The sequence below is a fragment of the Hyperoodon ampullatus genome (assembly GCF_949752795.1).
Source record: "Hyperoodon ampullatus genome assembly, chromosome: 7".
Lineage (NCBI taxonomy): Eukaryota > Metazoa > Chordata > Mammalia > Artiodactyla > Ziphiidae > Hyperoodon > Hyperoodon ampullatus.
In genome coordinates this window covers 57,871,529-57,997,251 of record NC_136920.1, presented here as the reverse complement: position 1 = coordinate 57,997,251, position 125,723 = coordinate 57,871,529, and the positions used below count along the sequence as shown (strand labels likewise).

At 42.4% G+C, this 125,723-nt stretch overlaps 2 protein-coding genes across 2 annotated transcripts; one reads left to right on the top strand and one right to left on the bottom strand.

The window, feature by feature from the left end:
* Positions 1-6,575: 6,575 nt before the first annotated feature.
* On the bottom strand, positions 6,576-93,836 carry XRRA1 (X-ray radiation resistance associated 1). The gene is made up of 19 exons (XM_079707544.1): positions 93,722-93,836; positions 91,127-91,182; positions 88,396-88,514; positions 83,256-83,437; positions 79,697-79,768; positions 78,435-78,507; positions 75,215-75,312; positions 69,854-69,987; positions 55,128-55,256; positions 54,161-54,378; positions 37,627-37,667; positions 34,198-34,323; positions 15,403-15,496; positions 14,517-14,632; positions 11,374-11,718; positions 8,636-8,834; positions 7,752-7,867; positions 7,435-7,540; positions 6,576-7,039 (listed from the first exon to the last, which is right to left on the bottom strand). Exons 3-19 carry the CDS (start codon positions 88,508-88,510, stop codon positions 6,765-6,767), a joined length of 2,439 nt encoding a protein of 812 aa, XP_079563670.1. The 5' UTR covers positions 88,511-88,514; positions 91,127-91,182; positions 93,722-93,836; the 3' UTR covers positions 6,576-6,764.
* Positions 93,837-94,064: 228 nt separating this feature from the next.
* SPCS2 (signal peptidase complex subunit 2) lies at positions 94,065-118,150 on the top strand (the record flags this gene model as incomplete). The annotated part of the gene is made up of 5 exons (XM_079709225.1): positions 94,065-94,178; positions 105,822-105,905; positions 106,506-106,666; positions 111,193-111,327; positions 117,378-118,150. The coding sequence occupies 5 exons, from the start codon at positions 94,065-94,067 to the stop codon at positions 117,562-117,564; spliced, it is 681 nt and encodes a 226-aa protein (XP_079565351.1). The 3' UTR covers positions 117,565-118,150.
* Between the last annotated feature and the right edge of the window lie 7,573 nt (positions 118,151-125,723).

Sequence of the window (125,723 nt, the reverse complement as noted above, 5' to 3'; positions counted from 1 at the left end):
ACGATTTTAGGGAATCTCAGGTGGCCTGGCATTCCCTGTGCATGTATGAGCTGTTACTATAAAGTCATGTGACTGGCATTTTAACAAACCTTTCAGATCTTATTTATCCCAATGTATGTTGTTCCCCTCAGGTGGCCTCAGCAGGATGCTGCATAGTTTTTCCAATGATGTTGCCATTGGTGAAAACATCTCTGGAACTGTCCTCAAAGTCTAGAGACATCTAGACATCTAATGTTCGAACTGCAGAGGACGTTAATGGTCATCTATTCCAACTTCCTCCTCTTACTAAGGCAGAAGCTAAGATCCAGAACGACTCACTTATCAAGATCACAAAGGATTTACTATATCACCTACTTTTGCTTCTTCTCAGGAGATTTGCCTCCCTTCTTGGCAAATCTTTAATCTTTGGGGTTATAGGAAAGAGAATTTTAGTTTGAAACTAGTCAGAAGCTATTTGAAGCTTCTGGAAGAGAAGGTAGGTTACCTAGAGGGTTTGGAGTCAGAAATGAGGTGCATCTGTAAAGCAGTCAGAGCCGTTTTCTTGGGCAGCTCATAAACAGTTCCCAAAGAGGAGTTCCAGAGATGTCTTAAGTATTTTGGTAATCACTGAGATATGTGGAACCTCCTCAGTGACTACTTTGGTGGGGAGTGTCACTTTCCTGAATGTATGTATTCTGTGTTCTGTGTGTTTGTGCGTGCACCCGTGCAGATGTTTGTTTAGAAAATATACATCAGTACTTTATATTCATACCACTTGAGTTTTAGGTCCTACCAGCAACATACGCCCTCCAAATGCCCAAGATAGAAGAGCTGGCACTGGTTTGTGGAGACAGGGAGGGTGACTTACTAAATGCCCTCAGAGAAGACAGCAGTTACTGCCATTTCATGGAGTTCCTTTTCGATCTTAGTAAATGTTATTGGAAGGCTAATCTCATTGGTAGTAGCAAAGACACTTATTTTTCCACTTGTCACCTTTTTCTATACCTTCAATCATTTGAAAAACACTTCAGTTGGAACTGATTTTTGTTTTTGGAAAAAAGATAAATATTTTTAATAGAAAATATATATATTTTAAGTATTTCCCCAAAATAATACTTTCATTTTAAGAAATTGCTTAGCAGTAGCAACAAGTTTTAGCATCAGGTGCAGAGTGAAAATTTCTTGTTAGGCAAATATTCCAAAAGCTGGATCCAGCTTACCGACCACCTACTGTGGAACCTCGAATGGTATTGACAGTTGTTTCCAAACTTCCAGCTGAGCAGCAGTCCTTCGAATATAGACAAAGCAGTTTAGGTTAAGGAGGGAGGAGGCTTAATCTTTAATCTGCTTGGCTTTGGAGAAGGGTAAAACCACTAAGGTATTATCTGTATTTTAAGATGCTTCCCATACTTAACAACTAAAACCTGAACACTTCTTTCTGGAAAATTTCCCTCTCCTGTTGCTTGATTGTGAAGTTGGTCACAAATGGAGTTGCTGACGTGAATTCTTTGGAGAAAAAGACGAAGGAAAACAATGATGGGGAGGGTTTGTGAGCTAGAATGAAAGATACACTATCTCAGAAAACAAACATTTCTCACAAATCACTGGAATCTGATTCACCATAGAAATTTCCCATGTTCTTCTAACTCTGTTCCTTGTGTATATGCTTTGTTTTTTCTTATTAAAGGGGAAGTTATGAGAGGTTGGAGAGTAGAGGTCATTCTGATGGGAAATCCAAGAAATGTAATGCCCTAAGAAGGGGGCTCTCAGCCCTTTTTTTTAATCAAGTGGGAAAGATACTTTGGGAACATGTTCATGATCCGTTGATTGTATCTGCTGAAAGAAGTCATCTGGGCCTGTTGGGTTAATGTCAAATCTGGGGATTATGTATCTAGCCCCTGGCCCCTTTCATGTAATTGCCTCTTTTTAGAAGGCTTCTTCTTGGCTGAAGCTTCCCAGGAAAACCTTTTTTAAGTGGCTTCATTTATTTTTTTAAATTTAATCTTTAAATTTTTGCCTGGAGGAAGCACTGGTGATGAATGCTTTCTGTGTTTTTTTGTTCATTTTCTCTTAAAGAAAAATGCCCTTAAGAGATTAAAGCTGCTTAATTAATTGCTATGTTATTACAAACAGACAAACTAAGATAGAAAGCTGCCATTGTGCTTGACTGGTGAAGCTGATGACCGAAGGCTGTGCCATTTGTCCTTTTTATTCCATTTGACAGATATTTCCTGAGCTTCGAACTTGTGCCAACCCTGTGCAAAGTCATGGATATAAAGATGGAAAGGACAGTCCTGCTCTTGATGAGCTCAGTGTCTACTGGAATGTGTTTGAATGCATGTGTGGCTGGAGAGCTCGTTAATGGTTTCATGAAAGACCATAGTGATAATCTTGGATGGCCCATTCAAGGTACTGTCCAGCACCCTTGAACATTTTACATACCCCCATCAGTATTTGTGAATTTGATTGCAATACTGCTCTCCATTTCTTAAGTAAGTTTACCAGTGGAGAATGATTTTTCTCCTCCGGTGATTATAGGACAATAGCATCTCTTTAGGAGCTGCTTTTAGCATAAAGCCCCAAGAAATGAGGAAGGTTGTGGATCACTGACATGGTCAGAGGAGGCTCACTCTCAACTTAGTAACCTACTAACCTCTTCCCCAACCAGACCTCTCACCAGAGCTGGCAGCAACTTGGGATTCCTTTCCTTTTTCCTGCGTGGCTTTCCATTGAGATGGAAGGCGAGCAGGTGAGGAAGGGAAGAAAAATGAAGGCTGGATCATAATCATAAAATGTTATGTAGCTGGAATGGGCATGGAAATTATCCAAGTCAAACTATACCCCCTGATGCCCTTCTTTTTTTTAAGAAATGAGGAACTTGAGGTTCAGTGCCCTGTGTGTCATGTTTGTACTGTAGTTGTCTAGGGTCTGAATGAATAGTCCTCTAAGTTACACACACACAATCTCCTAATGAGGGGGACACCCGAATGATTGTTTTGTTTTTTCTTCCTGCTTTTTTCAGTTAGAATTAAAATGTACCCATATCCCCTTAATACACACCCAGGCAGGGAAAAAACCCCCATAGTGAGAGTAACGTGAATGTGAAATCTTGGGAAGTGATATATTTTGATTGGAATAGCCGTCATTTTAACTACCAAGGATTAGAACCCAACCAACCCTTTACTTTTCTTTGAAAATCAAGAACTCCTTAGGGACTTAATTTTTCTCAGCCAGCCTTTTCCTTATCAATTTGAAATTTCCTTATCAATTTTCCTTATCAGATTGGTCTTTTGACTTGGCTTTTAGAAGTGAGTATAGCTGTTTATAAATTCTTGTGACTCAATGAGAAAGCAGGTCTGCTTTCTTTTGTTTTTGAGGGGTGGGGGTGGGATTCTAGGAAGAGGATGCTGAATAGACTTTCCTCTAAAGATGATCCAGAAATGCATCTTTACACGTTATCCACAGTGAATATATACAGAAGTCACCAGTTTAGAAATTGGTTAAATTGGATGAAGGAAAAGTGCCAAGACTGAATGTGCACATTGTTCTATGTATTATATTTTTTTTCCTAAGAAAAATATTTACACATTTTGCTTTGTGAGAAAATGCTTCCTTAATGCCTTGTCTCAGTAATTGTGGGAGGCAATCTCAAACTGGGGGCAGGCTCCCTTTCTACCTTTTCTGGTGTCTTAAGTCAAGAACTAGTTGGACAGGGCTTCCCTGGTGGCGCAGTGGTTGAGAGTCCGTCTGTTGATGCAGGGGACGCGGGTTCGTGCCCCGGTCCGGGAAGATCCCACGTGCCACGGAGCGACTGGGCCCGTGAGCCATGGCCGCTGAGCCTGCGCGTCCGGAGCCTGTGCTCCGCAGCGGGAGAGGCCACAACAGTGAGAGGCCCGCGTACAGCAAAAAAAAAAAAAAAAGAACTAGTTGGACAAAGCCAGGGTAAGGCCAGGCTTGTTGTTCTTCCTTTCCTCTCATTTAATAAGGGGTAGAAACAGGGAATGTACTCCTCAAAGATCAAACCCTGAGAGCTCAGGAGCAGCTTTGGGGCCCGGCTCCAGACGGCGGCAGCAGATTCTCCCTTGTTGGCCCTGCCCCCTCTCCGAGCTGTGCCAACAGTAGGAGCAGGGCTTTCCCTCAGTGGGTTCAACCCTTAACCTCCAGCAGAACCTTCAAGTCCTAATGAGAATGGGTAACTATGTAAAAGAAAATGATTATCTTAAATGCCAACTAATGGATTTTTTTGTCTGTGACTGATGTACTATTTACTCTTAGTTCTTCGTATAAACAGCTGTCCTTAGGGCCTTATCCCCTCCAACCTAGAAATAGAAAATGGTTTGGATTTTGGTTTCATTCAACCTGCTGTCTGCATTAGATTGCAGAAGGGGCCCAGACCCTTGGCACTGCCATTGCTGGCTGCCTCCTCTCCAGCTCATCACAAGGAGCTTTTTGACAAAGACAGAGGACTCAGAACAGGCGTGCCCTGTCAGGGATGCTTCTGCTAAGGGATCAAATGGGATGATGTGTTGTTTAAACAATACCAAAGTGCATTCTTCAGTGCAGGCTTGCCAGGTTGAGGAGAGGCCCAAGTTGAGAAAACAGTAAAGCAAACTCATGAATGTTCTGTTTCTAGTCAGTCTTCTCTCTGGAGAGCAATCTCAGGCAAATCTGAGCTGAGCTTAGACTATGTGTGTTTGAGTTTTGGTGCGATCTTTGCTCTGGGAGATGCCCTGTGTTGGAATGTCTTGCTTTGGTGTTCAGAATGATAGGAGAACCAATTTATTCCGATGGTATCCCATGTGGAATAACTGAGAAAGTTAGGAGCGTCTGGCCTAGATAGGTATAGCCTCTTCAGGATAGTCTCATATTGGTAAAGGGCCAGCCTGGCTGGGCAGAGAGAGCAGATATACTCTGGGCCCAAAAGCAGAGTTAGGACTACTGAGGGACTTAGGCAGATGCTTAGTCCAATGGCTAGAGCCATCCAATAGTTTTCCCAACAAAGGAAGGGACAGCCTTTGTAGGGAATGAGCGCCCTGTCACTATATGTGCAAGCAGGAGGTGAATGATCTGCTGGGGAGATTGCAAGAGGCTTCCTGCCTTGAGGCTGGGATAGGATGTTCCCAGGAGCCTTTCAGGCCTGAGAGCTTATTGTTTGATAGTGTTTCTGGCTGAAGGGAGCATTCCAAATCTCTCGAACTTGAACCTAGTGAGGTTTACATTGTGAATGTTGGGGTGGATTCTCCTTCCTAACATTAGCAGAAGGATGATCTTGGGCCTAGGAGACCCAACGTGGTAAGACAGCAACATGCCCCAGCACATGAGTGCTGCTGAGGGTAGCACTGTGTTTATTACCTGAATCTGTCCAGGTGCCTGTGTGAATGAGTGAGATGTAACTGACTTTGTAACTTGATATGTGTATGGGACTGTATGTGATCATGTATGTGACTGTCTGAACTTGAATATGTGTGTCTGGTATGACCACAGCTTGGTGTAAATATGTAACTGGCCATATGTATGTGGCTGTGGTTGGTTGAGTGTGATAATATGCGAACACTTGTGTCCTAATAGTCTCGCACTTGAAATACACCAGATACTGCACCACAGACCTGTGGCTACAAGACTGTATTTCTATAATCGCCTTAATTGCACCTTAGGTTGTGGGAGTTTGTGCCTTGCTGTGGGTCCTTAATCCTTATGCCACTGCTTCCTGGACCCTGGGAACTGCAGGCCTGCTCCCCAAGTCTGAATTGTAGGCACCTCCAGGAAAGCAGTCTTAGGAGAAATCATTGCCCAGGTGACTAGGTCACACCCAGCACCCTGGCAGAACTCATCCAAATGCACATCTCTGGAATTCAGCCCCAGTGGCCTTCTCCTGATCCTCCTCTATAGTAGGTGCTGACTACTATGCATTCATAAGAATGGGGCAACCCCATAGGCTGCTTTGGCTAGAACTAGCTTACTTAACCTGAGTCCAGGTTGACCTTGCACAGTCCCAGGGTCTGTTTTAGAGCCACATCCCACTGTATTTGCATATGTCCTGGATTAGAAAACCTTGGGAAACTCCATGTAAGCCCTCCCCTCAACTTGTCCCAATTTTGTGGTCATGGCCATCTAATAAGGAAATTCCCAATCCTCTCTCTCTTCCCTCTCCCCACATTTGCCCTCAAGGTGGAAAAAGCTGCCCAACAGAGAAAGCCTAGATGCTTTTGGGGGCCTTGAGGCCCGAGTTTTGTACCCGCCCTGCTCCCAACGCGCACACGTGTGCGCGCACGCGCGCGCGCGCACACACGCACACACACACACACACACACACACACACACACACACTAACTGGTGGCTGTGGGCACGTTAGTTAACTTCTCTGAGCTTTAGATTCTGTGCTGTTTGTGTCATCGACCTGTTTTCTGTCCTAGTGCTTATCCCAGCTCTGTGGGATAACACAGTGTTATCACTCTGTGTGACTCAGGCAGTTTTCCCACAGGACTCTAGGGATGCACATCAGCTGGGGTTTCTTTCCCCAGTGCGACAACCTGGCCTAGGCTCCAAAAAGGCATGAGGCCTACCTTGCTCTATGCACCCACTTTATTGCTGTCGGGCCAGGTGCCGGTTCCTGCCTGACCCAGGGCGGGGAGGTCCTGACGAGCTCCCCACTCACAGCGGCCGGCGAGTGAAGCTGAGCAGAGCTCGGAGGCCCACACCCATCCCAAGGAGCGGTCAAGGGCACGGAGCCCTTGTGGAGGGTGTGGGGTGCAGGATGGGTGGGGCACATGGCCCCGCGCGCAGCCCTAGCCTTTCGAGTCACTGGCCGTGGGCTCCTGGCAGAACTCATCCATGAACTCGAGGAAGCGGCCTAACTCGAGGAAGCGGCCGAACTTCTTAGGCTGGCCCTTGCTCAATGCCGGTGGGACGTGGGGTGGTGCCGTGGCCCCGAACACCGACCGCAGTGAGCAGCGCACCAGCAGCCGGTACTGTGCATGAAACTCCTTCAGCAGCCTTTTGGCCTCCAGGTACTGCTTCTGGTTCACCAGCCGCTGCTCTGTCCGCTGGCACAGGACAGCTCCTGCAGGGAGAAAAGCCGGGAGGGGCACCAAGGTCACCCTGGGTCCCACCTAGCCTAAAGCAGCGGGGACTGGGTCCAGAGCCCCCCAGAAAGTGGGAGGGGGTGGGAAGAGGATGTTAAGGGCCTGAAAATGGTCTCTCCAGTTTGGGCACTAGAAAGCCAGAGGCATCCCCTTCTGATTCTGTCTCAAGCTGTTGGTGACATGCTGTGTGACTTTAGGCAATTCTCTGCCTCACTCAGGCCTCAGTTTCTCCATCTGCACACAGGAAGGTCTGGGGCAGATGCTCTCTAAGGGCCCTTCCTGCTCCAACACAAGCCCTTTGCCTATACCAGCAGGTGAGTAAACTTCTAGATCTTGGATCCTGGCAGCTGAGGACTGGGGGTCAGAGCTGTACCTAGTGGTGCCTCAGTAATGTTCCGGGGGTCCCGCATGCAAATGAGGATGTCATCCAGCAGCTGGGCTCGAGTCTTCCGGGGGGGTGGAATAGGGATCCTCTGGGTCTGATGGGAGGTAAGAGAGCACAGTGTTATCCCAGTCTTCTACTCAGACTTTCATGGCCTCACCTCCTCATACAGTCACAATGACAGGCAGGGGAGAACTTGGGGGCACTAGGGAAAAGCATGGCTCTTTGAAGGTCCCAAGGTGACAGCCACCTCTGTACTTGTGGGGTCCTGAGGGGCAGTTCACATACACAGTGTGGTGGAAGTTTACCCGTTTCTCCTTGGGAACATAGTGTTTCTGAAGAGTGTCCAGCCTGGGCTTGCAGGAGCAGTACACGAGCGGATGTTTCAACATGTGCTGCAAGGCCTGTGTATTCTTCTGGATTCCTAGGGCAAAAAGACAAGGTCAAGGTCCATCCCCCTCCTCCTGGATGCCTCCCCCAATTTCTTCATTCCCCATGTCATAGCAGCCCTGGGTAAAAAGATGAGGGGCTCCAAGAAGAAAACACTGTTCCCATATCCTGCCCTGATCTGTTGTGGTGCCAGAAGTTCCATCATTTGTTCAGTGAATACTTGTTTCCTATGTGCACAGATCCTGATGGAAAAATAGCATAGGAGTGGTGAAAGGGAGTGACGCCAAGTAACCCATTAGCCTCAGGGGGTTACACTGCAGAGAATGACACCCAACAGAGTACAGCTGAGCACCACTGCAGATACTGTTAATACGGCAGAGTCTGAAATAAGGGGCCGGAGAAGGCACTGCCTCCCTTCCCTTGTCTCAAACCACACAGGGAAGATTTTGGATGTTTGCTTTGGAGATTAACTGGGCTGGGGAGGACCTTGGGAATCTGACCAGTCTGGGTGTTTGTTCGTCACACCCTTCCTGGAAAGACTTTGCCAACCAAAGCAGTTGGGTCCAGACTGGCTGGAATCTCTGAACAGCTGTGGTTCCCCTAAAGCCAATGACGGTCCAGGCCAGGGGTCCTGACAAGTAGGGCTCCAAACCAGAACACCCTCAGGGGCCCTTTGACAGACATTCAGACAGAAGATGACAACCTGGCCCGGAAAAGAGGCTTGGCACCCACCTTGGCTTTGCCCTGACTTGCTCTGGGCCATGGAGAGAGCCCCTTGCCCAGAGCCATTCTCCTCACGTACCTTTCGGCTCATTGAAGGCTGGATCAGGCTTGGCTGTGAGCAGCTCCTCAGAGCCATGGTACTTCCTGGAGAAGGAGGCAGATGGGAGCTTCTTCTGAGTCCTCTTCACCTCTCTGGGTGCTGTGGGTGGTCGTCTTTGGTCTTTCTCCTTTATCTCTGTATCATCCCTCTGGAAGGTGGAGGAAGATAGCCCACTGACCTGTGCCCCAGAAGAAAAAGAAAATGCATTCCCTTAACACTTCTGAGCTCTGTGTGGGTCCCCATGCTGGGTCCTGTTATGGGCAAGAACCCAGACTGGGGTGAGAGGAAGCAGACATGAAAATAGAAATTACCATACATTGTGATAAATGCTGTCACAGGAGAGCACAGGGTTCAGGGTGAGCCCACAGGAAGCCCTAACCAGCCTGGGGGGCCAGGAAGCTCACTGGAGGGTTGTTGCCTTAGCCTGAGCGAAGTCTGGAAGAACCAGAGAGCCATCCCCGGGTAGGCGGCAAGCGATGAGAAAGGAGGACTGTGGCAGGCAGGGAAGAGCATGGGCAAAGATGCAAAGTTAAGACACAGCAAAGTGCATTTGCGGGGAGTAAAATATTGGTGTGGTTGGAGGGTACCGTAAAGAGATAGATAGGCAGCTGGAGCAACAAGCAGGGCCCAGCTCAGTAAGGACCTTTAAATGCCAAGCTGAGGGTGTTTGTTTTGTTTTTGTTTGTATTTTCTTTATCCTCACTGTAATGGCAAGCCATGGAAGAGTTTGAAAAGGGGTGAGTGAACATTGTCTGAATTCACTTTTTTAGCCTTACTGTGATGGTGTTATAAGAAGCATCTTTATGAAACCAGTAGGAATGTAATTATACCCTTAGTTAAAACTTATGGCTGACTAAAGAAGAAATAGAAAATCTGGGTAGACCTATATAACAAGTAAAGAGATCGAATTAGTAATTTAAAAACTTCCCACAAAGAAAAGCCAAGGATCAGATGTCTTCAGTAGTGAATTCCACCAAACATTTAAAGAATTAACACCAACCCTTCATAAACTCTTCCAAAAAAAAAAAAAATAGAGAAAGAGGGAACACTCATTCTCTGAAGTCAGTATTACCCTGAAACCCAAACTAGGGAAAAGACATCACAAGAAAGGAAAACTACAGACCAATATCCCTATGAATATAAACACAGAAATACCCACCAAATACTAGCAAACTGAACCGGCAACATATAAAAAGGATTATATGCCATGTCAAAGTGGGATTTATCCCAGGTATGCAGGGTTGATTTAACATCTGGAAATCAATTAATGTAATATACCATATCAATAGGTAAAGGACAAAAACCACATGATCGCAACAGACACAGAAAAAGCACTTGGCAAAATCTAACACCCCTTCATGACAGAAAATACTCAACTAGGAATAGAAAGAAATTTCCTTGACCTGATAAAGGGCATTTATGAAAAACCCACAGTTAATCATAATTAATGATGAAAGACTGAACGTTTGCCTGCTAAGATCAGGAGGAAAAAGACAACATTGTATTGGAGGTTATAGCCTGGGCAATTGGGGGATTGTTTTTTCCAACCATGGTGACTCATAATTGACTGTACTGCTTAGGCCACTAGGAAGCTCGAACTGCATTTGGGCAATAGACCTCTATTATGAGAGTGGCAGTGCACGATGTGCACATCTGAGTGACAGAATTGGCCTTGCACTTATTATTTCCTTTCCTGTGCATATCTTCCTTTTATCCAACTATCTCAATTATTTTTTAATACTTGTTTGTTTATACTCTGTTTTGTTCCAAGAAGGTTCTGATTTAGTTCATAAAGATACTTTTATATTGTACGAGTTTGTATGTCACTCTAAGTCATGTGTGGAACAAGTAAGAGATGAATGGATAGAGAGTTAGATAATTTATGGGTGGATGCACATCTTGGAAAGATCTGGCAGATTGGAGGGGCAAGACTGGAGGCAGGAAGATCAGGGAGGATAATAATGTTACAATAATAAAGTTCAAGAGGGCCCTACCAACTCCTCCAGCCTAAACTTCCCTTTTCCTACATGTCACCTCTCTACTGTATTTACACTGAATCATTCATCGTTCTGTACGTACCATTTTAATTTCCTTCCTCTGTACCCTGCTTCACGCTGTTCACTCTGCCCAGAATGTCCCTGCTGCCCAGCTCTTTACCTTGTTAACTCCTGCTCAGCCTGCAAAGCTCAGCTCATTTGAACTGCTTCTAGGAAGCCCTCCTGGTCTAGGACAAAGGCATCCCTCCTTCCTCTAGGCTCCCAGCCCCTGAGTTTTCCTCAGTCTCAGCACTGACTGCATGCATGGTTCCTGTCCATCTCCCTTATTAGACTGAGGACATCTTGAGGGCAGGACGCATGTCTCATCCATCTGTGCTCCCAGGATTCAGATGCAGCATCAGAAGTGAGGTGACCTTATGCAGAGAGGCAGAGGCAGCAGCAAACCCTTCCAAGAAACTGGTCTGACCAACGCCCCAGCCAAATCCCAGATGTTGTCTGTGCCACAGGACCACGACTTGTCCCCATGGGTGTCCCTACCAGTAGCCTTGGATCAGTGGAACTCCCAGAAGGGGCTTGCAGGCTCTGCCAAGGGTGCTTTCTGGTTTCCAGAACTGCCTTGTGCTTAGTTCCAGCTGCCTACAGCAGTCCAGCCGTCTAAGGGTTGGACAGGAACATGTGGGAGCTGGGAACAAGTGGGCAGGGGCAGGTGGGTCCAGGCACCTGGGTCAGGAAGATGGACTCTGTGCTCTGGGTGTCCTCATCTGACGGGTGGCCTGGGCTGAGGTGGCCAGCAGTGTCGCTTCGGCGGGGTGTGTCCTCACTATGCACAGTGGAGTCAGAGCAGATGGGAGGCAGTGGCACGAAGGCCTGCTGGGAGAGGGGAAGGCCCTCCGGGCCCTCGATGGGCATCTCTCGCTCCACAGCAATGGTCTTGGTGGTGGGCAGCTCTTTTGTCAACTCTGCCTCTGTTTCCAGCATCTCCTTTGAGGAAGACTTGATTGTGGTCATGGGTGGGTGATGGAGAATCAGAGGCTGCTTTGGCACCTTTGGGACTTGGGTTTTCACCTGTCATGGAAGAAGGGCTGAATTGGTTTGCTTCCTAATCAGAATCTCTCCTCCTGGATATCACCAGCCTAAGGCTAACTGGTATAGTGGTCAGAAGCACTGGGTGAGGTCTCACAGGGGGAGGGAGGGGGCAAAATCACACTTACTGGGCATCTACGATGTACCCCATACATGACATGTAGTTTTATTTACACCTCAAATTACCCAGTGAATAAGTGTCCTCATTTTATAAATAAGGAAACTGGGGCTCAGAGAGGTAAAATGACTTGTCTAAGGTCACAGAGTTGTTCAGTGGCAGAGGCTCCAGGCCTCATTCTAGATGCCTGACCATATCACTCTGGCCTGCAGCAGCCTCATTCCTCTGATCAAGGTGTCCCACAGTGCTCTTGACTCCCCTCGGGGACTCCTAGGAGGGCCTGGGGGAGGTGGTCCCACGTTCTCTGGAAGGCAGCAGCACCAGGCCCCTTTCAGGGTGCTAGTCCCTGCACCTTTATAATAAAGACCCCTATAGAAGGCAAATCTCAGGGTTTAGACCCAAGGCAATAACTTCTTTCCCACTGAACTGCTCATCTTCCTTAGTTAGCAAAAGCCTGTCATTCTACCCGCCTCCTCCTCTGCCTCATCTGCCAGGAGAGAGCCATGGGCCCAGTTTCCCTCATCTGGGCTTAGTTCTGCTTCCCCTCCCTAGTTATACAGTGAATTGTTTTTATTCTTTGTCAAAGGTATTTGGTCCACTTATATCTGTACTTTGACAGGCCATGCAGTGCAGTGGAAAGATCTCAAGCACAGTCTATCATTTGAGCTTACAAAATGGGAGAATAGTCCCTGCCTGCCTATCTTGCAGAGTTCTCCCAAATGAGATGGCGTGCACAAATGTACCTAACAAACTAGGGAGTGTGACAGATGACTTTTATATAATAGGATTTACAAAATAGGATTTTATAAAATAGGATTCTTTTTAAGAAAATATTTCCTTTTTGGAATATGTAAAATCTCAGTGTTTAGACTTGAAGCCTGAGGGACCCAGAGTCTTTTTTCAGAACTCATGCCTCAGTGTCCAAAACACCAAGTGCCGTCATTTGCCGGCTGGTGGAGAAGGGGCCACATTTATTCCTCCCTCTCACAGGTCTGCGCTGGAGGAGTGCTGGGGATGCTCTTTCTCTATCCCACCACCACTTTCCTGAGGGAAGACTGGATAATCTGATTGGTCAGAGGTTGAGAGCCACTGGACCCTGTGTCCCAGATGGGCTGGACTGCTGAGCATCAAGGGCAGGCCGTTTTATCTTCCATTTGTGTTCTCACACATAGAGGCCTCATACAGTTTTTTGGTTACACATTGGGTGGGTCCAGGCCTGTTCTGGCAGGTTCTCCATTTTCCTCCCGTCTTGTCCATGCCTAGTATGAGGGAGGGCCAGCAACCTTGGTCTATGTAACTGAGTGAGTAAAAGGCTGTACATCCAGCCCATCTCTGGGAGCACACAGGGAACACGTAGGCATCTCCAACCTGCCTGCAGGCCACACAACACTCTCCAGTCTAGCCTGCATTGGAGGTTAGATGGTGTTTGCCTAGATTCACAAAGCATTGATGTGCTTCTCATTTGGCCACTGATACTTGGTGTTTATCCGCTACTAGTTGGAACTGTAGCGGTGCCCCTGGGCCCCAACACTACCTTTTAACAAATCAGTTATTTCACCTCTCTGAGCCTGTTTCCTTGTCCGTGGTGAGGGTTACAGGGTAGCATGTGTGCAAGTTCTCAGTATGGGTGTTCTGTACGTGGGAGAGAGGATTACGTACTTAGCATCCGGCTCACTGATTGTGCCCTTCCCCAGCTGGCTGATGGGAAGGGAAGTAGCAGGATCCTTAGAGGAGGCAACAGACAAGGGGAAAGATGATGGAAACCCTCTGAATTTCTATTTCTGGTTTTACATGCTGCTCTGGTCCTCTGAGGGCTCAAGACAAGAGCTTGGCTGTACAGAAACAGACTGGGTTGGGCAGGTTGGGCAGGGAATAACTGTAATTAACTTTCGGGATCAGCAATGCCCAGTCCAGCTTTTGCCTATAGGAAGACTATAAAGTTCAGGAGGGAGCAGCATTTCACAGAAATTTCTGAAATCCTTAGGATGAAAGAGGGATTTGACTTACTTTACGGCATCCCACAAGGCAAATCTAAGACCACTAGCTGGGGGAGGTACTGAGGGAGCACACTGCTCTCAACGGTAGAAACGCTTCCTAAGATTCAGGCAGGAGATATGTATTCTAGGCCTGGTGCAGCCATTCACGATTACTACAGGTGACTATGACCTGCATTCGTAGGGGTTTGGGGAGTTTATAAAGTGTTTTTATATCTGTTGCTTCATCCAGTCCTCTCAGCAGCTCTGAGAGGTTTTAGAGTTGAGAAGCTGAAGCTCAGAGAGTGGAAATCTTGCCCAAGTTCAGGCAGCTAGAAAAATGGTGGAGCCAGACTCACACCTGGGTCTTCTGACTGATTTCTCTCCACTTTTCCACAGCGTCTCCTCTGGACCTCAGTTTCTCTGTAAAATTAGGGGGTCAGACTCAATGCCCTCCCAGGCTCCTCCCTACTCTGACTTTTGGGTCTCTGACTGGCTGGCTTGTCTCTTCTGGGTGTATCTGTATGTAAGAGAGCGAGGGAAGGAGAAGACAAAACTGTGGATACAAACCTAACGGAGGGATCCCAGGTATTGTGGGAGGGAGCAGCTCTGCTGCCAGGTTGGTCTGCAGGCACTGAAATAGGCTCCACTCCCCCTGGGCTTGGGGGGTCCTGCCTTTGAAGCCTTACCTTCCGAGAGTCCTTCCGAGGCATCAAAATGTGATGCTTAGCCTTTACCATCTTCCTTCGAATTAAGTGGATTCCCAGCCGCTCCTGGAGGAAGCTTTTTAGCAGTGGAGGGACCCCTGGAGCCATGGTGGGAAAATAAGATTACCATTAGCTAACATTTACTGGGGGCTTCTGTGTGCCAGGCACTGTTCATGTACATGTATAAACTTACTTAATTCTCACACCAGCTCTAGGAGGTAGGTACCTATATTATGCCCACTTGACAGGTGAGGAAACTGAGGCACAGAGAGGTTAAGGAATTTGCCCAAGGCAATGAAGACAGTGTAGAGTAGAGATAGAATACCCTGTTGTCACTCCAGGGCCCAGGATTCTAAAATGCCTCCAGCTGCTGCATCTTGCACAGTGGATTCCAGTACTGACAGAGCATCTACTGCATTCAGTGTGCCCTGGGTGGGGAGGGCTCAGCAGTTCGCCCTCCCACTCCTCCCCAACTGGGAAGTGGGGAGTGAGGTCACAACAGACCTGTTCCACAAAGCAAAGTGTCGTTATAGAGCCCATGCAGGATCTAGATAATTCTGTACTCCATTCCCAGCACTGCCTCTCTGTTGCTGTGTGACCTTGGGTAGATTGTGACCCTCTCTGATCCTCAGTTTCATCTACTGTGCACAGAGACAAAAATGCCCGCTTCACAGGTTTGCTGTCAGGATGAGTTAGTGCAGAGCATGTGCTCAGAGGTCTCTCTTGTTTTCTACAGCCCCCAATGCACTATGAACCTTGTCCACCCACGACGCAGAGCAGAGCAGGGCTCGGCACTGAGGTAGGGATGAGGATGCCCACATTGCTTCTTGGAGACTGGGTTCAGGGGGCAGGTTTGTGGGTACCGTACCTCGTGTATGGGCCACTAGAGGGTTGTTATGAAAGATGAGCTCGCAGAGAGATGGGAAGAGAGCTACCGGCAGAATGGCATCTTCCTTTGCAATCTGTAAGGAATGCGGGAGAGCATCAGATCGACACCGCCCTCACCTCTGCCCAAGTGCTTCAAGGCCCCACAATGCAGGGCTGCATGCTTGCTAGGTCTGGGGCGAGGGTGGGGCTGGAGGAGTGAGGCTGCTAGGGACAGGACTTACTGCTGGGCAGTACTGCTGGGCAGTGTCTTATCCTGCAGCTTCACCTGTTCACACTCAGAATACCTCTGCCCCTCCTGTTCAAAATTCCACCATCACTGTTTCACATTTGAAAGGTAAGAATTTTTTTCCCTTCTCCACACTGAATAGGTAGCTTATACCAAATATTAAGGATGCTGGTGACAAAATAATAAGAACAAATACATTTAGCACTTGTCTCCCAAGGAGGCTGGAAATTTGGCAAGGCGTGGACTTTGACTTCAGGATACGTTTTGTCTGACACCTCAGTGCAACCTCTGCACACCCGGTCAGTCTGTCAACAGCACTGATAGTCTCTTTCACTAAAGCCTGTTCTGGGGAGGGATAGGGGACAGGAGGTCAGGGGGACACGCACATCTAAGGGATAAGCAAAGCCAGTGGGGTAAGGGAGACCTCGTGGCTGTCTGGGGCCCCGACGCCACACTACCCCTATGAGGCCAGCCTCTGAAGGGCAAAAAAAAAATACACAATCCTTGTTGAGAAGAGTGGCTGGAACATCTGGGGACAACCTTGGGCAGGGTGTCTATTAGCAATGAAAATAGTATCAGAGGGGCCAGGAGCTGGGCAGTGGCCTTTCGGATGCTTAGACACACTGAAAGGTGTTGAGTCAGATTTGGGACCCACAGATAGCACTAAGGGCTGGGAGTGGGATGGTATTTCAATCTGACTTCCTCTGGAGCCACACTGGGTAGCAGTGGGTGCCCACGGGGCAATTATCTATTCATTTTCTTTCATTTTGGTTCCTTCAGTCAAATATTTACTGAATGACTACATGTACCAAGCACTGGGTTGGGACTGAGCAAAAGAGATACAATTCCTATCCCCGAGGAACAGTACCTAGTGGGAAACAAGCACAGAAGAAACAGTAGTAACACAAAGGAGCATGAATTTACAGCAGTGGTTACTGCCACAAAAGACAGGCGCATGAAGGACTAGGGCGATTTGACCTATAGTCACAGGTAAGAGAAGGCGTCCCTGAGATCTGAAGGACGGGCAGGAGGTAATCAGTGAATGCAGCGGGGGATGTAGTATGTGTCAAAGAAATCTCTGGATTAACCGAAGCCATTCCCTCTACTTTCTGGGCACACAGCTAGACTGTTTCTTCCTGCCTCCTAGGGAGCTAGATGTGGGCATATGACTCAGTTCTAGCCAATGCACCTGGGTGGAAGTGATTAATGCCGTTTCCAGGTACAGCCCATTCAAAACCTCCTGTAGGATCCTCTGTCTCTCACCACCCTCCCCTCCCTCAACCGTCTATCCACCAGTTGCATAGGATCCAATAAAGTACTCTTAAGGTCCCATGGGATGACAGAACCATAGCCAGAAGGGACCTGGTTCTCTGAAGGATCATGTGGAAGGCCACCTACCAACCAGGAATATCCACAATAGATTTTGTAAAAGCAAGAAATAAACTTTTGTGTTCAGTCACTGACATTTTTAAGTTTGTCACAGCAGCTAGTATTAAACTTACTCTAATGCAGAGAGGAAATGTTCCGTACAAAGGGAAGAATGTGTGAAATGTCTCACAGCAAAGAGGAGGAATGCCTGTTGGAAGGATTTAAAGAAGGCTAGTGTGACTAAAAGCAGAGGGAAAGGGTGGCTGGTGCAGAATGAGGCTGGGGATGCAAGTATGGGCCAGGCCAAAGATAGAACCCATGAGATGAAGTTTTAGAAATATGAGGACCTAGGCTAGTGCTTCAGGAGGGGGATCCACATGGTAGAGTAGGAGGATGTGGAGCTCAGCTGACCCCACAAACACATCAAAACCACATCTACATGCAGAACAGTTCTCATGGAAAACTAACTGGAAACTGGCAGAACTCCTAAACCACCAAGGCTGCAAGAAAGATTCCCACGTAATCAGGACAGAAGGAAAGCACTTGGTCAGGACCTGTGCCCCGGGGAGGGGACTAAGAGGAAAAGGGAGATCGCATGGGTGGGGAGTGAGCGGGTCGAGCCACAGACAGGGCGTCCCCGGAGGGGACAAGGGGTCCTGCAGGGAGGAGACAAGCCCCTTTGCTGTCTGGAGAAGTGCTGGGACAGACAGAAAGGCTGAAGAAGCCTAGACTCCACTTGGGAGGAGCGCACGGGTGCAGGCTCACCCCCAGACAGGGTGGACAGAGGTCTGCCTAGCAGCTGCTGCCGCACCACACCCCCCAGTGTGAGCCGAGAGAACCCCCCAGTGCCGCTCTTCCATGCCACAGCCTGGCACGGGATCTAGGGCAGTCAGGTCTTGGGAAAAGACTGCATCTAGGGATGCAGAGGTGGCTCGGGGGCCTGGGGTGTGGTCTAGGTGGGCGGTGGCAGCCACTGTCGCACTTACTCAAATAGCACTACAGAAGCAGCCCAACTTCCCACAGCTGCGCAGAACTTCAATTCCTGAACCAAAACACCGTGATCCCCAGTCCCAGCCTAGGGAAGGCTCCAGCCCTGCCCACTCTATGCCACAACCTTGCACTGGATCTGGGCCAACCATAACGGGGAAAAGATGTGACCTTGGGCTGCAGCTGAGTAGAGCTGCAGACGCCTACACAGGAGAAGCACCGGACCTCTATAAGGGCACAAGCCCCGCTTACTTCAGCACTCCCCTCCTTCAGGGCAAGGCCCCAGTGTGGGGAGAAGGGAAACACACACACTTGAAGGGAACGGAGCTCAAGCTGGACCCTCAGGGCTTCTGCTCCAGCAACTAGGCAGCAGGCCCCACCCCCGACAGAGTGACGGTGGCCACTGAGCAGAGAGGAAGCCCTGCCTCACACTGCTGGAGGCTCTAGCTAATCCAACACCAGCCACACCCTCATTTTAGTGGCCAGCACACCCTGAGGAAAGACGTGGCTGCCATCCACATCAGATCCAGCCGTCACCCCAAAGATACTGGGTACACCCAGTCTACATATGGATGCTCCCACATAAAAACATCCATTCAAGACCGGGGATTGGCCAAGATGGTAGAGTAGAAAGACCCTAAGCTCACCCCCTCTCACAGGCACACCAAAATCACAACTATTTATGGAACAACCATTGATGAGAAGGACCAGAAGCTAACAGAAAAGGTCTTCTATGCCTAAGGATATAAAGAAGGAACCACAATGAGATGGGTAGGAGGGGTGGAGTTGCAATATAGTCAAGTCCCATACCCTTGGGTGGGCAACCCACGAACAGGAGAAAAATGACAATCGCAGAGGTTCTTCCAAAGAAGTGAGAGGTCCAAGCCCTACACTGAGCTCCCCAGACCAGGGGGTTCTGCACTGGGAAGATTAGCCTCCAGAGCATCTGGCTTTGAGGGCCAGCAGGGCTTACTTTAGAGAGTCCCAGAGGGTGGGGGGAGATAGAGACTCCAGTCATAAAACACACGAATATCTCACACTCCGGGACCCAGGGCAGAAGCAGTAATTTGGTGCGAGCCTGGATTAGACCCATCTGCTGATCTTGGAGTCTCCTGGAGAAGCAGGATGCAACTGGAGCTCACCCTGGGGACATACACAGTGGTGGCAGCCATCTGGGGAGCTCATTCTGCCACATGGACACTGGTGCTGGCAAGCACCATTTTAGAATCCTCCCTCTAGCTTATTAGTCCCAGGATGCCGTGATGCCCTGGTTCAACAGTCTGTAGACATCAGTACTGGGAGACCTCAGGCCAGGCAACTAACTGGGAAAGGACACAGCCCTACCCACAAGCAGACAGGCTGCCTTAAGAACCCCTGAGCCCACAGCCACACCTGGACATGGCCCTGCCCACCAGAGGGCCCAGGACCTGGCCCCATACACCAGGGTGCAGGCACTAGACCTGAGGCCCTGGGAACCAGCTCCATCCACCAGTGGACAGGCCCCAGCCCCATAATCCCTTGGACCCAGCCCCACCCTCCAAGGATCCTGCTCTAGCCTCGGCCCATTTTTACCCACCAGTGGGCAGAGAGCAGCCATAAGAAAACCGCAGCCCCCCAGTCTGCAGACATGGCCTGCCCAATAGCAAGTCAGGCCCTGCCCTGGGACCTGCTGGACCGTGGCCCTGCCCACCAGAGAACCTGGTCTAGCGTCAGACCCAGCTTCGCCCACCAGCAGACAGACACCAGCCACAAGAAAACCACAGCCTTGTAGCCTGTGGAACCAGCACACCCACTAGTAGGCCATATCCTGCCCTGGGAATGGCTGGGCCCTAGCCCGCCCACTAGCAGGCCGACATGCACTTCAGGATACCCCAGACCCCACAGCCAACTGTGTTAGGAATCGGCCCACCCACCAGCAATCTGACACCACCTCTAGGACCTCTGCGCCCTGCAACCAGACCCCAGGAAACATCTCTGCCCACCGGTAGTCCAGCACTAGCCTCAGAACCTTCCTTCACCCACCAGTGGACACACAATAGACTGAGGTCTCTTGGATCCTGATTCTGCCCACCAGTAAGCTGGACCCAGGGTGCCCCAGGGTTCCGCAGTCAGCCACCTCATGACTGGGTCCTACGAACCAGCGACAGGTAGCCTCCACACAAGGCAGGGTCTGGCAACCAACAGGACCAGGGGCCAATCAAGTCTAGCAGACCACCCACATGCTCAGACTGTGCACACAGTCAGCCTGTCACAAAAGATCCACACAGCATACACAGCTCTGGTGATGAGAGGGTAGTGTACTGCTGGGACACACAGGACATCTCCTACAAAAAGACACTTCTCCAAAGTCGGGAAACAGAACCAACCTGCCAAATCCATAAAAATAAAAACAGCAACTTAGGCAAAATGAGGTGAAATAGGAACATGTTCCAGATGAAGGAACAAGCTAAAACCTCAGAAGAAAAACTAAGTGGAGATAGGCAATCTACCTGAGAAAGACTTCAGGGTAATGATCATAAGGATGATCAAAGAACTTGGACAAAGAATGGATGCACAGAGAGAGAAGTTAGAAGTTTTTAAACAAAGAATTAGAAAATATGAAGAATAAACAAAGATGAAGAATGCAATAACTGAAATGAAAAGACTATGAGGAATCAATAGTAGACTGTATAACACAGAGGAAGAGATCAGTGAGCTGGAAGACAGAGTAGTGGAAATCACTGCCACTGAACAGAAAAAAAGACAAAGAAATGAAATGAGGACAGTTAGAGACCTCTGGGACCACATCAAGTGCACAAATATTTGCACTATAGGGGTCTCAGAAAGAGAAGAGAGAAAGGGGCTGAGAACATAACTGAAGACATAATAGCTGAAAACTTGCCTCACTGGGAAAGGAAACAGACATCCAAGTGCAGGAAGCACAGAGAGTCCCATACAGGATTAACTCAAAAGAGGAATACATCAAGACACATTGTAACTAAAATGACAACAATTAAAGATAAAGAGAGAATACAAGAAGCAGCAAGGAAACTCCCATAAAGCTATCAGCTGATTTTTCATCAGAAACTCTGCAGGCCAGAGTTCAGAGTAAAGACTGTAAACATGATCAAAGAACTTGGGAGGACAGTGGATGCACAGAGGGAGAAGTTAGAATTTTTTTAAAAAGAGAGAAAATATAAAGAACAATCAAACAGAGGTGAAGAATACAATAACTGAAATGAAAAATACACTAGAAGGAATCAATAGGGTACAGAAGAACAGATGACTAAAATTTGAAGTTGAGATCAGCAACTTAATACAATCACACACACATACATACATATACATACATCTACATATATAGAGAGAGAGGGAGAGAGACTGCTATACAAAAATTTCATGGTAACCACAAACCAAAACCTATAATAGATATACACACAAAAAAGAAAAAGGAGGGCTTCCCTGGTGGCGCAGTGGTTGAGAGTCCGCCTGCTGATGCAGGGGACGCGGGTTCGTGCCCCGGCCCAGGAGGATCCCACATGCCGCGGAGTGGCTGGGCCCATGAGCCATGGCCGCTGAGCCTGCGCATCCGGAGCCTGTGCTCCGCAACGGGAGAGACCACAACAGTGAGAGGCCCGCATATCGCAAAAAAAAAAAAAAAAAAAAGAAAAAGGAATTCAAACATAAAACTAAAGATGGTCATCAAATCACAGGAGAGCAAAAGAAGAAAGGGAAAAAAAGACCTATGAAAACAAAAACAAAACAATTAACAGAATGGCAGTAAGAACATACATATCGATAATTACCTTAAATGTAAATGGGCTAAATGCTCCAACCAAAAGACAACGAGTGGCTAAATGGTTAAAAAAACAAGACCTGTATATATGCTGCCTATAAGAGACTTATATTAGATCTAGAGACACATGCAAACTGAAAGTGAGGGGATGGAAAAAGGTATTCCATGCACATGGAAATCGAAAGCTGGAGTAGCAATACTCATATAGACAAAATAGACTTTAAAATAAAGACTGTTACAAGAGACAAAGAAGGACACTACATAATGATCAAGGGATCAATCCAAGAATATATAACAATTGTAAATATATATGCATGCAACATAGGAGCACACCAATGTATAAGGTAAATGCTAATAGCCATAAAAGGAGAAATCAATAGTAACACAATAATAGTGGGGGACTTTTAACACCCCACTTACATCAATGGACAGATCATCCAGATAGAAAATCAATAAGGAAACACAAGCCTTAAATAACACATTAGATCACATTGACTTAATTGATATTTATGGAACATTCCATCTGAAAGCAGCAGAATACACATCCTTCTCAAGTGCACATGGAACATTCTCCAAGACAGATCACATGCTGGGCCACAAAGCAAGCCATGGTAAATTTAAGAAAACTGAAATCTTATCAAGCATCTTTTCTGACCACAACGCTGAGATTAGAAATCAACTACAAGAAAAAAAAACTGTAAAGAACACAAACACTTGGAGGATAAATAGTATGCTACTGAACAACCAATGGATCACTGAAGAAATCAAAGATGAAATTTAAAAAATACCTAGAGACAAATGAAAATGAAAACACGACAATCCAAAACCTATGGGACTCAGCAAAAGAAGTTATAAAAGGAAAGTTTATGGCAGTACAATGTTACCTCAGGAAATAAGAAAAAATCTCAAACAACCCAAACTTACACCTAAAGCAACTAGAGAAAGAAGAACAAACAAAACCCAAAGTTAGTAGAAGGAAAGAAATCATAAAGATCAGAGCAGAAATAAATGAAATAGAAATGAAGAAAACAATAGAAAAGATCAATGAAACTAAAAGTTGGTTCTTTGAAAAGAAAAACAAAATTAATAAACCTGTAGCCAGACTCATCAAGGAAAGAAGGGAGAGGGCTCAGATTAATAAAATCAGAAATGAAAAAGAAGTTACAACTGACTCCACAGAAATACAAAGGATCATAAGAGACTACTACAGTCAACTACATGACAATAAAATGGACAACCTAGAAGAAATGGACAAATTCCTAGAAAGGTACAATCTTCCAAGAGTGAACCAGTAAGAAATAGAAAATATGAACAGACCAATTACCAGTACTGAAATTAAAATTGTGATTTTTAAAAGTCCAACAAACAAAAGTCCAGGACCAGATCGCTTCACAGGCAAATTCTATCAAACATTTAGAGAAGAGTTAACACCAATCCTTATAAAACTATTCCAAAAAATTGCAGAGGAAGAAACACTCCCAAACTCATTCTATGAGTCCATCATCACCCTGATACCAAAACCACACAAAGATATGACAAAAAAAGAAAATTACAGGCCAATATCACTGATGAACAGAGATGCAAAAATCCTCAACAAAATACTAGCAATCCAAATCCAACAATACATTAAAAGGGTCATACACCATGATCAAGTGGGATTTATCCCAGGGATGCAAGGATTCTTCAATATACGCAAATCAATCAGTGTGATACACCACATCAACAGATTGAAGAATAAAAACCATATGACCATCTCAATAGATGCAGAAAAAGCTTTTGACAAAGTTCAACACCCATTTATGATAAAAACTCTCCAGAAAGTGGGCATAGTGGGAATGTACCTCAACATAATAAAGGTCATATATGACAAACCCACAGCTAACATCATACTTGAAGGTGAAAAGCTGAAAGCATTTCTTCTAAGATCAGGAACAAGACAAGGATGTCCACTCTAGCCACTTTTATTCAACATACTTTTGGAAGTCCTAGCTATGACAGAGATGAAAAAGAAATAAAGGGAATCCAAATTGGTAAGGAAGAAGTAAAACTGTCACCATTTGCAGTTGATGCAATAGTACATATAGAAAATCCTAAAGACACCACCAGAAAACTACTAGCGCCCATCACTGAATTCAGTAAAGTTGCAGGACATAAAATCAATATACAGAAATCTGTTCCATTCCGACACATTAACAATGAACTATCATAAAGAGAAATTAAGGAAACAATCCCGTTTACCATCACATCAAAAAGAATAAAATATCTAGGAATAAACCTACCTAAGGAGGCAAAAGAACTGTATTCAGAAAAGTATAAGACACTGATGAAAGAAAAAGAAGATGACAAACAGATGGAAAGATATACCGTGTTCCTGGATTGGAAGAATCAATATTGTTAAAATGACCATACTACCAAAGGCAATCTACAGATTCAATGCAATCCCTATCAAGATATCAATGGACACAGGGGGAAGGGGAAGCTGGGATGAAGTGAGGGAGTAGCATTGACATATATACACTACCAAATGTAAAATGGATGGCTAGTGGGAAGCTGGCACAGGGAGATCAGCTTGATGCTTTCTGATGACCTAGAGGGGTGGGATAGGGAGGGTGGGAGGGAGACTCAAGAGGGAGGGGATATGGGGATATATGTATACATATAGCTGATTCACTGTGTTGTACAGCAGAAACTAACACAACATTGTAAAGCAATTAAACTCCAATAAGGATATTAAAATTCAAAAAAATATATGAATGGCATTTTTCAAAGAACCAGAACAAACTATATTAAAATTTGTATTGGAACACAAAAGAACCCAAATAGCCAAAACAATCTTGATAAAGAATAACAGATCTGGAGGAATCATGCTCCCTGACTTCAGACTATATTACAAAGCTACAGTAATCAAAACATTATGGTACTGGCATAAAAAGAGACATCAATGCAACAGTAGAGAGAGCCCAGAAAAAAACCATGCACTTATGATCAATTAATCTATGACAAAGGAGGCAAGAATATACAATGGAGAAATGATAATCTCTTCAAATAAGTGGTACTGGGAAAACTGGACAGCTAAATGTAAAAGAATGAAGTTAAAACATTCTCGAACACCATATACAAAAATAAAGTCAAAATGGATTAAAGACCTAAATGTAAGACCGGATACTATAATACTTTCAGAGGAAAACAAAGGCAGAACAGTCTTTGACATAAATCATAGCAATATTTTTTTGGATCTGTTTCCTAAACCAAAGGAAATAAATGCAAAAATAAACAAATGGAACCTAATTAAACCTAAAAGTTTTTGCACAGCAATAGAAGCTACTGAAAAAAGGAAAAGACAACCTCCTGAGTAGGAGAAAATGATATGACCAATAAGGGATTAATATCCAATATATATATAAATAGCTCATACAACTCAACATCAAAAAAACCAAACAACCTGATTAAAAAATAGGCAGAAGAACTGAAGACATTTTTCTAAAGAGCAAATGCAGATGGCCAACAGGCCCATGAAAAGATGCTGAACACTGCTAATCATTAGGGAAATGCAAATCAAAACCACAATGAGATATCACCTCACACCTCTCAGAATGGCTATCATCAAAAAGAACACAAGTATAACAATTGTTGGAGAGGATGTAGAGAAAAGACAACTCCTCATGCACTGTTGGTGGGAATGTAAACTGTCCAGCCACTGTGGAAAACAGTATGGAGGTTTGTCAAGAAACTTAAAATAGAACTACCATTGACCAAGCAATTCTACTCCTGGGTAAAAATCTGAAAAAAACAAAAGCACTAATTTGAAAAGGTACATGCATCCCAGTGTTCATAGCAGCATTGTTTACAACTGGCAAGATATGGAAGCAACCTAAGTGACCATCAACAGATGAATGGATAAAGAAGACGTGGTACACACACGCACACACACACACACACACACACACACACACACACACACACACACACTGGACTAATACTCAGCCATAAAAAAGAATGAAATCTTGCCATTTGCTGCAACACGGATGGACTTGGAGAGTATTATTTTAAGTGAAATAAGTCAGAGAAAGACAAATGCTGTATGATATCACTTAGTTGTGGAATCTAAAAAATATAGGAAACTAGTGAATATAATAAGAAAGAAGCAGACTTACAGATATAGAAAACAAACTAGTGGTGACCAATGGGGAAAGGGAAGGGGAAAGGGGCAATATAGGTGTAGAGAAGAAAGATGTACAAACTCTTAGGTATAAAATAAGTTACAAGGATGTATTGTACAACACAGGGAATATAGACATTACTTTATAGTAATTATAAATGGAGTACAACCTTTAAAAATGATGAATCACTGTATTGTACACCTGTAACTTATATAATATTGTACAGCAACTATATTTCAATTAAAAAAATTTTTTTAATCGCATCCAAAAAATACCTAGGAATAAACTTATCCAAGGAAGTGAAAGTCTGTATTTGGAAAACTGTAAAACATCGATGAAGGAAATTAAAGATGATTCAATGAAATGGAAAGATATCCCATGCTGGAGGATAGGAAGGTTTTAATATTGTTAAAATGGCCATACTACCCAAAGCAATCTACAGATTTAATGCAATCGCTATCAAAATACCCATTACTTTTTTCAGAGAACTAGAAGAAATAATACTAAAATGCATATGGAATCACAAAAGACCTAGAATTGTCAAAGCAGTCCAGAGGAAAAAGAACAAAGCTGGAGGTATAACCCTCCCAGACTTCAGACTATAGTATAAAGCTATAGTAATCAAAAACGGCATGGTGTTGACACAAAAACAAGACACATACATCAATGGAACAGAATAAAAAGCTGAGAAATAAAGCCACACACCTACGGTCAATTAATCTACGACAAAGGAGGCAAGAATATAAATGGAAAAAAGACAGTCTCCTCAGTAAGTGGTGCTTGGAAAACTGGACAGCTACATGTAAAAAATATATATATATATATTAGAACATTCTCTTGGGAACTCCCTGGCAGTCCAGTGTTTAGGACTCCATGCTTTCACTGCCGAGAGCCCAGGTTCAATCCGTGGTCAGGGAACTAAGATCCTGCAAGCTGCGCAGTGCAGCCAAAAAAAGAACATTCTCTTACACCATATACAAAAATAAACTCAAAATGGTTTAATCACCTAAATGTAAGACCTGAAATCATAAAAGTCCTAGAAGAGAACATAGACAGAACACTCTTTGACATAAATTATAGCAATATTTTCTTGCATCACTTTCCTAAGGCGAAAGAAATAAGAGCAAAAATAAACAGATGGGACCTAATTAAACTTAAAAGCTTCTGCATAGCAAAGGAAACCACTGACAAAACAAAAAGGCAATCTGTGGAATGGGGGAAAATATTTGCAAATGATGAAACTAACAAAGGGTTAATATCTAAAGCATACAAACAGCTCATACAACTCATTATCAAAAAAACCCAAATAATCCAATTGAAAAAATCCAATTGAAAACTGGGCAAAAGATTTGAATAGACTTTTTCCAAAGACATACAGATGGCCAACAGTCACATGAAATATGCTCAACATCGCTAATAGAGTAATGCAAATCAAAACCACAATGAGATATCACCTTACATCTGTCAGAATGGCTATCATCAAAAAGTCTACCATGGGACTTCCCCGGTGGCGCAGTGGTTAAGAATCTGCCTGCCAATGCAGGGGACATAGGTTCGAGCCTGGTCTGGGAAGACCCCACATGCTGCGGAGCAACTAAGCCCGTGCACCACAACTACTAAGCCTGCGCTCTAGAGCCAGTGAGCCAGAACTACTGAAGCCCGCATGCCTAGAGCCCATGCTCTGCATCAAGAGAAGCCACCACTATGAGAAGCCCGTGCACCACAATGAACAGTAGCGCCTGCTCACTGCAACTAGAGAAAGCCTGCGGGCAGCAACGAAGACCCAACACAGCAATCAATCAATCAATCAATCAATCAATAAATTACAAATATTAAAAAAAAAGTCTACCAATAACAAACGTTGGAGAAGATGTGGAGAAAAGGGAACCCTTGTATACTATTGGTGGGAATGTAAACTGGCGGTATTACTCAACTATAAAGAAAATGAAATAATGCCATTTGCAGCAACATGGATAGACCTAGAAAATATTACGTTTAGTGAAATAAGTTAGAGAAAGACAAATGCTGTATGATATCACTTATACTGAAATCTAAAAAATAATATAAATGAATGTATATACAAAACAGAAACAGACTCACAGATACAGAAAACAAACTTGTGGTTACCAAAGGAGAGAGTGAAGCAGGGAAGGACAAATTAGGGGTATGGAATTAAGAAATATAAACTATTATATATAAAATAGATAAGCAACAAGGATATACTGTATAGCACAGGGAATTATACTCAGTCTTGTAATAACCTATAACGGAATATAATCTGCAAAAATATTGAATCACTATGCTATACACCTGAAACTAACACAATATTGTAAATCAACTATAATTCCATAAAAAAAAGAAATATGGAGACTTAAATTTGACAAGACTTGGATTGGATATGGGTGGGGAGGAAGGATGTACAGGAGAGAGAAGTATCAAAGATGACAACCAGGTTTTGGCTCAAGCACCTGAACGGAGTCAATAGCTCAAGTAACTCAGCTATTGACTACGATATGGAATCATGGAAGAACATCCATTTTTGAACTGATAAGATCATTAATTCACTTTGGATATGTGTTTTTGGAGGTGCCTTTTCGACCTCCAAGTAGAAATTCAAGTAGACAGTAGATACACTGGTCTCGTGTATAAAGGAGTTATAAGTTTGTGAGGCATTGGTCATGGGCAATGGGTATGTGAAGCCAGCCTCGGGAGAAAACACAGAGTAAGAGGAGAAAAGGAACTCAGAGTAGGCCTTGAAGGACTTTAACATTTGATCATCTAGACCAGAGGTCAGCAAACCTTTTCTGTCAAAGGCCAGATAATAAATGTTTTAGGCTTTGCAGGCCATACAGTCTCTGTTGCAACTACTCAACTTTGCTGTTGTAGCATAAAAGCAGCCATAGACAATTCATAAGTAAGTGTGGTGACTCTTCCAACAAAACTTTATTTATGGACTCTGAAATTTGAATTTCACATAATTTTCATGGGTCATGAAGTATTATTCTTCTTTTGATTTTTTCAACCATTTAAAAATGTAAGAATCACTCTTAGCCAAAGAATATACAAAAACCAGGGTCAGCAGATATAGCCTGTTGACCAAAATCTGGGTCCCTATCTGTTTAATAAGGTTTCATTAGAACATTGCCATGCTCATTCACTTATGTATTGCCTTTTGTGCTACAAGGGCAGAGTTGACTAGTTGTGACAGAGTAATATATTTACTATCTGTCTCTTTTACAGAATAAGTTTTGCTGACTTCTTATCTAGACTGTAGAAAAAGAGGGAAGGAAGATGAATCTACGAAGAAACCTAATATGTGTTGATAAATGTCTATATAATGATGGTTAAAGAGGGTGCAGAGTCGCTTTTGTGCAAATCAAGTAGTCAAGAAGCAGTCACCACAAAATGGGGGATGGAGAATTTTATTTTGTCAGGATGCAAAATTACATCCATCCAAATCAGGTAGCTAAAAAGTTGAAGAAAGTTACAATTAAAACTGGTGGAGATGGGCTTCCCTGGTGGCGCAGTGGTTGAGGGTCCGCCTGCCGGTGCAGGGGACGCGGGTTCGTGCCCCGGTCCGGGGGGATCCCGCATGCCGCGGAGCGGCTGGGCCCGTGGGCCATGGCCGCTGAGCCTGCGCGTCCGGAGCCTGTGCTCCGCAGCGGGAGAGGCCGCAGCGGTGGGAGGCCCGCGTACCACAAAAACAAAAACAAAAACTGGTGGAGGGACTTCCCTCATGGCGAAGTGGTTAAGAATCTGCCTGCCAGTGCAGGGGACACAGGTTCGAGCCCTGGTCTGAGAAGATCCCACATGCCGCGGAGCAACTAAGCCTGTGCGCCACAACTACTGAGCCTGTGCTCTAGAGCCCGTGAGCCACAACTACTGAGCCCGTGTGCCACAACTACTGAAACCCACACGCCTAGAGCCCATGCTCCACAACAAGAAGCCACTGCAATGAGAAGCCCGCGCACCGCAACGAAGAGTAGCCCCCACTCACTGCAACTACCGCACGCAGCAAGGAAGACCCAACGCAGCCAAAAATATAAATAAATAAATTTATATATATATAAAAAAACTGGTGGAAAGTTGAAAGATACCCAGGGCACGTGTGTCATATTTTCTGTGAAATTAAGTCCCAGCTGAAAGATACAGGCTTAGGATTCTGGCTGATTATTGTAAGCAGAATTTGACCATCAGGTTAGCCTGTTCCTTATAAGGTGAGTCTAATGCTCCTGGAAATAAATACAGATTCCAATGACACCTTGCAATTTCTGCCCAATTTTTCATTGGGTTAGGGTGAATATAACTTAATAGTCAAACTTATGAAGTAAGTAGATATTAGTTAAAGGTGGAGTGAAAGTGATTATTTTACTTTTGGCCCCCAAAATTACTAGATTTCTAAGTGAATATTCTAGATGTATGTAAGTTCTGTTTGAAGGCATAGCTGGTTTAAAAATTTTTAACTTTAATAAATTGAATATTAATTTCAACACAGGTTGCCTGAGTACTCCTTGACATGATCAGAACATCAGTCACTCATCTCACAAACATACTGAGCACCTAACATGTATCAGGTGCTATGTGAAAAGATGGTGAAATAGTTGTAAGCAAAACAAAGTCACAGCTCTCAAAAGAACCTACATTCTGGCAGTAGACAACAGATCACAAAAAGATGTATGTAAGGGGGTAACTCTCATAAAGAAAAATGTTTAAAAACTCAAGTGAAATGTAGAAAAAAGGAAAGACTGCTGCTCACCTCCTAACAACAATACAAAAACTGAATAACCTACACCTACACAACTTTTCTTGAGTCCAACAGAGAGCTAAGGTCTCAGGGCAATCAAGTGGCCCGAAATATAAGGAAAGTTGGGCACCTCCAAGGAGGGATGGGACACGGACCCTGGCTCACCTGTGGCAGAACGTGGGAGGAAAAGATGATGAGTGGCATTTAAGTATTTAAGAAGAAGTCAGCTAAAATTTTTAATGAATTGCTAAAGGCCAAGTGTGGGCTACAGTAGGAGAATAGAACTCCTGAGAGCTGCAGACACAAGGGGAATTCACGCCCACTTGTAGGCAAAAGACTGGACACAGTGAGGGAGACTGGAGAAAGCCTTCCTTGGGGTATAGGCCTGGAGGAGGAGAGCAGCTGCCATTGTAGGAAAGGCAGGAAGCCCTGCCAACCCTGCTCCCTAGTGAACAAAAGCCTTAAGTTGCTGAGGAAGGTCAGCAAACCCTGTTGGGCCCAGGGCCCTGCATCTGGGGAGGGAAAAAATTACAACCTGCTACTCCTGGGGTAGGGGAGGGATTCAACCTGGCCCATTACATTAGAAGTCGCCTACTGCTGGGACAGGGGTAGGACCACTGAGAAGGGTCCATCCTTGAGACACAGGAACCCAGGGCCTACTTAAGACAGGGGTTGGGCCCTCCCACTGGCACCCTACCACCAGACTAGCAAGCACTAAGTAACAAGCAAAAGCAGTCACTGCTGGGGGAGGAACAAGTGTGTGGAGATAAACCCCCTGAGGTATAGGAACACAGAAAAGGCTGCAAGATGAGCATAGAGTAGGAATGCTGAGAAAATGCTCCAGCATCCCAGCAAGAACCAACTATATGCTGTCTCAGTGAGATACACTTTAAATACAAAGCTATAAATAGGTTGAGAGTAAAAGGAAAGAACGATACACCACGCAAACAGTAAGCGTAAGAGAGCTGTGCACCTATACTAAAATCAGACAAAACAGACATTAAAACAAGGAGCATTATTAGAGGCAAAGGAAGACAAGTCACAATAACAAAAGGATAAACACATCAAATAGATATAAAAATTCTAAATGAATAGGTACCCGAGGGTAGAGCTTCAAAATACACGCAGCAAAAACTGACAGAACTAAAGGGAGAAATAAACAAATGCACAATCATGGCTGGAGATTTTAGCATACTGCTCTCAATAATTAATAGAACACATAAAACAATAGTACATAAAAGATCTGAGTGACACCACCAACCACCTTAACTTAGTTGATATTTATAGAACACTATCCCCCAAAACTGCAGAATATACATTTTTTTCTAAGTGCACACAGAGCGTTCACCAAGCTAGAATATAGGGTGGACCATAAAATAAGTTTAAATAAATTTCAGAAGAATGAAATCTTACAGATTATGTTATCTGACCACAATAGAATTATATTAGAACTCAACAAATGTTAAGTTATCTAGAAGATCCCCATATATTTGGAAATAAAACAACTCACTTCTAAACAACCCAAGGGTCAAAGAAGAAATCATAAAAAAATAAAAATATTTTAATTGAATGAAAATCAAGACACAATTTACAGGATGCAGCTCCAACAGTGCTTAAAGAAGATATTTATAGCTGTACATGCTTATATTAAAAAGAAGAAAGGTCTAAATCAATGATCTAATATTATACTATTTATGAACCTAGAAAAAGAAGAGCCAATTAAGCTCATTGTGAGTAGGACAGAAATAAAGTTATGAGCAGAAATCAATGAAATGGAAAACAGACTCTAGAGAAATCCAAAGAAACCAGCACTTAGCTTAGTGGGGTTTTTTTAAGTCAATAAAAGGGATAACTTCTAACTATTTTGGATCAATAAAAGACACAAATTACCAGTTTCAAGAATGAAACGAGGACCCATAATACATCTATGATCCACTGATTTTCAACAAGGGTGAGCAGACCACTCAATGGGGAAGGAACAGTCTTTTCAATAAATGGTGTTGAAGGACTTGCCTGGTGGTGCAGTGGTTAAGAATCTGCCTGCCAATGTAAGGGACACGGGTTCGAGCCCTGGTCCGGGAAGATCCCACGTGCTGTGGAGCAACTAAGCCCGTGCGCCACAACTACTGAGCCTGCGCTCTAGAGCCCGCCAGCCACAACTACTGAAGCCCGTGTGCCTAGAGCCCATGCTCCACAACAAGAAAAGCCACTGCAATGAGAAGCCCGCATGCCACAACAAAGAGTAGCCCCCGCTCGCTGCCACTAGAGAAACCCCGCGCACAGCAATGAAGATCCAATGCAGCCAAATATAAATAAATAAATTTATTTTAATAAATAAATAAATGGTGTTGAGAAAACTGCATATCCACATACAAAAGAATGAAGCCAGACCCCTATCTCGCACCATATATAAAGACTAGCTCAAAATGGATCAAAGACCTAAATGTTACAGCTAAAATTATAACTCTTAGAAGAAAACACCCGGGAAGTTTGGCTGTATTAACCACTTGCCTCAGAAGGAATGTAAGCAGAGTACCTTAAAAGTTGCCTGCATTTCACACCTGAGTAGGGCTCAATTAGTGGGGTTTACTGGAAGTTTTATAGGACATGGCTGTTGGAAAAATATGTTAACATAAAACATGTTAAGGGGGGGCTTCCCTGGTGGCACAATGGTTAAGAATCCGCCAGCCAACGCAGGGGACATGGGTTTGAGCCCCGGTCCGGGAAGATTCCACATGCCATGGAGCAGCTAAGCCCACGAGCCACAACTACTGAGCCCACGTGCCACAACTACTGAAGCCTGTGCACCTAGAGCCCATGCTCAACAAGAAAAGCCACCGCAATGAGAAGCCCACGCACCGCAACGAAGAGTAGCCCCCGCTTGCTGCAACTTAAAAGAAAGCCCGTGTGCAGCAACGACGACCCAACACAGCCATAAATAAATAAATAAATTAATTAATTAAAAAACAAAAACATGTTAAGGAAAACACATGTTAAATCTGTCCCATGGACTTTACATCTGCTGTTCCCATAGGCTAGAACATTTCTCACTTCACTCTACCCTCAGTCTTCACCTCAATAAACTCACTGATTCCCATCTCAGCTTAAACACCACTCTGCAGAGAACCTTCCCTGATCCCAAATATTAGGTGAGACCCCCTGCCCTGTCACATACTTCATAGCACTGTGAATGTCTTCATAACACTAAGCACTCTCATATTGTGATTATTTGTCCAGTATCAGTCTTCAGATTCAGAGGCTGAATCTTTCTTTGCACAGCTGTGTCCCCAGTGCCTGGCACAGAGCCTGGCACGTTAAGTGTTAAATCAATATCTGTGACTGAATGAATGGACTCCTGCCTTGGCCTGCATGCCCTCTGCTTCCCCCAACCCTGAGAATTCCTGAGCCTGCATACCGTTGATGAAGGGAATGGGAGGGTTGGCTTTCAGGCCAGAGCAGCTCACACCCCACCCTCCCGTCTGTGCCCCTGAGGAAAGAGGTAGAGAAGCAGTCACCTTGTTGTAGGCCAGGCTAAGGTACCTCAGCTCTGGGAAGGGCAGGGCCAGTGTCTGGTTCCTCGCCTTCAGTGACTTCACGGGAAGAGTCTCGAATATGGGAGGAAGTGCACATACCTTGGTTGTCTTGAAGGAAAAGAAAGTCAAAGTCAAAGTGCCCTGGTGATAAGAAGTGGGCCAACAGACCCTTCCTAGGGAGTGTGGTGGAAAGAATGACCATTCTAGAGAGGCTGGGTCAAAAGAGACATCCAGGGTCATAAGGGGGGATGTCATCAAGGGCCCAGAGTTCTGGCTCCAAGTTTCCTATGTCACATGGTGAGCTAGTTCTCTGGTACCCAAAGTTCCAGTTTCAAGTTCTCTGAAGCCAAAGTACAATACAGCAGTGTACCACTGCTGAGGCTCTTTGCTCTCACCTCCCACTTTCTGCCCTATAGTGGCTTATCCTGAACTTGCCCCTCTATACAGTTGGGTTAAAATTTCTCCAGAAGGTGAAAGGGCAGAGCTTGCATTGTTAAGGGGACTTTTCCTAGTGAGGAGACAGAGCAGGAGTGACCTGAGCCTTGAACACCTGCTCTGATGGGCCAGTCCACATCCTACAGTGGAGGCTCTTCGTTCCGAGATAAAACAACAGCTAAGTCCTGGACGATTTCAGGCAGGCTGTGGGGCCTGGGTGTGGCCAGTGCATCTGGCTCACTTGCAGCGTCATGGTCTCTCAGCACAACTCAGCCTGCCTTAGGGTCAACATGTTTGATCAAGTAGAAAATGGAAGTCGCTGGATTAACCATGCCAAACTCAGTTCACTCACTGATTCCTTGAGTTAGATGGAGCCAAAGGAAATCACAGGGTAGACGCTGGGCTAATGACTGGGTTCAGATGAACTAGATTCATCTAAGCTCCATTAATTGCTGTGTAATCTTGAGCAAGTCACTTAAATTTCCTTTGCTCATTCAATGACCATTTGTGGAGCACCTACTTTTTTTTTTAATAGCAATTCCTTTTTATTTATTTATTTATTTATAAGTTTTTGGCCACACCCCACAGAATGTGGGATCTTAGCTCCCCAAACAGGGATCGAACCCACGCCTCCTGTGCTGGAAGGCAGAGTCTTAACAACTGGACCACTGGGGAAGTCCCTGGAGCACCTACTATTGGCCAAGTATTTTTGTCCCCTCCTGGGGTCCAACTTGTACAGCCACAAGTGAGACAGATAAGTCACAGGTGACAGTAAAACAAAAACCAGTGACGGTGCTTGGGAACTCTCCTCTCAAGGAAATCCAAATGCAACCTCCAAGAGGCTGAGTGGAATGTGGTGGCAGTCTGGTAAGGTATCTCCTCAATTGTGCAATTCCCTACCTGGAGCGAGGCTGTGTGAGCCAAAGGGGGCAAGTCAGACTGGAGCACAGAGAAGAAAAAGCCAGACAGGCTTGGGGATTATCTAGCCCTGTCCAGGGGGCTGGAATGTCCTGATCTGAGGGCATGACTGGCTCCACTGGGGACAGAAAGGGCCCTGTCTTAGAGGGGGCTGTATCTGACATTGATAGGCCACTAAAAGTTTCAACCATTCAACTCACTCTCTACATTCTCAGATGCCACACAGTTGGGATCTGAGCACTAAGCAACCTAATTCTGTGGCCACAAGCCCCTCTATCCCTTATGCATGCCCTCGTGTGACCCTGCTGCTCCTCCCATTCAGACGTGGAGTCTGTATCTCTAATCCCTTGAAACTAGACCTGCTGCTGTATAATAAAGAATTTGTCTGGTCTTTGTCTTGGGTTCTTGGCACTGACCTTCTAAAACCCTGAGTGATAGGAGTATCTTTGTTATGCATGACCCTTGGATCATAGCTGAGTTCATGCTAATGAGGTGACTTAGGATGGCAGCTGGCCATACTATAAAGACAACCATGTGATCAGAGGATTGGAATTTGAGCCAGCCTGACCTCTGGGGAAGGGAGAGGGGCTAGAAACTGAGTTCAATCATGTGGCCAATGGTTCAATCAATCGTGGCTATGTAATGGAACTCCAATGAAAGCGCTGGACACTGAGGCTCAAGTGAGCTTCCTGGTTGGTGAACACATCAGATGTGCTGGGAGGGTGACACACTCTCATTCCACAGTAAGAGGGCAAAGTGGCTCTGTGTTTCGAACCCTCCCTGCCCTCATTATGTGTCTTTTTATTTGGCTCGTTTTGATTTGTATCCCTTATAGTCAAACTGTGATTGTAAGTATAGTGCTCTCCTGAGTTCTATGAGTCGTTCTAGCAAATTTTTGAACCCGAGGGGGGTCACTGGAACTTTAGAATTTATTGCCAGTAGGTCAAGTAGCCTGGGGACCCTCAAACTTACAGCTAGTGTCTGAAGTGAGGGCAGTCTTACTGGGGACTGTGCCCTTAACTTGTGTGATGCATGCTAATTCCAGGTGACTAGCATCAGAATTGTACTGCAGGAATATACTGGCCTTATGACTTGCTTTGCCCAACAGAAAATGCCATTGTTTGAATTTCAGAGCCTTGCTCTCTTGGAACCCTGATGCCACCATGCTGTAAAGAAGTCCAGGATGAAAAGACAACAAAAGATGCCAAGCCGTGCCAGCTGTCCATGAGTCCAGCTCCCAGCTAACCAGCCAGCTTCAGGCATGTGCCTTGGCTAAACACCAATAGAACCACCTAACCAACCCAAATAATTGTAAGAAATAATAAATCGCTATTGTTTGAAATCAACAATTGTGTTGGTTTGTTAAGTGGCAATAATATAGCAATTGATATAATTTCTCACCCAGTTGTATGTGTGGGGAGGAGGTATACTGAGTTGTGTCCCAAGGATGCAGGTTGGCTAACTGTATAGTGGTACTTCTTACTATAAATGAATGAATGAATAAATGAATAAATAAATTAATTTTCAGTTACCGTGTCAGTCTTCGTGAGCTTGCTTAGTGAGCATCTACCCTGAGAGAAAAGACAATTTTCTGTGCTGACAAAAATCAAGTGTCTAGGCCTGTGACACTAAGGATTAGACCCCGGATGGTGGTGTGTTTGGCCAGGTTCACTCTAGCTTTGGGGGTTTTTTTTGTTTTGTTTTTTTTCACTCTAGCTTTGGGGCAGGGTCTCTTGTTAGGGAGTTTTGGGCTTTATCCTGGTGGCAGCCTCACGTCAATGGCAGCTTGATCACGTGAGGCAGCAACCATTACTACTGAACAGCATCTGAGAACAATGGAAGCTAGTCTGTGGGTAGTGTGAGGTCTGGGACCTGTCTGTTGAGTCTGCTGCTGCATCTCCATAGGCCAGCATAGTGCCTGGAAAATGGTCGGTTCAGTGAATGGGCCTCCTCAGTGTTATATATGTAAATGCCTCTCATTGCTCCATTAACCTATTTTTGTTTATTAAAATTAATGTTCTGACTCAAGGATGCAAATATAAAGTAGGCAGTTCCTACCTCTGAGGTTGAAAATCCAGGATAAGATGAGAACACAACCTCTGAAATAAAAGAGAAACAGAATGAAGGTTGGTGAGAGTGCTAACTGACCCCCAGAGAGGCCAGGGTCTGGGTCTACCACCCACTGTATGCAGCAGGATACCTCCTAGAGGGAGTACTCGTTGGTCCTGAGCTTCAGTGCTAACTGGGAAGAGGAACAGCTGTGACATGTGTCAGGTAATAAGCCCTTTGCGCTTAGAAAAAAATTCAAACTCCTTGGCCAGGCTTTTGAGGTCCTGCCTGATCTGGCCCCTGCCTACTTCTCTAATCTTATCTCATGCTACACTGCCCCTCACTCACTATATTTCAGCCACACTGACCTTCTTCCTGACTTTGCAACATGCAAGCTCTTGCGAGCCTCAGAACTACTGGGCAGTCAGTATTGGTCAGAAGGCAAACCAACTGTCTTAGAAGAGAAAAATGTATATAAAAGATAGTCTGTCAGAGAATTTGAAAATACTATTTGTTATATTAGTACAAATAGAGTGTGTTAAGACAGTGAATTCAGGAGAGATAAGTAACTAAGGAGGAGGCTGCAGAGTGATTTCATTCTTGGGATCATCAGACTAAGATGAGCCAATAAAGAGCTCAGTTCAACCTAATAAAGCAAAGCATCTGCTGGGACTGGATCCTGTGCAGGAACTGCTCACCTTTGCCCTGACTAATCCCTTCCACATGTTAATGATATTATGCAGAGAAGGTTACATTAAAATGAAATAAGCAATAGTATGGGTGGAACATCACATGGCATAAACAACTCCTATGACAAGGGTCTGAAAGGAATTTGGGAAAGGTTTGTGCAAGGAACAAAGTAGGAGTTAGCTGAAAGATGGGCCGTGGTCACAAGTGTAGGTGCTAAGCAGTGATCTTCTGGGCAGATAGAGGGCCCCCATATCTAGAAAGATGAACTGAGGTGCACTCTATCCAAACTCATGTCCTGGCCCTCTCCAAAATTACAGGAAGCAACTCCAGAAACCAGAACATGCATTCTAAGTTTCAGACTGGAGACTGTTCAAGAGAAAGATGCACAATCAAGCACTTCCTAATGTCTGAGGAAAATTAACAATATGAAAGAAAGTTATGAAATATAAAAGAAGAACTAGCATCTGAAAAAAACAAAATTTAACCAAAAGAATAAAAACTTTAAATAGAATAATTAGTGTCCTCTAAGGAATTCAAAAGGCTATTTCATTCTAGAACAAAATCAGTCATTATGGAAGAGAAACTATTAATAATTTTGTAATTTTAAAGTATGATAATCAAATAAAAGATTTAATAAATGTGTTGTACAGAAGAAAAGACCCATTTGAAGAGCTAATTCATAAAATGGAGAATGGAAAGGGGATAAGAAAGAAAATTTTTCCAAGATGACAGAAACCATCTTGGAAAGAATACGAAGTATCTAACAGGATAAACAAAAAAGAACTGCACACCCAGATGCATCTTAGTCAAATTTCCAAAGGAAAAAAGGGAAATATTAAGAGATTCCAGGGAGCAAAAATAGGTTTCCTACAAAGTGATGGGAATCAGATTGGTGTCAGACTTCTCATTGGCAGCAATGGATTTAGGAGGCAATGGAATAATATCTTCAAAGTTTTCAGTAAAAATTATTTTAAGGCTAGAGTTCTCTATTCAGCAAATTAGCATTCAAGTATGATAACAAAATAAAGGTAATTTTGGACATTTTATGGGCTGGGAAAAATCTACTCTCTGCAAACCCTCTTTGAAAGAATCATTCAAACAGCAAAATGAAAAGCAATACAGAATAGGAAACTATCTTTGTGACTATGAGAAAGGGAGATACTTCTCAGACAAGATCCCAAAGGCATAAACCATAAGATAAAATTGTATAGATTTGGTGTGATGGACTGAACTGTGTCATTCCCCCCCCCACAATTCATATGTTGAAGTCCTAACCCCTAGTACCACAGAATGTGGCTGTATTTGGAAACAGTGCCTTTAAAGAGGTAATTAAGGTTAATAAGGTCATTAGGATAGCCCTAATTCAATATGAAAGGTCTCCTTGTAAGAAGAGGAGATTAGGACGTAGACAATTCAGACAGAGGGATGACCAAATGAGGATACAGCTAGAAGCTGGCCTTCTATAAGCCAAGAAGAAAGCCCTCAAAAGAAACCAAATCTGACAACACCTTGATCTTGGACTTCTAGCCTCCAGAACCGTGAGAAAATAAATATCTGTTGTTTAAAACAAACAGCCTATGGTATTCTGTTACGGCAGTCTTAGCAAACTAATACATTTAGGTAAATCAAAATTAAGAACTTCTCTTCAAAATGTCATCTCTACCATCACAGATGAATTAAACAGATAGGTGATGACAGAATAAAAGAAGAAATTGAAAATATTAAAACTATCAAGGGATATGAAATAGCAATTCATAGAAGTTGAAAACCAAATGGCTAAGTAAATGAAGAAATACTTAAGATCACAAATATTTAGAAAAATGGAAATTAAAACAATGAAATATCACTTTATATCTACAAAATAACACAACTTAGAACAATTAAAAAGTTGGGGAATATCAAGTGCAGGCAAGGTTGTAAGGAAACAGGAACCCTGATGCACTACTGGTGTGAGTGTACACTAGAGCCACCATTTTGAAGAACAATCAGGTGGCACTTATTTAAACTACATATGCATATATTCTGTGATCCAACAAAACCACTCCTAGGTAAATATTCCAGAAAAACTCTGGCACAGAGGTATATGCAAGAAACATACACAAGGTAGGCGACCTAGGTGTCCATTAGCAAGGAAATAGATGAATTAAAGTGTGGTTAGAGCATAGTGTGGAATATTATACATTAGATAAAAGGAAAGAACTGGATGAGCATACAGCAATAAGAACAATCTTAAAAACAGTGCTGAGTGAAAAAACTTAAGTAACAGAATGAGCTCAACAGCATATTACCATTATATAAACTAAAAACACATTACACACAAAATAATATATACTTTACAAGATACATCCATATATCCAGGAAAATATACCCAGCAAAAAAACCAGATACTTACATGAAAATGGGAAATGGGGGTAGGGATTAAGAATGAAGGAGAAAAAATAAAATAGGGCAAGAGGAGCTTTATAAAGACTAATGGTTAAAGTGCTAACAACCTGAGTTTTATTATTAAATCAACTCTCTGCTCCTAAGTTATACACAGACACACAATAGGGAATGTAAGAAGGAGGAAGATCTGAGATATGAGCAGCCGTGGTGAGTACAGAAGTAAGTAAAACTAAGAGTTCAGTCTCTCAGTGTAATTGTTGATGTGCAATTAAAAAAATATTAAAACCACTCAAATCATTATTAGTGTTTATTACTTTATGGGAAGTGATGGGGTAGGGTGGAGTAGGTAAACACATACTAAGATTTTTTTCTTATTAAAGAATAACACTTGGATTTGGTTGACTCTAGGTATTGATAGACAAAGGTGAGTTTAAATATGTGGATTAAAAGGTCTAGGGTAACTATTGAAATGGAAATGAGATGTATAACTTTAAACAACTAGAGAAAAAGTAGAATTAAAAGAAAACTCATTCAGTGCTCACAGGAGGCACAAAAGAAGGAAAAAACATGGTAAATAGAAAACATATGGAGAAGGCAATCAAGATGGTGGAGCAGGGGGACGTGGAGCTCACCTCCCCCAACAGTTCTCACAGAATAATACCTACTAAAAGCTGGCCGAAGAGCTCATACAACCAGAGCTGCAAGAAAGATCCCCATGTAACCAGGTAGGAGGAAGGGAAAAGGGAGAAGAAGAGGAATTGGGATGGGACCTGCATGCTTGGGAGGGAGCTATGAAAGAGGAAAGCTTCCCTTACCCTGGGAACCTCCTTCACCCGTTGGGAGGTCCGCCAGGACAGACAAGGAGATTCAGAGGCCCGAGAGGAGAGTGTGGGAGCTGGCCTGCAGCCCCACAGTGTACAGACTGAACAGCACAGCTGGCCACACTGCTGCATTTCCCAGCCCGAGACACGCGCCTGCTGGTGTGTGCGTATTGGGTGCTGAAACTTGGGCTTCAGAGACCCCGGGAAAGGACTAGGTTTGGCTGTGCGGAGACAGCCCAAAGCATCTGGAGCATGGCCCAGCCCACAACTGGGGGCACATGCAGGACAGAGCGTGAGTCCAGCAGAGGAGCCCCACTGTCAACATGGGAAAGGAGGGGCATGGGTCCACCACAGCAGCCTTATTGTCAGCGTGCTCACAGCAGGTGCGGCTCTGGTCGCTGCAGGTTGTGTGCACATGGTGGGCCCATGAGCAGATGCACGCCTGAGGGATGTCTGAGTTGATTACCGGCAATCCCACTGCTGGCGCCTGGGATGCAGCTCTGGTGGGTTCTCACTGGCAGGTTTGGGGGCCAGGACTGCACACACAGGCCTGAGGGCCATCTGAGCTGACTATCTGTGGGCTTAGGGGACACAGCTCCTGCAGGTTTATGTGCCAGCGGCTTTGTGAGAGCACATGAGTGCCTAAGGGACCTCTGAGCTGAATACCGGAGCTCCTAAGCAGAGGCGACCATTCAGGACAATGCCAGCAACAGTGATCTTTGTGGGCACTCACACAGGGTGGCAGGTGGCATCATAGAATCACACGTTCTGGCAGACAGCTCCTAGGGAAGAACACTCACTGGCTCTTTTCCCAGTAGGAGAACTCCAGTCCCGCTTACCTCACACCACAGCTTAGAACTGGATCTGGGGGCTTCTACTCCAACAGCTGGGGAGGAGACCCTGCCTCCAACAGGGCTGAGACAACCAAAGAGCAAAGAGGAGGCACCACCTAATATCCAGTGCAGGCTCTGGTCACCACAACACCAAACGCACCCCCTCTTTGTCAAGGGGACAAAGGCCAGCAGACCCTTAGGAAAGACGTGGCAGGCATCCATACTAAACACAGCCCTCGTACCAAAAATACTGGACACAAGCAGGCTACACAGGGATGCTCCCACATGAAAACAGCCCTTCAAGACCACAGTAGATAACTGTTTCTCCTAAATTCATAAAGTCTGAGATATACAAGAAAAATGAAAAAGCAGAGGAATTATTCCCAATTAAAAGAACAAGAGAAATCCCCTGAAAGAACAACAATGTAACAGACCTCTGCAGTCTACCAGACCCTGAGTTCAAAAAGGAGGTAATAAAAATGCTGAGGGAATTAAGAAGGGCTATCAATAGAAATGTGGATCACTGTAACAGGGAACTAGAAACTATAAAGAGGAGCCAATCAAAATTAGATAACTCAACTGCTGAGATGAAAACTGAGCTAAAGGCAATGAATAGCAGGTCAAATAATGCAATAGAACAAATAAGTGATCTGGAAGGTAGAATAACAGCAATCCACCCAATCAGAACAGCAGACAGAAAGACAATGGAAAAAAAAATGAAAGCAACATATGAGATCTATGAGATAATATAAAGCATGCCGATATATGCATAATAGGAATCTCAGAAGGAGAAGAAAGAAAAAGGAGATTTAAAATGTATTTGAAGAAATTACGGCTGAAAACTTCCCAAACCTAAAGAAGGAAATAGATATCCAGGTATAGGAAGCACAGAGGGTCCCAAACAAGATGAACCCCAACAGACCTGCTCCAAGACATACCATAATTAAAATGGCAAAATTTAAAGAGAGGATTCTAAAGGCAGCAAGTGAAAAACAAAGTCAGTTACAAGGGAACCCCCATAAGGCCATCAGCTGATTTCTCTACAGAAACTTTGCAGGCCAAAAGGGAGCGGCAAAATATATTCAAAGTACTGAAAGGGAAAAACCTGTAACCTAGGATACTCTACCCAGCAAGATTATCATTTAGAATAGAAGAATAAATAAAAAATTTCTCAGATAAGCAAAAACTAAAAGAATACAGCAATACTAAACATATCTTAAAAGAAATATTGAAAGGTCTTCTCTAAACAGAAAAGAAGCAAGAATATATAGGAAAGGGAAAATCACAATAGAAAAGGTAAATATATAAAAGGACTGAAGATCACTTAAATAAGCCAGTATATAGATTAAAAAAAACCAACAAAATTATATGAAAGCAATTATAACTACAGTGAACAGCAAAAGGATAAACATGAAGATGTAAAATAGGACATCAAAGTCATGAAATGTTGGGGAGGGGAGTTAGAAAATGTAGATCTTTTAGAATGTGTTTGAGCTTATATGACCACCAGTCTAAAGCAAGTAGATATGGATTAACATACTTGAAAACCAGGGTAACCACAAATCAAAACAAACAATAGATTCACAAAAGCTAAAAAGAAAGGAACTCAAGCATAATACAAAAGAAAGTCATCAAACCACAAAAGGAAAACAAAAAGAAGAAAGGAACAAAGAAGAAATACAAAATTGACTGGAAAACAAGATTTTAAATGACAGTAAATACATACTTATCAATAATTACTTTAAATGTCAATGGACTAAATGCTCCAATCAAAAGACACAGAGTGGCAGATTGGAGAATAAAACAGGAACCTACAATATGCTGCCTACAGGAGACCCACTTTAGGGTGAAAGGCACATACAGATGGAAAGTGAGGGGATGGAAAAAGATATCTCATGCAATGACATGAAAGCAGGGGTAGCAATACTCATATGAGACAAAATAGACTTCAAAACTAAGGCCATAAAAAAAGACAGAGGATGCTATATCATGATAAAAGGATCAATACAAGAAGAGGGGGCTTCCCTGGTGGCACAGTGGTTGGGAGTCCGCCTGCCAATGCAGGGGACACAGGTTCGTGCCCCGGTCTGGGAGGATCCCACATGCCGTGGAGCGGCTGGGCCCGTGAGCCATGGCTGCTGGGCCTGTGCGTCCAGAGCCTGTGCTCCACAACAGGAGAGGCCACAGCAGTGAGAGGCCCGCGTACCGCAAAAAAAAAAAAAAACAAGAAGAGGATATTACACTTGTTAACATATATGCACCCAAAATAGCAGCACCTAAATACATAAAACAAATACTAACAGACATAAAGGGAGAAATTGATGGTAATACAATAATAGTAGGAGAATTGAACACCCCACTTACATCAATGGACAGATCTTCCAGACAGAAAATCAATAAGGCAACAGAGATCCGAAATGACACAATAGGACAGTTAGATTTAATTGATATCTACAGGACACTACATCCAAAAAAACCAGAATACACATTCTTTTCAAGTGCACAGGGAACATTCTCCAGGATAAATCACATATTAGTTCACGAAACAAGCATCAACAAATTTAAGAGAATACAAATTATTTCGAGCATCTTTTCTGACCACAACAGGATGAAACTAGAAATCAACCACAGAAAGAAAAATGAGAAAAAAGCAATTACACAGAAACTAAACAACATGCTATTAAAAAACCAATGGGCCGACAGTAAAATCAAAGAGGAAATAAAAAATAGCTCGAGATAAATGACAATGAAAACACAACCATACAAAATCTATGGGATGCATCAAAAGCAGTTTAGAGGAAAGCTCATAGCAATACAGGCCTTCCTCAAAAAAACCAAGAAAAATCCCAAATAGACAACCTAACCTACAACCTAAAAGAATTAGAAAAAAACAAACAAAACCTAAAGTCAGCAGAAGAAAGAAAATAACAAAGATCAGAGAGGAAATAAATAAAATAAAAAAAGAATAGAAAAAATATCAATAAAACCAAGAGCTGGTTTTTTGAAAGGACAAACAAAATCGACAAACCTGTGGCCAGGCTCACCAAGAAGAGTGGACCCAAATAAACAAAATAAGAAATGAAAGAGCAGAAATAACAACCAACTCCACAGAAATATGAATTTCATAAGAAGATATTATGAACACATATATGCCAACAAAATGGACAACTTAAAAGAAATGGACAAGTTTCCAGAAACATACAACCTACCAAAACTGAATCAAAAAGAAACAATCTGAACAGACTGATCACTAGAAGTGAAACAGAATCTGTAATTTAAAAAAAAATAACAAAAACTCCCTGCAAACAAAAGTTTAGGACTGGATGGCTTCACTGGGGAATTCTACCAAAGATACAAAGAAAAACTTATACCTATCCTTCTCAAACTCTTCCAAAAGACTGAAGAAAAGGGAACACTCCCAAAGTCATTCTATGAAGCCACCATCATCCTTATACCAAAACCAGACAAAGACACTACCAAAAAAGAAAATTACAGGCCAATATCTCTGATGAATGCAGATGCAAAAATCCTCAACAAAATATTAGCAAACAGAATCCAACAACACATAAAAAATCACTAGTATATGATTTATCCTGGACACCACAATCAAGTTGGATTCATCCCAGGGTTTCAAGGATGGTTCAACATATGCAAATCAATGTGATACACCACATCAACAGAAGAAATGACAATAACCACACAGTCATTTCAATAGATGCAGAAAAAGCAATTGATAAAATTCAGCATCCATTCATGATAAAAACTCTCACCAAAAGTGGGTATAGAGAGAACGTATCTCAAATTAATAAAAGCTATTTATGACAAACCTATAGCCAACATAATACTCAACTGTGAAAAGCTGGAAGCCTTACAGCTAAAATCTGGAACAAGACAAGGATGCCCACTCTCAACACTTCTATTCAACACAGTATTGTAAGTCCTAACCACAGCAATGAGATAAGAAAAAGAAATAAAAAGTATCTAAACGGAAAGGGAGGGACTTCCCCGGTGGCCCAGTGGGTAAGACTCCACGCTCCCAACGCAGGGGGCCCAGGTGTGACCCCTGGTCGGGGAACTAGATCCCACATGCATGCCGCAACTAAGAAGTCTGCATGCTGAAACTAAAAAAAAAAAAAAGAAGATCCCACGTGCCACAACTAAGACCCAGCACAGCCAAAATAAAAAAAAATAATAAATAAATATTAAAAATAAATAAATAAACTGGAAGGGAAGAGGTAAAATTGTCATTATATGCAGATGACATTATACTATATATAGAAAATCCTAAAGACTCCACACAAAAACTACTAGAACTGATAAATGAATTCAGCAAGGTAGCAGGATACAAGATTAACATACAGAAATCAGTTGCAATTCTTTACACTAACAATGAGATATCAGAAAGAGAAAGTAAAAAAAGATCCCTTTTAAAATCACATCAAAAAGAATAAAATACTTAGGAATAAACATGACCAAGTAGGTGAAAGACTTATATGCTGAGAACTATAAAACATAGATAAAGGAAATGAAGATGATTTAAAGAAATGGAAAGATATACCACGCTCTTGGATTGGAAGAATGAATGTTGTTAAAATGGCCATACTATCCAAAGCAATCTACAGTTTAATGCGATCCTTATCAAATTACCCAACATATTTTACAAAACTAGAACAAATAATCTTAAAATTTATATAGAACCATAAAAGACCCAAAGTTGCCACAGCAATCCTGAGGAAAAAAGAACAAAGTTGGAGGAATAAGGCTCCCAGACTTCAGACAATACTACAAAGCTACAGTAATCAAAACAGCATGGTATCGGCACAAAAACAGACATATAAATCAATGGAACAGAATAGAGAGCCCAGAAATAAACCCACACACCTATGGTCAATTAAGCTTTGACAAAGGAGGCAAGAACATACAATAGAGAAAAGAAAGTCTCTTTGGCAAATGGTGTTGGGAAAGCTGGACAGCCACATGTAAAGCAATGAAGTTAGAACACTCCCTCACACTATACACAAAAATAAACTTAAAATGACTTAAAGACATAAATATAAGACATGACACCATAAAACTCCTATAAGAGAACATAGGCAAAACATTCTCTGACATAAATCGTCAACGTTTTCTTAGGCCAGTCTTCCAAGGCAATAGAAATAAAAGCAAAAATAAACAAACGGGACCTAATCAAACTGCAAGCTTTTGCACAGCAAAGGAAACCATAAAACAAAACAAAAAGACAACCTACAGAATGGGAGAAAATACTTGCAAATGATGCAACTGACAATGCGTTAATATCAATAATATACAAACAGCTCATACAACTCAATAACAAAAAATAAACAACCCAATCAAAAAAATGGGCAGAAGACGTAAATAGACGTTCTCCATTGAAGACATACAGGTGGCCAACAGGCACATGAAAAGATGTTCAACATTGCTAATTATTAGAGAAATGCAAATCAAAACTACAATGAGTGGGCTTCCCTGATGGCGCAGTGGTTGAGAGTCCGCCTGCCGATGCAGGGGACATGGGTTCGTGCCCCGGTCTGGGAAGGTCCCACATGCGTGGAGCGGCTGGGCCTGTGAGCCATGGCTGTTGGGCCTGCGCGTCCGGAGCCTGTGCTCCGCAACGGGAGAGGCCACAACAGTGAGAGGCCCACATACCGCAAAAAAAACCAAAAAACCAAAAAAACAAAACTACAATGAGGTATCACCTCACACCAATCAGAAGGGCCATCATCTAAAAGTCTACCAATAATAAATGCTGGAGCAGGTATGGAGAAAAGGGAACCCTTGTACACTGTTGGTGGGAATGTAAATTGGTGCAGCCAGTATGGAAAACAGTATGGAGGTTCCTTAAAAAACTAAAAATGGAGTTACCATATGATACAGCAATCCCGCTCTTGGGCATATATCCAGAAAAGATGAAAACTCTAATTCAAAGTGAAACATGCATCCTCAATGTTCATAGCAGCACTATTTACAATAGCCATGACATGGAAGCAACCTAAGTGTCCATAAACAGATGAATGGATAAAGAAGGTGTGATACACACAAATAGAATACTACTCAGCCATATAAAAGAATGAAATAATGCCATTTGCAACAACACGCACGGACCTACAGATTATACTAAGTGAAGTAAGTCAGACAGAGAAAGACAAATATATGATATCACTTATATGTGGAACCTAAAAAATAGTATAAATAAACTTATTTACAAAAAACAAACAGACTCAAAGATATAGAAAAGAAACTCATCGTTACCAAAGGGGAAGAAGGGAGAGGCATAACTGGGAGTATGGGATTAACAGATGCATACCACTATATATAAAGTAGATAAACAACAAGGATTTACTGTATAGCGCAGGGAACTATTTTCACTATCTTGTAATAAACTAAAATGGAAAAGAATTGGGAAAAAAGAATATAGATATATACATATATATGTATAACTGAATCACTCTGATGTACACCTCAAACTAATACAATATTGTAAATCAACTATATTTTAATTTAAAAAAGGAAAAAAAGAATATATATGAAACGTTTAAAAAAAGAAAATATACACTACTGATGATAGAAATAAATCAAAACATCAATAATCACAATGTGAGTGAGTTAAATTCTTCTATTAAAAGAAAAAGACCCATACTGGGGAAAATAGGAGGGTTATATTGTTTTTGAGATATTACAAAATAAGTGTTCATATCAAACAAAATGGAGGCCCAGGCTGAGGCCAAAAGTATTAAGATAAGGTGGAATATTTTACAGTGATTAAAAGATACAATGTACTAGGTAATAGTCATGATCCTCATAATGGAACTGAACCAATTTAGTAATAAAAAGTGCCAGAAACATAGGAGACACTGACAAACCCACAATAGTGGTAAGAGACTTTAATATACCTGTTTCCAAAGTTAACAAACCAAGTAGACACAAAAATAATCTTGGGGAAAATCTGAATAACATAATTGTGCCAATTATTAAGCTATTATTTTTTAATTTCAAACCCACCCTTCTCTATTCTGCTTTGAGATGCTGGAGCTGGGGTTCTGAAAACCATTATTCTGCTTTGCCAGCTGCTTTCCTGTTAGACTCTGACAATAGGGGTTGGGGCTAGGGGGAGACTGCAAAGCTGGAAGAGGAAGAAAAGGCTTGCTTCCACCAGTCTGCTTCCCATGGGTTTCCCAACTGCTCGTGATATGAATGTTGCTGGAGTAATGTCACTTCATCCCAGCTTCAGCAAGTCCCTCCCCAGCAGCAGCTGAATCCAGTTTGCAGTTTTCCAACCTTTATAAACCAGCTTCAGGGATACCAGCACCAGCCAGTCAGTCTCCTCCTTGCAGAGATTTGGGGTCTCAGCTCCATGAGGCCCCTCTGAGCTCAGAGATACCAGCAGCCAAGCTCTAAAGGGCTTCTCTTCCAAGCTTCTGAATTTTAATAAATCCAACCTCTTCCCACAAAGGAAAGCCCAGGCTCAGATGGCTTCATGGTGAACTCTTCCAAAATTTAAGGAAGATATAATCTCAATCTTATACAAACTTTCCCAAGCAACAGAAAAACAGTGAATATTTCTCCAAACACATTTTATGAGGCAAACATAACTTTGACTGTAAATCCTGACAAGAACATTATAACAAAAGAAACTAACATACCCACATATTTCCTGAACATAGATTTCAAAATCCTTGACAAAATATCAATCAGCAAGTTAAATCATGACCAAGTGGGGTTTATCCTGGGAATGCAAGTCTGGTTCAACATTCAAAAATTGATATAAAATAAACAGGTGAGATTATATCAAACTAAAAAGCTTTTGCACAGCAAAGGGAACCATCAACAAAATGAAAAGACAACCTACTGAATGGGAGAACATATTTTTAAATTCTATATCTGGACAAGGGGTTACTATCCAAATATATTTTTAAAAAACTCAGAGGGGCCTCCCTGTTGGCGCAGTGGTTGAGAGTCCGCCTGCCAATGCAGGGGACACAGGTTCGTGCCCTGGTCCAGGAGGATCCCACATGCTGCGGAGCGGCTAGGCCCGTGAGCCATAGTTGCTGAGCCTGCGCGGCCGGAGCCCGTGCTCCACAACAGGAGAGGCCACAACAGTGAGAGGCCCACGTATCGCAAAATAAATAAATAAATAAATAAATAAATAAATAAAATAAAATGTGCTGTGTCCCTTTAAAAAAAAAACAACTCAGAAAACTCAATAGCAAAAAAACAAAGAATCAAGAGGATATGAATAGACATCTTTCCAAAGAAGACATGCAAATGGCCTACAGGTACATGAAAATATGCTCAACATCACTAATCATCAAGGAGAAGCAAATCAAAACCACAATGAGATATTACCTCACACCTGTTAGAATGGCTGTTATCAAAAAGAAAAGAAATAACAAGGGTTGGCGAGGATGTGGAGAAAAGGGAACTGTTGTGCACTGTTGGTGGGAATGTAAATTGGTGCAGCTATTATGGAAAACAGTATGGAGGTTCATCAAAAAAACTGAAAACAGAACTACAATATGATCCAGAAGTTCCACTTCTGGGTATTTACCCAAAGAAAATAAAATGCACCCTTATGTTCATTGCAGCATCATTTACAATAGCCAAGACACAGAAACAACCTAAATGTCCATCCATGGACCAATGGATAAGGAAAATGTGATTTTATATATATGTACACACACACACATATGTAAATTATTCAGCCGTAAAAAAGAATGATACCTTGCCATTTGCAACAACATGGTTAGGCCCTGAAGGCATTATGTAAAGTGAAATAAGCCAGACAGAAAAAGATAAATACCATATGATCTCCCTTAAATGTGGAATCTAAAGAAAAACCAACCCAAACCAAAACAAAAAGACTGAGCTCATGGATATAAAGAACAGACTGGTGGCTGCCTGAGGCAGGGGATGGGGGGGTGGGCGAAATGGGTGAAGGGGGTGAAAAGGTACAAATTCCCAGTTATATATGGGAATGTAATGAATATAGCGTGGTGACTATAGCTAACAATACTGTATTGTGTATTTGAAAGTAGCTAGGAGAGTGGATCTTTAAAGTTCTCATTACATGAAAAAATTTTTTTTGTAACTAGGTATGGTGACAGATATTAACTGAACTTAAAAAAAATCAATATAATGAACCATATTAATAGATTAAAGAAAAGTCACATGATTGTCTCAATAGATGCAGAAAAAGCATTTGACAAAATTCAATACCCATGCATAATAAAAACTGTCAGCAAACTAGGAAAACAAAGAAATTTCTTTAATCTGATAAAAGGCATTTACAAAAATATCTACAGCTAACTCATAATTTTGAAATAGTGAACAGGTTCCCCCTGAGGTTGGGAACAACACAAGGATGTTCACTATCACCACTTCTCTCAACATCGTACTAGAAGTCTTAGCCAGTGAAATAAAGAAATAAAAAGGCATAAGAGGCATAAGATTGGTAGAGAATAAATGAAATGGTCATTATCTGTAAACGTCACGATCGTGAACATAGGTAATCCGAAAGAACATGCAAATGACTAAAAGTGCTAAGTGAATTTAGAAAGGTTACTGGATACATGTTCAATATTGGAAATGAAATATAAAAAAGCAATACCATTGATGATAGCATAAAGAAGACCAAATACCTAGGAATAAATCTAATGAAAGATATGCATAACCTTGCCATTGAAGCCTACAAAGCATTGTTGAGAATTTTAAAAGATCTAAAAAATGGTAGGATATATTATTTTAATGAGGCAATTCTCTCCAAATTGGTCTGTAGGTTCAATGCAATTCCAATCAAAATCCCAGCAGGATTTTGTTTGGAAGTTGATAAGCTGATTCTAAAATTTGCATAGAATTTGCATACTGTTTGTATGCAAAGGTCTTACAATACCTGTAGCAATTTTGAAGAAGAACATCACAGCTGTAGAATTTCACCATCAGTTGTCAAAACTTGTTACAAAGCTACAGTTGTTTAGATACATACACTGTCACCTGCCTTACCACAATGCCTCCCCAACAACTCAGTGGGGAAAATGATGTAGTCTTTTCAACAAATGGTGCTGGATCAATCAGATATTCATATAAAAGAGTTAACTTTGACTCTACCTCACACTATATACAAAAATTAATTCTAGATAGATCATAGACCAAATGTAAAAACTAAAATAATCAAGCTTCTAGAAGGAAATACAGAAAAATATCTTCATGGCTTGAGACATGTAAAGAAGTCTTGATCAGGAAATAGAAAGCACTAACTATAAAGATTGATGAATTGGATTTCATTAAAATTAAGAACTTCTGTTCACCAAAATTCACCAGTAATATGAAAAAGCAAGCCACAGACTGAGAAAAGATTTCTGTGATATATGGATCTACCAGGAACTTGTATCCAAGACACATAAAGGACTCAAATCAACAACAACAACAAAAAGGATACACAACCCAATTTAAATACAGGCAAGAGGCGAATAAGCATGTCCAAAAGAGGATATCAAAGTGACCAATAAACATATAAAAAGATACTCAACATCATTAGTCACTTGAGAAATGCAAATCGAAACCACAATGAGATATCACTACCTATCTACCAAAACCAGTAAAATGAAAAAGACTGATGGTACCAAGTATTTGTGAGGATATGGAATAACTGGAAATCTCTTACATTAATATGGGATTGAAAATTGCTACAACCCCATTGGAAAAGTATTTGGCAGTATCCACTAATGCTAAACAAACTTTTACACTCTGAGGCTCAGCAATTCCACTCCTGGGTATATACCCAACAGAAGCAAGTGCTTATGTCCACCAAAAGATGTGTAAAAAAAATGCTCACAGCAGCTTTATCCATAATAGCTCCCAAATAGAAATAAGCAAAATGTCTATCAACAGTAAAAAGTGTAAATAAATTGTGGTATAAATGGAATAAATAAGAGAAAAAAAAAAGAGTGAACCACTGACATAGGCAACAACATGAATGAATCCCACGGATTTAACGTTGAGTGATACATGAATTTCAAATCAGGCGAAACTCATCTGTGTTGACAGTAGTCAGAACAGTGGTTATTCTTAGAGATACTGATTGGGAGGTTACCACATGGGATGTTGAAAACGTTCTATATTGTAATATGGGTGATAGTTAAAAGAGTATATATATGTAAAAACTCAAGCTCTGCACAAGATTTCTGTATTTTACTCTGTAAATTATTCCTCAATTTAAAATAAATGTTAAGGAAAAACAGTGTGGTATGGCACAGTAATAGAGAATTAGATCAGTGGAGCAGAATATGTAATCCACAAATACACTCATGCATTAAAGGGATTTTGGTTTATAATAAAGGTAACGTTTCTTTCATTTTCTGCCTCCAAATGTTGCCATCTGGATGTGATTCTTGGGACTGTGGTAGCAACCTTGAGACCTCAATGGGAACCAGCCTGAAAGAACAAGCAAGAAGGACAAGCAAGCAGGCCAAGGATGGAGAGGAGAGGATGGAAAGAGCCTGAGCCCCTTGAGAATATCAATGCACCCCAGAATTAACCATCTCTGGAAAGCCTTACTTCTCAGTTTCTCATTATTTGAGATAAAAAGGAAAAAATCCAATTGTAACTGGGTTGTAAAAGCATCTTGACTGACAGAACCAGTTAGGAAGTTATAGAAATAGTTCATGTAGGACAGAGATCTCCCCTGGCTCAGCAGTTGAAAAGCAACAGCTCCCCCAGGGAGCCGCAGACTCTCAGAATAAACTCTTGGAAGCTTATCACACCATGGGACTAGCATCTGCAACAAGTGGTATCACTAACCTGTCTGGTCAACATCCTTTTTCATGGGCAGTACAGTATAATCCGGTTGGTCATCCGAGGCCTCAAATATCCACGACTTGGGCTGCAGCATGGATTGGGGCTCTTTCCTGGGACTCCCCTTGCCTCCAACCCATTCTCCAGACCCATTTCGGAGCTGAACCTGCTGTAGGTACGGGATCCGGAAAATCTTGTTTTGGTCCAGGCTTAACTTCTTCAGTCTTCAATTAAGGAAAGTGAATACAGAATCACAGCAGTAATGATACCTCAGGGACATTTACCAAGCAACTTTAGGGAAAGAACATGGTATCAGGCTTCGACAGTTACTCCTCTTGGGTGACCTTGAGCCAGTGACTTACCCTCTCTGGGCCTCAATGTCCCTATCTCTAAAACGGGGATAGTATTTATTAACCTTTCAAGGGTCTTGTGAAAATTAAATGAGACAATATGTAAATGCTGTCACAAAGTAGTGTTCAGTAAATGGTATTTGAATCCAAAGTAAATTTTCCAGGGATCTAAAACTTAACCATTTAAATGCCAGCATTTCATTACTTTAACCAAATACAGTCAGCCCTCCATATCTGTGGGTTCTATGTTGGTTGAATCTGTGGACGCAAAACCCAGATACAGAGGGCCAACTACAGGTAGAGCTCAGAGTTTAACTTACCTTTCTGACTCTGATTTTTTTTTTTTGGCTCCTCTCTTAGGGTCAGGATCCCATATCTCCTCCTACCCCTTCTCTTTACTGCTTCTAATCTAGTCACGTGATCAGAAATATCTTTACTGATGCCTCACTTTTTGGCTTGAGCTAAAGCTCAGCGGGGAGATGACTTACCCATGGCCACACAGCAGAGATAAGTGATGGAGCTGGGATTTAAACCCAGGCATTTTGGCTTCCAGAGCAGCACTCAAGGTGTGAGCAAGGCTGGGGGTAATAGAGGGCCCTGCAGAGAGAGGCTTGTAGCTTTACCTCCTGAGCCCAGCCAGGCTGGCAAAGCAACTGGGGTTGGAGAGTTTGTTGTCATCCAGCATCAGTGTCTCTAGCGCCGGGAACCTCAGGATGTACCTCTTGCTGGTCGGCGATGTTACATATGCCTCCCTGTGGGCGCAAAGACCTTGGGTAATGAACAAGGGCAGGGGGCAAGCTCTACCATTCCCAGGAAGAAATGGAGGACAGGAAATCAATCAAGAGGCCTAACCAGCTTGGGAACTTCTCTAGTGCCCAAGAGTGGTCTCCGCAGTGAGGGACCAAAAGGTGTAATTCCCTCTTCAACTGACCCCCTTCCCCAAACCCCACTCACACATACAATCTTTTGTATGGAGAAAGGTTGTATATATTCACTGATGGACTCAGTGAGACCAGTTTGCAGCAGGATGGAGGGGCACTAGTAATGTTCATGGAAAACACCAGGGTGACAGAGTTATGAGAAGCATTCTGTAGGAACAACACTACACAATTTTGGGTCAGGGCAGACTCCCAAGTATGCTGTGTCACCCCAAGAAGTGGTAGCCATGGAAGTACCAGGAGACAGTGCCCTTGGCAGAGATTAAGTGGGGTAAGGTAGGATAGATGAAGGGCACCATCCCTAGCCACAGCGAGGCTCTCCTCTAAAGTGACTTGGTGAAGTGCACATGTCAGTATGGAATTGGGAAGTCTTTTCTTAAATTCAAACTCTCTGAGGATTCCCAGAAACACCTGAGAGTGGGATTTAACAGGCTGAGGTCCTGAATCACAGAGGTGGGGCAGGAAGTGGTGGCATCATTGATGGTGGTACTACCGTCAATGATGTGACCTCATTTGTGTCCCCAGGTGGATGAGGCCTAGGTATTTACTTTTAAGCACACGAAAGGCAGATGACTCACATCGTGTTTTCATTCCTCCCTCCAACTCCATCCTCTGTATACACGAAAACAAACACATAGGGATATCCAGTCACAAAACACATACACATACGTAAATCACAGACGTGCCTTCAGTAAGAGGACAGGAAAGCAGCCTTTCTTCTGAGCCTACTGCATTCCTGGAATTGTTAGCTGTTTTATACATGTCATGTTAGAATAGCACTGAGAAAGACTGGTGTTATCCATCTCCTTTTCAGATGAAGAAATTCAAACTCAGAGTCCCTTGCCCAAAATCTCACAGCCAGAAAGTGGTAGAGCTCAAACTCGACTCCAAACCCCAGGCCCTTCCCACAGCAGCACCTGCCTCTCACATCACATCTTCAAGCTCTCTGTGCATTAAAGGGTGGGGAAGTGGAAGGGTAGCTGTTGGCTGGGCTGGAGAGAACTTGACAAAGGTAGGCAATGAGTTCAAAAGTCCAAAAGTACTGTAAGAGTACACCTAAAGGCAGGAATATTTCAAAGATGAATTTCAAGACAGCATATAGCCAGCCGTGTAGTCATTCATTCATTCATTCATTCACACTCATGAATTTCTTCAACACATATTTGTGGAGCCAGGGACTGGGAATACAAAGAGAAAAAGAACACATCCCCCTTTCAAGGTGCTTATTAGAGTCTCGTGGAGGAGATGGATGCACAGCACACAGTGAGACAAATGCTACAGCAGAGGCAGGCATGAAGCGTGATGGGGAGTCACCCACCCCGGTGGGGAGGACTCAGGGAAGGCAGTGTTTAAGCTAAACCATGAAGAACGGAGAGGGAGGGAATTCTCTGGCAGTCCAGCGGTTAAGGGTTAAGACTCCATGCTCTCACTGCTGAGGGCCCGGGTTTGATCTCTGGTTGGGAAACTAAAATCCCATAAGCTGCGTGGCGTGGCCGAAAAAAAAAAAAGAATGGAGAGGGAATTTGCCATGTTCTTAAGAACTGCGAGAGAGGGAGAGGAACAGGAGAAAAATCATTGCTTTGTGGCTGGAGCTGTAATATTTTTAGGAGCTCTGGCCGGTCATGTGTGGCCCATCATGGGGCCCAGAGAGAGACAGGTGCTCACCTGTAAAGACAAATGGAGAGAGTCACAGAGACGAGCATATGTGAAAGCTGAGAGACAGAACTTCTGGGCTGTTCCACAATGCTCAGGACCTACATTCAGTATGTCCCTAAGGCATGGCTGTTAGATGCCCCGTTGTTCTTATAGTAAATTCCTCCTTTTTTGTCACTCTAATATTGATGGATTTCTGTAGATTATAACCATGATAGTTATGACTAAAAAAAAGGCACAGGTCAGATATGGTTTCCGAAAGAGCACTGGCAAGGTGTGGGGGAAGAGGCTTGAAGTCCAAAGACCAGAGAAACTCAATAGAGAAGGAAAGAAGCCTTTAGTTCATGGTACTTTTCAGGGTCATGGATGACTCTTTTCTTCTTCCTGAAAGGACCAACTTTCATACACTGACGTTTTAATCTACCTGAAAGCAACTACAGGACGGTGCCCAGAAGCTCTGTTGATTTATAAATAACTGGCCAATCTTTATTTTACTCCAGTGGAATATGAAACAGCTAAGAAATAAGCCTTCAAAAAATTCCTCTTAAGACCCATAACAAACCTTTTTAAAGTTCAACTCTAATTATAACATAGAGAAGTTTCATTCTGTCACTAAAATAGATGTCTTAAAATAGGGGGGCCATCAATAGGTAGGTGAGGAAGACAAGATGCAAAGCTTCACAGGAAAGCATCAGACTCCCCCAGTGAGCCCTTCCCGTGGCAGTTTTGGGAGAAGAGCTTTTTGAAGTGGCAGGCGTCTGTCAGTAATGGAGAAACTGAGGCTTCCAGCTGTTCATAGTAGTGTTATTTTTATTATACCTTCTCTTGGCAAAAGGAATTGATACGATTTAAAATCTGATAGCTTTTTTTTTTTTTTTTTTTTTTTTGCTTGCCGTACGTGGGCCTCTCACTGTTGTGGCCTCTCCCGTTGCGGAGCACAGGCTCCAGACGCGCAGGCTCAGCGGCCACGGCTCACGGGCCCAGCTGCTCCGCGGCATGTGGGATCTTCCTGGATCGGGGCACGAACCCATGTCGACTGCATCGGCAGGCGGACTCTCAACCACTGTGCCACCAGGGAAGCCCCTAAAATCTGATAGCTTTAATGGAATTTTTTAGCAGGTAGAAGTATTCCCCAGTGGTTGGATTCCCATTCAGGAATGGGAACTCGTGTCCCATATCAGAAAAAGCATAGGAGTGGGGATCAGGAGACCTGGGCTCTGGTTCTGGTGGTGCTGCTGCTTTGCTTGCTATGTGATTTCTACTTGGTGTCAAGCATCTCTGGGCCTAGTCAGTTCCTCCCTCTATCTATATGATGGAAGAGGATTTCTTTTACTTTACATTGTAAGACTTTGGATTAGGCTAAAATTATTGTTCAACAGACTAGACCAAGGACTATAGCAAACAAGATGAAATTCAGCAAACACTGTTCAAATTCAGTTCAGCTTCTGTGATAAGATACAGAAAACCCACCATGCAAACACAGGATGAGGGGGACATGGTTTAACAGCTTGCTTGTGTAAGAAAGGACTTAATGATGTGGCTGCTAAAAGCTAGTGCTCTTTCAAGTGGATTAGGAATATAGTGATGAGAAAAAAGGAGGTCACAATGCCCCTCTGCTCCGTGCTGGTCAAGCCTGAGAGCCGACTCTTGAGGTCCAAGGGGGAAAGGGAATAGGCCTAATGGGAGAGGCAAAGTATCAGCTGTCAGTCAAAACAAGTAAGAGAGCAGTCTAAAAATGGAATAGGTCAAATATGATTCCCCTATCTCACCCAGACACACTGTGATCTACCCGGAAATGGAGATATAAATAGTTCAGAATAGATGAGGTATGTTGTGAAATGGAAAAAAGTAAGGAGAACAGAGGATGGAGAAGTAGGCAGAGTCAAGTCGTGAAAAGCCTTGTAATCAATGTTAATGGAGTTTAGAATGTTGGGAAGCTGCTGAAGGACTTTAAGCAGGGCGGTGATAGAATCAGATGTGCATTTTAGAAACATCACTCTGGCTGATGGTGAGGAGGATGGACTGGGAGGTGAGAAACTGGAGACTGAAACCAAACAGGAGGATAACAGAAAAGGGCAAGTTTAAGAAAAATTCAGGAAGTACAATTCACAGAATCTGGTGATTGAATGGATGTGCAAGGTGAGGAAGGAAAGAATTCAGGCTGCTGACCGTGTTTCTAGCCTACACAACTGCACAGCAGATGAAGAGCAGTGCCCACCACTGAGGACAGGGACGCAGGAGGAGGAGATGTTGGCATGGGCATGTGTCTGATGAATTTGGTATGATAAGCAGGATACATGGGCGTATAGCTCAGAAGACAGAAGTGAAGTAGAGAAATAACTAAGACTTGGGAAGAGATGAGACCACTAAGAAAGACTGTAAAGATTAAGAAAAACGGTGGGTTGAGAGTGGACAATGGGGGACCACCAAGATTTAAGAGATTGGTAGAAAAGGGGAATCCATAGAGCATACTGAGTGTGGACAGATGTGCAGGGAGGAAATGACAACAGTAGTTGTCTGGAGTCTCATCGCTTTCAAAGCATAATTATTTCAGTTGATACTCTGATGTAAGCAGGAGTACATTTATTCTCCTTTTCTTATATGTAAAGAACTAGGAAGTGCAGAGTAGTGGAGACTTGCCTTACTTTATGTAATAAGACTTTCCACTTGAAAACAACTAGAATGATGAATAAAGTATAAAAAGAAAAAAGACCCATCATTTAGAGCTACCATATGATCCAGTAATCCTGCTCTTGGGCATATATCCAGAGACAAACCATACTTTGGAAAGATACATGCACCCCAATGTTCATTGCAGCACTATTTACAACAGCCAGGACATGGAAGAAACCTAAATATCCATCGACAGATAAATGGATAAAGAAGATGTGGTACATATATACAATGGAATATTACTCAGCTATAGAAAAGAACAAAATAATGCCATTTGCAGCAACATGGATGGACCTAGAGATTGCCATACTGAGTGAAGTACGTCAGAGAAAGACAAATATTATATGGTATCACTTATACATGGAATCTAAAAAAAGAGTACAAATAAACTTATTTACAAAACAGAAACAGTCACAGATGGAGAAAAAAACCTTATGGTTACCAAGGGGGAAAGGAGCGGGGAGGGATAAATTGGGAGATTGGGCTTGACATATACACACTACTATATGCAAAATAGATAACTAATGAGGACCTACTGTATAGCACAGGAACTCTACTCAATACTCTGTAATGACCTATATGGGAAAAGAATCTAAAAAAGAGTGGGTATGTGTATACATATAGCTGATTCACTTTGCTGTACACCTGAAACTAATACAACATTGTAAATCAACTATACGCCAATAAAAATTTTAAAAATAAATAAATAAAACCATGTAAGAGATGCAAAGACAGTAAGGAAGTAGTGTGCCCAAATCTAAAACTCCAGAGACAGAAACTGAGCACAAGAAGCCACTTTTGCCTTAAGGATATTTGCTGATCTTATACAAAGGCAGGCATGTAACTGGAGACCCCCCACATGAATCTGGGATCCTAAAGAGAGGTACCTTCAGGAGAGAGTGAACCAGAACTAAACCCATTCCCCTCATCCCACAACCAGGGGAAAACTGCCTTGGAGTGAACAGAGAAGGGGAGGGGTGAGGGCAGGCTGGTCCTCTTGAAAACTCTAGCCCAAATTTGGATTGTCAGAGTGTTTCCTAAAATATCCAACTAGTTTAGTTTAGTTTAAAATGGTTCCATACCAGGCACCTAGGCACCTGGCCAAAATAAATGGAAAGGCTTTGGGTCCTGCAGACTAAATAACGTGAGGCAACTCTCCCCTAAGTATAAACTCTAAAATCCAGACAAAACATATACGTTAAAAATAATCTTCTTTAAGACATCTGGGAACTAACAAGCTGTGAAAAGTTGGGGGACCAAGATTTAGAAGAAGGAGGAAACCCAAAGGGATTCATGTACCATTTGGGGCCACTTTTCCCCTACGGCTCCCTGCTAACTACAGAAGTGGGTGAGAGGCTAAGACGCTGAGCAGAGATTCTGACAACCGTGTTAGCCCAGGAGGCCAAAAATTGGAGTCCAGGGTGTGCCACAGAAAGGGAGCCCTAATCAACTGCCCCTGTTTTAAGCTAGGGCATTGGAGGACTAAATCCTAGGAGGAAGTGTGAACTAGAAACAGTGTGTTCCTTGCAGGGATTGAAGACTAGCTTCAAACAACTTGAATTTCTGTAAATGAATTAAGACAATTTGCAATTATTGGTGATCTGTATAACCAAAAACTCTAGATCTGGTGAGAAAAAAAAAGTGATTTGAGTTGCCCGAAGGGAGAGTCATGGTCTCTCATTCAGCTCCTGACTATTTACATTTAAATTAAAACTAATTAAACTTAATAAAATGAAATATTCAGCTCCTCAGTCACACTAACCACATTTCAAGTGCTCAATATGACTAGTGGCTACCATACTGGACAATGCAGATATAGAACATTTCCAACATTACAGAAAGCTCTAATGAACAATGCTTTCAAGGATTACTAGTTACTAGAAAATATCTACAAATTGGTGTTAATGTCTGGGGATATGAAAGGCATGGGTGGCCCACCATGCGAAGTGGGGGATTGTGAAGATCTGATGGGAGAATGGAAATTTAGCCTGTGAATGGACCCAGTGAAGTCACAAACCTACTGTGTGGTTATATCCCCAGTTCCTGAAGGTATAAATAGACATACTAAGCAACTGACAGAATAACCACACTTTTTTAACTGACCAAAAAAGCAAGAGCTATTATAACAGGAGGGGCCAAATTGAAGCCCTAGGAATTTTGCTTCCAAAACAGTAAACCAAAAATAATTCCACAACCCTGAGGTAATTGCAGAGATTACTGCAAACACTAAACACTGGAAAGGTATAAGGATAATGAGTCCTATGACATCCCTGTTTAACTTGTTTATTTGGCTTGTGCAGAAGACGGGTCTTGAGTAATTACTGTAGATTACTATCAACTCAATCAAGTGGTGATTCCAATTTCAGCTGCTGTTCCATATGTAGACTCTTCTTACTGTAGCACATCAACACAGCCCCTAGCACTTGTGATACAGCTAAGGACATGCCAGATGTTTCTTTCTCTTTATCAATGAACAAGAACTACCAGAAGCCATATGCTTTCGCCTGACATGGACAGCAGTACACCTTTGTTCTCTTCTCTGGGGGCTAAATCAACTCTTTAGCCCTATTATAATCTATTGCACAGGGATCTTGATTATTTTGGTATTCCACAGAACACCATGTTGATTGGAGCTGATGGGCAGGAAATTCAAATACCTCAGATGCCTCAGTATGGAGTGTGCCACAGGATGGAGGTAAACCTTGTAAAAATTCAAGGAACTGATACCTTGATTAATTTCCTTGATGTCCAGGTATCTGGAGCATGTTGGAATATACCTCCAATGTGAAAGACACCTTTCACCACCTGCTACTAAGAAAAAGGCACAAAGCTTTGTTGGCCTTTCTTGATTTGGGCAGCTATACATGAAACATTTGTGCTATTCTGATCCATTTACTGAGGCTGCCAGTTTTGTGTGGGATCCAGAGCAAGGCAAGGCTCTGCAACAAGTCCAACTGCCATGCAAGCTGTTCTTTGGGCATTATGTCTTTGGCCAAGGGCACTGGGTGTTATTACTCGGTAGGTCCAGCTATGCTGTAAATGTCTAAGGCTGCATAGATAGGGTTAACATACATCCTGGTTTTCAAGGACAGTCTGAGTTTTCACCTGTTATCCCAAAATAATTAATAGTGGTAATTTTCCCCCTCAATGGTTGCTCATTCTATGAATAGAGTCTTTTAAAGGCACCAAATACAGAAACATTTTTGAGCAAAGTTATGCTCTATTCTGCAGACAACTATTTTCCTTATGAAAAACAGTTTCTGGGGCTTCCTTGGTGGCGCAGTGGTTGGGAGTCCACCTGCCGATGCAGGGGACATGGGTTTGTGCCCTGGTCTGGGAGAATCCCACATGCCGCGGAGCGGCTGGGCCCGTGAGCCATGGCCCCTGGGCCTGCGCGTCCAGAGCCTGTGCTCCACAACGGGAGAGGCCACAACAGTGAGAGGCCCACATACCGCAAAAAAAAAAAAAAAAAAACAAAACAGTTTCTGGCTTACTACTGCATGTTGGTAGAGACTGAACACCTGACCATGGGACACCAAGGTGACCATGCCTCCTGAGCTGTTCAACATGAACTGAATGTGCAGAACTCCCTCATCAAATGAAAGCAACATTGGAGGTCAGTCAGGCTCAAGCAAACCTGGAAAAGTTGCATGAACTAATATTGCTTAGATTCCTGTGATACCTACTCCTGCTGTACTGTTACTTCTCCATCAACCCATAACAAACATCCTACGACCATTGGGTGTAGGAGAAAAATCTGCAGCTAGGTTTACAAATGATTTTGCATGATATGCTGATACTAACCAAAACCAGACTGTTGCAGGATTATAACTCCATACAAAGGTGGCTCTGAAAGACAGGGGAGGAGAAATCCTCCCAATATGTAAAACCTAGAGCAACATATCTGATTGTTCATTTTCCTTGGTTGGTGAGACAGCCAGAAGTACAGGTCTATGCTGATTCATGGGCAGTGGTTTAGCTGAAGAGTCAAAGTTTGGAAAAAATAATGTAAAACTGCTGACAGGGAGGTCTGAGGGGAAATCATGTGAACAGACCTCTCAGGATGAAAAGGATGTGTAAGGACTATCTCTATCCCACGTGAATGCTCCCAAAGACTTCCACTGCGGAGGAGACTCTCAGTGGTCAGGTGGACGAGATGACCCATTCCACGAATGTCAGTTGGATACCCTGGTGCTTGCAAAATGGCCTTGGCAGCAGGGAAGGAGGCTACACACTCCCCCTCAACAAAGCACATCTGCCTACCACCCCTGCCGAGCACCCGCAGAGGCCAATGCTGAGCCCCTAACATGGCACCATTTCTGGGAGGATTAGCCAGTCACCCAGTAGGAGGATGACTACAGTGCACACCTGCCTTCATAAAAGGGGCAGTGATTTTTTTTCTTACTGAAATAAATATGTATTTGAGATATGGATTTTCCATCCCTGACCACAATGTTCTGCCAGCATCACAATCTGTGGACTTCGAGAATGTCTTATTCATTATTCTGGTAGTGCACATAACATTGCTTCTAACCATGGAACACATTTCATGGCAAAGAAGTACAATAATGGGCTTACAGACATGGAGTTTAATTTTTTACCATATACTCCATCATGCAGAAGTAGCTGACCTAATAGAATGTCAAGATAGTCTTTTGACAACTTATTTATTGCACTAGCTAGCAAACTATCCACTGTGAGGTTGGGGTGCGGAGTTACAGGATGGAGTGTCACACAAACTAGCAACCAAGATTGATGCTGTTTTTCTCACAACCAGAGCACAAGGGCCTAGGAATGAATGAATGAAAATGAAAGCAGCTCCTCTTATAATTATACACAACAATCCACTTGCAGTTTATAATTCCTGCAGCTTTGAGCTCTTGAGTTAGAGGTCTTAAGTTTCCTAGGGAGGAACACTTTTACAGGGGACACAAGAATAGTTCCACTTAACTGGAAATTAAATTCACTACTGGCCACTTGGGCTCCTCATTCCACTGAATCAACAGGCGGGAAAACAGGGGTTTATTATATTGGCTAGGTGAATGATATTATCAGCAATAGGTATGACTGCTGCTACACCCTGAAGGCAAAAAGGAATATGTTTGGAATCCAGGGACTTATCTGGCATTCTTTTTTATTTTATCATCTTTAATTTCTTTCATCAGTGTCTTATAGTTTTCTGCATACAGGTCTTTTGTCTCCCTAGGTAGGTTTATTCCTAGCTATTTTATTCTTTTTGTTGCAATGGTAAATGGGAGTGTTTCCTTAATATCTCTTTCAGATTGTTCATCATTAGTATATAGGAATGCAAGAGATTTCTGTCCATTAATTTTGTATCCTGCAACTTTACCAAATTCATTGATTAGCTCTAGCAGTTTTCTGGCGGCATCTTTAGGATTCTCTATGTATAGTATCATGTCATCTGCAAACAGTGAGAGTTTTACTTCTTCTTTTCCAATTTGTATTCCTTTTATTTCTTTTTCTTTGATTGCTGTGGCTAGGACTTCCAAAACTATGTTGAATAATAGTGGTGGGAGTGGACATCCTTGTCTTGTTCCTGATCTTAGAGGAAATGCTTTCAGTTTTTCACCACTGAGAATGATGTTTGCTGTGGGTTTGTCATATATGACCTTTATTAGGTTGAGGTAGGTTCCCTCTATGCCCACTTTCTGGAGAGTTTTTATCCCTCAATGCCCACTTTCTGGAGAGTGTTGAATTTTGTCAAATGCTTTTTCTGCAACTATTGAGATGATCATATGGTTTTTATTCTTCAATTTGTTAATATGGTGTATCACATTGATTGATTTTCATATATTGAAGAATCCTTGCATCCCTGGGATAAATCCCACTTGATCATGGCGTATGATCCTTTTAATGTGTTGTTGGATTCTGTTTGCTAGTATTTTGTTGAGGATTTTTGCATCTATATTCATCAGGGTTATTGGTCTGTAATTTTCTATTTTTGTAGTCTTTTTGTCTGGTTTTGGTATCAGGGTGATAGTGGCCTCATAGAATGAGTCTGGGAGTGTTCCTTCCTCTGTAATTTCTTGGAAGAGTTTGAGAAGGATGGGTGTTAGCTCTTCTCTAAATATTTGATAGAATTCACCTGTGAAGCCATCTGGTCCTGGACTTTTGTTTGTTGGAAGATTTTTAATCACAGTTTCAATTTCATTACTTGTGAATGCTCTGTTCATATTTTCTATCTCTTCCTGGTTCAGTCTTGGAAGGTTATACCTTTCTAAGAATTTGTCCATTTCTTCCAGGTTGTCCATTTTGTTGGCATAGAGTTGCTTGTAGTAGTCTCTTAGGATGCTTTGTATTTCTGCAGTGTCTGTTGTAACTTCTCCTCTTTCATTTCTAATTTTATTGATTTGAGTCCTCTCCCTTTTTTTCTTGATGAGTCTGGCTAATGGTTAATCAATTTTGTTTATCTTCTTAAAGAACAAGCTTTTAGTTTTATTGATCTTTGCTATTGTTTTCTTTGTTTCTATTTCATTTATTTCTGCTCTGATCTTTATTTCTTTCCTTCTGCTAACTTTGGGTTTTGTTTGTTCTTCTTTCTCTAGTTCCTTTAGGTGTAAGGTTAGATTGTTTGAGATTTTTCTTGTTTCTTGAGGTAGGGTTGTATAGCTATAAACTTCCCTCTTAGAATTGCTTTTGCTGCATCCCATAGGTTTTGGATCATTGTTTTCATTGTCATTTGTCTCTAGGTATTTTTTGATTTCCTCTTTGATTTCTTCAGTGATCTCTTGGTTATTTAGTAACGTACTATTTAGCCTCTATGTGTTTGTGCTTTTCACGTTTTTTTCCCCTGTAATTCATTTCTAATCTCATAGCATTGTGGTCAGAAAAGATGCTTGGTATGATTTCAATTTTCTTAAATTTACTGAGGCTTGACTTGTGACCCAAGATGTGATCTATCCTGGAGAATGTTCTGTGCACACTTGAGAAGAAAGTGTAATCTGCTGTTTTTGGATGGAATGTCCTATAAATATCAATTAAATCTATCTGGTCTATTGTGTCATTTAAAGCTTCTGTTTCCTTATTTATTTTCATTTTGGATGATCTGTCCATTGGTGTAAGTGAGGTGTTAAAGTCCCCTACTACTACTGTGTTATTGTTGATTTCCTCTTTTATAGCTGTTAGCAGTTGCCTTATGTATTGAGGTGCTCCTATGTTGGGTGCATATATATTTATAATTGTTATATCTTCTTCTTGGATTGATCCCTTGATCATTATGTAGTGTCCTTCCTTGTCTCCTGTAATATTCGTTATTTTAAAGTCTATTTTATCTGATATGAGTATTGCTACTCCAGCTTTCTTTTGATTTCCATTTGCATGGAGTATCTTTTTCCATCCCCTCACTTTCAGTTTGTATGTGTCCCTAGGTCTGAAGTGGGTCTTTTGTAGACAGCATATATATGGGTCTTGTTTTTGTATCCATTCAGCAAGCCTGTGTCTTTTGGTTGGAGCATTTAATCCATTCACATTTAAGGTAATTATCGATATGTATATTCCTGTGACCATTTTCTTAATTGTTCTGGGTTTGTTTTTGTAGGTCTTTTTCTTCTCTTGTGTTTCCCACTTAGAGAAGTTCCTGTAGCATTTGTTGTAGAGCTGGTTTGGTGGTGCTGAATTCTCTTAGCTTTTGCTTGTCTGTAAAGCTTTTGATTTCTCCATCGAATCTGAATGAGATCCTTGCTGAGTAATCTTGGTTGTAGGTTCTTCCCTTTCATCACTTTAAGTATATCATGCCACTCCCTTGTAGCCTGTAGAGTTTCTGCTGAGAAATCAGCTGTTAACTTGATGGGAGTTCCCTTGTATGTTATTTGCCGTTTTTCCCTTGCTGCTTTCAATAATTTTTCTTTGCCTTTAATTTTTGCCAATTTGATTACTATGTGTCTCAGTGTGTTTCTCCTTGGGTTTATCCTGTATGGAACTCGCTGCGCTTCCTGGACTTGGGTGGCTTTTTCCTTTCCCATGTTAGGGAAGTTTTTGACTATAATATCTTCAAATATTTTCTCAGGTCCTTTCTCTCTCTCTTCTCCTTCTGGGACCCCTATAATGTGAATGTTGGTTTGTTTAATGTTGTCCCAGAGGTCTCTTAGGCTGTCTTCATTTCTTTTCATTGTTTTTTCTTTATTCTGTTCTGCAGCAGTGAATTCCACCATTCTGTCTTCCAGGTCACTTATCCGTTCTGCCTCAGTTATTCTGCTATTGATTCCTTCTAGTGTAGTTTTCATTTCAGTTATTGTATTGTTCATCTGTGTTTGTTCTTTAGTTCTTCTAGGTCTTTGTTAAACATTTCTTGCATCTTCTCAATCTTCACTTCCATTCATTTTCCAAGGTCCTGGATCATCTTCCCTATCATTATTCTGAATTCTTTTTCTGGAAGGTTGCCTATCTCCACTTCATTTAGTTTTTTTTCTGGGGTTTTATCTTGTTCCTTCATCTGGTACATAGCCCTCTGCCTTTTCATCTTGTCTATCTTTCTGTGAATGTGGTTTTTGTTCCACAGGCTGCAGGACTGTAGTTCTTCTTGCTTCTCTGGTGTTCTTCTTAAAAGGGTCATATCCATCAGTCAAAGTTGATGGAATTTTTGCAAGATGAACAGAGTTTTGGAGCAGGATGATGGTGATGGTTGCACAACAATGTGAATGTACTTAATGTCACTGAACTGTACACTTACAAATGGTTAATATGGGAAGGCTTCTCATAGGGAAAAGAAGACGGTCTGAGATAGCCCTCGGAATATGTACAGAATCTACATAAAGAAGAGAATGTAATGGTCGTAACCAGGGTCTCTGGAGTCAGACGGACTTGGTTCAGATTCTGGCTCTGCCACTTATTAGCTTTGTAACTCTGGTTGAGTTATGTAACCTATCTGTGCCTCAATTTCCTCATCTGTAAAATGGGGATAAAAATAGGGCACTTACCTCATAGGGTTGTGAGGATTAAATGAGTTAATATATGTTTAATGTGACAGAAGAGTGTTGTCTGACATATAGTGAGCATTACACATGTATTGTTATTTTTTTTTTTTAATTTTAATTTTTAGTGAAGTATAGTTACAATATTGTATTAGTTTCAGGTGTACAACATAGTGATTTGATATTTTTATAAATTATACTCCACATAAAGTTATTATACAATATTGGCTATTTTCTCTGTGCTGTACACTACATCCTTGTATCTTTTTTTTTTTTTTTTACATCTTTACTGGAGTATAATTGCTTTACAATGTTGTGTCAGTTTCTGCTGTATAACAAAGTGAATCAGCTATGCATATACATACATCCCCATATCCCCTCAATATTGCGTCTCCCTCCCACCCTCCCTGTCCCACCCCTCTAGGTGGACACAAAGCACTGAGCTGATCTCCCTGTGCTATGTGGCTGCTTCCCACTAGCTATCTATTTTATATTTGGTATTTTATATTTTGGTATGTATGTCCATGCCACTCTTTCTCTTCATCCCAGTTTACCCTTCCCCCTCCCCGTGTCCTCAAGTCCATTCTCTATGTCTGTGTCTTTATTCCTGTCCTGCCCCTAGGTTCTTCAGAACCTTTTTTTTTTTTTTTTAGATTCCATATATATGTGTTAGCATACGGTATTTTTCTTTTTCTGACTTACTTCACTCTGTATGACAGACTCATTGCTATTATTAAGCGAGGAAGGACCAGTACATTCTGGCCAGAAGGCATGGCTCAGCAATTGTGCAGAATGGGAATATGCAAATCTTATTTAGAGGGTTCCTGAAGGGGAATAGGCTGGCAAGAGCAATAGCCACAACTTACCAGTGACCAATCAGAGGGAGGGAAAGTGACTCTCCAGACACCGGCGTCTCTCCTAATAGCACAGAGGAGTGTGGGACACCCAGCTGAGGCCTCCCGAACCTTTGGGGCTCTGTTCCCACCAGTGCCTTTTCTGGGAGCTTCAGTAGGTGGCATTCTACCTGCTTTGAGCACTCACAGCCTGTCCTTACAGACCTTTTGAGCTGCTTTGGACTATTTCTTTGGACACATGTACCCAGACAAAGGCTCAGGAGGGAAACACATGGGACAGACTCCGGGATGTAGAACTTACTGCTCTGCGACAGCCAAATTGGGTGGCAGGGAGGTGAGTCCATTGCCTGTGAGGAGCAGGACACGGAGGTGTGGCAGAATCCCCAGATCACAGATGGCCTCTGCAGTCAGGCTGTTGAAGGAAAGGTCCAGGAACTATGGCGCAAAGATATAAGATGGGGAAACAGAAGCACTACTCGTGACAATGATGCTCATACATGAGGTGGGAGCTGGCTTTTTTTTTTTTTTTTTTTAACCTTCCAGGAGGGCCCATCGCCCACAGGTTAAAACCCTCCTGACTCTCAGGATTAACTTTCAAGGTCTACTAGAGTCATTTTACTATGCCCAACCTATTTGCCAGCCTCAGCCCCCATACTGCAAGCCTTTGTTTACCCCGTGGTGCTGGCCAAAGTGACTGCTCCCCATCCCTTGCCACACCCCACGTAGAGATCTTTGCTTGAGCTTTTCACTCAGGAATGCCCTTTCTCCATGTATCTGAATCCAAGCCCTAAAAGGCCAGTTCAAAAGCTGCCTCCTTATAAAACCTTTCTTAATTCCCCAGCCAGATGGAATCTCTCCCTCCTCTGACGTTAAGTGCTTTATCTAGACTGTTCTGAGGTTACTGCTCACAGTCAGCCAGGTAACTGTGAAAACTGGATATAAGCCTGAGGAATAGGGTACTGGTACATGGATGTGCTGAGCAGGTCCTGGCACACAGTGGTGGACTAGGCTATAAACTCTCTGAGGTGAAGCACCTTGTCACTGTATCAATGTATCCTTATAATCTAGCTAGCACCTGGCACATAGTAGGTGCACATTAAAAAACCAGCTGAAATGAACTGGCTTATTAGGACAATGACCCAAACTGACACTTCATCATAAAGCACTTTCTAACTAGCCACCTAGATTCATGAGATAGTTGACTTGAGTTAGGAGACCAGTCAGGAAACTGAGTTTCTCTCTGCAAAGACAAAGGCAACTGTGATAAATTATATCACCCCAGTCTCTGGTCTCCCTCTTCTAGAAGAGCCTCTCTGGACACTCACTTTAGCTCTTATGTACAAGTCTGCTCCCTTCCCTCTCCCTCTGTAATAGGGAAGAAACTTTGTACTCTATCACAAGTTAATCACTAAAGGAATGTTGCCTATAAGCTTAAATTATACATAATGGCCCATCTCTGGGAACCCCGCCTCCCAGGTAACGAGCATTAAGCTAAAATACCTTTGTTTATCTCACAGGAAACATCCTGACCAGGCCCACCTGTGAATGACTGCAGGAAGGAAGAAATTAACACATCCCCTCTGGAGGCTGACCAGAACCAGGAAATGTTAGACTTTACTCTCTCCTCTTTTAGTATAAAAGAAGCCTCAATTCTAACTCAGGCGAGATGGTTCTTTGGGACACTAGTCCACCATCTTCTTGGTTGCTGGCTTTCCAAGTAAAGTCGCTATTCCTTGCCCCAACACCTTATCTCTCAATTTACTGGCTTGCTGTGTGGCAAGCAGTACTGGGTAATTCCTCCATCAGCACACACCCATAGACGCCTACTGAATGGGGCCAGTTTCCACACCTTATCCCACTGGTGCAGGGACAAGGTTTCTGGTCCGCCACTTCAGTGAAACACAGTCAGTCACACATACACAACTGACTGCAGGTCATTGCTGGAGGAGAACCGGGTTTGGTACTCCACTTTAGTACTTAATTGACAGGCTCTGTAGACCTGGGTTTAAGTCCTGGCTAATTGTGTGATCTTGGGCAAATTATCAATACTTAAACAAGCTTCCTTATCTATAAAGTGGAAATAATAATGGATTTTTATGAGGAATTATGTAGGTAAAACCTTTAGCATGAAGCCTAGTGCACCGTAAATGCTTAATGTTGGCTGTCATGGTCATCACAATCCCTTCATTCAAGGCCCCTATACTGAAGGCTTACTTTGAACCAGTCCCTGCCCTGTGTGAGCTCACAGCCTAGTTGGGCAGCTAGATACATATATGTGTCTGTTAAGTAGCAATGCTGCTGGGATAGATGTTTGAGCTCTACCAGGGGGTCCAGATGGGCTTCACGGAGCAGGTGATGCTTAAGCTGTCCTCAGACTAGTCGGTATTCACCAAATTGTTAAGAGCAAAAAGACATACAGCACAGCAAGTGGCATGTATAGAAGCCAGGAGGCAGCCTTGCTTATTCTGAGAACTGCAAATGGTTTGGGTATGACTACAGTCCATGGTATAGAGGGCTTGATAGGACTGCACAGGCCATGAAAGATGCCCAGCACCAAAGGAATGCCGAGTTCATGCTGCCATCAGTAAATTCCAAGTTTTGAGAGTTCACACAAACGGGTGATCCCACTTGGTAGGGGCAGAGAGAGAAGCCTTCAAGGATGAAGACCTGGAAAGCTGGCTTGGATAAACATAGATAAAGATGGGGATCATCCTCTCCTTCATACACATATGTGGACAGTCAGCAATGGATTCTACCTCCTTAATATCTCTCATACTTGTTCCTTCCAATCCATTCTTTATACAGCAGCCAAGCCACAGTGGTTTTTCTAAAATACAGTTCAGACCCTATTACTCCTCAGTTCCAAATCCTTCAATGGACCCCTGTTATCCATAGGATAAGATTCAAAGTCCCTCTAAGGCTCTCTACAGTCTCTCTTCTGTTACCTCGCCAGGCTCATCTATCGCCACACTCTATGGTGTCTCACTCCATTCCAACCATACTGAGCTGTTCCATCAGTGTTCTAGCTCAGAAATTGGCAAACAAAGGCCTGTAAGCCAAATCCAGCCTGCTGCCTGTTTTGTATGGCCTGTGAGCTAAGAATGCTTTGTACATTTTTAAATGGTTAGGAAAAAAGCACAAAAAGAATAACACTGTATGAAAATTATGTAAAATTCAAATTTCAGCATCATAAAGTTTTATGGGAACACAGCCCTGCCCCTTTGCTTACATACTGTCTACAACTGCTTTCCTTCTACAACAGCAGAGTGGACTAGTTATGACTAGTTATGACCGTACGGACCGCAAAGTCTAGAATATTCACTGTCTGGCCTCCTACCGAAAAAGTTTGCTGACCCTTGCTCTGGCTGCTTTGGCTATTTCATGTCAGGTCCAAATCTGCTCTCTATGGAAGTAAGGGCAGCTCAAAGAAACGAATAGTCTTAGAACTGCAGGTCGCAGAATTTCACAGCTGGCCCAGAATTTACAGAGGAGGAAACTTAAGTTCCAGAGAGGTAAATTATTTGGCTGAGGAGGTATGGCAAAGTAGTGGCAGACCAAGACTATAAACGAGGTCTCCTGACTTTCAGGGCAGAGCTCCAGCTGACTCTTTTTCAGGCCCGTATGCAGAGAATCAAATCATGACAAAGCTGTTTTCCTAAACTGACTCCTGAAGAGTTCTACTCTGGGTGACAGCCTTTCTGGTAAACAAGGACAGAAGATTCCTAACTTGGATGCTGCATCTGCTGAGTCACATCAAGTTTTATTACACATCAAAGTATTCACTGCCATAAGCTGCAAATTCAGGACATTTGACAGGTTTATCCTTTTTCTTAGAGAGCTCTTTCAAACCACAGAGAGATGAAAACAAACGATTGGCCAGGAGATTTCCTTTTCTCATTTATGTTCTGCATCTTGACTTTGGTCTGCTCTGTTATATAAATAAATTCCCTTGGGTAGGGCTGGTCTGCTGGATAAATAATCTTCATCAGTTGTTACCTAACTATGAAGTAGGGCCTCTCAAAAGTCCATTATGATCAACTAGTAAGTCAGCTGTGGGGTCAGAGCCTGTAGTCATGTCCCCTCCCTGTGGCCCACTGGCACATGAAGTAGGGGTTTGAAATGGTAAGGGTGAGGAAGGTAGGATGCCTGGCACAATGCATGATATACAGAAGTTCAATAACTACTTTTTTAAAAAGCAAAGTAAAAAATTAATGGAAGCTTATAATAAGCTCCCAGGCCTGTAGGTGAGGGAAGTGGCTCCCTGTATCTCTAGAGCATCTGGAACCAGTTTCTCACTGTCTATAATAAACTCTGGTATAAAACGTTTTTAACCTAGCACAAAATTGCATCAGTTGTTGTAAATTTACCCTCTCCCTCTCCTTGTATTATTGGACCTTCAAGAGTTTTGCTTCCTGGATAAGCATGAGGACCACTCCTGTCAGAAATCATAGTAAAGCACTGTCATCCTCAATATGGCTGGAAACCATGGAGAAAAGGTACCATTACATTCAGTATAGCATGCTTTAAAAATGCAAGGACGTATAATCCATTTTAGGAAGATCACCATCCCAAGCGGTTAAAACTTCTTAAAACTTTGGCATGTAAAGGGCATCAACTCTTAAAAGTTCAGTTTTGTGGAAGGTCTCTCTCTGGCCAGACCAGGTTAAATGAGGTTTTATGAAGAATGGCCGACTCTTGATGTTTGTAGATTAAATAATTTAAGTTACCAGCTCTGTGGGGAAAACCCCAAGGCTCATGACATGCAGACATTTCACTGAGGTGTGACTCTGAAGCTCTTCTAGAGGGCCAACATGTGGGGAAGAGCCCATTACTTAGTGAGTGAGCCTGGCCAGATGCCCGCCCCACACCTCAAGCCAGCTCTACTGTTCTCTACTCTCCATGTATGCAGACTCCCGGGTGGTGACAAGAGCTTTGTTTCTTTGCAAAAAATGATCCTAAAGTTTTCATGGATGTTGAAGAGGTGATTAACTTGAAGTATGAGAACATGTAGAGAAAATGCGTGACGATGGGAAATTTAATTTAGGAGAAAGCCAAGAGTGCAAACAAAGTTTTTTGTATTTGTGAATACAAAACAGCTGTGGATGTACAAATGTCAAGAGTCTGCTATACAACTTATAACAGCCCTACTTTATTTCACACTCATCCCTGGACCTATGGCCCATAACCTTATCCGAGCTCATTAGAGCCAATCTGGCTCACTCATACCAGGATGGGTCTCTGGAATCGGTCCATAACGCCTCTAGTTCAGCAGGTCCAATTTGCTGTGCCTAGCACTTAACATCCATGGCTCAACCCCCACTGGATCCAGATCTCCCCTCAAATTCTCCTTCCTATAGTACTCTATTCAAAATCACTCCTCTGCACAGACTCCTTTGGACATGACCTTTGGCATTTATTTTCCAAGACCATGCCCCGTGGCCATAAGTATAATATATTCTCACCCACTGGCCACCACCTCCACCAACCCCACTCCCTTATTATCACCACCAACTCCACCACCCGCCCCAGAGGAACACCCTGAAGCAAGGTGGCTATAAAGGCCCAGAGAGCCCCTTTCCAACAGTTTTAATCAGTATACTCCTTATACCCATTCCTTACAGGCATACAGGTGGGCACCAAAAACTCCCTACCTCCAACTTACTTCCAAGGACTTAAAGTCTCCATACTTCACGTAGACTGTTTTGATGCCATTAAATGCGAGCTCCAGTTCCTTTAAGACTGGAAATGTGTGAAATGCCTCTACAGGGGGAGAAGAAAGAGAGAAACGGTGGCTTGTGAAGGACGTAAGAGAAAGATATTAACAGTGGTCATTTACTGGGGTCCCACTGCGTTAGGCCAGACACTGTGTAAAGTGCTTTACATACATGGACACTAAATCTCTAAAAACACTGAAAAATAGGGATTACTACTTCCATTCCACTGCTGAAGAAACCAAGGCTTAGCTAGGCTAAGTGATTTGCTACAAATAGAATTGCTGGTAAGTGGAAGGGCCAACAACTGGATCTAAGCCTAATTCCAAAGCCCATTTTAAAAATGATCTTTATTATTTCTGGTTATAAAAGTGAAACATTCCCACCAAAAAGCTTTAAAAAAACATAGAAACATAAAAGTTCCCTTTAATCTCAACACCTAGAGGTAACTATTCAAAGCTTCATGTATAATACCCCAGACTTTTTCTCATGGGTATACTCACACTCACACACACACACACATTCTTTTTACAAAAAGGGAATCATACTACACACGTTGTACTGTGACTTGCTTTTTTCCCTTAACAATATGACTTAAAGGTTGTTCCAAGTCAAAACATATAGATCTGCATAATGTCTGAATTATGTTCTGTTGTACAGACATACCCTATTTTAGTTAACCATTCCCCTAGTGATAGTCGCTAGACTATCTGGATAAAAGGTTAAGAACACTCTTCCCCTTCCGCTTGAGAACTGGACCTTGGGTTAACTTTCTAGCCTTCTTCCCTTGGTAACATGAAACAAATGGTATGGTCACTGTGTTATCAGGCAATATTGCTATGGTAAAAATGACCCCAGGTTAGTAAACCACATCTGGACTAGGAGAAACTATAAATGAACTATAACTATCTCAAGGGGGCACCATAACTTTGGGCTTCTCTGTGTGTGATGCCTATAACTGGACATGTCCTTTGCAGGAACTCTGGGAGCCATGTCTGTGGAGTGTTACAACAGCTATCTGATCCCATGGGGAACAAGGTTTCTAAGCCAGAGTGGCTCCTGCATCCACCCAATGAGAGTTTCATTGCTTTGGACCTGAGCTAGGAGCCACAGAGAATGGCTCATGGATGGCTACATGAACAGCTACGTGAACTGCTCATGAGCTGCAGTGAGGATTCCACTGAAGAGGAACTGCTGACGCTGTGCCGCTGGCACACTGTGTGGAATTACTCAGAGCCTTCTAGGTGAACCTGGTGTCAAGTGTGGCCTATGGTGGTTTTGTGAGTTGGAATGTTCTGTAGAGCCAATAGGAAGATGTGCTTTCGGGATGTTTCCAATGAACAGCCTTGTACAAGTGTGTTTCTGTAGAATAAATGCCTGAGAGTGGAACTATTAGACTATGTTAAGAGACATCGCCAAACTACCTTCCAAAGATGTTGCACCAATTTATTACACTTGATTATGAGAGTACCTATTTCCCTACCAATGCTGGCAGTCATCAGTCCTTCTCATTTTTGTCAATATTTGATAGGCAGAAAATAGTACTTGGATGTTATTTTATTTACTAGTGAGGATGAGCATCTTTTCATATGCCTGCTGCCTGTTTTTCAAGCCCATGCTCCTGACAGACCATGCTGTTTCCTCAAGGGCAGGGACTTCGTCACATGTTTCTTTAAAAACACCCCTCAACCTCAATGCATTCAAAACTGAATTCATCTTATTTATCCCTAAACCTGCCTCTCCTGTAGTGCTGTCTGTCTCGGTAAATCCTCTTGGTTCCTCCCTTTCTCTACATGCCCATTAGTTACCAAGTCTGGTTATTTCTACCTCCTCTTGAATCTCTGTCTCTCTCAATCCCCTCCACCCTTATTGCCACAGCCCTGGTTGAGGCCTCACCTCCTCTCTCCTGGAAAAATGAAACCATCTTCCAGGTTTCCTTGCTTCCATCTTATAATCCACGCTCCTCACAGCCACCACTGAGCCTCTCTATTTCAAAGCCTTCCAAGGCTCTCTTTTGCCTGAAGGATTAAGTCCAAGTCACCCAGGGCCCCTGATAATATAGTCCTTGCCCACCTTTCTAGTCTCCATTCTCCCCTACCTATATACCATGCACACATACAAAGCTTCTTCAGGGCCCCTGATCAGGCACTGCCAGCCCACATTTGCTCCGTTGGCCTGAAATGCCTTCTCACCTTCTAATTCCTGAGTCACTCCTATTTGTGTTTTAGGTCTCAGCCTACGTACTCTTCTTCTCAGAAGTTTCCTCTGACACTCTAGGCCCAGTTGATGGCCTGGTTGATTTTCTGATTCCCTCTATCATGGCACTGACCGTATACCCTGCTATAACTGAGCTCACCAGAACAGGAACTGGACACACTGATTTCTAAAAGCCAAGCAGTCATATAGTTCTGACACCCAGCAGGGGTCGCTGTGGATCTGCTGAATAAACAAGAAGGCTTTACAGTCCTACAGGAGCTTTCAGGGACTTAACAATTTCTTACATGCAGTCCCTTGGTATCTGCAGGGGATTGGGTCCACCGCTCCCACCCTAACACCCACCTCCACCACCATCCTGCATCACCACCATGGACACCAAAATCATGGATGCTCAAGTCCCCTGTATAAAATGATGCAGTGTTTGCATATAACCTGTGCCCAGCCTCCTGTATACATTAAATCATCTCTAGGTTACCAATGATACCTAACATAATGTAAATGCTCTGTAAATAGTTGTAAATACAATGTATATGCTACGTAAGTAGTTGCCAGTGCATGGAAAACTCAAGTTTTGCTTTGTGGAACTTTCCGGAATTTTTTTTCAAATATCTTCCATCCATATTTGGTTGAATCTGTGGATGTGGAATCCACAGATACGGAGGGCTGACTGTCCTTATCTGAGTCTACAAGGTATCCTGCCTTAGGGAGGAAAAAAGGAAGGGCATTATCTCCATTTACAGTTAGAGAAGCAGGAGCTCACAGAGAAATGTTCTGAGTAGGCAGTGCCAGCTCTGGACTGGAATCAGGTCTGTGTGTTCTCCCTCACCCAGCCTACTGCACTCCAAAAAAAGGGATGCGTGGCCTGTCACAGGTGGACTGACAGGCAAGTTCTAACATGAGAGACTGGCTGTGACAGCCAAGCGGCAGAAGGTAGTTTTCAGGAAGAAAACTTACCTAGAGGCAGTAGGTTTTCTGAGGCATTGATGTAAATCACAGAATTAAAATGCTTGAAGTCCTTTTCCTTAGCCTGTGAGGAGGCATTTCAAAGAACACAAGATTAGTTCCCTGCCTGCAGGCCTTGCTGAAGCTCCAGAGCTGCTGTCAGAAGGAGCAAAGACCTCAAGGGGTAAGAACAAGAGCAGATACTTGTTAAAGGCAGGAAGGTCTTTTCTGTGTCTTTTTTTTTCTATTATGAAATAATTCAAATGTTCAGAAAAGTATAGTGAATGTTACTCTGAAGGCCCGTGTAACCACTATCCAGCTTTAATAAATCCTAATACTTTGCTGTCTTTGCTTCAAATTTCCTTAAAGAAACAGAACACTACAGAGAGTTGACCACCACCACTCCCCCTAACATATCCAACCCCAATTGTACTCTTATCCCTCTCTCCCACAGATAACAGCTGTCCTGAATTGGTGATTATCACTCTCATACCTGTTTTATACTTGTATTACATGTATGTGTATCCATAAACCATAAATACAGTGTTATTTACATGTTTTAAAACTTTATATAAAATGCCATCATACTGTAGATATCATTCTGCAACCTGCCTTCTTCACTCAACACTATGTGTTTGAGATTTACTTGTGTTGAGACACAGATTTTTTTAGATTTACTTATGTTGATACATTTTAACTGCTATGTGGCATTATATAAGCAATCTCTCTTTATATGCCATGGAAAGCCTACAAACCGAAAATATATGCCATATGTGGTATATAGCAATACACTGGCTAATGGCAGGCCACAAATCTAGCTCCAAGCTACCTATTAGCCAGTGCAAAGAAAGAAACATGACTCATTACATACGTCACAGAGTCTGCGAGTTGAGAACAAACCAGCATCTTGGGAGAACCACTACCACTCCTGGCACTGAAACCTGAGAGAAATTTCTCCTGTAGGCTCTTCTGATGGGAACTCAGTGTCATACAATGAATCACACCCCAATAAAATTCTATGCACGTTCAAACCACTTCCATAAGGCTATTTATTTCCTTTAACTCACTTCACATGGGATAATGGCAACACCAAATATATAGCAAAAGATTGTGTCTGTGAATGTTGTTTCCACCCAGTGAGTCCCTGTCTGACCCTCCCCCTCCCTATGACCAGATTCCCAGTCCCCAAGGACTCTGGAAGTACAATGGTCCAACAGCCAGGAGCTACCTCAGGTCTGGCTCACCCCAATCACATCTCTGCTGACTGGCCTTACCTTGGAGAACTTCAGGCCGCTCACGTTAATGTTGCATAGGTCGGATGGATTCTTTACACAGTGGTGCTTCAGCTGGAACACAGTGCAGACAATCAGCATCAAGGCCCCAACAAAGCTTATATAATTGGCCAAGACAACAAATGACTCCCTGTTGAGGAGGGCAGCCTGGCACAGTGGAAAGAGCACACGCTTCGGAGCTGCTCAGAATCAAGCTGCCACCTCAGCTCTCCCACCTCTGTTTCCCATCTGTAAGGTGGGGATGGAAACTTTGACTTTACGTGGTTCTTAGGAAGATTCCTGCCTCTTTGTTCCTTCTCTGTCTTTTCTGGGCCCCACTTCCTCTACTTGGCTCTTAAAAAAATCGGTATTTCCGGGGCTTTACTAATCTCATACATTTGTCATAATCTGTGTGCTTGTTCATTCATTCATTTATTCACCAAATATTTACTAAGCACTACTTTGGGCCATGTTTTGTGCTAAATATATCAACAAACTTTCTCCTAATCCTAACTGAACTCTTTGACATAAGTATGATTATGTCTCTTTATAAATGAGAAAGGCAAGGCTAAAAGAGATAAAGTGACTTCCCTAAGGTCCCACAGCCAGTAAGTGATAGATCTATGATTTGAATCCAAATCTGTAATCACTAAACACTATGCTCTTAGGACTACCATATGTTGCCCTTCACAATTAAAAAGTCAGAAGAAAATCTCAGCTTTGGAGCTTCTATTTGTTTAATCAAACCCCATTTTTTTTTCAGTTAATCATTTAGTTATGGTACCTTTTATGTTTAGGCACGGAACTAGGAATTTAAAAGACAATGAATAAGAAGCAGAAATATTCCACGCCTTCTGAAAGCTTAAAACTGCATGGATGCCAAGGAGCAAGCAAGTATTTATAAACATGATAAATATTTTAAAGGAGAAATTCAAGATGCTATGGGAGATAGTAACAGGAGGTCCTAACCTCAGTGTGGAAGTGAGGAAATACTCACTTGAGGAAGTAATATTTCAGCTGATACCTAAGTGCTAAGTAGGAATTGGTCCCATGAAAGTGGGTAGCAGGGGTCGTGAAAATTATCAAGGCAGGTGGAAGCAAGGTGCTTTTGAGAGGATGAAAAACAAAGTAAGGCTAGGGAGGCAGTCATTAGATCATTTGTGTCCATGTTGGCTCTGTAAAGGAGTGTGGATTTTATCCTATAGTCAATGGAAATCTGTCAGAGGTTTTTTGGCAGGGGGCTGATAGAAATTTTATAAAAATTGCTATGTCTGACACATGCAGAAAGGATGAGAAGACAGGAAAGGGTGGTGAGAGACCACTGTACTAGACATTGTTAACTGGCTTCTCTAGAGCCACTTCTCTACATCTTCCTTGTTAAAGAACCCCAATATCATTCACATTTCTCTGAGTGGATATATCCTTCAACTCCAGCTCCACAGGCTAAGTCTTGACTTTGTCTAATCCAGTCATGGTGGTCATGTTCCCCTAACCATTGACTGTTGGGATTTGTGATACAGGTTTGGCCAAGGAGACGCTGGCTGCTGGGGGTGGGAGGCCAGTTCCGGGAAATTCTTACCTTTAAAACTCAATATAAGACAGTGACAATCCCTTTTCTACCTCTGGATGTTATCCTTTAAATGTGATGACCAGAGTTCAGTAGCCATCTCAGGATCATGAAGGCAAGCCCAAGAGGACAAGCTAATGTGCCGAGGATATAAGAGCAGGGAGATGGAGGAACCTGGGACTTGGAAGAAGTCATTAAACCAATGAATTAACCTACCCTAGAATAACAATGCCTCTGGCTTCTTTTTATATGAAACAAAAGCATGCTAGTTGGTTCAAACTATAATAGTTAGGAAGTTACTGAATTAGTCCAATAAAAGATGATGGTAGGGCTTCCCTGGTGGCGCAGTGGTTGAGAGTCCGCCTGCTGATGCAGGGGACAGGGGTTCGTGCCCCGGTCCGGGAAGATCCCACATGCCGCGGAGCGGCTGGGCCCGTGAGCCATGGCCGCTGAGCCTGCGTGTCCGGAGCCTGTGCTCCGCAATGGGAGAGGCCACAACAGTGAGAGGCCCGCGTACCACAAAAAAAAAAAAAAAAAAAAAAAAAGATGATGGTAGCCCAGATTAGGGTGGTGGCAGGGCAGATGAAGAGAAGAATACAGATTTGACAACTAATGAAAGTACCAGGGCTTGGTAATGGCAGGGAGGAGGGTGGTGAGGGAGAGGCACGTGTCAAGGATAACCTCAAGTTACTTGCTTGGTGACTGGGTAGATAGTATTGAGACCATCATTGAGACCATGTATTAAACACTAGAAAAGAGGTGTTTCGGGGACTTGGAGTAAGGGGACTGGTGTAGAAGGTCAATATGAAGTGCCAGTGAAACGTTCATATCCAATAGGCGGGTAGGTACCCTATTACTTTGAAAAACATCCTTGATGCTTCTGCTATCCAAAGTGGCAACATGGGTAACAAGCTATCTCAGTTAAAGGGGGATGTACATGTTGAAAACAAAGGGGAAAAGAAGAGTCCTATGGGAAGTGTTCCTGCCCCTCCTCAGTACTGTTGCTTCAGTCTTCCTCATTCCCAGTGAGCAGTGGACCTAATAATCAAAGAAATTCCACAGGACTCTGCAAAAAGCTTATACTATCCACCTTGAGCAGAGATGTAACTAGCTGCCTCCTTGAAGCTCTCTTTCAGCATCTGATCTGTACAGAAACCTACCTCTTGGGAACCATAAGCAAAGCTTGGGTACAAAGTAGGCTGCCAGGGAGTTCTTCTTAGGGAGCTATGAGCACTGGACTGCACATGAATATTGGTTTACAAAATGTGTCTTTGCAAAGCCACTGAAGCATTGCACAGAGCAGATGTGAAATTACCTGGCTGGTCTCTAACACAGCCACCCCAGTGCCCTTTGTAAAGCCTGCCCCAGACACTGGGTATATCTAGTTGGCATCCCTGGCTTTCAGCCAGACCCTAAACCCAAAGGACAAAGACTGTGGTATGTGGGGCCTCCCCAATCCCCCTGCTCCTAGAGAGATCTCCCCAGAGCAAAGCAGGAATCTTTATACTCTACTAGGTGCTAGAATACGATTTTTCAGTTTACTGTTCCCCCTGACCTACTGCTTTGCCTCTCTGGCTCAATTAAGACTTTTTACCTGATAAAATATAAAGGCACAGCCTTTGCAGTCGGTAGACCAGAGTTCTAATTCTGAGTAGTTCTAATCCTGGGTAAACCAGAGTCCTAATTACTAGCTGAGGGAACTTGGCCAAGGCAAATTACGTCTTGGGCCCTCAGTTTTCGCATCTGCACAATGGCAACAACATAATAGGGATGATAATACCTATCTCATAAGGTGGATGTAAAGAAAGCTTTACATATGAAGAAAGCTCTGGGCCCCTTCATCATCCTGGCTATACTCAATTTGCCAAGATCACTCTAATAGTTTGGGGTGGACTGGGGGTAACTGTACAAGAGGGAAGCAGGGCAAGTCCTTGCTCCCCACCAAGACAGTCGTCAGCTGGTGCTGCCAGCCTTTCAGGATGCATTTACGCTCACCAGAAAAGCCTGGTCCAGCACGTGTCCCGGAGTGTCCACTTGGTTTTCCTGTCGAGACCCTTTCTTTCCTCCAACCTCAAAAGAAACCTTCTGGCTTTCCTGACCTTCAGCTCGTGCTTCAACCACACCCCTGGGCTTCTTCTTGAGGCTACATTTCCGAGCCACTAACCAGTGTCCTCGGCCTGTTGGGAAGATCAGAACAGTGACAAGGAGCAAACTCCTCCAAAGCCACAACTCGTGCACTTACAGAATGTTAATCTTTAATACTAAAATGAAAATTAGCTCCTCGTTACCTAATATGCACCAGATACCGTGCTGCAGCTGGGGAGGGGGAGCGTCTATATACCTGTCTTTCTTTTCTTTCTTTCTTTCTTACTTACTTACTTATTTATTTATTACCTGTCTTATTTAATTGGCCCCCAACCGCAAACCCAGTGAAGACATGCTACTGCCCCCATTTTACAGACAAAAAGGCTAAGACTCAAAGTGTAGAATGACTTGCCCAATTCCTTCCTCCACATTTTTGCCTCCAAACTCTAATTGTTCCTTCAAGATTGTAGATAAAGTATTTCCTATTCTGTGAAGCCTTCCCTGACTCTCCTCAGCAGAGCTGATAATTTTTTCCTGAGCCAGCTAGTTGTTGCCCCATTTGTCATCTCTTGGGTAAAGGTAAAGCCCATTGTGTGACACCAACTCAATGGGCTACATCTTCCCAGAACTTACCCTGGATTCTATCATTATACGGCAAAAGTTGCATTAGGAGCTCAGAATAAGAAAGTGAGAGGACAGCTGGCATTTTTTAAAGACCCAATAATACATGCTCACTGTAGAACGAACTAGAAAATGTATGTTAAGTAAAAAGAAGAATATGAGGTTTACTAGTAAGCCCACCTAACAAAAATCGTGACAACATTCTGGAATCTGTTCTCTCCTTCATCACTAGTTTATTCATTGTAATCTGTAATTATCGTATTTGTTCACTTGTTTATTGTCTGTCTTGCCCTCTAGAGTGGAAGCTCCATGACAGCATAGACTTTGATTCACTCATCTCAGTATTCCCGAGGCCTGCAAAGAGCTTACCACGCTGTTGCTGAACTTACCCTGAACCACAGCTCTCACCCACAATCATCCATTCAGACCTTTTCTGAGCATCTACTTTGTGCCAGGAGCTGGGGCTATGGAGAAGAATACAACGGAGGATTCGAAGGAGCTCAATAACGTAAAGGGTGCTGTGAAGCCCAGAGCGGGGAACTACCAGCCTAGGGCATGAGCTAGATCTTGTATGTTGAAAGTTGACTAGGTGGAGATGGAAAAACCAAAGATTGGGACTGCACAGAAGAACAGCACAGAGCTGTGGGAACCAGCTTGGTGCCCCTGACCACTGACTCTCTGCCTGCATAGCCTGTTAGCCCTGCCTCAAGGGCTCGCCTTCACTCACCTGACCACTGCTGCTAATCCTGCGTCTTGGATGCAGCTCCCATCCTACGTCTGACGTGAGCCAGTTCCTATTCCCATCCTGGGCCTGACGGCCCAGGCACTCATTTCCCAGGGCTGCCCCCATCTGGGCTATGGACCTCTGTCCTATCCCAAAAGCCCAAACTCCTAGAGCCTCCAGCCTGAGCTGGTGCCAAAACTGCCAACAGAGCCAGGAAGGAAGGCCTGGAGTGTGTGGGGAGATAGACCTGAGGGAAGAGATGAGGCTGGAGAGGTCAGCAGAGTCAGATCTCAAAGGTCTTGAGGACCAGAATAAGGAGTTTGGGTTTTAATGGGGTAGGCTTTTAGCAGGAAGAGTATTCATGGGAAGGTTTTTTTCCCCTGTAAATTTTCATTTTGAGATAATTTCAGACTTCCAGAAAAGCTGTAAAAATAATACAGAGTTCCTGGACAGCTTTCACCCAGGTTCCCTAATGTTAACATCTTATATAATCATAATACAATGGTTAAAACCAAGAAATTAACACTGGCATAATATTAGTAATGAATCTACAGCCTTTCTTTGATTTTTGTCAGTTTTCTCACTAATGTTCTCTTTCTGTTCCAGGATCCAATCCAAGATCTCACATTTCATTTAGTTGTCACATCTGCTTAGTTTCCCCCAAACTGTGACAGTTCTGTAGTCTCTATTTTTCTTGTGTGATCTTGACACTTTTGAAGAGTACTAGTCAACTGCTTTATCAAATGTCCTTCAATTTGAGTTTGTTTGATGTTTTCCCATAATTAGACTAAGACCTTGCAGTTTGGCAAGAAGTGATGCTGTGCCCTCCTCAGCACAAAATGTCAGGGCATACATGATGTCAAAATGTCTTATTACTGGTGATGTTTATTTTGATCACTCGGCCAAGGTGGTATCGGCTTAGCTTCTCTTAGTTACTAAGAAGTCCCTTTGTAATTAATAAAGATAGCTCAAGACTATACAAATATCCTGTTTCTCATCATACTTTGACCCACTAATCCTAGCATCTGTGATGATTAATTTTGTGTCAACTTGGCTAGACTATGGTAAGCAGTTAGTCAATCAAACACTAATCTAGGTGTTGCTGTGAAGGTATATTGTAGATGTGGCTAACATCCACAACCAGTTGACTTTAAGTAAAGGAGACTGTCCTTGATAATGTGTGGGTCTCACCCACTCACTTGAAAGACCTTAAAAGCAAATACAGGCTTCCCAAAGAAATAAGAAATTTTGCCTTAAGACTGCAGCATCAGCTCTTCCCTGAGTTTTCAGCTTGCTTGTCCTATAGATTTCAGACTTGCCAGCCTCCACATTTCATAAACCAATTCCTTAAAAATATATAATTTATATATGTGTGTTGGTCCATATATATAAACGCATATACGTATATGAAAACAAAACTTGTAGGAGATACACACACACACACACGGACATACATACACACATCTTATTGATTCTATTTCTCTGAAGAACCCTGACTGATACAGCATCCATAGAAGTTTCTTGCCTGTAAAAGTTATTATTGTGATGTTTTAATAGTGATTTTCCCCCAAAAAAGTAATTTTCTATTTCCTTCATTCCTTCTACATTTATTAACTGTAATTCTATTGTAAGGAAGGACTCTTCCTTCTCCCCCACTTATTTATGTATTCTTAATTTAATTATATCAGCATGGGATCATGACTATTTTCTTATGCTATGGATTACAACCCAATTCTACCTTTATTTTGCTGATCATATTGTTCCAGCTTTGGCCATTGAGCGCTCCTTCAGTTTGGCACCTATGTCCTTTCAAATTGCCCCCATCATTTTTCTGAGCACTGCTTTATTTTCTGGCACCACACAGTATTCCTGGCTCAATATGTATTTTTCTTGCCTCAACCCTAGAAACAGGTTTTTGTCTGAGGAGCCCTGGCTTTGTTTACTGGAGAATGGTATTTAGAAATCAACATCTAGGCGGCAGGCATGCTCTTTGTGACTGAGGTGTCACTGCCCTCAGTGGGCCAGGAAATACATGTACATATATCAACACATGCAGATACATATGGCTATATTTATTCCTCTATCTGTCCATCTATATGTGTGTGAGGGGGTGTGGATGTGAAATCATGAGTGCGTACTGAGAGCTCCATGGGAGGGTTTTCAACAGATAGGTGGCCAAAGAAGGTCTCTGTGAAAAATGAAATCACTCAAGAGAAGTGGGGAGCACAGGCTGGAGGAGAAGGTTCTTCTACTATTCCATGTACAGCGCGACCAGCATGTCATTTCATCTAGGGTAAGCTAGGGGTACTTCTCCCTTGCTCTACCCTTTCAAAGCAGCAAATCCAATCCAGTGAACCCACACTTCTCGGCAGCGTTCCATCCGCAGGACTCTGCTCAGAATAGGAGGAGTCCCTGCCCCAGGGGAGTCTTTAACTAGATAAATGTTTGAAAACCTACTTAGCAGAGTCAAGTTTAAGCCATTTTATTTAGGAGCTGGGCAGACTATAATTACGCATCAAGGAAGAAACACAGAAAGGAAGACGGCTGACAAGCGAGGATGGGCACTGAGGGATGGAGTAGCTGGACACGGCTTACTGGAAGAAGTGAGAGAAGGGCTGGGCCTTGCGGGATGGGAGGAGTTTGGATAACTGGGATGAGGGCTGGAACGTTCTGGGCGAATGTTAAAAAGCTATGTGAAAATATTATAAACACTATGGAACAGGGCATAAATCAAGGAAAGGGGTTGTAAAAAAGGATAAGGGGGGTTAGAGCAGAAGGTAAAGGAACCAGCAGTGAGAAGTCACTAAACAGAAGGGAACACTATGGTTAGATGTGCACTTTAGAAGGTTCCCTGAGAACCCCTGTGCACTGTTGGTGGGAATGTAAATTGCTGCAGCCACTGTGGAAAACACTGAGGAGGTTCCTCAAAAAACTAAAAACAGAACTACCATATGATCCAGCAATTCCACTCCTGGGTATATATTCGAAAAAAACAAAGTCACTAATTCAAAAACATACATGCACCCCAATGTTCATAGCAGCATTATTTACAATAGCCAAGACATGGAAACAAGCTAAGTGTCCATCAACTTAGGAATGGATAAAGGAATGGATAAAGGGGAATGGATAAAGAAGATGTGGTACATATATACAATGGAATACTACTCAGCCATAAAAAAGAATGAAATTTTGCCATTTGCAACAACATGGATGGGCTTGGAGGGCATTATGCTAAGTGAAATAACTCAGAGAAAGATAAGTACTGCATGATATTGCTTCTATGTGGAATTTAAAAAATACAATGAACTAGTGAATATAACATAAAAGAAGCAGACCCACACATACAGAGAACAAACTAGTGGTGACCAGTGGATGGGGGGGTGGTGAAGGGGCAATATAGGTGCGAGAGAGTGGGAGGTACCAACTGCTGGGTGTAAGTTAGGCTCACGGATGTACTGTACAACACGGAGAATATAGCCAATATCTGTAAATGGAAAGTAACCTGAAAAAACTGTATAAAAATAAAAGAATTCTAATAAATAAATAAAAATTTTTAAAAATAAGGCTCCCTGAGACTGCTGGGGGGAGATGGATTGGAAGGGAAGGGATTGTGTAGGGGCAGGGAATAGCAGGGAAGGGGTTGAAGAGGAAGAAATGGGTGTCAGGGACATTCTGAAGCAGGAGCTGGGTGTGAGGCAAACGTACTGATCCGAGAAGTCACCTGACCTTCCTCTGGCATCCGAAGCAGACTTTTGGCCGGAAAGCAGTTGCTCAGATAAGGCTTCCCATCATCCAGTTTGTAGACTCCTGAGGAGGCCATGTCCCTGAGAGCCAAGCAAGGAAAGCAAGAAAGTAAGGAGTGAGAAGGGACAGGGTTGCTCTCTCACCCCAACGCAGCCTGTAAGCTCACCAGGACCACCCCGAACACACACCCGAGCTCTGAGGCCCTAGAGGCCACTGTCCTGCTTCAGAAATGGGCCGGCCCTTTAGATAACAAGGGAGATAGGCCCTGGGTTTTTCGGTTCAAATCAACCGTAGCTCAGTGAAACACTAGAAAAAGCATCACTTTTGGGCTCAGACAGACCTGGTTTGAATCTTGGCTCTTGCCTGACTCGTTGACTGGGAAATTCTCTACCCCTCTAAGCCTCAGTTTCCTCGCCTGTAAAATGTCCACCTTAATAGACAAAGGAGAAGATCAACTTGGAAAGGTAGTGCCTGGTACACATTAAGTGTTCACTAGCTATGTTCTTTGTTTTGAGTTCAGGGAAGAGGGCTCTCATACTTTAGGCAAGATGATGTGCAAATAATGAGATGTGAACTGGATAAATGGGGTTTGAGAGATGAACTGAGTTTTCTGATAGAGAGAAGGATAAGCATTAATAGAAAGGGCCACAGGATTAAGGGCACGGTGGTGGGTACATCTGGCGCAGTAAAGAAAGAACCTGACCCAGGAAGGGGAAGGAGGTGTGTTTGGGAGTCTTGGACAATAAGGCTGAATGGGAAGGATGGTGCCTGCTTCTGAAGGCCTTCAGTGCCAGGCTAGGAGCCCAGGCTCCACACTATAGGTAACGGAGAGACGTGGATGATATCTAAGTTGGGGAGAGCCATGACCCAAACTGTGCTTTAGAAAGAGAGGTCTGACAAATATAATGCCTGGTGAAATGGGATTCCATTGGTCAGGAGTCACGAAAATTCCAGCTCAGAAGTACACTCACTGCTTTCATTAAATCTTTCATCGTCTCCCACCTAGAACACTGCAACAGTCTTCTGACTGGATTCCCACTGAGCAAGCTTGAGTCTGGTCTTGAAGGCCACTGGAGACCTATGTCCTAACTTTCCAGCTCCAGTCACTCCACCCAAGAGGCTCACAGAATCATTTTCTATTCCCCCAAACACATTCGGTCTTCCATGTCTTTGTTCTTAGTGTTCCTTTGGCCTAAAATAGCCCTATCCACCTTGTTCATCTGGCTGATCTCATGCTTTAAGATTCAGCTCAAATGCCACTTCCTTTAGGAAAACAATCTCTCATCAAAGATCTAAATTTTTTGAACCTTAAGCTCTTAGAGATTGAGATTTTTCTTTCAAAGGATCCAGTCATTCCCTAATCTGCTTTGGGATAGCTTCAGACAATTTGGGGTAGCAAAGGTTTGGGAACCTGGCCAGGGGAAGGGAGACCCTGGCAAGAATGTGGAACCCTGAGATGGAGCGTCTGGGAAGAGATTCAGTACAAAGAAGGAGCAGAGTGGAGAGCTGGGATCAGGTGTCCTGAGAAAATGTTTTCTGGAAGTGACAAATATGAAAAGTAGAGGGGTGCAGTAGGAGGCGGCAACAATTTTAGAGACAAGAGACTTAAATTTGAGACTAGTTTCTACTACTAAGCTGAGTGACCTGCTGCAAATCACTTTACCTCTTTGGGCCTCAGATTTCTCACATATAAAATGAGGATTAAAACCTGTGCCTCAGAGAATTGTTGTGAGAATTAAATGAGGTAATAGAAAAAAAGAAGCTTCTTTCTAGACCCAGTCCAGATGCCATCCCTTCCATAAAGTCCTCACTGAACCTACCAGAGGGACATAATTGCTGTTTTAGCTAAACTCTGGAGTTTTTCTTCTGTAAGTCTTTCATGGCCAGACCCCTTTCTACCTCATAAGATCACTAACAATCATGAGGGGGCTGTTTCAATGGCCTCTGAACCTCCAAGTCTGGAAACATGTCCAATTCACTGTCTCTCTTCCACTCTTGGAAAGCTCATAGGAAACACCCAATAAACATATGTGAGCCAAATGAAGGGTACAATGGTACTCCCAGGGCCCGAGGGTTTTTATATGTATTTCTAATCTCCCTAACTAGACTTTGAGCACCTCCAGGAGAAGGATAGCATCTATGGTGTTCATCTCTTCTTTCCCAGTACCTAACACCTGGCACATAATAGATTCCACAAGTACCTGTGGAATGAATGAGTGATCTTGACATCTCCTTTGGTTCAACACAGGGCACTGTGAACTTCCTGATCCCTGACCACTCTGAAAAGGGTTGGGGGCCCTTTCTATGTGCTTCCACGATATCCATACTTCTCCTAGTATGACACTTATCATTTTATTATAATTGTTTTCTCCCCTTACCAACTTCCCACCTGCTATGCGGCCTATAATACCTAGTGACCTATATAATCCCAGAGCCTAGCATAGAGCCTAGAACACATTAAAAATGTGCTGGGAAGATGAAGGGATGGATGGTTGGATGGGGAAGACAGTCATCCAGTCAATCTGTCTTTCAGGAAATCCCTCTTGTGATCAATCACACCTATCTGCTAGATGGGTGAATGAATGAATGAGTAAATAGCTGCCTGGAAAATGTTAGAGAAGATGACTGCTGGAGAAAACTCCAGTAACTTGCAGAATATGGGGACCTTGGTTCTGATTTGCATAGTACTTACTTGATCTTTGATCTTGGGAAAGACCTCTTGACTTCCTTTTTTTTTTGTTTCTCCACCTGTAAAATAGATATTCCACTCCTTCTTAGTTTGCCATTTAGAGCTCTTGAACTTTCTCATTAATTATATCCTACTGTGACCCTTCGATCCAAAATGTGTCTCACCTGGGGCCTAGAAAAATACTACAGGACTAAAGATCCCAGAAACAGATAGAAAAGAAATAGAGACGGAGACATAGACAGGGGGGTGGAACAAGAGAATAATTTTATGACAATGGGGTGGGGCTAGAGTGTTTAATAGGAAGTGCAAATCACAAATTAGAAAGGAAAGGATCATTTATATGACCATTTACACAAAATAAACTTATGCATGATAAAACCAGCAAAGGCAAAGTTGAAAGGTAAGACACACAAACACACACACAGAATAATGCTTCTCATCTGTATACATTTGCTTTTTCCATTCCTTCGGTCTATCACACTTCTGCCCCTCTTCTTTGCCTGACGCATACAGAAGAACTTCCTGTATATCCCCCTCCTCAGGTTGACCCTCATCTGTGTTACCACCTCAGCCCACCTCTTAATGAAGGCACTGTGCCATACTGTATTATAATGGCCTGCTTACCTGTCTGTTCCCCACTCCTTACACCCTAACCTCAGTGAGCCTCTCTAAGGCCAGGCCTGGGTCCTACCTACATCTTTATCCCCAGCGCCTCAAACAGGGGAAGAAGCTCAATTGAGTGCTTACTAAACTAAATGGAACCATGAACACAATACTATGGAGTTCTTCATTCTGTCTGCAAAGAAGGAAGAAGGATCAGGGAAGTTTCACAGAGCAGGTGACATTGGAGCTGGGTCTTGAAACATAAGTTATAAAAATACAAAAAGCTACAGGGGCATCTGACTGGATTGCTTCACAGAGGTGAAGAAACTGCATCTAATAGTTTTTAGTAATAATTATGTTCATGTGAGTGTTAGCTTTATCAAGACGGGTGTTTTGCCTGTTATTCCAGGGTATGTGCCCAGTGCCAAGAACAGTGACCACTCCATAGTAAGTACTGTTTGTTCAATCATTTGGACACTTATATGAAGAATTCATGGGGAGTTAAAAAAAATGATGCAGTGTAGTAGATCACAGTGTATTAAGTCCTGTTATGTGATAACTCTAAGTCATTAGAGTAGGAGTTCCATGAAAGTAGCGAACAGGTCTTTTCTGATCCCCTAGTATCCCTTAGTACAGTTCCAAGCAATGTTGGTGCTCAATAAATATTTGTGTAAAAAAAAAAATATTTGTGTAAAAAAAGAAGTAATAAAAATCTGGAATATTATTACATCCTAAAACTATAAAGGCAGGGCGGCAAAGGTGAGATAGGCTGAGACCTGTGACCCTTTACTAGAGTGCTTGCACCTGGACAAACAACTCCTTGAACAACAAAATACAAAGAAACTCGAAGGGACTAAAAGTAACTGCATGCATGCACAGCTGGGGCAAATTATGAACAGTAAGACACAAAAAGGCCAAAAGCCAACTGCCACTTCTGAGGCGTTAGGAGCAAAAGCAGGGTACTGCCCATGACCCCTGCACACAGTACCACCAATGGGGTGGGCAGACCACCTAAGCCCTCCCTCCCACCTCACCCACCCATCCCCCCACCCTCACCCCATTTAAGGGACCAGCTCACCCGCCACCCCTCCACCCCCACCTGTTTCTTGTTTTGCTCCCTCCTGCTGCAGGACGAGTCCCAATAAAGACTTGCCTGAATTCCCCGCCTGGTCTCTTACCAATTTCTGTTGATTAAAGAGTCCAAGGACCCCAGGTGGTAACAAAGGGAGCATGACACTGGTTTGATGTCAAAAAAATAAACAAATAAAAATAAATCTGGGGGCTTCCCTGGCGGCGCAGTGGTTAAGAATCCGCCTGCCAGTGCAGCGCACACGGGTTCGAGCCCTGGTCGGGGAGGATCCCACATGCCGCGGAGCAACTAAGCCTGTGCGCCACAACCAATGAGCCTGCGCTCTAGAGCCCGCGAGCCCCAACTACTGAAGCCCGCGAGCCCCAACTACTGAAGCCCGCGCGCCTAGAGCCCGTGCTCTGCAACGAGAAGCCACCGCAATGAGAAGCCCGCGCACCACAACGAAGCGCAGCCCCCGCTCGGCGCAACTAGAGAAAGCCCGTGTGCAGCAACGAAGACCCAACGCAGCCAAAAATAATAAATAAATAAATATATATATATATATTTTTAAAATCTGGCTGCTAAACTAGGTTCTGATACATGCTATCCGGCCTTGGTTAAGTGCCTTAGTTTCCTCACCTGGTTGGTCCGTTAGGAGACTAAATGAGAGGATGGATATATACGCACTTAAGACAGTGTCTGGCAGGCAGTAGGCACTCAGTGAATGTGAGTTCTCTGTAACACGAAGACAATGCTAACAGCTAAGATGACAGTCACCAAAGAACCAGTACGTACAGTTACAGGGCTAGAAAAGGATGAAGGACGAGCTCCTGCTCCCTCCTGCCCCCTCCTTGCCAAACGCTACATCTGGGGCGGGGGAGACTCTAACCCGTCACGCAAACTAAGTTTCCAGTTTCCAGGCGCACCTGCCTCCGGCGTCGCTTCCGCCTCCGAGACGTCCGCGGGGGCGACGGCCCGGTCTGGCGGGATGTGCGCCAGCGAGCCTCCCGGGGAACTCGGAGCCGCTCCACAGTGGCGCCTGCCACTACCTTCTCCACCCCTTACTAACCACGACGCGGCGGCTGCCCATGACTGGAGCTTCTAGTTACTACCAAGTTCCGCGGCCCCGCGGCCACTTCCGCTGGTAACCTCGCGTCAGCCGGCCCCAACTACGGATCCCGATGGACTCCGCGCGGCACGTCACGCCGTCAGCTCCAGCCAATCGGCTTCGGACAAGTAGGAGGGGAGGGAGACGCAGAAGCAAGCAAGATGGCGGCGGCGGCTGCTCAGGGAGGGAGAACTGGTGGTGGCGGAGGCAGTAGTGGGGCTGGCAGTGGTTCCAGCTGTGGGACAGGCAGTAGCCGCAGCGGCTTGCTGGACAAGGTGAGAAGTCGGTTCTTGGGGGCAGGCGAGGCCTGGGGACGCCCGGGAGGCGGCGAGCCCCCTTTCCCATCCTCGCCCCCCTTCTGCGGCTTCCCAGGGGGAGTTCTCGTCTGGCCCACCGTGGGAACCCTCCGGGCGCTTGTAGCCAGCTCCCTACACACCTCAAACCCGGGCTCTCTCCTCTTTAGGACTTCTTTACTTCTCGGAAGTGTTCGGTTCTTAATGCCGGCCACTACAGCTTCTTAGGAATATTCGATTATTCTCACATTTCAGTGCGGCCATCGCTTTTCTTTGGTGGTGCTGGGGGCCACTGTTGAATGTGTCCATTTCACCGACAGGGAAATGTGAATCCTGACTGAATGAAAGCCGCTGTTCGAAGTCAGTAGTCTCCAATCTCCCCATCACGACCGCCACACTTGCGTGCTGCTACAGATTCCAGAGTGCTCGTGGCCTTTTGCTTCCTGAAGTTTCTAGGCGTTTTATCTCGATACCCCGAATACTGAGCTTCGAGTATTGACTTCCCCTACGCGCTGACAGGAAGCCTTTAAGATTTATCTTTTTTCCTCTCCTTCACCCTCCCCCTTCCTTCCCTCCCCCCCTATACGCCTGCCACCAAGTGCCCTAGGTGAATTGAATTCATGAGCTTGCTGCCTGCTCAGGCTTACCTCTTCTCCCCCTCCACCCATCCAGTTGTGTTTTTTTGTTTTTTTGTGTTTTTTGTTTATTTATGTTAATGTCCTAACAACAAGGGCTTAAAAGAAAAGAAAAAAAGATTCTTTTCCTGGGTTGGCCCTTCTTGCCCTTTGCATAGCATCTTGAGAGAAACAATTGCGTGTAGGTCTGGGTCCTAGTACTGGTTCTGCCTCTAATTAGCTGTGTGACCTTGAAATGTGCTTGTTCTCCCTGTGTTTTGTTTCCTCATCTGTAAAATGAGGGACTTAGCCTTAATGTACCCTAAGGTTCCTTCCAGTTCTCTCATTGTAGGGCCCTAAGCCGGTTTGAGAGAAATGTTAAGCATGGGGTCTTTAACATAGTAAATAGTCAGGATTGTTTACTTTAATTGAAAACAGCTTTCAGACTTCTCTGTGCTTAACACATGCTAGGTGCTTAAGAAATGAATACATGATCATATTGAGGGGTTTGGATCCAGATCTTTTTGCTTCTCTTTTTGGGTGTCATTGGTTTTGAATGACATGGTTGTCACACTCTTAACCCTTCTTAAGAGATAGGAACATGTTCTGGGAGTTGGGATGGTAAATCGCTCCAAGGTATGTGAAAGTGTTGAGAATTGATGGTCATTTTCATACACAGATCCTGCCTTCCTGCTGGGTGAACACCTCACGGCCTATGTTTATTCTGTCCCATTGAGTGCTCTTGCTCTTTGCTCCACTTGGATCATCACCAGCAAACATTAAGCATGGACAGTCTGCTAAGGCAGTGATTACTGAAAAGTGTATGGCATCAGTGCGTTTTGGAAGAACCTGCGTTTGGGGGTCATAAGATTTGGGCTTTGATGTAGATCTGTTAGTTTCAAACTGTATGAAGATTGGCAAGTCAGTTAACCTCACCAAGCTTCCCTTTCTTCACCTGAAATATTAGGGTTTTGGGGAGAATCAAATGAGATGATATACGTTAATGATCTCTGTAACCTATAGTATCTAATACAGAGGTGTGATGGCAGAGGAAAATAATCAAGAATCCTACTGTCAGAAAGTACTCAGTATAGCTGAGTATAGGACATGGGGTACCCAAAATATTAAACATAAAACTATTTGGTATTCACATGTGTACTTTTTACAGAAGTTAAAAGTGAGAGAATGATCCCTGAGATCTAATTGATAAGGGGATGAGAGCCCTAGGGAAAGACCTCATGTTTGAGAGTGGAACTGGGACCTTATTTTGAGAGAGAGACAGAGACAGACGGCATACCAGTTAAGAATGTCCTTGAACAAAGGTACACGGTGCCTGATGTTTCTCAGTTACTAAGTTGACTGACTATTCTCTAAGACAGGGGTCCCCAACCCCCAGTTCCTGTTAGGAACCAGGCAGCACAGCAGGAGGTGAATGGGGTGCCAGCGAGCAAGGCTTCATCTGTCACTCCCCATCGCTCGCATTACTGCCTGAACCATCCCCGTCCACCCACGCCAGTCTGTGGAAGAATTGTCTTCCACGAAACTGGTCCCTGGTGCCAAAAAGGTTGGGCAGCACTGCTCTAAGAGACCTGTAATGACAAATAGGTAGAATCAGATGAAGAAGGACATGGATTGCTTGAAGTAGAAGTAGGAAGGTAGCCTGTTGAAGGTTTGAGCCTAATATATAAAGTGGTTTTAGAAAAGTTATTCAAATAGCTCGGAGTGGTAGAAATTAGAAGTCTTCTAATAAGGTCTCATACCATACTAGTATATGGGGTTTAATATAAAAAGAAAGACAAGTTTGAGTTCCAGTGCAGCATGTTAAAAACTACATGGTCTTGGATAAGTTATGATATCACTGAACTTAAATTTCCTTATGTGTACATTATGGATGCCCATACATATGGTAGGCTTGTTGTAAATATTAAGTCATAATATTGGTAAATGTTCTTTGTACAGGGCTACAAAAATAGAATGATAAGGTGAGGAGAACCCTAACTTGAGTAGCAGAGATAAATAAAAGGCCTCAGAAAGGAGCATTTGGCAGAATTAACTAAGAAGTGAGGGGCCGAGGAGAGAGAAAATAAGTCGGGAGCTGTTTAGGTGCTTTTTCTTGGAGAACTTCATTTCAGCCTTACATTGAGTTGTTTTTCCTCTGAAGTCTCTGGCATTTATTGCACATGGGAATTAAGCTGTCGCTTAATATGACATACTGTTTTATATTGTTCTACCAATTTGTCCAGTTTCCCATGAGACGTTCTCTATAGTGATCAACACAGAATAAATACTTGGAGCATTGAATTTAGCAGAGAAAAAACTTCAGATCTGACACCCCAGTCTTCAGAAACTGCCTTAGAGGATGATGCCTCTGCTTGTTTGAAAACTTAGGGTACTGTGGAAGAGAAAATGGGGAAAAGATGTTACTCTCAGTGGAGCAGGAGTTGAATGAATAGAGAAGCTTTCACTCTGTGGGAATGAGAGGCTGTTACCTTACAGTTTCTTTAATTTGATTTGTCTTGATTTTTTGGAGGGTTTTTATTTTATTTCTTGCAGCTTTGGTTTTACTTGCCATGAAGAAATGTAATAGAGAGATGCAAATATGCTTGTAGTTTTCCCTAAGCAGATGTGAGTTTCTGCTTCTATGAAACTGACTTTGAGAACAAAGCAATTTTAGTTTCCTGATCTTAAAGATAGGTATGCAAATATAACCTTCCAGCTTCCATCACAGAATAACTTAGATCATTGCGGTAAGTTATTTTTCCCAAAATACATCAAAGCATTTTGTTCTATGTAGCAGGCTATAAAAATTGTTTGCTTAATTTGTTTTGGCTGTTAAAATTGTCATGTGGCATTAAAGCATGCTTTCCAGAACTATATCCAAATTCTTTTAACCTCATAGTTGGATTTCTGTCTCCTGGCTGGATGTTTTTTGGCTATTAAAATTGTTTTGGCTATTAAAATTGACATGTGGTATTAAACCATGCTTTCTAGAAGTTATATCCAGGCCCTTTTAACTTCATACGTGGATTTCTGTCTCCTGGCTGAACTGTCAACCTGATCTTAAAGTACCCCTTTTATACCTTAGTAGCTGAGAACATAGGTTCTGGAGCCAGGCTGGCTGGCTGGCTTTGAATCCTTGCTCTGCCACTTAACAGATATATGTTCTTGGGCAAGTTAATAAATCTCTTTGTATCTCAGTTTCCTCATCTGTAAAGTGGGGATAATAATAGTATTTACCTTAAAAAGTGGTTTCTGGCACATAGTAAGCACTCAGCAAAACATGTATAGCTGCCACTAACTAGCTTGTTACTCTGGATTTCAGCTTCCTTAGATAATATTTTTTATAACATATGAAGACTGTCTACATCAGACTCTCTTGGGGTTTTAGTTAAAAATACAGATTTCTGGACCTCATCCCAGACCTGAATCAGATTCTCTGGGGGTGGGGCCTGGACAGCTGCATGTTTTCACACATAGCTGTTTATTTATTTATTTCCTCTACATTTTAACAGTTACATCCAGGTTGAGAACTAAAGGGTTTTTTTCTTGTTTGGTTTTTAACTATTCTGCTTAATCAATAGTGATTTCTCAAAAATGTTTATAATGAAGAGACCTTGAAGTTCATGTGTTCAGCCTCCTCATTTTATAAACATGGACACAGTTGGAGAGGGGAAGATCAAGCAACTTGTCCAAGAGCACACAGCGGGTTAGTTACAATTCCAGAACCTAGCTTCCCAGCTCTTAATCCAGTACTCTTACCTTAATTAGTACATTGCCTCTCATACTGGAGCAGACCATGTGCTAGCTAATGTAGTAGTGGAAAGAGCATCTGTTTTGAGGTTGGAAGACCTAGGCTGAAGCCTTGGCTTTGTCACCCACCAACGTGTGTCCTTAGACAGGTCAGATATACTCTTTTGCTCTCTTCGATGGGATCTTAGCTTGCCAGACTCGAACAGGGTAGTATGCCTGTACCCTAACCCAGCTCTGACAAAGAGGGTGAACAGTTTTATGGCAGTACTGTGATGTGTGTGTTTGTGTGTAAAGAAACAAGATGCAGGTTTTTAATACTGTTTTGCAAACTAAACTTTAAAAGCATCTCAAAACTCATTATTTTTGGCTTCATCAAAATTAAAAACCTTTTCGTGTCAAAGGACATTATCAAGAAAGTGGAAAGACAGTCCACAGCATGAGAGAAAATGTTTGCAAATCATATATCTGGTAAGGGTCTAGTATCTAAACTATATAAAGAACCTTACAACTCGATAATAAAAAGACAAACCAGTTTTTAAAAGAATAAAGGGTGTCGGACTTCCCTAGTGGCGCCGTGTTTAAGAGTCTGCCTGCCAATGCAGGGGACATGGGTTCGATCCCTCCGGGAAAATCCCACATGACGCAGAGCAACTAGGTCCATGCGCCACAACTACCAAGCCTGCGCTCTAGAGCCCACGAGCCATGACTACTGAGCCCATGCACCACAACTACTGAAGCCTGCACTACTAGAGCCCGTGCTCTGCAACAAGAGAAGCCACTGCCATTAGAAGCCCACACACCTCAACAAAGAGTAGCATCCATTCAGTGCAACTAGAGAAAGCCCGTGTGCAGCGACGAAGACCCAGTGCAGCCAAAAATAAATAAATAATTTTAAAAAAAAACCTGTCATTGCTTCCCCAACATTGATTAAAAAAAGCAAAAAAAAGGATAAAGGATGTGAATAGACATCTCTCCATAGAAGATATACAGGTGGCCAGCAAGCACATGAAAAGATGCTCAACACCATTAGTTATTAGAGAATGCAAATCAGAACCACGATGAGATACCAGTAGTATGGCTATAATAAAATAAGAAAAATAACCATTATTGGTGAAGATGTGGAGATATTGGAACCCTCCTACATTTCTGATGGAATGTAAAATGATGAAAGTTAAGAAGAGTTACCATATGACTCAGCATATCCCACTCCTAGTTATAAACTCAAGAGAATTGAAAATGTATGTCTACACAAAAACTTGTACACATGATCATAGCAGCATTATTCACAATAGCCAAAGGGTGGAAGCAACCCATAAAAGTGTGGTATATCCATGCAGTAGAACATTATTTGGCCATAAAAAGGAAGGAAATACTGACACACGTTACAACATGGATGAACCTTGAAGATGTTATACTAAGTGAGAAAAGCCAGTCACAAAAGGCCACATATTATATGATTCCATAGATATGAAATGTCCAGAATAGGCAGATCCATGCAAACAGAAAGTAGATTAGTGGCTGCCAAGGCTGGGGGTGGGGTGGTAGTAATTGGAGTGACTGCTTATGGGAATAGGGTCTCTTCTGGGGGTGATGAAAATGTTCTGGAATTAGATGGTGATGATTGCACAACCTTGTGAGTATAATAAAAACCACTGAATTGTACATTTTAATTTATTTTTTAAATTAATTTATTTATTTTTGGCTGCATTGGGTCTTCGTTGCTGTGCGGGCTTTCTCTAGTTGCAGCGCGCAGGCTTCTCATTGTGGTGGCTTCTCTTGTTGCAGAACACGGGCTCTAGGCGCGTGGGCTTCAGTAGTTGTGGTTCATGGGCTTAGTTGCTCCGTGGCATGTGGGATCTTCCCGGACCAGGGCTCGAACCTGTGTCCCCTGCATTGGCAGGCAGATTCCTAACCACTGTGTCACCAGGGAAGGCCAGAATCGTACGTTTTTAAGTGGTGAGTTTTATATGTGAATTAGATCTCAATTTTAAAAACATTCTTTTTATTTTTACAGGGTTTATGGAGTAACCTTTAAAGCTTCAAACTATTATTTTTTAACTATTTACCGCTATATACACAGTGGTATCAAAGATTTTAACAACCTCTATCAGCCCAAGTCCCTTCTTTAGCTGTTGCCTGCACCACTTCTCTGTTCTGACCTCCGTCTTGTCAAATCTCAGTGGTGGTTTTTCTTATTACCTGGCCTTAAGTATTTGACTCATTGATCACTTCTTTCTTGAAATATTATCTTTATGTGGCTTCTAGAACACCACTTGCCCTGGTTTTCCTCCTTCTCCACTTATCTATCTTTATTGTTGTTATTTTTTCTTCTGACTTGTAAATATCAGCGAGCCCCTGGCCCTCTCCATGTACACTCATCCCAAGGAGATAAACAGTGTCATGGCTTAAATTCCATCTTTAAGTTGATGACTTCCACATTTATATTTACAACCTAGACCTCTCCTCTGAGCCCAGATTTATATGTCTAAATGCTTACTTGCCATCTCCACTTTGATATCTGTTAGGTATGTTAGACTTAAGTAGCCAGAGCCAGTCTACTTACCTCCAGTTACTCTGGTGTTGCCACTAATACTCACGCTCATAATTATTGTGTGGTCATTTCTAACTTCCAACTTAACTCCAGTGATAACTGCAGCCAATAATAAGCCACTATTAAGCAAGTAATTTTCTTTGCAGTATTTCTTGCCCATTTTTATAAAAAATAGATGGAAATTGAAGATTAAGTATGTTGCCAGGAGCTATAATATCTCTCTTTGAGATATCCTGGTATTTCTTAATTGGAATCTAAATTAGATGATAGTAAGCATTCTCAAGACAGACATCGTTTGCTCCCCAAATTGAACATTTTTTCCTTATTTTGAAGTTACTGCTTTCTGATCTTTTGCCACATGAGTGCATATGGGAGGTAGGGGTACGTATTTCCAACTCAAATAGTATCTCAGCTTCTGAGTCTGCCATCAGTTTTCATAATCTTATTTTGGTTTAGAAAATTCTGAAATCAATGTAACTGTAGAACTTAAACATCTCAAGCTCATCATATACAAATGGGTATTTCTCCTTTTTCCTCCCTGTTCCTTCTCTTGGAAAACAATATGACAGCTCAGAGAGTTATCTAAGCCCGAATTCTAGTAGAATGGTCATCTCTATCTTCTCTCTTTCATGTTTCTTGTAACTAGTCTGATGTTAAGTCCTGCCAATTCTACCTCATAAATAATCCTCTTTCATCCCCTTGCTGCTGCTCTAATTCAGGCCCTGCATCTAAATCAGGCCCCATCTGATGTGTTTATCTCCACTGTTACTCCCCTCCAGACCATCTACTAGGTTGCCACTAAAAATGACTTTTTTAAAGAACATAAGTTTGATTGTGTTGTTCACCTGCTTAAAATATTCTCCACTGTTTGTTTCAGAATAAGGTCCCAAGTCCCCTAGCCTAGTAAATAAGGCCATCTAGGATATGCTCCCTCTGTGGTGTGCCTCATCTCCTACAACCTTCCCCCTTTGCAGCCTACATCCACTTTGTAAACTGAGAGAGACCAAAGAAGAGAGAAAAAAGGTTTATTAATTTTTCTTAGAGCCATGCTCAGTTCTTTTAAAATCAGAGCAGGGTCCTTCCATCGGCACAGCTCACTTCTGGTATCCTTCATCTCTTCAGTGTGAATTGAGGAATCCTTTTGAGTCTTACTACCCAGTTGTCAAGCTAAGGAACTTTATGAAGCAATCCACTGAGGTCTTTATCACAGCATAACTTTACTTCTGTTTTCACTGCTACTAAAATCTTTTTATTATTCAAATTTGCAGTGGAGAATAACTGAAGTGAGTCTTTATAATGTTCTATCAAAGCCATCAAATGCATAATTTTTGTGTATGGTTCGTCATCCAGGTCTGGCATCAGTGTGCTGGTTTGATAAAGTGTTTTATGTTGATAGTGGTAGAGAAGTAATTTCTTTAAGATAGGACTTTTTGAAGTATATTTTCAGTCAAATAGCAGTTGGTTTTAAATGGAGGAAAATGGAAAATTCCAAATATTTTGTATCCTGCAAGTTTTGTTGACATATTCAAGATTAAAATCTTTTTAAGATTTTTTTTGTTATTAACTATAACTTATTAGATAAGAATCAAGATACTTTATATGGCTGTCACTTCAGGGGTCTGTGTCCTTTTGTTTTTATGGCTAATAATTCCTTTCCTTATATTTTGTGGGAAGCAGTGTAGAATAATGAAAGAGCACAGGTTTTGAAATGATGAAAACTTGATTTAGTCCCAGCTTTACCACTTCCTAGCTTTCACCTTGGGCAAATTTCTTAAACCCGTAGTGTTATCTGTAAAAGGAGGATGCTAGTCAGTTTGTGCTGCTCTCACAAAAATACCATAGACTAGATAGCTTAAACGACCAAACTTTATTTCTCACAGTTTTGGAGGATGGGAGGTCTGAGATCAGGGTACCAGAATAGTTGGGTCTAGTGACAGCCCTCTTAACTGGTTACAGACAACTTTCTTGTATCCTCACATGGTTAAAATAGAGTAAAAGCAGGTTCTCTCATGTCTTTTTATCAGGGCACTAATCCCTGTCACGAAGGCTCTACCCTCATGACCTAATTACTTCCCAGAGACACCACCTCCTAATACCATCACATTGTGGTTTAGGATTTCAATTTACAAATTTGAGCGGTGGGAGGAGGGTGGAGATGATGGACAGGGGCTGGAATAGTAAACCAAGAAAAGAGTAAGGCATGGTATCTAAGAAAAGTGGGATTAGCCCAAGAGGAGGTTAAGGGAACTCCCCGGGTCATAGTAAAGGGAGATTCCAGGATAACAGTTAATACAGCAGGACTGGAAAGAAATCCACCTAGATTGAAGCAGTCCAGAAGGCTCCAAGAGAGATTTCTCCAGGAAGATGAAATTCACAGAATGCTGAATATGATTGCAAATATTGAAAGGAGAGTTAAACAATTGAGGGAGAATTTGAGAATATATTGGTGAGAAATACGTTGTATGATTAAAAACAGCAACAAAAACAGTAGTAGCTCCAAGAAAATCAAAAAGCTATGCAGGAAAGAAAAAGTAATCCTAATATACATGACTCATCTGTGAATAGCATTTATGGTCATATTGTAAACTCCAAATAATGGTCTAGCAAAAACTAAGGTATAAGACCAAATCAATATTGATCTACTATAACTATATCAAAAAGATGGTGAGGGAGGAGCAGGAAAAATAAATGCGAAAGTGGCAGGGGATGAAGTGGTTAAATCTCATCTTTCATGGTGAAAAGTCAATAGATTTAATGCTGAGAACTGAAAATAATAATATAAACTTTTTTTTTCCCCCAGAGATGTGGATACCCAAAAATCAGCCAAAGGAGTTGAAATTAGTGCCTGTCTCTGGAGAGTGGAAAATGACAATAGAAAGAGTCTTAAGGGGAGGGGAAGCAGGACTGCTATTTTTTTTTTATAACTTACAGAACTCTTTAAACCATGTATATATATGTATGATGTTGGTGCAAATAATAACTAAGTAAGTCAATACTTGTGATTGTTGATTGTGCTCAATATACACATATCTATAATACACAGGAGGGAATGAGGGGAAGAGGAATTGTGTGCAGAGTTACCACATCCTTACAAAAGGAAGGTAATTTGCACTTACGGTTGAGGAAGAGAAGAGTGAGGAGAAGATAGTTTTTAAAATACCCTGAATAGCAATAGAGAGTATATGACCAGTATCGTACATTTTAGTTGATGGGCAGTTTTTGAGAATGATGGAAAATGTCCATTTTCCTGCCTTTTTTCCACATGTGTCTCTGTACTACAGCAGAGATGCTATTTGCTTTGATATAGGCTAAGGTTTTTCATTTACATAAAATGGATGATGCTCCTATCTCTTCAGAAATCAATTATAAACTTTCTTGTTTATGTAATTCACTGGAAATGTTCCTGTTCCACTTACTGAAGATCCTTCTAGGTATCAGTGGAGTTAGAGCTGAGACTATTTTAGCACATGTTGTAATGGCTTCTTCTGTGTTTTAATCCCCCAATATTTCCAAGAAGTTATCCTCTAAATTGTAGAGGCAAGTTTCTTTTCTGTGATGCACTGCAGGTAGTGATGGGTGGCTGGGTTTCTCTGAGAACATAATTTTTTTTTTTTTTTTGGAACGAGCCAAAAAAATTTTAATGACTTTGATTCACAAATAATTCAAATTCTGATATGGATTCTGGCTATACAAGTTCTTTCTTTTGCTTGCTATTGTCAAAATGGGATTTACTAAACTAAGTGTAAGCGAGCTGTTTAGCTAGATAGCCTGTGAATTTCTTCTTGGTTCAATTTGTATTTTTAAAATTAAGTGTCATGTTTGATTTGTAGGCTGGCAGGCTATGAGAATCATCATTACAACATGCTTCCACTAGTAATTTTCTCAAAGAAAATTCTTGTTTTTATGAGACACAAAGGGGAAAGGCCTTGATTGAGTTTTAATCACTTGAGGTATGACTGTTTTAGTTCATGTTTTTTTCCCCAGCAAACTTCACAGAACAGTTTTTCTTTTTTGTGTAATAGTATATAGAATCACAAACTTAAGTTTGATTAATTATATTTCTACAACTCCTTTAAAATCTTCTCACGTTTTACAGATGTTTGTTCCATCTTTATTTCTTGTATGCAGCATCTCTGAACTTGTTCTCAGTCAGAACAAAGTCATGTACCTAACTGGTGATAGGACTTAGTTCAAAATGTTCTTTCCAACAGACTACACTGGATTTGCTGTTTTCCTACAGTTAAGACATGCTGATAAAATATAAAAGTTGTTAGCAGACAAAAATATGTTAAAGGAGACCTTTGTCATTTTGTTAGCATCCGAAAGTTCATGGATGTATATTGTCTGGGTTTTATGGTCACAGAATGAAAGGATGAACAAGTGCAGTTCCTTTCTATTCCCACAGTAAAATGGGGATGGGATATTTGAGTTCACGCTATAGTCTCTTCAGCCTATGTAAGTGTTCTGGTTTTGGCCTTGTACATTTGACTTTCTAGCATGGAGACTGGCAACATCATACGAGTACCACCTGATTCTAGTGACCTTGTCTCCTTCAGCTTCATTTTCAAGTGTTTTGTCTTTTAGCTGTCCAACATCAGAAGAGAGAATAAATGTTATATATACTTGAGAATGCTCTTAAGGAAGTAGTTCATTTTACTTTTAGTAAGATGCCATATCTCTTAACGCACAACTTATCTGTTTGTTTTACAGTGGAAGATTGATGATAAGCCTGTAAAAATTGACAAATGGGATGGATCAGCTGTGAAAAACTCTTTGGATGATTCTGCCAAAAAGGTACTTTCTTTGGGGGTGGGGAGCGGGGAGTCTGTTAGTATGTATACAGCTGATGGCACATCTCTTGCAGGGTTTTTTCCTTCTATGACTTAGAATGACTTTAGTTTTCAGTGTTAGGAATTGAGCCAGAAAGCATTTTCTAAAATCCTTACAGGGTATATAGGGGAACAGGTGTTAAAATATAATTGTTAGTTACCTCAGATTTCTCTTCAGAATCTCTAATTTTTGAATTCCAGAAAGCTGGTTATCTATCATTTTTGAGGTTAATTAGCCAAGAGGCAAGAGGGTTGAGGGAATATAGGACATTCAGCCATGATGGGTCATCTCTGTATTTTAAAAGGGAAAAGAAAAGTTTAGCTTCATTCTAGGGAGATGAGGATTAGAAAAGAAAAAATGTATGAGAAGTTGATGAACTTTTTCTCTGGGATCTTTGTAAACAGGTTGAATCTTTTTTTTGTTCGGAGTGTCAAAATTCTGATTGGAGATAACAACTTGGTCATTTATATGATTAACATAACTTTCATCATTGAAATTAAGAATAAAAGCAGATACAAAGAGGGAGGTATTCCTATTAGCTTGCTTACTTCTTCTTCTCACTAGGTACTTCTGGAAAAGTACAAGTATGTGGAGAATTTTGGTCTAATTGACGGTCGCCTCACCATCTGTACCATCTCCTGTTTCTTTGCCATAGTGGCTTTGATTTGGGATTACATGCACCCCTTTCCAGAGTCCAAACCTGTTTTGGCTTTGTGCGTTATATCATATCCTTTAAGCTCAGGTTTGTTTTCTACTGACAGTTTGTTAAAATCTCTACTGATACTCTTCTCTGCTCCTTACAAAAAACAAACTTTCATCTTGGGGCCTGCTCATGTTACTATTTAACATTATGAAATGTGAGCATCTGTAAATTTATGTATTAATTATCATTGATATTTTAGATTCAATACAGTTATTTTATCTTTAATTCTGTTTAGTTATTAATGTAGAGGTTATAATCCAAGTGTGAGCACCTAATAGGAAAATACATAGGAATAGTGAGACCCAGCTCTTCTCATTTCTAGCCTAGAACTTAACCCATTAGACCAGGTTGCTTCAAGCCACTCATGCCAGGGTATAGGTATACCTCACTTTATTGCACTTTGCTTTATTGTGCTTCATAGATAGTGCATTATTTTTTTTACAAATTGAAGGTTTGTGGCAACCCTGTGTGTTGAGCAAGTCTGTTGGCGTCATTTTTCCAACAGCATTTGCTCATTTTGTATCTCTGTCACATTTTGGTAATTCTCACAATGTTTCAAACTTTTTCATGATCATTATATTTGTTATGGTGATCTGTGATCAGTGATCATTGATTTTACTATTGTAATTGTTTTTTGAGGCACCACAAACCACACCCATGTAAGACAGCTAACATTTTAATTGATAAATGTTGTGTGTGTTCTGACTGCTCCAGACCAGTCATCTCTCCATCTCTCCCTCCTCTGGGCCTTCCCTATTCCCTGAGACACAGCAGTATTGAAATTAGGCCAGTTAATAACCCTTCAGTGGCTTCTAAGAGTTTAAGTGAAAGGAAGAGTTACATGTCTCTCACTTTAAACCAAAAGCTTAGAAATGATTAAGCTTAGTGAGGAAGGTGTGTTGAAAGCCAATATAGGCCAAAAGCTAGGACTCTTGTGCCAGTTACCCAAGTTGTGAATGCAAAGCAAAAGTTCTTGAAGGAAATTGAAAGTGCTACTCCAGTGAACACATGAATGATAAGAAAATGAAACAGCCTTAATCCTGATATGGAGAAAGTTTTAGTGGTCTGAATAGAAGATCAAGCCAGCTACAAGATTCCCTTAAGCCAAAGCCTAGTCCAGAATAAGGTGCTATCTCTCTTCAATACCAAGAAGGGTGAGAGAGGTGAGGAAGCTGCAGAAGAAAAGTTTGAAGCTAACATGGGGTGGCTAATGAGGTTTAAGGGAAGAAGCCATCTCCATAACATAGAAGTACAAGGTGAAACAGCAAGTGCTGATGTAGAAGCTGCAGCAAGTTATCCAGAAGATCTAACTAAGATAATTAATGAAGGTGCCTATATATACTAAACAACAGATTTTCAATGTAGGTGAAACAGCCTTATATTGAAAGAAGGTGCCATCTAGGATTTTCATAGCTAGAGAGAAGCTTCAAAGGACAGGCTGACTCACTTGTTAGAGGCTAATGCAGCTGGTGACTTTAAATTGAAGTCCTTGCTCATTTACTATTCTGAAAATCCTAGGGCCCTTAAGAATTATGTCGTATCTTCTCTGCCTGTGCTCTATAAATGGAACAACAAAGTCTGGGCGACAGCACACCTGGATGACAGCACATCTGCTTACAACATAGTTTACTGAATATTTTAAGTCCACTGCTGAGATCTACTACTCAGAAAAAAAGATTCCTTTCAAGATATTACTACTCATTGACAATGCAATTGGTCATCCAAGAGCTCTGATGGAGATGTACACCAAGATTAATGTTGTTTTCATGCCTGCTACATGACATCCATTTTGCAGCCCATGGATCAAGGAGTAATTTCAACTTCAGGTTTTATTATTTAAGAAATACATTTTGTAATGCTGTAGCTGCCATAAATAGTGATTCCTCTGATGGATCTGGGCAAAGTAAATTGAAACCTTCTGGAAAGGATTCACAATTCTAGATGCCATTAAGAACACTTGTGACTTATGGCAAACAGACAAAATATCAGACGTTAACAGGAGTTTGGAAGAAGTTGATTCCATCCCTCATGGATGACTTTGAGGGGTTCATTACTTCAGTGGAAGAAGACACTGCAGTTGTGGAAACAGCAAGAGAATTGGAATTGGAAGTGGAGCCTGAAGGTGTGACTGAATTGCTGCAATCTCATGATCAAACTTTGACAGACGAGGAGCTGCTTCTTGTGGATGAGTAAAGAAAGTAGTTTCTTGAGCTGGAATCTACTTCTGGTGAAGATGTGAAGATTTCTGAAATGACAACAAAAGATTTAGAATATTACATTAACTTAGTTGATAAAGCAGCAGGGTTTGAGAGAAGATTGATTCTAATTTTGAAAGAAGTTCTGCGGGTGAAGTGCTATGAAATAGCACTGCATGCTACAGAGGAGTTGTTCATGAGAGGCAGAGTCAATGAATGCAGCAAACTTCATTGTCTTATTTTAAGAAACTGCCACAGCCACCCCAGTGCTCAGCAACCACCACCGTGCTCAGTCAGCAGCCATCTGAACATTGAGGCAGGACCCTCCACCAGCAAGAAGATTACTACTCGCTGAAGGCTCAGATGATGGTTAGCATTTTTTAGCAATAATGTCTTTTTTAAATAAGGTGTGTACATTGTTTTTTGTAGACATAATGCTACTACACACTTAATAGACTACAGTGTATGTAAACATAACTTTCATATGCCTTGGGAAACAAAATTTGTGTGATTCAGTTGATTTTGACACTCCTTTATTGTGGTGGTCTGGAACCAAACCCGCAATGTCTCCAAGGCATACCTGTTTTAGGAAAGGATCAGATTTTGGAGGTTCAGATCTGTGTCAGGTTTCCTTGAAGCTGAGGGGCTAGACTGGGAGTTACTGAGCATGAGGTATAGGTGTGGCTTGTGTAACAGCTAGAGAACCTGGGTTTGAAATTTCAAGTTGTTTTTGTGATAATTACTTTTTGGAGACTGTTTGAATGCTGCTTATAAATATGAGTAATACACACTCAGAATTATTATAAAGTTCAAATGAGAGATTTTATACTATATTTAGAATATAAAGTTAAATATGTTGATAGTTTTCTTGTGGTCCCCACTCCCTCCTCCCCAAGTCAATCTATACATACTGAACTTTTCTTTTTAACTTAAAAAATATATTGAATGTCTTTCCATATTAGTATGTATAGGACTACCTCATTCTAAATAGCCACCTCCTGCTATTGCATGTCTGCTATGTACTGATATGTACTAGTTGTTGAAAACAGATCATTTTGGTAGGCAGTTTGCTTTTCATAACAATCTTACAACCACCTGAAATATTTCTAAAAATTCCACTTTGGGGATTTTTCTTCAGAGGCAGTTAGAAAGCCATTGAATAAAGCAGGTCCTGATCAAAAGTGGTATTATCCAAATTGATCTCAGATTATAGTCACAGAATTTGACTGCTTACAGTATCAGATAAATCATACCAGTATGAACTTTTTCACTATTAAGTCAGTTCAAAAGAATATGCCATAGGTTCTAGAGACAGTTCTCAAAAGAGTTCCAAAGACGTTTGAACAATGACAGCAACCTTATTATAATTATATGGCCTCCCAAGAGAACGGCCTCGACGGAATTTCATTTGTTTGATTATATTTGTTTAAAACAAAACACGATCTTGCCATTTTTATAATCATGTCGTTTTTATATGTAATAATAGTACCATTATAAATGTCTTCTGTGTGGTGTACACTAAAAATGTATATACCATCAGTAAATCTCATGACAATTCTAAAAAGTCAGTTTTATCCCCATTTTAGAGGTGACAGTATTAAGCCTTGGGATAAGGAGTAATTTGTCAAGGTTACATTGGTTAAAAGCCAGAGTTCAAATCTAGGACCACTTTACTCCAAAGCTCATACACTTTGTACTATACTTTCCTGCCTGTCCCTTTCATAAAATTTAAATGACACATGTACACAAAGCTCTTATGCCAGTTTCTGGCACACAGGCACTCAAGTATGGTAGTTAATACTGTCAAAAACTGAGTATAATAATAAGCCTACATGTATGGAGGAAGTAATTGTCCTTATAGTAAACTAAATTGTGGTGGTCGCCCAGCTAGCTCATTTGGTAGAGCATGAGACTCTTATAGTAAACTAATTTGAAGTCAGTTTTCCTCTTTTAATGACCCTTGAAATTGGTTGAGTGTGGTCAAGTCCACTGTGATTATTAGTTTTGTATTGTATGGAGAAATAAGCACAAGTCTTGACAAACTAGGTAATAGAGGATCTCTTTATATATGTTGGCCTTGAACAGAAAAGATGAGAGCCGATTTATGCCCTGTACCTTTTTCCTTTCTTGTTTTTTGAGATGTTCTTTGCAGAACTAACCAGAGAGAGCCTTGCTTCTCTTGCATAAACATAAGGATGAAAATGAAATAGTTAAATTTTCAGTGTTTTTACAGCAAGACAAAACTGTCTTCTTTAGGACTATCATGAAAGTTTTTGTAGCCCTTGCTTGTCAGTTTGTGTTATTTCTCTTTTGTGTGTATGTTTGTGTATTTTCCCCTTAACTTTATCTGAACCTATTTTGTGATGATGGGGATCCTGACCATTTATACCTCATATAAGGAGAAGAGCATCTTTCTCGTGGCCCACAGGAAAGATCCCACAGGGATGGATCCTGATGATATTTGGCAGCTGTCGTCCAGTCTCAAAAGGTATGACTATCCTCGCAGATTCTTAAATCCTGATGTTGGGTTTTCTCTGGGTGTTAGTCATTATCAACGGACTATTGTATGCCTACTCTCTGCAGATCATAGTGCTAGTCATATAAAATGAAGAAAGGATTGTGAACTAGAAGGTTTTCCTTGGTATTGCACTTCTGAGATTCCATTATCACAGAAGTGCTCTTGAGGATAAATTGTGGGAGAAAGTACGTTGGTGGAAGAATAAAGAGTGATTTTCTTTTTCCTTGTGGCCAATAAACTGAGCCAATTAGAGAGCAGAACTATAAACTATATATATAACTGTAAAGGCCAAAGGTATGAAGTCAGTTGTCTTTGAAGAACCCCATTAGCTTCTATGTCTTCTGTGATCCTGACTGCAGTCTGTGCAATCAGGAATCTCTGAAACAATGCACTGGGCAACTCAGAGAAGCACAATTCAGTCAGCAATGGGTGTAACTTTGTGCAGCTGACACCTCAGGTCTTTCTAGGTATCTAGAACTGGGTTCAAATTCCAGCTTGTCTCTTTCTAGCTGTGTGACTTTTGGTATATCAGGTAAACTATTTGAGCTTTAATAGAGTAAAAAATGACTTGTACAGTTTTTGTGATGATGCCAACTGGTATATATAGTTGACTCTTGAACAACAGGGGTTTGAACTGCGTGGGTCCACTTATACATGGGCTTTTTTTTCCCAATAGTAAATACTGAAGTACTGCATAATCCATGGTGGGTTGAATCTGCAGATTCAGAACTGTGGATACAGAGGAACCACCTATATGGAGGAGTGACTATGAATTACATACACATGGATATTCAACTGCGCAGAACATCAGCACCCCTAATACCCTCTAACACCCTCCCCCCGCTCCCATAGTGTTCAAGGGTCAACTGTATACCAAGCATTATGAGAGATGGCATCTGTTGAGCATTTACTATATACTAGGTATTGTGCCAACTGCACTGTCTCATTTAAACCTTAGAACAACCCATTTTAAAGATAAGAACCCAGGTCCAAAGGGTTTAATGAATTATTCCAGGGTTATAGAGCCCAAAAGTGAATTTAGCCCACATCTGAACTCATGCTTTCAGTCACTATCCTAAAAACACATGGTATAGTTCCTAGCACATAGTAGGCTCTCAAGTTTTAAGTACAGATACTCACATATATGAAGGTAAATATAGCATCAACACCAAACAGCCTCTCATTACCAGCTTTTGGAGATATCTGTGAGGAGGAGCAGACCTTCATTCTGATGTTGCACCTGAGTTCTTATCTCCTGGCAGGACTCATAGCTGCCATTTTGGTCTCAGCTGTCATAAATCTGAACCCTGTGCCAGGCCCCTAAAGCAGAGTTTCAGAATTCTAGACCCTAGCAACATCTTGATTTCATTATTTACATTCTGACTTAAGTATTTTTTAAACAGCTTTATGGAAATATAGTTCCCATATCATAGTTCACCTATTTAAAGTAGTTCAGTGGTTTCTAGTGTTTCTAAAGATGTTTACAACCATCACCACAGTCAACTTTTATTTATTTATTTATTTATTTAATTTTTGGCTGCATTGGGTCTTCGTTGCTGTGCGCAGGCTTTTTCTAGTTGCAGAGAGCAGGGGCTACCCTACATTGCGGTGCGCAGGCTTCTCACTGAGGTGGCTTCTCTTGTTGCAGAGCACAGGCTCTAGGCAAGTGGGCTCAGTAGTTGTGGCTCGCAGGCTGAGTAGTTGTGGCTTGCGTGCTCTAGAGCACAGGCTCAGTAGTTGTGGCGCCCAGGCTTAGTTGCTCTGCAGCACGTAGGATCTTCCCGGACCAGGGCTCAAACCTGTGTCCCCTGCATTGGCTGGCGGATTCTTAACCAGTGCGCCATTAGGGAAGTCCCCCACAGTCAACTTTAGAGCATTTTTATCCTCTCCAAAAGAAACTCTGTACCCTTTAACAATCATCTCCCTATCCCCTCATTCTCTCAACCTGAAGTAACCACTAGTCTACTCTGTACATTTCCCTGTTCCGTTTATTTCATATGAATGGAATCACGTGTAATATGTGATCTTTTGTAACTGGCTTTTTTCACTTAGCATAATGTTTTCAAGGTTCAGCCATGTTATCAATATTTCATTCCTTTTTATGCCAAATAATATTCCACTGCATGGATATACCACATTTTGTTTATCCGTTTATTAGTTGAGGGACCTTTGAGTCATTTCCACCTTTTGGCCTTTAAGAATAATGCTGCTGTGAACATTCATGTACAAGTTTTTGTGTGGACAAATTCTCATATAATATACCTAGGAGAGGAATTGCTGGATCATATGGTAACTTTTTAATTGCTTGAGAAACTGCCAGATTGTTTTCCAAAACAACTGCACCATTTTACAATTTTACTAGCAGTATATGAGGGTTCTGATTTTTTTCACATTCACTGCTGACTTTTACCAGCTGCCACATTGTTGGTGCCTGTGGAAAGGAAGTATGCCACCTCTGTTCCTTCTTGTTGTAGTGAAATACAGGCTCACTCCTCTTTCCTTAGAGATGGCTCCTGGCTCATTGGCACTCTCTTTAACGTAGCTCCTTTCAGAAGGCTTGATTGATGATTTCAGTATCCAAGTAGATGATTATTCCAGTACTCTGGCCTCTTAGTTTTACTTCCTCTCCTCTGATTATCTTGTTTCCTGCCATGTCTTAAATACTTATTTCCCTGGACATACCCTAGATCTTGCTATTACTGATAACTAATTATCTTCAATAATTTCATTTTTAAGTATCGCACTCTTTGACCATTGCTTTATATTTTTCTAGTTTATCTCCTTCTTGTTCTCTTGTCCCAACAGTTCTTCAGCCCCAGTGGCATCCATAATCCATTGAGCCTACCACCTTTTCCCTGGTCCTCTTCTCTTCATTGTCTCACTTCCTCCTTACCTAGCTTAGATTCCGTGGCATTTCTGTAGTGCAGTTACTCTCTCACTGTCCTAGAGGATCTTTCATACCTTCTTCTCTATCCTCAAACCTCTTGCCCTCCTCCCCCATTTCACTCTCAGCTTCTTTTGTTTCTGGGAAGATAGCAGCAATCAGAATTCTCCCATCATTATCCACTCACAGTGCTCATCATACTCTACCTTCTTTCTCAGTTGCTATCTAAAGCCTCCTCTCCATTTGTCCACTAGATTCTATCCCTTCGCATTTACTTGATGTTTCCCTCTCTGCTTGGTTATTCTTTCTGGCATACAAATATGTTGTAATTTCTCCCACCTGAAAAAGTTGTTTTTCTTTTCACATATTCTCCTCACATGGTCTTCTCATTTCTCTGCTCCCCTTTTTTCTTCTCCCATCGTCTGTTGGATTTGCTTATCTTCACTTCTCTTTCCTCATCGTATTTGACCTGTCAGCAGCATTTGAACAGTGGATCACTCTCTCCTTGTTAAAAAAATTTTGTTTTAAACTAGGCTTGTAGGATACCGTAATCTTCTAATTTTCTTCTTACCTTAGTGTCTCTGTTCCTTAGAGTCCTCTGTGATTCTTCATTATCCCCTGTCTCTGAATTTGAAATGCCACTAGTGCTCGTTCCTAGCATTTCTTCTCTATCTATATTCACTTACTATGTGTAATCTTATCCAGACTTTCAGGACTTTAAATACCATCTATAATGATGAAGATCTCTAAATCTGTATTTTCATCCTAGACCTTCTCCGAACTCCAGCTATGTCCCAGCTTTCTGTTTGACATTGGATCCTAATAAGCATCTCAAAATTGACATATCCAAAACCTAACTCTGCTATCCCTTACCTAAACCTGCTTTTCCCCATCTAAATAGATGGCAGCTCCATCCCTCTAGTTACTCAGGCCAGAACTCTGGAATAATTTTGACTCCTTTATCTCAATCCTTTGAATAGGTTGTCAGCAAATTCTGTCAGCTCTACCTTCTAATTATATTCATTCTAACCACTTACTGTCTCCACTGTGGCCATCATCTCTCAATTAGGTTACTGTAATAATGTCCTAATGGACCTCTGCAGCTGCTCTCCCTGCCCACAGTCTCTTTCCAGTACAGTGGGCAGAATGATCCTTTTAAAACGTCAGGCAGATCAGCTCAATCCTCAGTGCAAAATCCTCTCACATAGAGAAAGACTGAAATCCTAAGCATAGCTTAGAAGTCCATGCTTATCTATTCTCTGCAGCCCCACACCCATGGACACACACTCCGCATCTCCTGTGGCTTTTATCCTCTCCCTCTCCATTCTGTTTGCATTGGCCTCCTTTCTGTTCTTCAGACGTTCTGGGCACGTGCTTGCCTCAGGGCCTTTGCATTTACTGTGTCCTCTGCCTGGAATATTCTTTTTCCAGAGAGCTTGTTCTCTTACCTCTTTAGGCTCTCCTCAAACATCTGCTTAGTGAAGACTTTCCATATTTAAAAGAATATCATAATTTTTATTTTATTTTTCCCTCACACAGCAAAATAAAAGTCTCAAAAGACAGATTTGTCTGTTGTGTTCACTGATGTATATCCTTAGCATCCAAAACTGCCTGACATATATGGTTGGTCCTGAATAAATGTTGAATTAATGAGCAACTTTTTAAAAATGCATTAGATCGTGTCCTGCCATCAGAGCCATGGAACTGGGCTCAGAAGTCCAAAAATTACTGTGATATCAGTTAGCAGCAGTTGATCAGAGCTTGAGAAAATTTTTTGAGGTGTTGAAAATATTCAAGGACCTTTACTCCTAGCTATCTAGGTTGGAAGTAACTGGCTAGACAACAGTTTATTGAGCTATGATTTTTTTGAGCACTGGTTAATGATTGGCACTGTTATAACCATAACAGTGATCCTGAAAAATAGGTGGTGCTTTTCCTGTTTTAAACATGCAGAAAAAAGCAGAGGCTCAAGCCTCTGCTTGCTCTAAAGATAATACCAGCCTGACAGTCCACCAAATATGCCCTAATTAAATGGAGACAGAAACAGGTGGAGTTGCGGGGAGAAATGTCAGCCTGCCAGGGGTTGATGTTATAAACCCTCTTGAATGAGTAGAGGTAGTAAAAGCCTTCAAGATACCTTAAGGTGTAGCTAAGGGATCTCTGGAGTTCATGTAGTAAAATATATCCCTGGCCTGGGATCAGGGTAGAACCTGGAGCTAGATTGATTACAGGGAACAAGGACTGAGCAGCCTGGAATTGGGGAACATCTGTGAAAACAAGGGTTCTTCATTTATCAATAAAAATTTGATTGCCCAACAAACTCCAAGCTAAGAATAGAAAATAAGACAAAATCCTTGCCCTCAAGAATCCCTGAGACAGGGACTTCCCTGGTGGTCCAGTGGTTAAGACTCCGTGTTCCCGATGTAGGGGGTACAGGTTCGATCCCCCCTGGTCAAGGAAGATCTTGCATGCTGCATGGTGCAGCCAAAAAATTAGAAAAATAAATTTCACAAGTGATACGTGAAAATTAAAAAAATTAAATCCCTGAGACTAGTGAAGAACAAAAATACGTAATTATCATTTCAATAGGCAATTTCACTGACAGCGTAGGAGCCTGTCATTAGACCTAGCAGATGATAGGCACTGAGTATTTGGGTTGACTATTAATTGACGGTGCATGGATGACAAAGGCAAGACATCTAACCCAGTTTGGGAAGGTTTTCCCAGAAAAGTTCATGCCCAAGTATGAACTTAACAAATGGGAACGTTTGTTATAGACAAATTAGTCTCACTAATCAGGTGAGACTGGAGAAAAGTGTCTCCTAGGAATACTCTTCTAGCATAACAATGAAGCAAAGGCCAGCAGTGAGAGAAGATGGTCTGTGTGGTTTAACAATCTATGACAAGGTAAAGGAGGCACACAGTAATTAAATCAGGGAAGACATGGCAACGCCTATGAACCAGAACTTCTATCCTGAAGGTGCCCTGGAATTTTTTTTTTTTCTGGAAAGGATAATGCTGTATGTTCCCTAAATCACTGGTAGCCAGCTCAGCCCTATTTTTCAAAAACACTTGGCGCTCTGTTGTTACTGGCTGAATGTCTGTGTTTGGTTTTTGATTTGTTATCTTTGCTTAGGTTTGATGACAAATACACTCTGAAGCTGACCTTCATCAGTGGAAGAACAAAGCAGCAACGGGAAGCTGAGTTCACCAAATCCATTGCTAAGTTTTTTGACCACAGCGGGACCCTGGTCATGGATGCATATGAGCCTGAGATATCCAGACTTCATGACAGCCTTGCCACAGAAAGAAAAATAAAATAGCCACTTCTAAAAGCAGCCATCTTTTGGCTGGATTATGCTGAATTGAGGGGTGAGGGAGAAAGAAACAGAGAACTTAATATGGATAAAGTAAGAAATGTAAAAAATGTCCGTTTTGTCTTGAAATTTTAGTTCATTCTGTATAAATAGAATTTTCTAGCTCAGATATGAGAAGTTGTAGCTCTGATATCTAGCTGTAGCCTCTTTGGTCTGCTGATTGCATTGTTTTGATTTGCTTTTCTGGAAAAGCATTTTTGCTGAAAACCGTACAGACTTCCTCCTTCATACCTAGCAGTACTTTATATAGTATAGCTTTGTGCCATGCAGCATTTGAAGGCTCAGTTTTTTTTAATTGTTAACCTGTTGCTGACTTCCCACTTCAACAGCCGTTTCCCTTAATTCAGGATACAACTTCTTGTGTATGACAGTTTTCCTTCACACACCATTTTTGTGGGTGTGTATATATCTGACTTGGGGAGAATTGGGGAAAAAAAACCCACAGCTTTTTAATTTGTTTAAAAGAGACTTTCTGCCTGTTACATTTTGTGCTCTTAACCAATTAAAGAAGCCAATGGCATTTTTAGTTTTATTTTGTCTATGTTTTCCACTAGTGTATCCCTGCTGATTTGTTTGTGCCCTTTATCAACTGCCATTTTCTAAAATTTTTTTCAATAAAAGGAAAGAAGATGTGAAAAAATGGAGTCATAGTCTTGATGGAAGGAACAGAGCAGCTCATGTTAGCAGTCTTACTGCTATAGGTTGTTTTTGTTTCTAGGCTGTTTCACTGGTCAGAGGCCCTTGAGAACCTGTAGGTGAAGAACTGCTAGCTTTCCAGTGATAACAGTAGTGACACTCAGTACTTACTTTGTGCCAGGTAGTGTTCCAGGTACTTTACATGTATTAACTCGCTAGTGCTCACAACTGTCCCAAGAAAGTAGGTACTGATATTATCTCCATTTTATAGATGAGGAAACAGAGGCACAAAAATTGAATAATTTGTCACATGGCTAATGTTAGAGCTGGGATTTGAACCTGTTATGTCTGGCTCCAGAGTTGTGAGCAGCACCGTTTCTAGTATTTTCCCACTATGGTCAGAGAAGAACTGGGCAGTTGCCCAGGTCCTGTGACCTATAGGAATATTGTCCCTCTAGTCTTACATAAATACAATTCCAGCTGAGCCTGGTACCTAAAACTATAATCAGCTTATAAGAAATCCCAGTTATCACATTTTCCTCTTTGACTCGGGAATGTTGCCCTATTTAGCACCGTGCAGTAGGGGACTGTAGAACATCACTAGACAGGGTGAAGCCTTGGATTCTATACTCTGTTTCCATATACCTTGGGTAGGCCGTGTAATTCTTTGAGCTTCTAGTTTCCTCTCCCCCTCCCCCCCGCCCCCAGGTGAAAATTCTATTCTGTCAGCTACTTGAAGCTTTTGAAAGTATAATCAGATAATCATATTCTTACAGTGAAGAAAGTACTGTTAGACACAGGGGTCCCAAAGCTCATGGATATAGACGGAATAACCCTCTCCATGATGACTCCTTGGAATTCTTTCACATCAGTTATATCGTTTTCTTTACATATATAAACATGTATTTTATATTTTTTTTTTTACAAAAATTGAATTACGTTGAAATATGTTCTGTTTTTTTTAACTTAATATTTCTTAGGTATGTTCCCCGTCAGTATACATAAGTCAAATGCATTTTTAATAGCTGCATTCCATAGTACTAATGGTTTTAATTTAACTATTTCCATATTAATTGATGTGTTTTTCTTCTAGTTTTTCACTATCCTAAGGAAGGAGTCAAAAGAAGAGGGGGAATAGAAGAGGTCCTCAAGTGAGAGACAGAGACCTGAGTTTTCAGCTTTACTCTAATTTGGGACCTTGGGCAAATCTCATTTCTTCTCTAGCACTAAGTGTCTGAACCTGTCAAAGAGGTTTTAGATTATGTATACCTTGGGATTTATGAAGGCTCTTACCCCCTAGAAATGCCTACATATAAAACATTTCTGATTACGAAGAATATGAATGCTATAATCCCTTAAATCTGCCCATAAACCCCACTTTGATCTTTCTTAGGCTGCATGGCTATCTTAAGGTTTCTCCCTGATCAGTTGAGGCAGTATCCATTTGATAAAGAAAGAAGTGGGTTAGTAGCCCAGCCATGTGGTCATCCTGTGTGCACCCCAGCCCACCCACCTACCCAATTGTGATATTCTAGGATAGTTTCCTATAGTTTCAAGTGATAGTTTATCACTTGAACAGGCTCAAGCCTCAGCATGGGTGCAATTTGTGAGGCTGAAGAGCACCTCTAGCCGGCTTTTGACACGTGCATCAACTGAGTGGTCACTCCAGCCAGTTTTGAATGTCGCTGGGCTGTTTACTCTCTTTAGTAGGTCTGTAGCACCCCTTCCACCAGGAAACTGACATTCATCACATTTTCCTCTTGACTCTCAACTCCTCACACCTGCGGAGGAAGAACTTCGGTCTTCCAAGTATTTAAGACTGCTGAGGAGAGTGGGGAAAGACAGCTGTGTTCTTCATTATTTGTAAATTTGAGCTGCTAATGTTTATTTGACAATTGGTGCTGTATGTATTTTTAGAAACAATCTTTTTGCTTCAGAACAACCTTAGGGAATGGAAGAAAATGCAGAAGGTCCTTTGAATACACACAAGTTGTATTTTTCTCTGCGTCCAAGTTCCCACTCAATTTAGAGCTTTCTCTCACCAACTCTCTGTCATATTACCACTCCTGGCTAGACACCCCTTCCCAAACCTTGTCTCCCTGATGAAAGTTACCTGGGGAAACTGCTAATACCACAATATTTTTTGTAAAATATCCTGTCCCCACTGACAGGCTCTAATGTTATTAAATAGAATATTCTTAACAATCCAGCCTGAAAGCACATGTGCTCCGGTGTCTCCTCTGATATCCACAATTATTCAAGAATAATTGATGAGGATAATTAACCTCTTTTTATGCCATGGATCTTTTATGACAGTCTGGTGTTGTCTATGACCCCCTTCTCAGAATAATGTTTTAAATATATTATTGCCTGCTAATGAGGATTAGGGATGTGGTTGTAGGCTCTTACTACTGGGAAGTAGGTTCAAAGACAATTGCTCAGAAGGTGTGCTGGTTGTTGCTCACTTTCCTCTGAGCAGGAGGACTTCCTGACTAATCTGGCAGTCACCTTCGGATTTGCCCCATTATAACTACTGACACTAATATTCATCCCTGGTGGGCAGCAGATTCCTCTTCCTTTCAGACAGCAGTTACAGAGACACACACCTACACAAGCATGAAAGGAGGGAAGTTCCCTGCTTCTGTGAACAGAAACCAGGTGAATTGTTAGAACTTTGGCTGGTTTGCTTGGGTGAGGAGGGATGGCAGCTGTTAGATTGTCTGGCAGCCAGCCCCCTCCTGCAGTTTATCGTGCCAACCTTAGTTCCAGTCAGAGACGACAGTAAAGGTCTCAAAATTTTTTGCAGTGGGTCTTGGCTGCTGTAATGGATCTTTGGCTCTTTGGGGGAGATTTCCCTGTGACTGACAAACTCCTCTGGGAAACTGCTGATTAGTATTGAATAGTATTCAGTATCAGTATTCAGGCTCTGATTTGGTTTATAATGCTGTCAAAGGTGACCCATTGGAGAATGAGAAAGTGTTGGGAGAGGCAATCTGCCATGAGCCCTAAGCATCCCTGCACGTTCTTGCTTCGTATGAATGCAAGACCCTGACCACTCTTTTCCTGGGCTGTATCTCAGTGTTCTGTTGATAGTGAGCTATCTTGAGAGAGGAGGTAATGTCTCTTCCCTGGGAGCAAGTTTGCCCACTGTTCACTATAAGTGTTGACTCCCCCAAGCTCAGGGTTCTTTTCCCTTGACACAACCCACTGCACGTGTAGGCATCCATCAAGGCCTATCTGCATCACTTTTGTTGGGGCGGGGGGTAGGGGGAACTGGCATTGCTGCTTGCTGCACTATAAGTAATAAAGTTCTTTGATCCAGGAGTCTCATGTCATCTGCCAGTATCCATGAAAAAATAATAGGTTAACTTGTTAGTTTGCAAATAGGATAAAATTTGAGATCCTTCATAGACTACTCTTGACAGTTTGGTAACAAGGATGGGATCCTGACAGACAAGGCTTTCCAGAAGAGAAAGGTCATGGGCCAGGTGAGGATATGAGAAGATAACCTGGGGTCTGGTAGCAAATGTTGCTGAGCGAGGAGAGGAGTAAGGGTCCCTAGTTGTCCTACGTGTTAATGAATGTTTTGAGGCTGAGCAGTGAGAGGTAGGATTGAAACACATTGTCCAACTGGTACTTAGGTTGTTGCTCATTCTCTTTGGGGCAGGAGTAGGAAAGGATGTTTTGACAATGAGGCAGCAAGCCTGTGGCCCCAGCTGAAGGCAGTATGGCTGACTGATGAGTAAAGGCTTCCCCAAAGGTGAAATAAGTGGTGTCAGCAATAAGGATGTAGAGCTTTGAGTGGACCCAAAATATTAGGAGTCCAAGCAGGTAACCACTTGAAGGAAACGTAAGTACATGACCTGATCCCTCTTGCTCCCTCTCCCACTTTAAGGAAAGAAGCTGTGTATGCTGGGGGATCTTTGAGGAGGGGAGGGATTCCTCTTTTCTAGCTCTGTTGAATATAAGTAAGTCACCATCCTACTTCGCCCCATGGGGACAGGGAGCCCTGGGCACAGAAATGGTCAAAAGTGCCAAGGACTGTGAGGCAGATGCACAGTGGTGTGCAGGGGGGCAAAACCCCCCAAAATAACAGTCCCTGAGCTGCAGGTGCTTATCGGAGCCAAGAGGTACACAAGGGAAGAGGCAGCACTGACCCTGGAGGAGGAGTCAGGAGCAAAGTTCCTCTCACGGACCCAGCCTGTAGGTTAGCCTCTCCCACTCCTGTGATGTCCCCACACTCTTGGCTGGGAGAGAGCAGCGTCTCTTGGTGGCTGTGGCTGTGGCCTGCAACATACCTATTTTAAACTACTTGGTTTGGGTTCCCGTGGTGGGGGGAAAGTACCTGAATTCAGCTGGTGAGGTTTGGACGCAGTTTGCAATGGGAAAGGAAAATTAAAACGACCTGTAGAGGGAGCCTCTAAATAGATTCGACATACTAACGTTTTGTGGCTTTCGCATCAATGTGTTACTGAGAGCAGGTGGATGTTTGATTGAACTGTGAATGCTCTTAAGTCTCCCATTCTGCGGCTACTACTGCATAGAGAGGGAAGGGACCCCTGTCTCCTCTTGGGTAGTCTAACAAAAATAATATAGAATTCTAAGAGGAAAGATGAAAGCCACAGATTTAGTTGAAAATCTGGTGACTGCTGGAGTACTCAGGCCATTTCCCAGTACAGCAGTGTACTTTGCAGGCATCAAGTATCTCCTTTTAAAAAGGTGGACAGCTGTTAGGCTACTACAGAGCTACTACTGAAACTGAACACCTGGCTCATAGAAGCCTCATAGCTCTGGCCTAACATCCCCATTTGGGGCCATATTAACTGAGATTTGACAACTAACAAAAAGGAGCCCAGGGGCTTCCCTGGTGGCGCAGTGGTTGAGAATCCGCCTGCCAGTGCAGGGGACACTGGATCGAGCCCTGGTCCAGGAAGATCCCACATGCCGCGGAGCAACTAAGCCCGTGCACCACAACTGCTGAGCCTGTGCCCTAGGGCCCACGAGCCACAACTACTGAGCCACGTGCCACAACTACTGAAGCCCACACACCTAGAGCCCGTGCTCTGCAACAAGAGAAGCCACCACAATGAGAAGCCCACGCACAGCAACGAAGACCCAACACAGACAAAAAAAAAAAAAAAAAAGGAGCCCAGCAGTCCCCTAGTCAAGAGAAAATGGCATGTTCTGGGATGCAGCCAGCCTCACCGTCTTAGTTTTACATGAAAAAGTGACAGCTACTCCCTTGGAGGAAATGTAGTTCCCACCTGGCTGCCTGAAGTAAAGCTACTGACTCACTGGGGTCCTTGATCCAAAGGGATTTCTCCAATCAAATTCCTGGGCCTGATTCACTGATGTTGCAGTTAAGTTGAAAGCTGTTGGTGTCCAATGACAATTCTGGAAGACTGACTACAGTAAGGGCTTGATCAGCACAAAGGGCTGAATTGAAAACTGTCACTCTTACCCTAGACAATATTACTGGGGACCAGACAGGTTATATTTTCACTGACTCTTGGCTGTTGCCAAAGGCCTGGTCTTCTGGTGTGTCACTTGGAAGATTACAGACTGTCAAAGATACTCTTCTTTGGGGCCCCAAAATAGAAATGAATTACAGCTATTAATTGAACTGTCTGGGTCATTTATGTGGGGGCCTATTCAGTGGGGGCCAACTACAATCAAGCTGCCAATGGATCCATCATCTCACCAGACATGGCATTACATGCACCGTCACAGCCTTGGCACAAAGTTAAATGGCTTATGCTTCTGAGGCAGAGGCTACCACTGCATACCACACTTGTGACTCCTGTTTGTCTAGCCATGAGTGAGGCTACCTAGCACAGGGCATGGCCTCCACCCACTCCTGGCTGATTACCAGTAGTGCCTCACCACTCTTGACACTTTTTCAGGTTACAGGGTTGTTCTAGTCCAATCCACCAACTCCAACCACACTATTTTTGGTCTTGAAACCAATCTGCTTTATGTTTTTCTTATCTATATGAAGTCTGACAAGGGTACAACTTTTATTGCAAAAGTCACCCAATAGTGGGCTAATAGTCAAGGTATTTGATGGACCTTCCACTCTTTCATCCACAAGCATATAGTGTTGTTGAGTGTTGGAACAGCCTACTCAAAAAATGTACTCAAAACATTTCTGATTCTACCTCTCATCTCATTCTAGTCAATACATCTTGGTAAGGCAGTGTGGTCACTGAATGTGGCTGTCCCCAGATCAATCGCTTCCTCTTTACTGCTGTATTAGGGTTCTCCAGAGAAACAGAACTAATAGGATATGTTTATGTATATATAAAGAGGTGTATTATAAGGAATTGGCTCACATGATTATGGAGGCTGAGAAGTCCCATGATCTTCTGTCTGTAAGCTGGAGACCCAGGAGAGCTGCTGGTGTAGTTCCAGTATGAATTCAACGGCCTGAGAACCAGGAGAACCAATGGTGTAAGCTCCATTCCAGAAGCAGAAGAAGACTGATGTCCTAGCTTGAAAGCAGTCAGGCAGAGGAAGTAAATTCTCCCTTACCCCGACTCTTGTTCTATTCAGGCCTCCAACAGATTGGATAAGACCCACCTGCATCGGCGAGGGCAGTCTGCTTTACTGAGTCTACTGATTCAAATAGGAATCTCTTCCAGAAATACCCTCAGACATACCTAGAATAATGCCTAACCAAATATCTGGGCACTATCCCAGTTAAGTTGACACAAAATATCTGTCCCAGGCAAGCTGACACATACAATTAACTATCACAGCTGTTTACTGGGTAATGATCAGAAAGAGAAGGGTTGGGGATTGTTGTAAAGGTTTATTTTGAAAATTTAGTATATGCCCTGACCATTGTTGGGCATGATGTTTCTTTGCCCTAATAGCATTTGCAGGCTAGCCTAGGTGCTACATCCCCCGGGTGACAGCTAAGCCAGAAGGAGGCCTAGATTTTTTTAAATTCTGGTTCAGCCACCTGGATTCTCTTGTTGCTTTGACATAGTCCTAGATCATAACATTTGGAAAAAGAGTCAACCCTGGAGCCTTCCTCTCAAAGGAAAATGGCCTAGTACAACTATCTCAAACTACTGCAAGCTCCTTAAACTCAACTAACTGCTAGGTTTGCTATCCCCCACAAGATGGCACTGACCACAGTTTGATTCCTTTTAACCATTCCTTTTAACCTACTGAGAAGTCTTATCAGAAACATTAGGTGTACTTTCAGCTCCTATAGTCTCATGAAAAACACATGTCACAGGCTCTAGACATGTGTCCCTCACCCTCATTCTTGTAGCTATTGCTCAGTCATCCTGTGGAATGGACAGATGCTACCTGACTTGTGGCATGGATGCATGGGATAGGTTGGACTAACCTATCAGGCAGTCTTTCCAAAAATAAGGACTGGTTTCAATGATTCTAAATGAACTGGGAGGGACTTCCCTGGTGGTGCAGTGGTTAAGAATCCGCCTGCCAATGCAGGG

What these genes read in the sequence shown, in the direction of transcription:
- XRRA1 (XM_079707544.1), bottom strand. Translation starts at nt 88,510, where the DNA reads ATGGCCTCCTCAGGAGTCTACAAACTGGATGATGGGAAGCCTTATCTG. An exon ending in AGCCTGGCTGGGCTCAGGAG is followed by an intron (nt 54,379 to 55,127) that starts GTAAAGCTACAA and finishes CCTTAATTGAAG; the next exon opens with ACTGAAGAAGTTAAGCCTGG. An exon ending in AGTCCATCTTCCTGACCCAG is followed by an intron (nt 8,835 to 11,373) that starts GTGCCTGGACCC and finishes TCTGGGGCACAG; the next exon opens with GTCAGTGGGCTATCTTCCTC.